At 37.2% G+C, this 131523-nt stretch overlaps 1 protein-coding gene and 1 long non-coding RNA gene across 8 annotated transcripts; one reads left to right on the top strand and one right to left on the bottom strand.

Annotated features, from left to right (window-relative positions):
• Positions 1 to 59778: 59778 nt before the first annotated feature.
• Positions 59779 to 71087, bottom strand: LOC309801312. 2 transcript variants are annotated; one of them, XR_014293563.1, is made up of 5 exons: positions 71003 to 71087; positions 70458 to 70585; positions 70082 to 70165; positions 61094 to 61275; positions 59779 to 60363 (listed from the first exon to the last, which is right to left on the bottom strand). It is a non-coding gene; the product is annotated as an uncharacterized lncRNA (long non-coding RNA). The 2 variants fall into 2 exon arrangements; XR_014293564.1 differs by lacking the exon at positions 71003 to 71087 and having other exon boundaries at positions 59784 to 60363; positions 70458 to 70982.
• On the top strand, positions 70991 to 121717 carry RCOR3 (REST corepressor 3). 6 transcript variants are annotated; one of them, XR_014293562.1, is made up of 12 exons: positions 70991 to 71194; positions 71588 to 71644; positions 80035 to 80112; positions 82708 to 82760; positions 84408 to 84569; positions 85523 to 85647; positions 86411 to 86489; positions 96222 to 96440; positions 101408 to 101485; positions 109652 to 109709; positions 117871 to 118003; positions 118236 to 118329. XR_014293562.1 is itself a non-coding variant. In XM_082616004.1 (12 exons), exons 1-12 carry the CDS (start codon positions 71026 to 71028, stop codon positions 119279 to 119281), a joined length of 1662 nt encoding a protein of 553 aa, XP_082472130.1. In that variant the 5' UTR covers positions 70991 to 71025; the 3' UTR covers positions 119282 to 121717. The 6 variants fall into 6 exon arrangements, 5 of the variants coding, with proteins under 5 accessions (XP_082472130.1, XP_082472129.1, XP_082472132.1 ...); XM_082616004.1 differs by lacking the exon at positions 117871 to 118003 and adding an exon at positions 118937 to 121717 and having other exon boundaries at positions 70991 to 71191; positions 118236 to 118477; XM_082616003.1 differs by lacking the exon at positions 117871 to 118003 and adding an exon at positions 118937 to 121717 and having other exon boundaries at positions 118236 to 118477.
• The last annotated feature ends 9806 nt before the right edge of the window (positions 121718 to 131523 follow it).

The raw sequence follows: 131523 nt of genomic DNA, 5'->3' as shown, positions 1-131523 counted from the left end.
GGTGGCGCAGCGGTTGAGAGTCTGCCTGCCAATGCAGGGAACACGGGTTCGTGCCCTGGTCCAGGAAGATCCCACATACTGCAGAGCGGCTAGGCCCGCGAGCCATGGCCACTGAGCCTGTGTGTCCAGAGCCTCTGCTCTGCAACAGGACAGGCCACAACAGTGAGAGGCCCGTGTACCACAAAAAAAAACCAAAAAGAAGACCCATATATATGCTGTCTACAAGAGACCCACTTCAGGCCTAGAGACACATAAAGACTGAAAGTGAGGGGATGGAAAAAGATATTCCATGCAAATGGAAACCAAAATAAAGCTGGAGTAACAATTCTCATATCAGACAAAATAGACTTTAAAATAAAGACTATTACAAGAGACAAAGAAGGACAATACATAATGATCAAGGGATCGATCCAAGAAGAAGATACAACAATTGTAAATATTTATGCACCCAACATAGGAGCACCTCAATACATAAGGCAAATATTAATAGCCATAAAAGGGGAAATCAACAGTAACACAATAAAAGTAGGGGACTTTAACACCCCACTTTCACCAATGGACAGATCATCCAAAATGAAAATACATAAGGAAACACAAGCTTTAAATGATACATTAAACAAGATGGATGTAATTGATATTTATAGGACATTCCATCCAAAAACAACAGAATACACATTTTTCTCAAGTGCTCATGGAACATTCTCCAGGATAGGTCATATCTTGGATCACAAACCAAGCCTTGGTAAATTTAAGAACATTGAAATTGTATCAAGTATCTTTTCTGACCACAACGCTATGAGACTAGATATCAACTACAGGAAAAGATCTCTAAAAAATACAAACACATGGAGGCTAAACAATACACTATTTAATAACGAAGTGATCACTGAAGAAATCAAAGAGGAAATCAAAAAATACCTAGAAACAAATGACAATGGAGACACGATGACCCAAAACCTATGGGATGCAGCAAAAGCAGTTCTAAGAGGGAAGTTTATAGCAATACAATCCTACCTTAAGAAACAGGAATCATCTCAAATAAACAACCTAAACTTGCACCTAAAGCAATTAGAGAAAGAAGAACAAAAAACCCCAAAGTTAGCAGAAGGAAAGAAATCATAAAGATCAGATCAGAAATAAATGAAAAAGAAATGAAGGAAATGATAGCAAAGATCAATAAAACTAAAAGCTGGTTCTTTGAGAAGATAAACAAAATTGATAAACCATTAGCCAGACTCATCAAGAAAAAAAGGGAGAAGACTGAAATCAGTAGAGTTAGAAATGAAAAAGGGGAAGTAACAATTGACACTGCAGAAATACAAAGGATCATGAGAGATTACTACAAGCAACTCTATGCCAATAAAATGGACAACCTGGAAGAAATGGATAAATTCTTAGAAATGCACAACCTGCCAAGACTGAATCAGGAAGAAATAGAAAATATGAACAGACCAATCACAAGCACTGAAATTGAAACTGTGATTAAAAATCTTCCAAAAAACAAAAGCCCAGGACCAGATGACTTCACAGGCGAATTCTACCAAACATTTAGAGAAGAGCTAACACCCATCCTTCTCAAACTCTTCCAAAATATAGCAGAGGGAGGAACACTCCCAAACTCATTTTACAAGGCCACCATCACCCTGATACCAAAACCAGACAAGGATGTCACAAAGAAAGAAAACTACAGGCCAATATCACTGATGAACATAGATGTAAAAATCCTCAATAAAATACTAGCAAACAGAATCCAACAGCACATTAAAAGGATCATACACCATGATCAAGTGGGGTTTATTCCAGGAATGCAAAGATTCTTCAATATACACAAATCAATCAATGTGATACACCATATTAACAAATTGAAGGAGAAAAACCATATGGTCATCTCAATAGATGCAGAGAAAGCTTTCAACAAAATTCAGCACCCACTTATGATAAAAACCCTCCAGAAAGTAGGCATAGAGAGAACTTTCCTCAACTTAATAAAGACCATATATGACAAACCCACAGCCAACATTGTCCTCAATGGTGAAAAACTGAAACCATTTCCACTAAGATCAGGAACAAGACAAGGCTGCCCACTCTCACCACTCTTATTCAACATAGTTTTGGAAGTTTTAGCCACAGCAATCAGAGAAGAAAAGGAAATAAAAGGAATCCAAATAGGAAAAGAAGTAAAGCTGTCACTGTTTGCAGATGACATGATACTATACATAGAGAATCCTAAAGATGTTACCAGAAAACTACTAGAGCTAATCAATGAATTTGGTAAAGTAGCAGGATATAAAATTAATGCACAGAAATCTCTGGCATTCCTATTCACTAATGATGAAAAATCTGAAAGCAAAATCAAGAAAACTCTCCCATTTACCATTGCAACAAAAAGAATAAAATATCTAGGAATAAACCTACCTAAGGAGACAAAAGACCCGTATGCAGAAAATTATAAGACACTGATGAAAGAAATTAAAGATGATACAAATAGATGGAGAGATATACCATGTTCTTGGATTGGAAGAATCAACAATGTGAAAATGACTATACTACCCAAAGCAATCTACAGATTCAATGCAATCCCTATCAAACTACCACTGGCATTTTTCACAGAACTAGAACAAAAAACTTCACTATTTTTATGGAAACACAAAAGACCCTGAATAGCCAAAGCAATCTTGAGAAAGAAAAACGGAGTTGGAGGAATCAGGCTCCCTGACTTCAGACTATACTACAAAGCTACAGTAATCAAGACAGTATGGTACTGGCACAAAAACAGAAATGTAGATCAATGGAACAGGATAGAAAACCCAGAGGTAAACCCATGCACATATGGTCGCCTTATCTTTGATAAAGGAAGCAGGAATGTACAGGGGAGAAAGGATGGGCTCTTCAATAAGTGGTGCTGGGAAAACTGGACAGGTACATGTAGAAGTGTGAGATTAGAATACTCCCTAACACCATACACAAAAATAAGCTCAAAATGGATTAAAGACCTAAATGTAAGGCCAGAAACTATCAAACTCTTAGAGGAAACCATAGGCAGGACACTCTATGACATAAATCACAGCAAGATCCTTTTTGACCCACCTCCTAGAGAAATGGAAATAAAACCAAAAATAAACAAATGGGACCTAATGAAACCTCAAAGCTTTTGCACAGCAAAGGAAATCATAAACAAGACCAAAAGACAACCCTCAGAATGGGAGAAAGTATTTGCAAATGAAGCAACTGACAAAGGATTAATCTTCAAAATTTACAAGCAGCTCAATAAGCAAAAAACAAGCAACCCAGTCCAAAAATGGTCAGAAGACCTAAATAGACATTTCTCCAAAGAAGATATACAGATTGCCAAGAAACACATGAAAGAATGCTCAATATCATTAATCATTAGAGAAATGCAAATCAAAACTACAATGAGATATCATCTCACACCAGTCAGAATGGCCATCATCAAAAAATCTACAAACAATAAATGCTGGAGAGGGTGTGGGGAAAAGGGAATACTCTTGCACTGCTGGTGGGAATGTGAATTGGTACAGCCACTATGGAGAACAGTATGGAGGTTCCTTAAAAAACTACAAATAGAACTACCATATGACCCAGCAATCCCACTACTGGGCATATACCCTGAGAAAACCATAATTCAAAAAGAGACATGTACCAAAATGTTCATTGCAGCTCTTTTTACAATAGCCAGGAGATGGAAACAACCTAAGTGTCCATCATCAGATGAATGGATAAAGAAGATGTGGCATGTATACACAATGGAATATTACTCAGCCATAAAAAGAAACGAAATTGAGTTATTTGTAGTGAGGTGGATGGACCTAGAGTCTGACATACAGAGTGAAGTACGTCAGAAATAGAAAGACAAATACCGTATGCTAACACATATATATGGATTCTAAGAAAAAAATGTCATGAAGAACCTAGGGGTACGACGGGAATAAAGACACAGACCTACTTGAGAATGGACTTGAGGATATGGGGAGGGGGAAGGGTAAGCTGGGACAAAGTGAGAGAGTGGCACGGACATATATACGCTACCAAGCGTAAAACAGATAGCTAGTGGGAAGCATCCGCATAGCACAGGGAGATCAGCTCGGTGCTTTGTGACCACCTAGAGGGATGGGATAGGGAGGATGGGAGGGAGGGAGACACAAGAGGGAAGAGATATGGGAACATATGTGTATGTATAACTGATTCACTGTGTTATAAAGCAGAAATTAACACACCATTGTAAAGCAATTATACTCCAATAAAGATGTAAAAATAATAATAATAAATAAATAAACTCATAAAACACAGGACAGAGAGCAATGCTCTGATTATCAAAGTAATTGGAAAAGATATGATAGCTGCTCAAATCATCAATTCATTGTTTCATATTTCTAGTTCCTAACAGAGAGAGAAAGTCTAAAATTAGCTTCTCACACATTGTCAGCATTTAAGAAACCATATTAGCATTAGGGCAGGGGGAAGTGGGAAAGGATGTGTGAATTGTTTCCCAGGGAGTATCGACATTTTCCAGAAATGGTTCATGGAAAGACTGTCTTTCTTATCAACCACATTTTTTGAGGATCAGCTCATACTAAGACACTCTGACAGATCCAGCTGATTTAGAGCTAGCTCAATACTGAAGAGCAAAGGAGTAGAAATAATCTCCTATTGGAGTCAGGTCAGCATTGTGGTTGAAAATACAAGTTTTAGAGTCAAACAGAACCAGTTTGAGACCTGACTCTACCTCTTACTGGCTATGTGATCTTGGGCAAGTTCTGTAAGCTCTCTGTGCCTATTTTCTCATCTATAAGTAAGGGTTAATAATGGCAACTTTCTTAAGAGTATAAAGATTAAACAACAACAATAACTTAGCACTTAATATTTGCCACACTGTGTAAAGCACTTTGTATGCTCTTTTAGATCCCCATAAAAGTCTATGAGGCAGGCCTTATTATTATTCCCGTTATACAGGTGAAATAATGCATGTAAAGTACTTACACGATGACTGGCACATAGTGCTTGATAAATAAATGTTAGCTATCATCATTTTCATGTTATTACAGGTGAACTTGATGTCAGAGAGTACAAGTTGGATAGTTAGGGCAAGTGGTCACTTCATGACCTTTTCTATGTCAGAGAAGTGCATAGCAATGATATATCACCCTTGAACACTCTGCCTAATGGCCTAGTAGGAGAGAGATTTTCCTCAATACCTCCTGCAATAACTCTACTTTATATTTATTTAGTATGCAGTAAGGAGCTATTGGAGAGGTTTCCATAGAGCAATGGCATAATCAAAGCATATGCAAGGAAAACTGATCTAGTGAAAGTATATAAAATGAATAAGAAAGAGGAGAGGAGAGGCAGAAACCCAGCTAGGAAACCCTAACATTACTGTACACAAGAGATATGACAGTAGAATAGGATTAAGAGCCCCATGAGAGATTTTAGAAATTTTGCTGTATACAAGGGATAATAGTCCGTACTTTTCTTGTAATGTGTTTGTCTGATTCTGGTATCAGAGTGATGCTGGCCTCATAAAATGAGTTGGGGAATATTCCCTCCTCTGCAATTTTCTGGAAGAATTCTTCCTACTGTCATATATTTTATTATACATGTTATAAACACCACAATACATTCTTATTATTTTTGTCTAAAGACTCAATTATCTTTTAAGAAGATTTAAGTCATTTTAAGTCATATATTTACCTTTGAAGCAACCTTTTACGGTAAACGATTAGATATAAGCTTCCATATGTTGTTAAGTTGGTGTGTGTTCCTTTCATGTGGAAAAAGCATACTGAAACAAACAAAAAAATAGCCTGATAGTGAGAAAAGATCATTGTAACATCTCTTAACCTTTCTTACTTGCAAAAGTCTTAGTGCCTAACTGACAACTCTAACTTTACACACAACTTAAATTCCTAAAGGGAATTGGGGGGGAAATTTCATGTTTGTTGAATCTCAATGTGAGCAGAACTTTCATGCTAAGGGGAGAAAATTGTATTCAATGATGTGTTTGAACTGGCTCACATCAGTTTATGAGAACTGATTGACTGATTCTCAAAAATTTTGCAAGCCAGTTGTTAAACACAGCCATTATTCAACATTAAAGTCAATTAGAATACAATTAAATTATAATTAAATAAATTATATTAAAAATAAAGATAACAAATACTCAAAACTCATCAGTTCCTAATTATTTCATTACTTTACTACTATTCTATTTTGCTACTTTACTATTATCTGCCTCCTTGAAGTTATTCACACCTATTTTATCTGTCCAGAGGAAATGCTACATGGTGGTATGCTACTGCAGGTTGGGACCTTGAAATAGGCCATGGTGGGAATATGTCCACCACAGAAAGAAGCAAACATGGGCTTTCCCCTCTCCCTTAGAGGGCTGGTTGTTACACATTTACCAGTACATGTCTGGTGGTATTGCCTTAAGAATGATAAGAAATTAACAGAGGGCAATAATTCAGTTACCTCTTCAATTACATTGATATTTCTCATTAATTCTTATAGCTATCTTGGATCAAACATTTTGAAACGTGGGAAGAGCATGATAACTGAACCCAAGTACAGAAAGATAGCTTACCCAGGAGAAAAGCTAGATTCTTAGACCCAGAGATTCTTGCATGCCATATAATCCAGTTTTTTACCGAATGCAGGAACCACGAAGCTACACAAGATCTTGCGAAAGAGAAGCAAACAGCTTTGTTTTTAATGGGAACAGAGATCCTAGTCATTTATGTGATGGAGGCAAAACTTACCAATTCAGGACTGTTCCTTCCCTGTGCCTTCCAGCTTCTCCACTTCCCCGCATCCCCAGAAAGATCAAAAGAGTGGATGTGCTTTACCATCAAAGTTCCCAGATCTTTGATGATGCAAAATTGGGAAAATGGGTAAGAAGAGTAAGAACAGATATGTAGGGCACAGGGAGAGAAAGTGAGGTCTAACTGAGACCTGAAGAAAAAAACAAAAGTGGAGTAAAAACCTGACAGAAAATAATGGAGCCACAGTGAACCTCACTGGAGGAAGAAGGGAACTGGGCTGCTGGTAACAATGACCTTCAACAAAGGGATGAACCAACGTCCAGCCAGCCAGTGAGCCCTGGTTCATTCTCCTTAGGTCTCTCCCAAAATTAGTCCATCACCTTCCCTTGCATCAGGAAGAAATGTCAGTTTGCTTCCTAGACCACAGCTCTGCTCTACCCACTCCCATACCCATGCACCCAACTCAGTCCCAGAAGCTGCTTAAATGCCAGCCCTATAGGATTTAGGGCTGATAAGTGCTGAGCCTCCCTCACTGCCAGATGCCAAGTTGGAGAAGATGAGAAGTACAAACGCTGATCAGTGACCCACATTCTTGTGCCACAGTGTGCCACAGTGGCTACCTTATGTCACCTTTGAGAACATTCAAAATAGTAAGTGAATTGATACAAAATAGAAATTTCTCCTGTGAAAATCATTTCATATAGAGCACACATGACAGTGAAAAACTAGTTGAAATAAAACCAAAACAAAGTAAACCTTTGGCTGTTACTCTGAAAATTAATGTGTAAACTGTATGTGATGTAACAATGAAACAACACTGCACATTGGATCCAACAGGAGTGTGGCAGCAACTAGTGGGCCGGGTCATTTCACACACCCTAAGGTGCTGAGGTGACATGTGAGTGGCTCTCATCTGAGCCCAGTGGGCTGAATCTCCTAGAGAAAAATGGTCTCAGGAGTTTACAGTTTATCTCAGGAACTACTTCTACTCCTGCTTTTTGGGGACTAATGATAATTTTCTCCTCCAGGAAGGCAAATTTTCTTGCTATTTCCCAAACTTACTTCTCTAGCTTTTTAATTTGATTAAGGAAAAGAAAAATAAGGAAAGATACGAGTAATTACTAAATGCTATTGAATGATCCTTTCAGCATAGTACAGGAACATGAAGCTCTTTTGTTATTGTCACTATTAAATCTGAATTATCATGTCTAAAATACGTATTAAAACTTGAGTTTACAATTTTATTATAGCTTGCTTTTTAGAGAACCTGCATAATGGAAAAATAAATGTTTTTTTAATTTATGCATGATGTACATTGCTAATTCATGTGATAATATGTGGACTCATGTTCCAGGTATATGGAGAGTAAAATAATATCTGTTTCAAACTCTATCTTAGGGTCTGTCATCCAGCAACATTTCATGCTGGGTTCATTCACACACTACAGAACTATGGAGGTTCAGAGGAAACTTTTCCAAAACAATTGAAATTGAAAAAATTATGTAACAATACAAATGTACACTGACATATAAGCAATTATAATGAAATTTAAAATCAGTAGTATTAACACAACAAAGATTTTTATGGCACAGGTCAAATATTGTAGCTTAAGATAGTCTAGTTGATAGTAACTTGAACAGTCAGGTAAAGTGCTCTTTACAAGGAAATGATAGATTTACAGCATGCCAGAGTGTGAATCAGTTAACATTTCAAATGAGAACATTAACCAGGATTAGGAGTTCTTCAGGAATAATAATGATTTTATTATGAGGAAAATGAAAAGACATTAAAATATTTTACAAGTAAAAATAAGAAAATAAATTGAGACCTGCAGGAATTACCCATTCTAAGGATCAGTTGGGAGGGGGAGCATTACAGGCTGAGGAAATAGAAGGTCAAGAGGTGACCTAAGTTACAGCTTAACTAAGAGCATGAGAGGACACGTGGGTAGAGATGTGTTTAGGGAGGCTGGTGGGGTGCTTGTGTCAGACCTTGTTAGCCCTGTTAGAGGTTTACTCTCTCAAAGAACAACTGAAGGATTTTAAAGAGAGGAGTCATAGGATTAGATTTGCATTTTCCAAAGATCATTTCGGCTGCAATGTAGAAAATATATTGCTAATATGGGCTAGGCCTGGAGGCAGTGAGACCAGTTGGCAGTAATCTGATGGTAATGAAAAATTAAGGAAGTTATGGGAAGTTTACACCTTTGCAGGAAGGGGAGTGGGAGCAGGTAAATCAGGCAGAAAGACAAGTTTCATGTAGGCATTGAAAAGTCACTTGACTACCTGGGAGCTTAGTTTTCTTACCTTAGAGAATGGCATCATACCTGGCCTTGCAGAGTCCTCCCTCCCTTAGCACAATGATACAGAGCCTATTATGTGCAAGGTCCTCAGGATAGACTTCTAGCATTCCAAAAAGAATTTAAATTATTAAAGATATATCCCTTCCATTTTTGTGAAATGCCTCTTTTCTAAGGAAACAAAAACACTTTACTAACATTGTCTTCTCAGACTAAGGGTTCCCAGTGAAGCTGGAATAATCAGTAAGCACAGTTGATTGGCTCAATAACAGGGTTGAGCATTCACTGACGTATTGATAAACTTTTCAGAGAAGGAAGGGGTTCTCTGCTTTGAGGATTTTCTACACCATCAACATTGATAAACCAAATGTGTTCTCCAGGCCACCTCAAAAGATTAAGATTCAAGAGGACCAGTGAACAACTATAATTTAGAGTTTACTTATAAAAGGTATATATGTGTTCTGACCTATTATTAGAATAACCACTAATGATATCACATCTTATATATACACTTTCCCTAGATATTTTTAGTTTGGAATAACTTGATCCCAATTTTCATGCATTAATTTAATCATAATTAACACATCTAAAAGTGTAAGGCAATAGATTGTCTAGTTGTTGTTAAAACTGTGTCTTTGTTAGTTCTACCTTTCTCTAGAAGAGCTATATGTAACACTTCAATCTTTTATGCACTCATAAAGAAGTGGTTCTGTTTTGAGAACATTCAGTGTCTATATATTTTAATTAAGTATCTGTAAAATTCATAAAGAAACAGAAAACAATATAAATCTTTCATACACATGCATGTGCACATTCACACACACACACATATACATATGCCATTCTAGGAAAAGTAATTAACTATGGTGGAATATTTGTAATTCTGCCCCCTTAAACATTAAAGTTTATTTGAAACCTAGCATCCGTATCAGACAGTGAAGTTTAGCTATTGATAAACTCTCTGATGAAAAGAGGTTAACATACCAGAAAGGATACCTTTCAAATTCAAAGTCAACCATAGGACCATGAACCTATGATCAAACAGCTGAAATTCATGGCAATATTGCCCAAGTAGTAAACCTGACTATAGAGAGGTGGGAGATAGGTATTATAGGAAAAGTGCCCAAATGTTAGAATAAGCCAAGAAGAGCCAAGCCACAGTAGAGAGTAAAAGAGGGGGACCCCCCAGAAAAGCAAGTGTACTATTTCTCATTCATACTGCAAATAAGACCTATAACTTAAGTGCTCTCACAACATTGAATGCTAAATGTTTCCTTGCAGGTGAACTGTCCAGGTTTCAGTTCTGTAGCTCTGAACATTTGTTTGTTCAGCAGATACTGAGCATCTCGGTGTGCTATGCCCTGTACCAAGGCCAGAGATAATGAGTTAAAAGGTGCTTAAGGGCTCTTGGCCTGAAATAGGAGCAAGCAAAGGAAAAAGAAACAATTAGGTAGTATGCTTGAGCAGAGTTCCACAGAGTACTAAGGGTTGGAAGATAGTATAGAAGACCAAAAAAAGTAGCTATGTTTAGTGTACACTTACATGCCAGGCACTGTTGTAAATATTTTATGTGCATCAACTCATTAAATCTTCACCACAACCTAAGAAATCCACATTTTATAGAGGAGGAAACAGAGGCTCAGAGAGTTTATGTTATCTGCCCAAGGTCACACTAAGTTTCCCACCAAAAGTTCAGGTTTCTTCCAGAAAAATGTTTGGGTCATTTCCAAGAAAGCAGTGGAGATAATAGTAATAATAACAATATTATTATTATTATTTATAAACTTTTATTCAGTACTCGCTATGTGCTAGGCACTTGTTCTGTTTTATTTATAATAACTCATCAAACCCTCCCAATAACTCTCTTTTTTTTTAAAGTAGACTTTCTCATTTAGAGCAGTTTGAGGGTCACAGGAAAATTATGTAGAAAGTACAGAGAGTTCCCTTATACCCTCCTTTTCCTCCTCCCCCTTCCACCCCACCATAAACACAGTCTTCCCTATTACTAACATCTTGCATTAGTGTAGTACTTTTATTACATTGATGAGCCAATATTGATACATTATTATTAACTAAAGTCCGTAGTTTACATTAGGGTTGACTCTTTGTGTTGTTACAATATGTGGGTTTTAACATATGTGTAATGACATGTATCCATCATTTCAGTATCATACAGAAGAGTTTCACTGCCCTAAAATTCCCCTGCACTCCACCTATTCATCCCTCTCTTCCTAACTCTGACCCTCTGGCAATCACTGCAATTTCTACCTTCTTCATAGTTTGCCTTTTTCAGAATGTCATATGGTCAAAACCATACAATGTGTAGCCTTTTCACAGTGGCTTCTTTCTTTCATCCAACAGTATGTATTTAAGGTTCTTCCATGTCTTTCATGCCTTGATGCTGAATAATATTCCATTGTATGGATGTCCCAGTTTGTTTGTCCATTTACCTACTGAAGGGCATCTTGGTTGCTTCCAAGTTTTGTCTATTATGAATAAAGCGGCTATCAACATTCATGTGCAAGTTTATGTGTAGGTATAAGTTTTCAACTCATTTGAGTAAATGTCATAAAGTATGACTGCTAGATCAGACGGTAAGAGTATGTGTAGCTAGGTAAGACATTGCCAAACTGTCTTCCAAAGTGGCCACACCAATTGGCACTTCCCCAGCAATGATGAGAGTCCCTGTTGCTTTGCCTCCTCCCCAGCGTTTCGTATGGTCAGTGTCCCAGATTTTGGCCATTCTAACAGGTGTGTAGTTGTAGCTCATTGTTGTTTTGATTTGCAATTCCCTAATGACATATGACCTTGAGCATCTTTTTATACACTTATTTGCTATCTGTCCAAATATTTTTCCCACGTATTAACTGAGTTAAGAACCCCATTTTCAGATAGGGAACTGAGGCACAGAGGGGTTCAACAAATTGCCCAAGGTTACAAAGCTGGGGCTGAGCCCAGGCAGGTGGGCTCAAAGTCCACAGTTCTAACTACTAATCAGTGAATCCTTCAGCATACAGGTCTTAGAGCTAAAAAAAACCTGGGTCTCAATTCTAGTTATGCAATTTATGTGATGTCTAACCTTGGGTAAGTTATTTAATGTCTCCAAGCCTCAGTTTCTTCTTATGTAATAAAAGGATAACTGTTCTCAGTGTTGTCGTGAGGATTAAATGAGACAGAGTAGAGAAACTGCTTAACTTGTTCTCAGAACATAGCAGCTGCCAATAACTGCTAACTATTATTAGTCCAATGCCACAGGAGAGAGTGAGAGAGGCCTTCAGTAGCCATAAGAATTAGCACCTTCTTTGAAACTAAAATAGATCAGTCTGGGGCTTTAAATTCTATAGAAACTCAGGCATTTCTTGATGAGGTTTTCATAATCAGTTGTCAGGTGACACCTCAAATCCTTATATATAGTGCACATGAATGAATAAAGGGGATTACAATTCTTAAAAGAACAGAACTTTACTGTATTCATTTTCCTTTTCCTGTTCATCTTACCCTCCTGCTGTCCCTGCAAAAAAGAAAAAGTCACAGTTGTATTATCCTTGCAACTAATGAAGCATGCCTGTAACCAGATGTGCCCTGCTTGCTTCCACTGAAACTGGGATGCCGGTAGAAAAGAAAAACATCCAAGCACCTGCACCTGATGTGTGTAAATGACTCTCAGAGCATGCCGGTCTCCTCTGAAACCACAGGCGTCCTGGGTTGTGAGTGCCCTTAAGACCTTAACCTTCAGAGAGTGGTTCCCAAACCTGGTTGATCACCAGGATCTCTTGAGGAGCTTTTAAAAAGAACAGATTCCTAATTGCTTGGTTTAGACTTAACTGCATCAGAATCTCCTAGGGGTTGGTGAGGAGAGAATGGGATTCTGATATGTGTGCCTTTAAAAGATCTGAGAGCCTCTAATGATCAGGGAACTGCTGACTAACGTCATTTCCATCTGATGTTAGGATCCTCCTTTTATGTGTGGGAGGGCCTGGGGGTAGAGAAGAAAACAGGTGAGTGCTGTGGGAAAATAGAGCATTATGAGATATGAGCCTCTATCAATAAAAATAGACACAAACAGAATGAGCATTTACTGAAACTTTTCTAATAAGAGTGATTTAAAAACTAAGGCTATCAGTTCAAAGATGAAAAAATGTTAAAGAAGGAAACTGATCTTCAGACCTCCCACTTTATTCTGATGCTATAGCCTCTTTAGAATATCTTAAATAACGACTCTGCTACTTTGGATAATTTTTTCCCCACAAGAGTTAACAAAGATAAATAATTTACCTAAATATTTGGGATCAAAATCTAAGTGCTTTCCCTTAGGTTTTCAAGTTTCTAGAACTTTAATAAGTTAATGAGAAAATTGCATTTGGTAAGGCAATAAATTAATTATGTTTGGAAAAAATCAGGTTTCATGGGCTTCCGCTAGTATTAAAACTCTACAAAGAACTTTGCCTTTGATTTTTAAAATTTTGCCTTTTGATTTTCATTTACTCATTCAACAAACTTTTTTGAGTACTAATACTATGGTATTAGTACATAGTACTAATAATATGGTATACCATAGTATTCATTAATATGAAGATGAGATCCCCATATAAGCAAAGGTGGAAGGGTTGGGGAGCAGTTGGTGTGGGAGAGAGAAAAACTAACATTTTAATGAGCACTTAGTGCCAGTCTCATTTACATACTGTATTCTATTTAACACAACAATCTTATGACCTAATTTGATCACTGAGAACAGAAACTAACACACTTCCTAAACCTATGTTAAACATTCCTGGAAATGGACATACCTTCCTATACCATGTTAGTCAGTGCTAAAAATAAGCAAAAACGACCTAACTACTTGCTCCAGGAAAATAAGAGTATGAGCCAACTAAAATAGGTTAATTCTAAGATTAACAACATACTTGTCCCACTGGGCCCACCAATTCAAAGCTATTATGTCATCATTTCTGCCCAATCTCAACTAGTTCTCCACCTTAAAAAATTTGCAGCCTAACTCTAAATCCTATAAATATCCTCCCTGGACCTCTCTCTTCTGAGATATTCCTAAGTCTGTCAAGGTGATGTTCAACCTTACCACAGTAAATCCAATACACTTAGATTTGTTTGATCAATAGTTGTTTGCTTTTTCTGGTGGTCTTTTGGGGAGTCACAGTCAATATCACTGTTCTTTGATGAAGACATTTGCTCAAATTAATGCAGCTATTATGAGCTACATTCTTGAAGAACCAGGTGGTAAACACAGCTGTGACTGACTCTGAAGTTCATATTCTGTCCACAGATGTATACATTTAGCCATAAGTGCTAGATGAGATAAAGGACACACAGATTTTTACTGTAGATTCTCAGATGTTTACAAGCAAGCAACTTCAAAAGAGAAGGCAGCATTAAATATGGCAATCCATAAATGCAAGGGAAGTTCAAGTCCTTAAATCAAGTCAAAATGTACTTACAGCCATCTGCTCTTCACAGTGACACAGCAATAGACGCATAAATAAGTGACTCACAGACCTTAAAAGAATTGCCTGAATGAGTCCCATAAACAGAAGCAAACAAACAAGAACTGAAATCTAACTATTGATTGGTAACAATAATTAAAGCTCAGAATTTTGCACATGATCCTAAGAAAATGACATAAGCCCTCCTCTGTCAGTGTTCCAGGGGCTCATAATCTTAGACTTTTTGAGGCCTAAGTTTTTGAATGGTTATTGGAAATATAAAACATCAAATAAAAATGCAAAAGTATTTAAGTTTCAAATGCATTGAACACACTGTGTTGACTTCAAAATGGAATATGGTGAGCCAACAAGTATGAGCCAACTAAGAAGATTGATTTCTGATTTGAGAAGACTCAAATCAACAGAATCAGAAATGAAAAACAAGAAGTAACAACCGACACTGCAGAAATACAAAGGATCATGAGAGATCACTACAAGCAACTCTATGCCAATAAAATGGACAACCTGGAAGAAATGGATAAATTCTTAGAAAAGCACAACCTGCCAAGACTGAATCAGGAAGAAATAGAAAATATAAAGAGACCAATCACAAGTACTGAAATTGAGACTGTGATTAAAAATCTTCCAAAAAACAAAAGCCCAGGACCACATGGCTTCAGGTGAATTCTATTAAACATTTACAGAAGAGCTAACACATATACTTCTCAAACACTTCCAAAATATAGCAGAGGGAGGAACACTCCCAAACTCATTCTATGAGGCCACCATCACCCTGATACCAAAACCAGACAAGGATGTCACAAAGAAAGAAAACTACAGGCCAATATCACTAATGAACATAGATGCAAAAATCCTCAACAAAATACCAGCAAACAGAATCCAACAGCACCTTAAAAGGATCATACACCATGATCAATTGGTTTGATCCCAGGTATGCAAGGATTCTTCAATATATGCAAATCAATCAATGTGATACACCATATTAACGAATTGAAGGAGAAAAACCATATGATCATCTCAATAGATACAGAAAAAACTTTCGACAAAATTCAGCACCAATTTATGATAAAAACCCTCCAGAAAGTAGGCCTAGAGGGAACTTACCTCAACATAATAAAGGCCATATATGACAAACACACAGCCAACATCGTCCTCAATGGTGAAAAACTGAAACCATTTCCACTAAGATCAGGAACAGGACAAGGCTGCCCACTCTCACCACAATTATTCAGCATAGTTTTGGAAGTTTTAGCCACAGCAGCCAGAGAAGAAAAAGAAATAAAAGGAATCCAAACCAGAGAAGAAGAAGTAAAGCTGTCACTGTTTGCAGATGACATGATACTATATATAGAGAATCCTAAAGACTCTACCAGAAAACTACTAGAGCTAATCAATGAATTTGGTAAAGTAGCAGGATACAAAATTAATGCACAGAAATCTCTTGCATTACTATACACTAATGATGAAAAATCTAAGAGAAAAATTAAGGAAACACTCCCATTTACCATTGCAACAAAAAGAATAAAGTACCTGGGAAAAAACCTACCTAAGGAGACAAAAGACCTGTATGCAGAAAACTATAAGACACTGATGAAACAAATTAAAGATGATACAAACAGATGGAGAGGTATACCATGTTCTTGGATTGGAAGAATCAACAATGTGAAAATGACTATACTACCCAAAGCAATCTACAGATTCAATGCAATCCCTATCAAATTACCACTGGCATTTTTCACAGAACTAGAACAAAAAATTTTACAATTTGTATGGAAACACAAAAGACCCAGAATAGCCAAAGCAATCTTGAGAAAGAAAAAAGGAGTTGGAGGAATCAGGCTCCCTGACTTCAGACTATACTACAAAGCTACAGTAATCAAGACAGTATGGTACTGGCACAAAAACAGATATATAGATCAATGGAACAGGATAGAAAGCTCAGAGATAAACCCATGCACATATGGTTACCTTATTTTTGATAGAGGAGGCAAGAATATACAATGGAGAAAAGACAGCCTCTTCAATAAGTGGTGCTGGGAAAACTGGACAGCTACATGTAAAAGAATGAAATTGGAACACTCCCTAACACCATACACAAAAATAAACGCAAAATGGATTAGAGACCAAATGTAAGTCCAGAAACTATAAAACTCTTACAGGAAAACATAAGCAGAACACTCTTTGACATAAATCACAGCAACATCTTTTTTGACCCACTCCCTACAGTAATGAAAATAAAAAACAAAAATAAACAAATGGGACCTAATTAAACTTAAAAGCTTTTGCTCAGTAAAGGAAACCATGAACAAGATGAAAAGACAACCTTCATAATGAGAGAAAATATTTGCAAACGAAGCAACTGACAAAGGATTAATCTCTAAAATATACAAACAGCCCATGCAGCTCAACATCAAAAAAACAAACAACCCAATCCAAAAATGGGCAGAAGACCTTAATAGATATTTCTCCAAAGAAGATATACAGATTGTCAACAAACACATGAAAGGATGCTCAACATCATTAATCATTAGAGAAATGCAAATCAAAACTGCAATGAGGTATCACCTTACACAGGTCAGCATGGCCATCATCAAAAAGTCTACAAACAATAAAAGCTGGAGAGGGTGTAGAGAAAAGGGAACCCTCTTGTACTGTTGGTGAGAATGTAAATTGATACAGCCACTATGGAGAACAGTACGGAGGTTCCTTAAAAAACTAAAAATAGAACTACCATATGACCCAGCAATCCCACTACTGGGCATATACCCTGAGAAAACCATAATTCAAAAAGTGTCATGTATCACAATGTTCATTGCAGCTCTATTTACAATAGCCAGGGGGTGGAAGCAAGCGAAGTGTCCATTGACAGATGAATGGATAAAGAAGATGTGACACATATATACAATGGAATATTACTCAGCCATAAAAAGAAATGAAATTGAGTTATTTGTCATGAGGTGGATGGACCTAGAGACTGTCATACAGAGTGAAGTAAGTCAGAAAGAGAAAAATAAATACCATATGCTAACACATATATATGGAATCTAAAATAATAAGGTTATGAAGAACCTAGGGGCCAGAGAGGAATAAATACACAGACGTAGAGAATGGACTTGAGGACATGGGGAGTGGGAAGGGTAAGCTGGGACGAAGTGAGAGAGTGGCATGGACTTATATATATTAGCAAATGTAAAATAGATAGCTAGTGGGAAGCAGCCGCATAGCACAGGGAGATCATCTCAGTGCTTTGTGACCACCTAGAGGGGTGGGGTAGGGAGGGTTGGAGGGAGACACAAGAGGGAGGAGCTATGGGGATATATGTATATGTATAGCTGATTCACTTTGTTATAAAGCAGAAACTAACACACAATTGTAAAGAAATTATACTCCAATAAAGATGTTAAAAAAATAATTAATTAAAATAAATAAATAAAAGAAGGTAAAGAAGAGCCCAACATCTTAAAGGCAGAGTCTAATGAAGGAAAACAATTAACCATTTGCCAGAAAATAAAAGATATGTCCTGGATATGCTGGCTAAGGACTCCGAGCTCAGCCATTGGGATTCTAGGATCAGGATGAAAAGCTGGGGTCAAGCCATGTTGGGTACTGACATTCTGCCATTAAGGAGGGACCAAAGGGACACAGGCTGGGGGATGGGATAAGCAATTTCCACATTGGGAAAGTTTCTCTCAACTCCTCGTAGGGAGATGCACCATGGAGTCAGTGTTATTAATATTGAAGAATGCAAACTGTATTTTTGATGAATGAGTTAATAACAATAACAACAACAATAGCTAATACTTTTATGTCACACTTGTTTTGTACCGGGCAGTGTTCTAAGCATTGTACACATACTAATTCGTTTAAGGTTCATTCTGTGAGTGCCTACGAGATAGGCACTATTATACTTATTTTACCTATGAGGAAACTGAGGCACAGAGAGTTTAAGTGATTCGTCCAGATCTTAATCTAGTAAATGGCAGAGCCAGGATGAATCAATCAATCAATTAATTAACAGTGAAGCCACTTGTGATGCTCTGTCTTAGCAGACAGACACACATGCTATTTTCTACTCTAATAATGTAGAAATATGCTCTACACTCAGCTGTCCACTTTAGCCCCTGGTACTGAGTACTCAGTGTTCCTACGGAATGTAGGCATCTCTCCTTGCTCTTCAGTATTTTGTGATTATTTATCTCTTAGAAGGCACACAGTTTCTTACATTTTTATCTCCCATTTCATTAGAATAACCTGAGCAGTCCTACTTAAACTGTGCTCTGAAAATGTCATTAGGTTAGTTGGCTAAAATTGATCTGTTATATTCTATTCACTTTCTGAATTATATTAGCCAACTTGAAGGATTATTTTTATTTTTTATATTTAGTATAAATTTTCTGTCTTGGAACAATCTCAAACTTACAGAAAAGTTGTAAGCAGAATTCAAAGGCCTTTTCTTCCTGAACCATTTGAGAATAAGTTGCCAACCTGATGCCACATCACCCCCCAAATATTTCAGTGTGTATTTCCTACAAACAAGAACAGCCTCCTACAGATCCACAATACAACCATCACAGAAAGTTAACAGACACTACACTCCCATTTAATCTCCAGACCCCAACTGTCCCATTAATGTCCTTTATAGGTATAGTTCACAGTCATGTACTGCATTTAGCTGTCCCTTCTCTAGTCTTCTTCAGCCTAGAACAATGCTTCAGTCTTTCCTTGACTTTCATGGTCTTGACACATTTGAAGATTACAGGGCAGTTATTTTACACAATGTCTCCCAATGTCTGGTGTTTTCTCATGATTAAATTCAGCTGATGCATGCTTGGCAGCAATATTATGAAACAATGCTGTGATCTTCTGATTGCATTCTATCAGGGGTGCAGGATTTTGATTTATTACTTTACTGAGAAAGTCAGCCTTAATCATTTGATTAAGATGATGTCTGCCAACTTCTCCACTGTAAATGTACTCTTCTCTTTCTAATAAATAAATAGTTCCTGTAGAGGCACTTTTATTTTCAAAGATTATCAAAAGTTTTTATTTAATTAAATCCCTTTTTTAAAAATTAAGCAGAAATTTTATTTCTAAGCTCTTCAAAGATTATGACAAACACAAATAAAGTATCCTTTTAGAAGTGTCCCAAATTAAATCAAAGGTACATCATCAAAGTAAAACACTTGTGACATTAAGAATTCATTTAGGTTATAATATTTTCACATTACTTTAAAAATATCATTTGCGGGGCTTCCCTGGTGGTGCAGTGGTTGAGAATCTGCCTGCTAATGCAGGGGACATGGGTTCGAGCCCTGGTCTGGGAAGATCCCACATGCCACGGAGCAACTAGGCCCGTGAGCCACAACTACTGAGCCTGTGCTCTGCAACAAGAGAGGCCACAATAGTAAGAGGACCGCGCACGTGATGAAGAGTGGCCCCACTTGCCACAACTAGAGAAAGCCCTCGCACAGAAACGAAGACCCAACACAGCCAAAAATAAATAAATAAACAAATGTGGGGTTTAAAAAAAAATCGTTTGCAATGTTCTATAGATCACATTTAAACATTGTTTTAAAGACATGAAATTATTTAGTATTTAAAAATATTTTTACTTTATATTGGAGTATAGTTAAAAATGTTGTTTTAGTTTCAGGTGTACAGCAGAGTGATTCAGTTATACACATAAATCTATCTATTCTTTTTCAAATTCTTTTCCCATTAAGGTTATTGCAGAGTATTGAGCAGAGTTCCCTGTGCTGTACAGTAGGTCCTTGTTGGTTATCTATTTTAAATCTAAAATTTTAAGTATAGCAGTGCATACATGTGAATTCCAAACTCCCGATCTGTCCCTCCCACCTACTCTTCCCCCCTGGTAACTGTAAGTTCATTCTCTAAGTCTGTGAGTCTGTTTCTGTTTTGTAAATAAGTTTGTTTGTATCATTCTTTTAGATTCCCCATATAAGCGATATCATATGATATTTGTCTTTGTCTGACTTACTTCACTGAGTATGATAATCTCCAGGTCCATCCATGTTGCTGTAAATGGCATTATTTTGTTCTTTTTAATGGCTGAGTAATATTCCATCGTATATATGTACCACATCTTCTTTAACCATTCATCTGTCGATGGACATTTGCAAATATCCCATTCTTCATCAGACTTTCCATTTAGGAATTTACATTAGCATGGACTCATGACTTCCTCTTATATTCAAGGGGTTACCACCACTTAGATAACAGATGTCATTATCTTTCTGATGCTCAAATTAATCAGTGGGATCTCCTTTGAGCTGGCTTCTGTGTACCTTGGACATGATCCTATCATTCCCAGAACACTTGTACTCTCTGGCTCAATAAGATGTCCCAAAAGTTTTGACAGAGCCCTGAAATCATTCATCTCCAAGAAGCTCTGATTCTTTTGAGTAGAAAAGGATACTTAGAAACCTGGGTGAAAAAGGTGTTCATTGCTATTGGGGAGGGAGGGAGCAGGTGCTACTGCAAGGCGATGGCACACACACACCTTCACACCTATATTTAATTCTATATTTATTTAATTAATTTAATTTATTATTTGTATTGAAATCCATGAGTTCACAAATATACAACCACAGTGTTCTTTTTAGTTTTCTCCCTTTCTATTAAACAATGAAAATTCTGACTCCTATTTTTTCTGGATATCTTTACTTTTTTGATCAATCCCCCTGTTTGTAATCCATCTCCCATTAGCATTGCCACGTCTCCCCTGCCTAACGCCCTCTTTATTCTGCTCAGGCTCTGGAACCTCTTGCCAGGCTGCCCTACGCTGGCACCCTTCTCACCCTGCTTGGCTCCAACACTCCCCTCTGGGATGCCCTTCACGTGAATGTCCTCCTCACCCAGATCAGCTGTAAAACCCACACTGTGCTGCCTCCAAACATAAAGGGCCCCCTCCCACTGGGGCTCTTCACTCCTCACACTGGATGGGAATGGGATCAAGTCCAGCTGGATGCTCTTTGCTGCTGCGTGGGCTTTGGTTCTACCCTCCCACCCCCCGCCCCAGGCCAGGCCCACTTTGCTCTGCATCTCATGACTTTACATCCCAACTCTTCAGAGAGCAGAAGGGAAACAAATTGATATATTTTCTAATGTTATTTAAATACATGGAAGTTGTTCAGAAGAAAAGGAACTCACTGGAGATGTTGGTTTAAAACTGTTTGAAAAAAGATATTCAACAATTCAAAGCAAGATTTGTGGGGGTTTTTTTAATGAAAACAGTTATAACCATGAAGAAAATGTTTATTTCCCATGAAGATCTTATGTCAACCAATAAACAAAAATGTATTCATCATATATGATTTTGTAGAACTTTCCCTAATATTTGCATGGCCCCTGGCAAGAGTACTAATAGAGACTCACATACCAATAGAGAAAGTACTTGAAAGTTATACAACACATGAATAAGCTTTCAACTAAAATATGTTCTATCCTCTTACCTTGACAAATTACCTTTCATAACAACAAAAAAATTTTAATAACTAAAACTATGTTTCCATATGACCAAAAGTCAGCTAAATATCAAAAGCAACTGAAGTTAATTACTACTGGACGTGTCTGGGTGTTGTTCTTTTGATGAGCCAGTGATTACCAATGAAACAGAACAAAGGCATACACAATTCGTTAATTACATTTTTTGTATGAAATTTACATTTCTAGTTTTCATTCTAGCAAAATCACTAATTACATGGTCATAATCAAGATTTTCACATAATTTGCTTTTACTCTAAGTTATCCCAAATTAGATGACCTTTCTTGAACAACAGAAGTTCTTATATAAGTTTTGGATTTTTTGTTTGTTTTTTTTTTTACTAATTTCAATTTAGAGAAACTTTGCTGAGGTAACAGCACCTGAAGTAAAATCTCTAAAGCATTACTTAGATTCAGAAATAAATCATGAACTTTATGTATTTTGTGCCATTTTGTGATGTATTTTATTTCTATATAAATCCCAGTATGCAATGTTACTATTTTTGCTTTAAATAATATTCTTTTTAAAATACAGTAAGCAGTCTAGTGTGTGTACTTGGAATCCCAGAAGGAAAGAGGACAGTGAATGAAGCAGAAAATACATTTGAAGGAATAATGGCTAAAATGTCCACAAATTTTGTGAAAAATGATGTATTTAGACACATATCTATCTAAGAAGCTTAGTGAACCCCAAGCTAGACAAATTCAAAAAACACACACACACGCACATACCCCAAGCTGGAGAAAAAAAGGTACATTACATACAGGGGAACAATGATAAGAAACATCAAATCAGCTAAATTGTCACTAGACACAGTGGAGGCCAGAAGTCAGTGAACAGATCTTAAAGTGCTGAAAAAAAAACCAAGAAAATGCTGTCAGAAGAGAGTTCTAAATGCAGTAAAAATACTTTTCAAAAATAAGAGAGAAAGTCTGGTTTCCCATATTTGTGGGGTGACGTGTTCAAGCAAATCCTTCCACATATCATAATTATGAAATCTGGATGAAATATTTTTAAAAATCTATTATTTAAAGGCTTTCAGAAGAAACCAGATGAGAATTTATGCTTGAAAATCCACAAGTGAAATGAGTAAGAATATGAGTTTCTGGTGTTTGTGTCTTAAAATATTCCCCTAAACTCCATGTTTCCAGAAGCAGAAAACTTAGTCATTCAATGTGACAGAGGACAGAGTTCAAGGATGAAAGAATAGCTAGAAGTTTAGAAACACAATTCTAGAAGTGCAAAAGTGTCAAAATATGAACATAAATCTGCCCATATTACTGCTCAATGACTAACTTATGAGTGCCTGGGAGATACCAATGGGACAATAACTGTTTTAGCTCAGTCAAGTTAACTGCCTATTAAAATAAAAACCCAACAATCCTTAGAAAACTATAAGAGTATCCAGCATGGCTACAATGTATTATCTACAATATTCAGTTTTCAACCAAACATTACTAGCTGTACAAAAAAACAGGAAAGCATGACCCACTCAGGAGGAAAACAAGTCAATAGGCAATGATCCCAAGTGGGCCCAGATGTTATATATAGAAATCAAAGATATCAAAGCAAATTTTGTAAAGACTTAAATTGTGTTCAGAAGACCTTCAAGATGGCGGAGGAGTAAGACGTGGAGATCACCTTCCTCTCCACAAATACATCAAAAATACATCTACACGTGGAACAACTCCTAAAGAACACCTACTGAACGCTGGCAGAAGACCTCAGACTTCCCAAAAGGCAAGAAACTCCCCATGTACCTGGGTAGGGCAAAAGAAAAAAGAAAACACAGAGACAAAAGAATAGGGATGGGATCAGCACCTCAGGGAGGGAGCTGTGAAGGAGGAAAGGTTTCCACACACTAGGAAGCCCCTTCACTGGTGTAGACAGGGGGTAGATGGGGGGGAAGCTTAGGAGCCACAGAGGAGAGTGCAGCAATAGGGGTGCAGAGGGCAAAGCAGAGAGATTCCCACACAGAAGATGGGTGCCGACCAGCACTCACCAGCCCATGAGGCTTCTCTGCTCACCCGCTGGGGCGGGTGCGGGCTGGGAACTGAGGCTCGGGCTTCGGAGGTCGGATCCCAGGGAGAGGACTGGGGTTGGATGCGTGAACAAAGCCTGAAAGGGGCTAGTGCACCACAGCTAGCCAGGACGGAGTCCAGGAAAAAGTCTGGACATGCCTAAGAGGCAAGAGAACATTGTTTTGGGGTGCACAACGACAGGATATTCAGAGCACCACCTAAGGGAGCTCCAGAGACGGGCGCGAGCCACGGCTATCAGTGTGGACACCAGAGATGGGCATGAAACGCTAAGGCTGCTACTGCAGCCAACAAGAAGCCTGTGTGCAAACACAGGTCACTATCCACACCTCCCCTCCCAGGAGCCTGTGCAGCCCACCACTGCCAGGGTCCTGTGATGCAAGGACAACTTCCCCAGGAGAACACACGGTTCGCCTCAGGCTGTTGCAATGTCATGCTGGCCACTGCCGCCACAGGCTCGCCCAGCATCCGTACCCCTCCCTCCCCATAGCCTGAGTGAGCCAGAGCCCCTAATCAGCCACTCCATTAACCCCCTCCTCTCTGGGCGAAGAACAGATGCCAGAGGGCGACCTACACGCAGAGGTGGGGCCAAATCCAAAGCCGAACGCCAGGAGCAGTGGATTAAATCTCCACAGTCAATTTGATGTACACTGCGTCTGTGGAATACCTGAATAGACAACGAATCATCCCAAAATTGAGGAAGTAGACTTTGGGAGCAACTGTAGACTTGGGGTTTGCTGTATGTGACTGACTACTTTCTGAGTTATATGTTTATCTTAGTTTAGTTTGTAGCACTCATTATCATTGGTGGATTTGTTTATTAGTTTGGTTGCTCTCCTCTTTTTTAATTACTTTTTAAATTTTTTTAATAATATATTTTTTTATTTTAATAAGTTTATTTTATTTTATTTTTCTTTCTTTCTTTTGTCCCCTTTCTTCTGAACCATGTGGCTTTGGTGCTCTGGCCGGGTGTCAGGCCTGAGTCTCTGAGATGGGAGAACCGAGTTCAAGAGATTGGTCCACCAGAGACCTCCTGGCCCCACGTAATATCAATTGGCGAGAGCCCTCCCAGAGATCTCCATCTCAACGCTAAGACCCAGCTTCACTCAACGACCAGCAAGCTCCAGTGCTGAACACCCCATGCCAAACAACTAACAAGACATGAACACAACCCCATGCATTAGCAGAGAGGCTGCACAAAATCATAATAAGTTCACAGACACCCCAAAACACACGACCGGATGTGGTCCTGCCACCCAGAAAGACAAGATCCAGCCTCATCCACCAGAACACAGGCACTAGTCCCCTCCACCAGGAAGCCTACACAACCCACTGAACCAACCTCACCCACTGGGGGCGGACACCAAAAACAGCAGGAGCTACGAACGAGCACCCTGTGAAAAGGAGACCCCAAACACAGGAAGTTAAGCAAAAGGAGAAGACAGAGAAATACGCAGCAGATGAAGGAGCAAGGTAATAAGCCACCAGACCAAACAAATGAAGAGTAAATAGGAGAGAGGGGGAAGATGGCAGAAGAGTAAGATGCGGAGATCACCTTCCTCCCCACAGATACATCAGAAATACATCTACACGTGGAACAACTCCTACAGAACACCTACTGAACGCTGGCAGAAGACCTCAGACCTCCCAAAAGGCAAGAAACTCCCCACATACCTGGGTAGGGCAAAAGAAAAAAAAAAAAACAGAGACAAAAGAATAGATACGGGACCTGCACCAGTGGGAGGGAGCTGTGAAGGAGGAAAGGTTTCCACACACTAGAAGCCCCTTTGCGGGCGGAGACTGCGGGTGGCGGAGGGGGGAAGCTTCGGAGCCACGGAGGAGAGCTCAGCAACAGGGTTGCGGAGGGCAAAGCAGAGAGATTCCCGCACAGAGGATCAGTGCCGACTGGCACTCACCAACCCGAGAGGCTTGTCTGCTCACCTGCAGGCACTCACCAACCCGAGAGGCTTGTATGCTCACCTGCCGGGGCGGGCGGGGGCAGGGAGCTGAGGCTCGGGCTTCCGTGGGATCACAGGGAGAGGACTGGTGGCGTGAACACAGCCTGAAGGGGCTAGCGCGCCACAGCTAGCCGGGAGGGAGTCCGGGAAAAAGTCTGGAGCTGCCGAAGAGGCAAGAGACATTTTCTTCCCTCTTTGTTCCTGGTGCGCGAGGAGAGGGGATTAAGAGCGCTGCTTAAAGAAGCTCCAGAGACGGGCATGAGGCGCTAAGAACGCTGCTGCCACCAACAACAACCCTGTGTGCGAGCACAGCTGACTCTCCACACCTCCCTTCCGGGGAGGCTGTGCAGCCCGCCACTGCCAGGGTTCCGGGATCCAAGGACAACTTCCCGGAGAAAGCACGGCACGCCTCAGGCTGTTGCAACGTCACGCTGGCCTCTGCCAGCGCAGGCTCGCCCCACACACCGTGCCCCTCCCTCCGCCCGGCCTGAGTGAGCCAGAGTCCCCGAAGCGGCTGCTCCTTTAACCCTGTCTTGTCTGAGCGAAGAACAGACGCCCTCCGGTGACCTACACGCAGAGGTGGGGTCAAATCCAAAGCTGAGCCCCGGGAGCTGTGCGAACAAAGAAGAGAAAGGAAAATTTCTACCAGCAGCCTCAGGAGCAGCGGATTAAATCTCCACAATCAACTTGATGTACCCTGCATTGGGTGGAATACCTGAATAGACAACGAATCATCCCAAATTGAGGAGGTGAACATGGAGAGCAAGATTTATTATTTTTTCCCCTTTTCCTCTTTTTGTGAGTGTGTATGTATATGCTTCTGTGAGAGATTTTGTCTGTATAGCTTTGCTTTCACCATTTATCCTAGGATTCTGTCTGTCCGTTTTGGGTTTTTTTTTTTTTTTTTGCTTTTCTTTTTACTTAAAAATTTTTTTTCTTAATAATTACTTTTTATTTTTTATTTTAATAACTATTTTATTTTCTCTTACTTTATTTTATTTTATTTTATCCTCTTTCTTTCTTCCTTTCTACTTTTTCTCCATTTTATTCTCAGCCATATGGATGAAAGGCTCTTGGTGCTGCAGCCAGGAGTCAGTGCTGTGCCTCTGAGGTGGGAGAGCCAACTTCAGGACACTAGTCCACAAGAGACCTCCCAGCTCCACGTAATATCAAATGGTGAAAATCTCCCAGAGATCTCCATCTCAACACCAACACCCAGCTTCACTCAATGACCAGCAAGCTACAGTGCTGGATACCCTACACCAAACAACTAGCAAGACAGGAACACAACGCCACCCATTAGCAGAGAGGCTGCCTAAAATCATAATAAGGCCACAGACACCCCAAAACACACAACCAGACGTGGAACAGCCCACCAGAAAGACAAGATCCAGCCTCATCCACCAGAACACAGGCACTAGTCCCCTCCACCAGGAAACCTACACAACCCACTGAACCACCTTTAGCCACTGGGGACAGACACCAAAAATAACAGGAACTACAAACCTGCAGCCTGAAAAAAGAAGACCCCAAACACAGTAAGATAAGCAAAATGAGAAGACAGAAAAACACACAGCAGATGAAGGAGCAAGATAAAAACCCACCAGACCTAACAAATGAAGAGGAAATAGGCAGTCTACCTGAAAAAGAATTCAGAATAATGATAGTAAACATTATCCAAAATCTTGGGAAACGAATAGACAAAATGCAAGAAACATTTAACAAGGACCTAGAAGAACAAACGAGGAAACGAGCAATGATGAACAAGACAATAAATGAAATTAAAAATACTCTAGAAGGGACCAATAGCAGAATAACTGAGGCAGAAGAACGGATAAGTGACCTGGAAAATAAAATAGTGGAAATAACTACTGCAGAGCAGAATAAAGAAAAAAGAATGAAAAGAACTGAGAACAGTCTCAGAGACCTCAGGGACAACATTAAATGCACCAACATTTGAATTATAGAGGTCCCAGAAAAAGAAGAGAAAAAGAAAGGGACTGAGGAAATATTTGAAGAGCTTATAGTTGAAAAATTCCTTAATATGGGAAAGGAAATAGTTAATCAAGTCCAGGAAGCACAGAGAGTCCCATACAGGATAAATCCAAGGAGAAAAACGCCAAGACACATATTAATCAAACTGTCAAAAATTAAATACAAAGAAAACATATTAAAAGCAGCAAGGGAAAAACATCAAATAACACACAAGAGAATCCCCATAAGGTTAACAGCAGATCTTTCAGCAGAAACTCTGCAAGCCAGAAGGGACTGGCAGGACATACTTAAAGTGATGAAGGAGAAAAACCTACAACAAAGATTACTCTACCCAGCAAGGATCTCATTCAGATTTGATGGAGAAATTAAAACGTTTACAGACAAGCAAAAGCTGAGAGAGTTCAGCACCACCAAACCAGCTTTACAACAAATGCTAAAGGAACTTCTCTAGGCAAGAAACACAAGAGAAGGAAAAAACGTACAATAACAAACCCAAAACAATTAAGAAAATGGTAATAGGAACATACATATCAATAATTACCTTAAATATAAATGGATTAAATGCTCCCACCAAAAGACACAGACTGGCTGAATGGATACAAAAACAAGATCCATATATATGCTTTCTACAAGAGACCCACTTCAGACATAGGGACACATACAGACTGAATGAGAGGGGATGGAAAAAGATATTCCATGCAAATGGAAACCAAAAGAAAGCTGGAGGAGCAATTCTCATATCAGACAAAATAGACTTTAAAATAAAGACTATTACAAGAGACAAAGAAGGACACTATATAATGATCAAGGGATCGTTCCTAGAAGAAGATATAACAATAGTAAATATTTATGCACCCAACATAGCAGCACCTTAATACATAAGGCAAATACTAACAGCCATAAAATGGGAAGTCGACAGTTACACATTCATATTAGGGGACTTTAACACCCCATTTTCACCAACGGACAGATCATCCAAAATGAAAATACATAAGGAAACACAAGCTTTAAACGATACATTAAACAAGATGGATGTAATTGATATTTATAGGACATTCCATTCAAAAACAACAGAATACACATTTTTCTCAAGTGCTCATGGAACATTCTCCAGGATAGATCATATCTTGGGTCACAAATCAAGCCTTGGTAAATTTAAGAAAATTGAAATTGTATCAAGTATCTTTTCCGACCACAATGCTATGAGACTAGACATCAATTACAGGAAAAGATCTGTAAAAAATACAAACTCATGGAGGCTAAACAATACACTACTCAATAACGAAGTGATCACTGAAGAAATCAAAGAGGAAATTAAAAATACCTAGAAACAAATGACAATGGAGACACGACGACCCAAAACCTATGGGACGCAGCAAAAGCAGTTCTAAGGAGGAAGTTTATAGCAATACAATCCCACCTTAAGAAACAGGAAACATTTCAAGTAAACAACCTGACCCTGCACCTAAAGCAATTAGAGAAAGAAGAACAAAAAACCCCCAAAGTTAGCAGAAGGAAAGAAATCATAAAGATAAGATCAGAAATAAATGAAAAAGAAATGAAGGAAACGATAGCAAAGATCAACCAAACTAAAAGCTGGTTTTTTGAGAAGATAAACAAAATTGACAAACCATTAGCCAGACTCATCAAGAAAAGAAGGGAGAAGACTCAAATCAATAGAATTAGAAATGAAAAAGGAGAAGTAACAACTGACACTGCAGAAATACAAAAGATCATGAGAGATTACTATAAGCAACTCTATGCCAATAAAATGGACAACCCGGAAGAAATGGGCAAATTCTTAGAAATGCACAACCTGCCAAGACTGACTCAGGAAGAAATAGAAAATATGAATAGACCAATCACAAGCACTGAAATTGAAACTGTGATTAAAAATCTTCCATCAAACAAAAGCCTAGGACCAGATGGCTTCACAGGCGAATTCTATCAAACATTTAGAGAAGAGCTAACACCCATCCTTCTCAAACTCTTCCAAACAATATCAGAGGAAGGAACACTCCCAAACCCATTCTACGAGGCCACCATCACCTTGATACCAAAACCAGGCAAGGATGTCACAAAGAAAGAAAACTACAGGCCAATATCACTGATGAACATAGATGCAAAAATCCTCAACAAAATACTAGCAAACAGAATCCAACAGCACATTAAAAGGATCATACACCATGATCAAGTGGGGTTTATTCCAGGAATGCAAGGATTCTTCAATATACGCAAATCAATAATTGTGATACACCATATTAACAAGTTGAAGGAGAAAAACCATATGATCATCTCAATAGATGCAGAGAAAGCGTTCGACAAAATTCAACACCCATTTATGATAACAACCCTGCAGAAAGTAGGCATAGAGGGAACTTTCCTCAACATAATAAAGGCCATATATGACAAACCCACAGCCAACATCGTCCTCAATGGTGAAAAACTGAAACCATTTCCACTAAGATCATGAAGAAGACAAGGTTGCCCACTCTCACCACTCTTATTCAACATAGTTTTGGAAGTTTTAGCCACACCAATCAGAGAAGAAAAGGAAATAAAAGGAATCCAAATTGGAAAAGAAGAAGTAAAGCTGTCACTGTTTGCAGATGACATGATACTATACATAGAGAATCCTAAAGATGCTACCGAAAAACTACTAGAGCTAATCAATGAATTTGGTAAAGTAGCAGGATACAAAATTAATGCACAGAAATCTCTGGCATTCCTGTACAGTAATGATGAAAAATCTGAAAATGAAATCAAGAAAACACTCCCATTTACCATTGCAACAAAAAGAATAAAATATCTAGGAATAAACCTACCTAAAGAGACAAAAGACCTGTATGCAGAAAATTATAAGATACTGATGAAAGAAATTAAAGATGATACAAAGAGATGGAGAGAGGGCCTCCCTGGTGGCGCAGTGGTTGAGAGTCCGCCTGCCATGCAGTGGATACGGGTTCGTGCCCCGGTCTGGGAGGATCCCATATGCCGCGGAGCGGCTGAGCCCGTGAGCCATGGCCGCTGGGCCTGCGCGTCCGGAGCCTGTGCTCCGCAACGGGAGAGGCCACAACAGTGAGAGGCCCGCATACCGCAAAAAGAAAAAAAAAAAAAAAAAAAGAGATGGAGAGATATACCATGCTCCTGGATTGGAAGAATCAATATTGTGAAAATGACTCTACTACCCAAAGCAATCTACAGATTCAATGCAATCCCTATCAAACTACCACTGGCATTTTTCACAGAACTAGAACAAAAAATTTCACTATTTTTATGGAAACACAAAAGACCCCGAATAGCCAAAGCAATCTTGAGAACGAAAAACGGAGCTGGAGGAATCAGGCTCCCTGACTTCAGACTATACTACAAAGCTACAGTAATCAAGACAGTGTGGTACTGGCACAAAAACAGAAAGATAGATCAATGAAACAGGATCGAAAGCCCAGAGATAAACCCACGCACATATGGTCAACTTATCTTTGATAAAGGAGGCAGGAATGTACAGTGGAGAAAGGATAGCCTCTTCAATAAGTGGTGCTGGGAAAACTGGACAGGGACATGTAGAAGTATGAGATTAGAACACTCCCTAACACCATACACAAAAATAAGCTCAAAATGGATTAAAGACCTAAATGTAAGGCCAGAAACTATCAAACTCTTAGAGGAAAACATAGGCAGAACACTCTATGACATAAATCACAGCAAGATCCTTTTGGACCCACCTCCTAGAGAAATGGAAATAAAAACAAAGATAAACAAATGGGACCTAATGAAACTTCAAAGCTTTTGCACAGCAAAGGAAACCATAAACAAGACCAAAAGACAACCCTCAGAATGGGAGAAAATATTTGCAAATGAAGCAACTGACAAAGGATTAATCTCCAAAATTTATAAGCAGCTCATGCAGCTCAATAGCAAAAAAACAAACAACCCAATCCAAAAATGGGCAGAAGACTTAAATAGGCATTTCTCCAAAGAAGATATACAGACTGCCAACAAAAACATGAAAGAATGCTCAACATCATTAATCATTAGAGAAATGCAAATCAAAACTACAATGAGATATCATCTCACACCAGTCAGAATGGCCATCATCAAGAAATCTAGAAAAAATAAATGCTGGAGAGGGTGTGGAGAAAAGGGAACACTCTTGCACTGCTGGTGGGAATGTGAATTGGTACAGCCACTATGGAGAACAGTATCGAGGTTCCTTAAAAAACTAAAAATAGAACTACCATATGACCCAGCAATCCCACTACTAGGCATATACCCTGAGAAAACCATAATTCAAAAAGAGACATGTACCAAAATGTTCATTGCAGCTCTATTCACAATAGCCCGGAGATGGAAACAACCTAAGTGTCCATTATCGGATGAATGGATAAAGAAGATGTGGCACATATATACAATGGAATATTACTCAGCCATAAAAAGAAATGAAACTGAGCTATTTGTAATGAGGTGGATAGACCTAGAGTCTGTCATACAGAGTGAAGTAAGTCAGAAAGAGAAAGAGAAATACCGTATGCTAACACATATATACGGAATTTAAAAAAAAATGTCATGAAGAACCTAGGGGTAAAACGGGAATAAAGACACAGACCTACTTGAGAATGGACTTGAGGATATGGGGAGGGGGAAGGGTAAGCTGTGACAAAGTGAAAGAGAGGCATGGACATATATACACTACCAAACGTAAGGTAGATAGATAGTGGGAAGCAGCCGCAGAGCACAGCGAGATCAGCTCGGTGCTTTGTGACCGCCTGGAGGGGTGGGATGGGGAGGGTGGGAGGGAGGGAGATGCATGAGGGAAGGGATGTGGGAACAGATGTATATGTATGACTGATTCACTTTGTTATAAAGCAGAAACTAATAAAAAAAAGATTAAAAAAACAAACAAACAAACAAAAAAACAAAAACAACAGAATACACATTTTTCTCAACTGCTCATGGAACATTCTCCAGGATAGATCATATCTTGGGTCACAAATCAAGCCTTGGTAAATTTGAGAAAATTGAAATTGTATCAAGTATCTTTTCCGACCACAACACTATGAGACTACATTTCAATTACAGGAAAAGATCTCTAAGAAATACAAACACATGGAAGCTAAACAATACACTACTTAATAACGAAGTGATCACTGAAGAAATCGAAGAGGAACTTAAAAAATACCTAGAAACAAATGACAATGGAGACACGACAACCCAAAACTTATGGGATGCAGCAAAAGCAGTTCTAAGAGGGAACATTGTAGCTATACAATCCTACCTTAAGAAAAGGAAACATCTCGAATAAACAACCTAAACTTGCACCTTAAGCAATTAGAGAAAGAAGAACAAAAAACCCCCAAAGTTAGCAGAAGGAAAGAAATCATAAAGATAAGATCAGAAAGAAATGAAGGAAATGATAGCAAAGATCAATAAAAGTAAAAGCTGGTTCTTTGAGAAGATAAACAAAATTGAAAAAACCATTAGCCAGACTCATCAAGAAAAAAAGGGAGAAGACTCAAATCAATAGAATTAGAAATGAAAAAGGAGAAGTAACAACTGACACTGCAGAAATACAAAAGATCATGAGAGATAACTACAAGCAACTCTGTGCCAATAAAATGGACAACCTGGAAGAAATGGGCAAATTCTTAGAAATGCACAACCTGCCAAGACTGAATCAGGAAGAAACAGAAAATATGAACAGACCAATCACAAGCACTGAAATTGAAACTGTGATTAAAAACTTTCCAACAAACAAAAGCCCAGGACCAGATGACTTCACAGGCGAATTCTATCAAACATTTACAGAAGAGCTAACACCTATCCTTCTCAAACTCTTCCAAAATATAGCAGAGGGAGGAACACTCCCAAACTCATTCTACAAGGCCACCTTCACCCTAATACCAAAACCAGACAAGGATGTCACAAAGAAAGAAAACTACAGGCCAATAACACTGATGAACATAGATACAAAAATTCTCAACAAAATACTATGAAACAGAATCCAACAGCACATTAAAAGGATCATACACCATGATCAAGTGGGGTTTAATCCAGGAATGCAAGGATTCTTCAATATACGCAAATCAATCAATGTGATACACCATATTAACAAATTGAAGGAGAAAAACCATATGGTCATCTCAATAGATGCAGAGAAAGCTTTTGACAAAGTTCAGCACCATTTATGATAAAAACCCTGCAGAATGTAGGCATAGAGCGAACTTTCCTCAACATAATAAAGGCCATATATGACAAACCCACAGTCAACATTGTCCTCAATGGTGAAAAACTGAAAGAATTTCACTAAGATCATGAAGAAGACAAGGTTGCCCACTCTCACCACTCTTATTCAACATAGTTTTGGAAGTTTTAGCCACAGCAATCAGAGAAGAAAAGGAAATAAAAGGAATCCAAATCGGAAAAGAAGAAGTAAAGCTGTCACTGTTTGCAGATGACATGATACTATACATAGAAAATCCTAAAGATGTTACCAGAAAACTACTAGAGCTAATCAATGAATTTTGTAACGTAGCAGGATACAAAATTAATGCACAGAAACCTCTAGCATTCCTATACACTAATGATGAAAAATCTGAAAGTGAAATTAAGAAAACACTCCCATTTACCATTGCAACAAAAGGAATAAAATATCTAGGAATAAACCTACTAAGGAGACAAAAGACCTGTATGCAGATAATTATAAGACACTGATGAAAGAAATTAAACATGATACAAATAGATGGAGAGATATACCATGTTCTTGGATTGGAAGAATCAACATTGTGAAAATGACTCTACTACCCAAAGCAATCTACAGATTCAATGCAATCCCTATCAAACTACCACTGGCATTTTTCACAGAATTAGAAGAAAAAATTTCACAATTTGTACTGAACCACAAAAGACCCCGAATGGCCAAAGCAATCTTGAGAACGAAAAACTGAACTGGAGGAAATCAGGCTCCCTGACTTCAGACTATACTACAAAGCTACAGTAATCAAGACACTATGGTACTGGCATAAAAACAGAAAGATAGATCAATGGAACAGGATAGAAAGCCCAGAGATAAACCCACGCACATATGGTCAACTTATCTTTGATAAAGGAGGCAGGAATGTACAGTGGAGAAAGGACAGCCTCTTTAATAAGTGGTGCTGGGAAAACTGGACAGGTACATGTAAAAGTATGAGATTAGAACACTCCCTAACACCATACACAAAAATAAGCTCAAAATGGATTAAAGACCTAAACGTAAGGCCAGAAACTATCAAACTCTTAGAGGAAAACATAGGCAGAACACTCTATGACATAAATCAAAGCAAGATCCTTTTTGACCCACCTCCTAGAGAAATGGAAGTAAAACCAAAAATAAACAAATGGGACCTAATGAAACTTAAAAGCTTTTGTACAGCAAAGGAAACCATAAACAAGACGAAAAGACAACCCTCAGAATGAGCGAAAATATTTGTAAATGAAGCAACTGACAAAGGATTAATCTCCAAAATTTACAAGCAGCTCATGCAGCTCAATAACAAAAAAACAAACAACCCTACCCAAAAATGGGCAGAAGAGCTAATTAGACATTTCTCCAAATACACATTGCCAACAAACACATGAAAGAATGCTCAACATTATTACTCATTAGAGAAATGCAAATCAAAACTACAATGAGAAATCATCTCATACCAGTCAGAATGGCCATCATCAAAAAATCTAGAAACAATAAATGCTGGAGAGGCTATGGAGAAAAAGGAACACTCTTACACTATTGGTGGGAATGTGAATTGGTACAGCCACTGCAGAGAACAGTATGGAGGTTCAATAAAAAACTACAAATAGAACTACCATATGACCCAGCAATCCCACTCCTGGGCATATACCCTGAGAAAACCATAATTCAAAAAACTTCATGTACCAAAATGTTCATTGCAGCTCTATTTACAATAGCCAGGAGGTGGAAGCAAGCGAAATGTCCACTGACAGATGAATGGATAAAGAAGATGTGGCACATATATACAATGGAATATTACTCAGCCATAAAAAGAAATGAAATTGAGTTATTTGTAGTGAGGTGGATGGACATAGAGTCTGTCATACAGAGTGAAGTAAGTCAGAAAGAGAAAGACAAATACCATATGCTAACACATACATATGGAATCTAAGAAAAAAAATGTCATGAAAAACCTAGGGGTACGACAGGAATAAAGACACAGACCTATTAGAGAATGGACTTGAGGATATGGGGAGGGGGATGGGTAAGCTGGGACAAAGTGAGAGAGTGGTATGGACATATATACACTACCAAACGTAAAATAGATAGCTAGTAGGAAGCAGCCACATAGCACAGGGAGATCAGCTCGGTGCTTTGTGACCACCTAGAGGGGTGGGATAGAGAGGGTGGGAGGGAGGGACATGCAAGAGGGAAGAGATATGGGAACACATGCATATGTATAACTGATTCACTTTGTTATAAAGCAGAAACTAACACACCATTGTAAAGCAATTATACTCCAATAAAGATGTAAAAAAAAAAAAAAAAAAAAAAGAGTCAATAAGCGGTCTACCTGAAAAAGAATTCAGAGTAATGATAGTAAAGATGATCCAAAATCTTGGAAATAGAATGGAAAAAAATATAAGAAACATTTAACAAGGACCTAGAAGAACTAAAGCACAAACAAACAATGATGAACAACACAATAAATGAAATTAAACATTCTCTAGAAGGAATCAATAGCAGAATAACTGAGGCAGAAGAATGGATATATGACCTGGAAGATGAAATAGTGGAAATAACTACTGCAAAGCAGAATAAAGGAAAAAGAAGGAAAAGAATAGAGGACAGTCTCAGAGACCTCTGGGACAACATTAAACACAACAACATTTGAATTATAGGGGTCCCAGAAGAGGATGAGAAAAAGAAAGGCTCTGAGAAAATATTTGAAGAGATTATAGTTGAATATTTCCATAATATGGGAAAGGAAATAGTCAATCAAGTACACGAAGTGCAGAGTCCCATACAAGATAAATCCAAGGAGAAACATGCCAAGGTACATATTAACCAAACTATCACAAATTAAATACAAAAGAAAAATATTAAAAGCAGCAAGGGAAAAGCAACAAATAACATACAAGGGAATCCCCATAAGGTCAACAGCTGATCTTTCAGCAGAAACTGCGCAAGCCAGAAGGGAGTGGCAGGAAATATTTAAAGTGATGAAAGGGGAAAACCTACAATGAAAATTACTCTACTCAGCAAGGATCTCATTCAGATTCAATGGAGAAATTAAAACCTTTACAGACAAGCAAAAGCTGAGAGAGTTCAGCACCACCAAACCAGCTTTACAACAAATGCTAAAGGAACTTCTCTAGGCAAGAAACACAAGAGAAGGAAAAGACGTACAATAACAAACCCAAAACAATTAAGAAAATGGTAATAGGAACATACATATCAATAATTACCTTAAATGTAAATGGATTAAATGCTCCCACCAAAAGATATAGACTGGCTGTATGGACACAAAAACAAGAGCAGTATATATGCTGTCTACAAGAGACCCACTTCAGACCTAGGGACACATACAGACTGAAAGTGAGGGGATGGAAAAAAATATTCCATGCAAATGGAAATCAAAAGAAAGCTGCAGGGGCCTCCCTGGTGGCGCAAGTGGTTGAGAGTCCGCCTGCCGATGCAGGGGATACGGGTTCGTGCCCCGGTCTGGGAGGATCCCATATGCCGCGGAGCGGCTGGGCCCGTGAGCCATGGCCGCTGGGCCTGCGCATCCGGAGCCTGTGCTCCGCAACGGGGGAGGCCACAACAGTGAGAGGCCCGCATACCGCAAAAAGAAAAAAAAAAAAAAAAAAAAAAAAAAAAAAAAAAGAAAGCTGCAGTAGCAATTCTCAGACAAAATAGACTTTAAAATAAAGACTATTAGAAGAGACAAAGAAGGACACTACATAATGATCAAGAGATCAATCCAAGAAGAAGCTATAACAATTGTAAATATTTATGCACCCAACATAGGAGCACATCAATACATAAGGGAAATGCTAACAGCCATATAAGGGGAAATCAACAGTAACACAATAAAAGTAGGGGACTTTAACACCCCACTTTCACTTATGGACAGACCATCCAAAATACAAATAAAAAAGGAAACACAAGCTTTAAATGACACATTAAACGAGATGGATTTAATTGATATTTATAGGACATTCCATCCAAAAACAACAGAATACACTTTCTTCTCAGAATGCTCATGGAACATTTCCAAGATAGATCATATCTTGGGTCACAAATCAAGCTTTGGTACATTAAAAAAAATTGAAATTGTATCAAGTACCTTTTATGACCACAACACTATAGACTAGATATCAATTACAGGAAAAAACTGTAAAAAGTACAAACACATGGACACTGAACAGTATGCTACTAAATAACCAAGAGATCACTGAGGAAATCAAAAGATACTTAGAAACAAATGACAATGAAAACACAATGACCCAAATCTATGGGAGGCAGCAAAAGCAGTTCTAAGAGGGAAGTTTATAGGTATAAAATCCTACCTCTAGAAACAAGAAAAATCTCAAATAAACAACCTAACCTTACAACTAACGCAATTACAGAAAGAAGAAAGAACAACAACAAAAAATACCCAGGGCTTCTCAGGTGGCACAGTGGTTAAGAATCCACCTGCCAATGCAGGGGAGATGGGTTTGAGCCCTGATCAGGGAAGATCCCACAGGCCACGGAGCAACTAAGTCCATGTGTCACAACTACTGAGCCCATGTTCTACAACTAGTGAAGCCCATGTGCCTACAGCCTGTGCTCTGCAACAAGAGAAGCCACTGCAGTGAGAAGCCATGAACTGCAATGAAGAGTACCCCCAACTCGCCACAACGAGAGAAAGCCTGTGTACAGCAATGAAGACCCAACACAGCCATAAATAAATAAATAAATAAATAAATAAAATAATAAAAAAGAAAACAACAGGCCAAAATCACTGATAAATATAGATGCAAAAAATCCTCAACAAAATACTAGGAAACAGAATCCAACAGCACATTAAAAGGATCATACACCATGATCAAGTGGGGTTTAGCCCACGGATGCAAGGATTCTTCAATATACACAAATCAATCAATGCGATACACCATATTAACAAATTGAAGGAGAAAAACCATATGATCATCTCAATAGATGCAGAAAAAGCTCTTGACAAAATTCAACACCCATTTATGATAAAAACCCTGCAGAAAGTAGGCATAGAGGGAACTCACCTCAACATAATAAAGGTCGTATATGACAAACACACAGCAAGCACTGTTTTCAATGGTGAAAAACTGAAAGCATTTCCTATAAGATCAGGAACAAGACAAGGGTGTCCACTCTCACCACAATTATTCAACATAGTTTTTGAAGTCCTAGCCAAGGAAATCAGAGAAGAAAAAGAAATAAAAGGAATACAAATTGGAAAAGAAGAAGTAAAGCCGTCACGGTATGCAGATGACATGATACTATACATAGAAAATCCTAAAGATGCTACCAGATAACTACTAGAGCTAATCAACGAATTTAGCAGATTTGAAGATACAAAATTAATACACAGAAATCTCTTGCATTCCTATACACTAATAATGAAAGATCAGAAAGAGAAATTAAGGAAACAATCCCATTTACCATTGCAAAAAAATAATAAAATACCTAAGAATAAACCTCCCTAAGGAGACAAAAGACCTGTATGCAGAAAACTATAAGATACTGATGAAAGAAATCAAAGACAACTCAAACAGATGGAGAGATATACCATGTTCCTGGATTGGAAGAATCAATATTTTGAAAATGACTATACTACCCAAAGCAAACTACAGATTCAATGCAATCCCTATCAAATTACCAATGGCATTTTTCAAAGAACTAGAACAGAAAGTTTTACAATTTGTATGGAAACACAAAAGATCCCAAATAATCCAAACAATCTTGACAAAGAAAAACAGAGCTGGAGGAATCAGGCTCCCCAAAGCTACAGTAATCAAGACAGTATGGTACTGGCACAAAAACAGAAACATAGATCAATGGAACAGGATAGAAAGCCCAGAGGTAAACCCATGCACCTATGGTCACCTTATTTTTGATAAAGGAGGCAAGAATATACAGTGGAGAAAAGACAGCCTCTTCAATAAGTGGTGCTGGGAAAACTGGACAGCTACATGTGAAAGAATGAAATTAGAACACTCCTTAACACCTTACACAAAAATAAACTCAAAATGGATTAAAGACCTAAATGTAACCCAGACACTATAAAACTCATAGAGGAAAACATAGGTAGAACACTCTATGACATAAATCACAGCAAGATCCCTTTTAGCCCACCTCTGAGAGGAATGGAAATAAAAACAAAAATAATAAGCAAACAGGACCTAGTGAAACTTCAAAGCTTTTGCACAGCAAAGCAAACCATAAACAAGATGAAAAGACAACCCTCAGAATGGGAGAAAATATTTGCTAATGAAGAAACTGACAAAGGATTTATCTCCAAAATTTACAAGCAGCTCATGCAGCTCAATATCAAGAAAACAAACAATCCTACTCAAAAATGGGCAGAAGACCTAAATAGACATTTCTGCAAAGAAGACATACAGATTGCCAACAGACACATGAAAGGATGCTCAACATCACTAATCATTAAAGAAATGCAAATTGAAACTACAACGAGGTATCACCTCACACAGGTCCGAGTGGCCATCCTCAAAAAGTCTACAAACAATAAATGCTGGAGAGGGTGTGGAGAAAAGGGAACCCTCTTGCACTGTTGGTGGGAATGTAAATTGATACAGCCACTATGGAGAACACTATGGAAGTTCCTTAAAAAACTAAAAATAGAACTACCATATGACCCAGCTATCCCACTACTGGGCATATACCATGAGAAAACCATAATTCAAGAAGAGTCATGTACCACAGTGTTCACTGCAACACTCTTTACAATAGCCAGGACAGGGAAGCAACCTAAGTGTCCATTGACAATGAAGGGATAAAGGAGATGTGGCACATATATACTATGCAATATTTCTCAGCCATAAAAAGAAATGAAGTTATTTGAGTTATTTGTCGTGAGGTGGGTGGACCTAGAGTTTGCCATACAGAGTGAAGTAAGTCAGAAAGAGAAAATCAAATACTGTGGAATTAAAAAAAAGTTCTGAAGAACCTAGGGACAGGACAAGAATAAAGACGCAGACATAGAGAATGGACTTGAGGACATGGGGAGTGGGAAGCGTAAGCTGGGATGCAGTGAGAGTGTGGCATGGACATATATACACTACCAAATGTAAAACAGATAGCTAGTAGGAAGCAGCCGCGTAGCACAGGGAGATCAGCTCGGTGCTTTGTGACCACCTAGAGTGGTGGGATAGGGAAGGTGGGAGGGAGTTGCAAGAGGGAGGAGACACGGAGATATATGTATACATATAGCTGATTCACTTTGTTATACAGCAGAAACTAACACACCATTGTAAAGCAATTATACTGCAATAAAGATGTTTTTAAAAATGTGTTCAAAAATTAAAGGAAAACATGGTCTTGATATGTGAACAGATAGAAAATCTCAACAGACATGTGGAAATTTTTTTTTTTAAGAACAAATAGAAATAAAGAGTAGAATGTTAGAAATGGAAAGTTTACTAGATGGACTCAACATCACATTTGAGATGGCTATAGAAAGAATCAGGGAACTCTAAAAAGATCAAAAGAAATTATCCAATATGAAGAACAAAGAGAAAAAAGAATGAACCATTTCAAAACCCTATGGGACAATGTAATTGGAGTCCCAGAGTAAGAGAAGAGAGAGGATGGGATAGGAAAAATATTTGATGACTAATAGCCTAAAAATTCCCAAATTTGGTGGAACATGTTAACTAGCAGATCCAGTAAGCTCAACAAATCCCAAGCAGGATAAATACAACGAAAACCACAGCTAGTTAGCATATCAGAGTCAAACTGCTGAAAACCAAAAATAAAGAAAAATCTTGAAAACATATGTTTTGTCTGGTTTTCTTATTGTAGGTAGGATAGGAAATTCAAGACCAATTACTTCAGTAATGGTTGGAAGTAGAAGTCCTATATAGCCCTTCTAAGTCTGGCTTTCACAAGACCAGCTGATTAACTTGTACCTATTCTACCTTTATTTCTGTTATGCTCGGGCTACATGTCCCATCACTTACTTTTAAGATTGTCCTGTACATCCCATGACTACTACTCTCTTTAACATATCTGTATTAATCAGCTCAGGCTGTTATAACAAAATACCATAGACTTGGTGACTTAAACAACAGACATTTGTTTCTCAGAGTTCTGGAGGCTGCAAGTCCAAGATCAAGGTGTGGGCAGATTCAATTTCTGGTGAGGACTCTCTTCCTGCTTGTAGATGGCTATCTTCTTGCTCTTATGGGGGAGAGAAAAAGAACTCTAGTGTCTCTCCCTCTTCTTATAAAGATACTAATCCCACCATGCAGGTCCCTCTCGCATGATCTCATGTAAACCCAATTACTTCTCAAAGACACCACCTCCAAATACCATCACATTAAATATTTTGGAGAGACAGACATTCAGTCCCTAACACTATCATTGGTCCCCTTAAAACAATGAAAACAATCTGAATTGCTTCGCTATTTTGGTTGAAGTTTTGGTTAAGTTCTTAGCATTAAAAAAAATAAACTCCTAGGACTTCCTTTAAGGCAAAATAAACTCTGTTTGTTTGAGCAACAAGATGCATTCGAGGACTTGAATTTAGGAAGAGCAATGGGAGGAATGCTGCCATCTGACCCAGGTTTCAAATATTCCAAAATCGTTCTTTGGCTGAATCTTTCTTTTCCTTCTTTTATCTCTTTCTGGGTCACTATCTTGGAAATTGGAATAAGAGTATGGCTTAACATATTGTTAAAATAATCACCTAAAGCATTCTGCTTCCTTTCCCCACCCCCATTTCAAAGCATCAGATGATAAGTTGTATTAACAACTTTTTAACTCATAAACATCATTGACATGGCACTTCCCAACCTGCTCTCCCTTTATCAGAAGGAAAAATCTTTTCTCTCAGTGAGACCAAATATAACACAAAAATATTTATTTAACTGGACTTATCCTTTTATTTCTAAGACTGTTTTAATTGTGGCAGCCTAGCCTGACACTAGGACAAAACTGAAACAATTAAAATCTGAAAACAAATTGCACACATTTACTGAATTGGAGCACTATATTTAACTGCACTTCAAATAAACTTAAAGGATTTTAAAAGCACTTTGCTAGTTCAAATTGGAAGTGAGTGTGTAGCTGTTTTTATAAAATTTCTAAGTAAATTTGGTCTACAAAAAATATTCTCCAAAACAACCTAAAGAGAAGTGATATTCATGTGGTTAAGTTTCTGCCCCTTGAGAAGGGAAGGCAGTGTTTTTAACCTTGAGTATTTTATGGAATATGTCTAGGAGAACTGGAAGTTTTGTTTTGCTTTTGTTTTTATGAAGACATCACCATGTTTAATATAGTGGTGAATGGCAGACGTTAGGGAAGAATAATGGATGGAAAAGTTGAGGGAGAGAAGGGGCCATGTTTGAACTCCTTGGGTCTAGCCACAGTAGAGTGGCATTTCCCCCAGACCAGAGTCAGCACATTTCAATAGAACCAGACCCTAGTCTGAGTTTCATGACTTGTGTTTTCTTTTGTAATTCTAATCACATTTTTATTTGTTCTTCACTCTTTTCTTGGCCCTCTTAATTATTGACACAAGGGACAAATTGGTCAAATTTGTGGCTAAAAATTGGGATCTTTGTATCTGACAGGACTTTGTGTTTATCTTTTATAGCCTGGAGTATAAGACTCCATCCAAAAGTGAGCAAGTGAGATGTTTAAGATGCAATGGGTAGAAATGGAATTTTTCAGCCCTTAAGAAGGGCAAGAGGACAAGAAATATGTATTCTGTACTTTTAGTCTAGGTTTACTTTTCTCAGCATATTTTACCCATGTGAAATATGAGGAGGAAATTACTTTACCTTGGATGGCTGTAAATTTCAAATTCTTTTGGCTGTAATACAAAGAACTTTTGAAAACTGGTCCAGATTGTTAAGTGTCTGTCAGTTTGGTTTTGCTTCTCCACATTGAGACAAACTTGACAAGCTTGTCAGAGGAGCTGCATCTTCCTTGGTTTTCCTCCACTTTCTCTCTCATGGAGTTCCCTTCCTGCATATCCAAGCATTCTCAACATTTCCATCTCCCCTATACCCCCAAATTATGGTCATTAGTTTCTTCCTTGCTTTTTTCATCCACGTGGAAGAGTGCGTGCAGGAAAAACTCTACAAAATTAGCTTTATCCAAGGGTTTCCAAATGTGGGTAATCATAAAAATTATCTGGGAGCTGGGCAAAAATGTTGATTTCTAAGCCCTATGTCACGGACTTGAGTAAGCAATAAGGCTTTGAAATTTATTTAATTTGAAAATCTCCCTGAGGGATTAGAGATCAGTTAGGTTCTGGGGATCCACTGCTTTAGTGTATTTTCTTATAGAGTATAAAGTAATTACTAAATTAAGTTAGGATGATAATATACCAAGTTATAGTTGAGTATCTACATGACTCAACTCAGTGGTTTTGCATGATGACAGAAAATATTTTGCTTAAGTTATTTATAGATTCATAGCTGTGTGTCAAGCTGGGCTGAATCTGGAGGGCTTTCTCTGCTTACGCTGCTCTTCCCTCTCCCCACTATACCCTCATCTGAAAAAAATTACTTTTATCTCCCAATAAAATATCTTTATTGTTATGGTAAGATTATACAAAAGTGTATGGATGGCAAAAATTTAAACAACACATAAGTAAAAAAAACAAAAGTAGGGGACTTCCCTTGTGGTACAGTGGTTAAGAATCCACCTGCCAGTGCAGGGGACATGGGTTCGAGCCCTGGTCTGAGAAGATCCCACATGCTGTGGAACATCTAAGCCTGTGAGCCACAACTACTGAGCCCATGTGCCACAACTACTGAAGCCCACATGCCTAGAGCCCATGCTGTGCAACAAGAGAAGCCACAGCAATGAGAAGCCTGCACACCACAACAAAGAGTAGCCCCTGCTCGCCGCAACTAGAGAAAGCCCGTGCTCAACAACAAAGACCCAACACAGCCATAAATAAATAAATAAATAAATAAATAAATAAATAAATAAATAATTTTAAAAGTAAAAACGATTTCAAAATCTACCATGTTCACAAAACTCCTATTAATTTGAGGTCTAGCCTTTCATAAAACTCTTTATGTACACATAGAAATGCATAACTCTAAATATATATTTATAATTACATTTGTAGATTAGATCAGAATTATTAACTCCCTCTCCTATCCCCAAGTCTAGGCTTAGAGTACACTTCCTCATACCTTGACTTTGTCACTCTCTTTGGCCAATAAATGACAATGTGCCAGTGTCAAGCTGAGGCCCAAAGATGCCTCTCACATCTCCTCTTGGCCTCTTGAGCTTCTGCCATTCCATGAGAAGAGCCTGTCCCAGCCTTCCTGCTGATCCCAGGAAGAGGGTGAGAACCACATTGAGTGATGTCTTCCCTGCCAGCCCAGCTAAGCCACAGATATAGAAGATGAAGAAATGTTTATTCCAATGTCACTTAGAGTTTGCAATTCTTTGTCCATACAACAATAGATAGGCAATGAAAAAAAAATTTTTAATAATAAATTGTATAATATTATCCATGCATACATGGACATCATATTTTTTCAGGTCTTGTTGTTGATTTAGGGTTTTTTTTTTTTTTTTTTCTTGCTTACTATATCTCTCCCACTCTTCTTACTGGACCCTCCTCTCTAGTCCCCATGTAACCAATGTTACCAGTCTACATTATATCTTTCTATACCTTTCTCCATTTTCATATTATTACACACAAATATACAAACTTTATATAAAGGAGAATATCATGGTTTGTTTTACAAAAATGAGATAATATTACAATTATGATATGTCATAAAGGAGAAGTGTAGGAACATTTATGTATATGTGTGTGTGTGTTTGTGTGTGTGTAAAACAAAGGGATGCAAACTTCTTTCAGAGTCAGAAAGTGTTTCCCTGAGGAAGTGATATTTAAGCTGAGCCATAAAGGATGGTGTTATGGGATGGTGTTATGGGCTGAACTGTGTCTCTTCCCCAAAATTCACATGTTGAAGTCCTAACCCTCAGTACCTCAGAATGTAACTGACCGTATTTGGATATAGGGTCTTTATTAAAGAGGTAATTTAGTTAAAATGAGGTCATTGGAGTGGGCCCTAATCCAATATGACTGGTATCCTTATATAAAGAGGAAATTTGGATATAAACACACAGAGTAGAGACCATGTGAAAACATATGAGGAAGACAGCCATCCACGAGCCAAGGAGGGAGGCCTCAGAAGCCAATCCTGTCGGAGACCTTGATCTCAGACTTCTAGCCTTCAGAAATGTAAGAAAATAAATGTCAGTTGTTAAGCCATCCAGTCTCTGTGGCCTTGTTATGGCAGCCCTAGAAAACTAAAACAGATGGATAGGAGTAATTTGTTACAGGGACGTAGGAAAAAGGGTACTTATATACTGTTGTGGAAATGTGAATTATAACATTTCCATTATACTCTTTTTGGAGAGTAATTTGCCCATAGCTATTAAAAATTTGTTTCTATGGACAAATTCTCAAGAGTGGAATTTCTGACACCAGATCATTTTAAAAAATGCTTTCCTTGTGGGTTCCCCAGAGTCCTATTTTTCCTGTGATTACACTATAAAACTACTGCTCTCAAAATATTTCATTTTCAAAAACTCAAGCAGCATACTAAGTATGAAAACCAGTTAGGAAACTCAATATCAACAAAATAAAAGGTATCAAAATTCTGTAACAATGTAGATTGTATTAATTTTCTATTGCTGCCTAACAGATTACCACACACTGAGTGCCTTAAAGTAACATACATTATTATTTGACAGTTTCTGTGGGTCAGGAGTCTAGGAATGGCTTATCTGGGTCCTCTGCAAGGCAGCAATCAAGGTGTTAGCTGGGCTGTGTTCTCATCTGGAAGCTCAACTGGTGGAAAGTCTGCTTTAAAGCTCATTTGAACTGTTGGCAGAATTCAGTGTGTTGTGGCTATAAGAGCCCAGATTCTTACTGGCTGGAGGCTGGAGGCCACCTGTAGCTTCTTGCCAAGTAGGTTTCCCCAACATTGCCATTTACTTCATCAAGCCAGCAAAAAGAGCTTGTAAGTGAATCTGCTAGCAACACGGAGTCTTACATAACCTACCATAGTCACAGGAATGGCATCCCATGACCTTTGTCATATTTTATTGGTTAGAAGCAAGTCATAAATCTTGTCTACACTCAAGGGGAAGGGATTACACAAAGGTGTGAACACCAGGAGACAGAGGTCATGGAGTGACCTTACAGTCTGTCTGCCACACAAATTTAAAACCTTCCTTGTCTGTGAGTTAAGACATACACTCCTTTTTTGTACTCCACTAATCAAACTTATTAGTGTGCCTGAGTTCCCAAAACTAGTCAATAATGTTACCTTTTGTTTCCTGCTTCCTTCCTGGGCTTTCTATGGCTCGATGTTGCTTTCACTTGCTTTGTTACAATTAAATTCAAATCAGCAAACATTTGTTGAATATCTTCTAAGCAGCAGTCTTTCCAGAGGTTGTGGGAGGTCTGAGGACTTCCATCTTTTGAGGTTACTATTATACTAAAAAATTAGGAAGAATTCCTAATAAGGGTTATAGCATTGTAGCATATTTTGAATGGGAATCTTAGAACTGAAAAATATAATATCTGCAATTAAAAAACTCACTGGGTGGACTTAATAGCAGAACAAAGATGAGAATAGAAAGAGTTGGTTAATTTCAAGTTAGATCACTAGAAAATATCCAATCTGAAAACAGAGGGAAAATTATCAAAAAATTAACAGAGCCTTAGGAATCTGAGGGATAAAAGCAAAAAGTCCGACATATAGGCAACTGGAATTTCAAAAAGAGAGAAGAGGGCGAATGGGATAGGAAAAACTGTGAAGAAATGATGACAACAAACTTTGCAAATTTGGTGAAAGACATACATTTACAGATTCAAGAAGCTTAGCAAATCCCAGTCAGGATAAACACAAAGAAAATCATGTCTAGACATATCATAGCCTAACTGCTTGTGGTAGTTTCTGACATGGTTCCCAATGACCCCAACCTCCTTGTATTTATTCCTTTGTGTAATCCCTCCCCATGAGTATGAGCTGAATCTTGTGACTTGCTTTTGATGAATAGAATACAGAAAAGCTATGGGATGCTGCTTCCATGATTAGGTAACAAAAATAACTCTTGGTAGCACTCTCTGTAGTGTCTCTCTGTCTCTGTCTTTCACTCTCTCTCTCTCTCTCGCTTGCTTGCTTTCATGAGACAAGCTGTCATGTTGTGAGGTGCTCTATGGAGAGGACCATGTGGCAAAGAACTGAGGGAAGCCTCTGGACAGTAGTTCATGAGAAACTGAGTCATCTGGCCAACAGCCCATTAAGAACTGAATGTTGGCAACAATCACATGAGTGAACTATGTGCAGGTTCCTCACAGTCAAACCTGAGAAGACTGAAATGTGTGAGAGACTCAGAAAGTTGTGCCCAAATTCTGGATTCCTGACCCATAGAAACTGTGAAATAATAAGTGTGTATTGTTTTAGCTGGTAAGTTTTGAAATAATTTGCTACACAGTAATAGGTAACCAATGCACTGCTGAAACCAAAGATAAAGAGGAAATTCTGAAAACAGCCAGGAAAAAAAAAAACAAAAAAACCCCAATATATTACACATAAGAGGAAAAGTATTCAATGATTTTGGACTTTTCCAGAAAATATGGGGGCCAGAAAACAGTGAGCAATATTTTTCAAGTGCTTAAAGAATGAAACTATCGATTTACCATGCTGTATCTAACAAAAATCTCCTATGAGAGTTAAAGAAAACTAAACAAACTTCCAAGTAAAGTTAAACTAAGAGATTTCACTACCACCAGATGTGCACTAAAGAAGAAATGCTAAAGGGATTTCATCAGACTGAAGAGAAATGACACCAAAGGAAAGCTTAGATATTCAGGAATGAATTAGGACTATCTGGAATGGTAAATACCTGATAAATATATACATCTATTTTTCCTATACTTTATTTTAAATAAACATGATTGTTTAAAGCAAAAATTATAGCATTGTCTTTTGGGGTTTATAACATGTATGGATGTAATACACATGACAACCAGAGCATAAAGGAATGGCAGATAGAGGGTTCAATGGAACTATACAAATGGAAATTTATACATTTTTGTGTGTGTGTGACATGATACATTAAATCCAAACAGACTGTGAAAAGCTAATGCTGTGTATTATAACCTCTGGAGTGAACAGCTAGAAATTAATGCAAAAAATATAGTTAAAAAGCTAGTAGATAAATAAAGGTAGAATTCAAAAAATTACTCAAATAATTCAAAGAGGGTTGAAAGTGAGGAAATAGCAAAACAAACAAACAAAACAGAGGAGACAAATAGAAAATAAATAATAAAACACCATACTTAAACCATATCAATCATTACATTAAATGTTAATGGACTAAACACTTCAAAAATGGGGAAGGGGAGAGGAATTATCAGAGTAGATAAAATATTAAGGCCCAACTCAGAAATGTATTTAAAACCATGCTTGTTAGCTGTTATCCAGTACTTCTAGATGTTTTTAGCAGAAAGGTTTTCAGGCCTACTATTTTTCAGGGACCAGAAAGCTTATTGTCCTCTTCTATAAAAGATTATTAGGAAAAAGAAGTAGAATGACAAACAATACGTACCAACTCACTCCCTAAATTCTATCCATGGTTGGTGATATCCTTAAACAATAGGCGAGGAAGTTACAGAAAAATGACGTCCTAGGCATATGGACAAGTTAGTGACTCTCAAAAAGGAACATGTTGTACAATATGTCCCCTGTGGGCTTTAGACTTTAAATTATCTTTTTTCCTTCTGCTTCCCACTTGACAAATATTTTTTGACCACCTTTCTGCCAGCCACTGTGCTATGAATTTGAAATATGGAAAGGAACAAAACAGACATAGTCCCTGCCCTTAAGAAGCAGCCCAGTTGGATAAATAAACATTCTAAAATTACTCAAATAATTATTTAATAACACATTATGACAAGTGCTAAGTATAAATTACTGTGAAAGTCAGAACTGCAGCTGACTTCAACTGAGTTTCCAAGCCTCATCCATTTGGAGCACTCCATTATCTTCAAGAACCAAAAAAGAAAGCTCAGTGGGTTGTAACAAACCTCATTCACCATGCTGCCATCAGTTTTCTGTGTTGAGCTGAATTTATTATGAGAAATTTCCATGCTTAAGAAATCAGTGATTATATACTACCTTGTTCCTGTCTGATAAGGAAAGCTTTATGTAACTGTATATGTTCCTCACCTGGAATCCAGGAAGTATGGAGCCCCATTGATATGAATATTGGCCATCTTCTATATATCTTTAGTGTGCCATAAACCTATGGTACTTCTTATGGAAGAAAAAAGATGGCACATATGCATGAGTCAGGGTCCAATTCAAAAGAGAGAAACTATACAAATTATTCAACAGAGAGAATTTAACTTAAATAGTTGTTAGTCATTTGTAGGAAACTGAAAAGGCAAACATGGAAGCTAAGTTTTCACAAAGATAATCATTAAGGGAAGCAAGTACTGCTCTTAGGGCTGTCACTTTTAAGGTGAAGAATCACTGCTTGGTGACAATGATCGTAAACAGGAAGGAGGAAGTTTCTTTTTCCTCCAGACTTATAGCTTTCCTCTAGCAACCCCTATTATGAAAGCCTAAGGTGGAGTGGGTCAGCTGGTAAAGCAAAAACTGTAGTTTACAGGGTCCAAGAACACAAAGCAGAGAATAGAATGGTGGGTTTGGAGAAGAAACTAGTTGATAACTGTCACAAAGTGAAAGAGCAGATCAAAACTACAGAATTAAGGTCAGTGGAAATTTAGGAAGCTGAAAGTGGACTGATCAGCTCATTGAAGAGAAAAGTTGAACAGGATGAAATTTGCTGACTTTATCCAGTGAGTGGCCTTTCTTTCCTACTAGTTCTTTACCACTTGGGAACTAAAAGCAGAAGCTGCCAAGAATGAGTTTAAAAATTACCCTTAGGTCTGTCCTTATTCATTCATATTATAGTATTTTTTTCAATTAGGACCATCTAAAATATGCCATAGTGCTTAGCTTCCCCCCAATCTCCCCAACTACATTGTCTGGACTTTATCTTCATACATATCACCCTATTTATCTGGTACTTAGACTTCCAGGAACCTCCACTCTGGAACAGCTAGACAAAAGGCTTAAAGTAAATGCAGAAAGTGCCTGAAGCTAGTTTGAAATAGATGTCATAAAAGTCATGCACTTTATCTCTATCCAGACACAGAATATTTAAATTAATATTACACTTAATACTTACTTATCTGGTTTCCATTGGCAACCATGCAGAAGTGGCTGAACAAAAAAGAAAAGAAAAAAAGTTACATCATTCTGGCAGCTTCAAGAAGTTACCATGGAGAAGAGAGATGCAACAAGAAAGAAAAAAAACATTATCACCACCAAAAAGAGAATGACAGCATGCAGTGTGGAAACAGCCCTACAAACCTCACAGTTTCAAAAGCATCAGTGATGGAGAAAACAGATCAACTATAACTCAAGACAGTGCAACAGCATGGCAGTATTCAAGAAAAAGAGTGGTTAAGTTCTACCTGTCTCAGACCCCTGAGACATGTCATTTTTATCACAGAATAGAAAAGCCATGTGTCTATTCACCATTTGTATGCTCAGTGCCTGAAACAAGACAGGCATTCATTTGAAGAATCGTGGATAACCATATGGATGCCAAATCACAAAAAGAGTTTAAAATTATGATGAATATAGTCTAGTGGCAAATGCAAAGATGTATCAATTGCCTTTTGGAAAGTCACTACTATGATAAGCTACTACCTGAGGGCTAAAGGAAGTAGGACCAGAGAAAGTTATTTCAAGAACAAAAATGCACTACTATAGGCCACTACCCTGATTCTAAATGGGAAAAAGGCAAGGATTTGATTCATCATGATTTACTTAAGAAAGAACTGTATTTCTCCCTCTCAGCTAACGTATTTGGCCCCTTTTGTTTTGTTGCTATTCAAAGACTCTTCTGTTGGGATAGATGTAATAGAAGAGATAGATAGATACATAATGAACAGTTATATGATTATCTCACAACGAGAGAACAACTTTGAAAGCCATCTGCTATTTGGTGTAACAGAAGATACTAAAAATCTAAAAGAGTCTAATAAGTAGTAACTGGAAATGGTATGGCTCTTTTAACATTAAAAGGCTGCATAGGCTTTACACTTCCAGTTTTTAAGTCTAAAGTTAAGCTTTTTAAGAGAAGCTCTTCTCAAAGTAACACTCCCATCAAGAACAACTATAAACATAGATAAAACACAAAAATAAGTCAGTTATTTGAAGACATTGAAGAGCAACCAAGGTAGCCAGGCCCATGAAATCAAGATCATAGAGGAAAGGGAAACAAACTGGAATAAATGACGTCCTCCACCAGTTTTTCCTCTGAAGGCCTCTTCCATTTTATAGCTAGGAGATAAAGGCACAGCAAAGAGCAGTGGCCAAGAGCTTTTAACAATCAAATGGGGATGGAAAGACCAAAGTTGGAATTCAGACAAGTGGAGTAGCTAAGACTTGAACAGCCAGGATTCCATAGAGAATGTAATCATAGAGAAATGAGTATAACATTCTGCAAGGATTTTGCCTCAAGGAATATTCTGAATCCTAAGTCTCTAGATAATGGGGGAAGGAAGAGGAACAGTTGCAGTAAAAAGAAAAATAAAAAACACCTCACAGTTGTTAAGGTGTTTAAAAGGTAAATGGAGATTTGGGCAGTCTCTTGAAGCTCAACATACAAAAAGAGGAGTTCAGAGCCTGAAATAGAGAAGGAATCCTAGACAATATGACAGTTTTCAAGCCAAGATCTCTGAATGACTATTCCCTAGGTTAAAGACTACAACAATAATATATCATTCCTCACAAAGGTTTAAACTCAGACTCCAACTATCTCAAAGCCTAATGAGAATTAATGTAAACTGTGCTAGTTAAATGAGGGCAAAAAGAAAATATAATCCTCTTTGGAGGAAGATAACATCATCCAGTGCCTCTAAATAGTTTCATACACAATGTCTATCATTCAATCAAAAGTGTACTGGGCTGAATGACTGGAAAACAAAACAAAAACAGAAAGTAGAAATAGATACTCAGAAGACCCAAATTTCACAGTTATTAGAAATATAATTTAAAATAACTCAATTAATATGTCCAAGACTATAAAGGGACTGATGCAGAGAATAGATGGAAATATGGAGACTTTCATTAGAGATCTGAGATATATAAAAGTAAATCAAGTAGCAATTTTAGAAATTAAGAATAAAATTTCAGAAATAAATACTCAATATATAGGATTAACAACAAATTAGACACAACTGTAGAGATCACTAATGAACTGAAAAATAGGACAGAAGAAACTATACAGATTAAAAAAGAGATTAAAAGATTGGAAAACAAAGAAAATTATAAAACAGACTCGTAAGACATGATAAAAAAAACCAACATATGTAGTCCCAAAGTGAGAGGAGAAAGAGAAGGAGCAAAAATCATGTTTGAAGAGATACTGTCTGAGAATTTTCCCAAATTGGTGAAAGACAATAAGCCACAGATTTGAAAAGCTCTAAAATCCTCAAGAGAAGCAAATATAAAGAAAATCATAACTAGACACATCATAGTAAAACTGTTAAAAGTTAAAGAAAAAAGAAAAAGTCTTAAAAGCAGCAGAAGAAGAGAGGGAGATGCATAATTTTAAAGGTGTAAAAACAAAACTGATGGCTGACTCTTAAAAGAAAATATGGAAGCCAGAAAATAACGGAATAAAATCTGAAGGAGAATAACAGCTAAGCTAGAAAGTTATATCCAGTTAAAATATCCTTTTAAAAATGAGGGTAAAACAAGGACATTTTCAGACACACAAAAACTTGTGGGAATTTAATGTCAGGTGACCTACACCAGAAGAAATACCAAAAAAAGTTTCCAGGCAAAGGAAAATCATCCCTGGTTGAAGCTCAGTAACACAAGATATAAAAACAGATGAAGGACTTCCCTGGTGGCTCAGTGGTTATGAATCTGCCTGCCAATGCAGGGGTCATGGGTTCGATCCCTGGTCTGGGAAGATCCTACATGCCGTGGAACAACTAAGCCTGTGCACCACAACTACTGAGCCTAAGCACCACAACTACTGAAGCCTATGTGCCACAACTACTGAAACCTGCATACTCTAGAGCCTTTGCTCTGCAAAAAGAGAAGCCACCACAATGAGAAACCTATGCACCTCAACGAAGTGTAGCCTCTGCTCACCACAACTAGAGAAAGCCTGCACACAGCAATGAAGACCCATTGCAGCCAAAAATAAATAAATAAAACTTTAAAAAAGTAAAAAAAAAAAAAAGATGAAAGGGTAGATATATGGTTAAAAGTAAATGACTATTGACTGTTTAAACAATGGTAATATCTTGTTGAGGTTAAAATATATGTAGAGTTAAAATACATAGTATTGATGACAAAAATAGATGTGAAGGAGAAACAGAGTTTACCACACTATTTTTCAAGAAAAAGTGTAAAATGAAAGCATTTTCAGTCATAAAAGGATTATGAAAGTACAGTAGTAATAAGTTCTTTGTGAAAAAACAACTAAAGGATCTTCTTTGTAAAATGAAAATGAGCCCAGAAAGAAATAGTGGAAGCAAATATATTAATAAATATTTTTTATACATGAGAACTTCCCACAATCCCCTCTTTGGCTTTGATTAATTTATTAGAGCAACTCACAGAACTCAGAGAAACATTTCATTTACCAGATTACCAGTTTATTATAAAAGGATATAACTCAGTAACAGCCAGATGAAAGAGATGCATAAAGGCAAAGTATGTGGAAAGGGGCACAGAGCTTCCATGCTCTCTTGGCACACCACTCTCCCCCCATCTCCAAATGTTTACCAGCCCAGAAGTTCATCAACTCTTATTGTTGAAGAGTTTTATAGAGCTTAATCTACAGTTGCCCTTCTCTTCCTCTTCCCAGAGGTCAGTGGGTGGGTTTAAAAGTTCCAACCCTCTAATCATTTGGTGTTTCTGGTGACCAGCCCTATCTCAAGGCTCTCTAGGGACCCCACCCTAAGTCATCTCATTAGCATAAACTCAGGCACACTCAAAAGAGAGAGCTAATGAATGACAAAAGATATTTCTATCACTCAGGAAATTTCAAATGTTTTTATTGGGGACAAAGACCACATATATTTCTTACTATACTACTCTAGTCAATGCAGCTACCTCTTTTCTATCAGATGAGGCTGTTCCTTTAACAGTGAAGACCTTGTCTCAATGTCCTTCATGCCTTTCTCATATACATATCTCATTGCTCCAGTTTCATAACTAGAGCTGAAACTCAGCTAGTATCACCAGTGAAGCTATACTGGTTGCTCATAACTGGAATCTATTTTGATTAGCTTAGCATCTCCTCTGATTGAATGGTGACCATACCTAAATAGCTGTCAATAACTAGAGTCAGACCATAGTCTATCAGTCTATAGTCAGGAAACAGAAACCTCTCTAGGCATTTCAGGCAGGAGGGTATTTAGTGAAAGGAATTAGGTGTTTACAAAACTTTTGAAAGCACCAAAGAGGGCAATAGACAGGGAAAGTCATCAGTTATCTTTGGAAATCAGAAAACTGCAGGAAACTACCACTAATGATCTCAATAGCCTATTGCACCAAAGCAGATGGTGCTCAGTAGAAAGCCCAGAAGTCATTGCAAAATCTCACATTTAATGTCTGCTGAAGACCACATGCCTGCTTGTTGAGGCTGAGCAATAATGATTTCCATTGTCTTCTAAAATCTAGCATGAATAACTCTTATTGGAAGAATCAAAACCATAACTCTGCTGGCAACAGATTCTGGGAAACATAGTTTCCAGATTCTGAAATATAAGGGAACTCTTAGAAGGGCAGGGATGATGCTGAATTAGCATCAGACAATATCTGGCAATGCCAGAAATCCCCTGAGAGATGATTACAATTTTTCTTATTAAAATATAGTTAATTTACAATGTATTGATTTCTGCTGTACAGCAAAGTGATTCATATATATGAATACATATATATGTATTTTATACATGAATATATATATTTAAATATTCTTTTCAATTATGCTTTATCTCAAGGTATTGAGTATAGTTCCCTGTGCTATACAGTAGGACTTTGTTGTTTGATAATTACAAATTTAAAACAAGAAGAGAAGGATTACAGTTGTCAATAACCACAAGATTTTGCTAATTTATGCTGGCAAAAGTCTGGAGAGTAAATGTGAAAATGAATTGTGAAGGTGGTAGAACAAGAGAGGAAGAATATAATCTTAGATGCTCACTGAATTTACTTGTCAACCTAAATAAAGAGGTAAACTGAGGTAAGCTCAAAGAGATGAATTTATTCGGGAATAGCAGAGAAACTGCCATTCAGGACACACAAACTATAGCAAGCTACAGATGAGTCTGCTGAGGGTTTGGGGTAGGCTGTATTTATGGGAAGGGAATGTAAAGAGGGGAAATTTCTGTTGGAGTCTGTTAAAATCAAAACAAAGAGAGACCAGCTTTGAAAATTCAAGCAGACAAAACCAGTCCAGTCATACAAACAAAGCTCACTTCAGCTCCCTTGGCAAGACCAACTCAACCTGGGTCATTTCCCATTCATAACTCTGGAAACCATAAGCAAAAACTTTCCAAAGTTGATATGACATAACCCCTGATTAACTCCCTATCATTTAAGAAAATTCCAATATTTTCAGTTTTCAGTATATCAGGAAATCCGTTTTTCATTCCTTAAGTTTTGTTTTTCTGAAGGCACATGAGTGAGACTTTCCATTTTATATCCTCTGGCTCCATTTTAGATTGAAATTCTTTCTATATCGATATTGGTATTGAAATAGACATGATACAAACAAATGCTGGAGAGGGTGTGGAGAAAAGAGAACCCTCCTACACTCTTGGTGGGAATGTAAATTGGTGTAGCCACTATGGAAAGCAGTATGGAGGTTCCTCAGAAAACTAAATAGAGTTGCCATATGGTCCAGCAATCCCTCTCCCAGGCATATGTCCAGACAAAACTATAATTCAAAAAGATACAAGAACCCCTATGTTCATAGCAGTGCTATTCACAATAGGCAAGACATGGAAGCAACCTAAATGTCCATCAACAGATAAATGGATAAAGAAGATGTGGTACATATATACAGTAGAATACTACTCAGCCATAAAAAAAGAATGAAACAGTGCCATTTGCAGCAACATGGATGGACATATGTAGTAGGGAAGAACCTTTTGTATTTTATTACAAGTTAATCACTAAAGGGATGTTGCCTATAAGCTTAAATTATACATAATGGCCCATCTCTGGGAATCCTGCTTCCCAGGTAATGAACTTTAAGCTAAAATACCTTTGTTTAGCTCACAGGAAATAACCTGACCAGGCCCACCTGTGAATGACTGCAGGGAAGAAGAAATTAACACATCCCCTCCAGAGCCTGATGGGAACCAGGAAGTGTTTGACTTTACTCCCTCCTCTTTTAGTATAAAAGAGCCTGAATTCTAACTCAGGCAAGATGGTTCTTTGGGGCATGAGCCCACCATCTTCTCTATTTGCTGGCTTTCCAAATAAAGTTGCTATTCTTTGCCCCAACAACTTGTCTCTTGATTATTGGCCTGTTGTGCAGTGAGCAGTACAAGCTTAGGCTCGGTAACACCTAGAGATTATCATACTAAGTGAAGTAAGTCAGAAAGAGAAAGACAAATACCATATGATATCACTTATATGTGGAATCTAAAATATGACACAAATGAACTTATCTACAAAACAGACTCACAGACATAGAGAATGGACTTGCGGTTGCCAAGGGGGAGGTGGTTAGGGGAAGGATGGATTGGGAGTTTGGGGTTAGCGATGCAAACTATTATATCAATATATAGAATGGATAAACAACAGGGTCCTACTGTATAGCACAGGGAACTATATTCAATATCTGGTGATAAACCATAATGGAAAAGAACATAAAAAAGAATGTATACATATGTATAACTGAATCACTTTGCTGTACAGCAGAAGTTAACATAGCATTGTAAATCAACTATACATGAATAAAATAAATTTAAAAAAAGAGAAATATACAGGATAGGCTGGTTTATGCTCCACAACAAGAGAAGCTACTGCAGTGGGAAGCCCGTGCACCGCAACAAAGGGTAGCCCCTGCTCACCACAACTGGAGAAAGCCTACTTGCAGCAACAAAGACCCAATGCAGCCAAAAAATAAATAAATAAATAAAATAAAAAATAAATAAAAAATAAAAAAAAACACTTTATAAGAAAAAATGTTTAAAAAAATAAAATAATTTTGAAGCTAACTTTGTTGGTGCTTTCAAAGAAAAGTTACAGAGAAAGGTTTCATGCTTGAGCCTAATGCTACAATGAAGGAAATACAAATGAGCAAAGAATGTTCTACCTCTCTAAAAACTAGAATCCTAAGTCAGGCGTAGGGGAGCCTGAGGCAGGCCTAGGAATTGTGTCCGGCCTGGTATGAGGAAAAGTTTGATCTAAAGGATCAGTGTAGGGCTATATTTCTGCCTGTAATTTAATGGGGTTTCAAAAACCAGTATCAAGAGTTTGTGTGGTTGGAAATGAAAATCTATTAAGAAAAATTAACAGATTTAGGATGATTCCCTCTGGGGCAGAGAAGAGGATGTTTCCTGTCTTTAACCATGGCTCTTAGAATCTTTTGTGCAGCATTTTACAATTTACATGTTGCTTCCATATGCATTATCTTATTTTGATCATGACTAAGCTATTTACCAAACAGGTTAGATAATAAGAAAATAATCAAAATGAGTTTTTCCTTTTCAAATGAGATTTAAACACATTTTAAAATTATTTTCATAAGTATAGACTTTGACTATATTAAGTTTCAAAATTATCATTATGGCATAAAGACTATAACTTTTTATTACATAGCACAGATGGTCCTCCTCAGTTTTAGACATGGTTGAAGTTAAGGGAAAATAAGGCAGAGCTAGCTGACTGGCTGTACCTTTGGGAAGCCTAGTCTGTCCCAGGGAATGTCCACAACTCAATTTCGTTGTAATATCCAGAGCTGGTGTAGCTTTCAGGTCCTTCCCCATACTAAACAAACACTCAACAAGCCTGAAAAGAGTATTTCCCCATTGTAATTAAGAAAATTACTTCCTGTTTTATAAATATTCAAGGATTTTGTGACACAATAGAGGGAAACAGATAAATACATCATTTCAATGAAGTATTATGGTTATTATCAACGGATCTGCACAATCAACTCAGGGGAGTAAAACCCATAGTTTCCCTGGGGTGGAATCAGAGATGATCTTATGAGAGAACTTCATCTTTAAAAAAATCATTGCAATACCAGAGAACATGAATAATAGCAGAATTGGGATACTTGATTCAAATAATAACCAACATACTAGTATTTCTGTTTTGAAGCTTTTTAATTCATAAAATTAAAATGTAATACTAGGTATTTAATGCAGTTTAAATTTTAAAATCATACATTAAGTAAAATGAAAAATAACAAAAATTTAAACATTAAATATAAATCATTACCAGTATCAGTTGTTGGCAGGTAAAATAAAGTGTTACAAACTAATGTACACACTACATGAAATAAAGAAAATGTAATTAATCATGAAAAATATAAGATGAAATATGATATATTTTTTTAAAGAAAGATGTTTCTTTAAGTGTCAATTGGTTTTTATTAGACAATGAACTTATTTTTGTGCACATTTTTCCAGTTGCTGAGAAAGCTCTTTATAATTCTACACTAGTTGGAAGAGGACATATTGGTTATTAGCTAACTCCATATATTTTCTTTTTACTCCATCTCCAAATGATCTCTGTCTCTGTCTCTCTCTTGTTGACTTTGATGACATATTTTTAATAGCTATCTTTGCCATGGGTTGTGATCTTTTTGTTGACAGCAAGCTGTTGTTCTAATTCTTTCCAAAGAGATATTATAGTTCTCTTTTGGCTTCTTTAGTTTCATGGTGGGATTCCATGCAGAGAGTTTCTTGCATTAGTTTCAATACTGGCATTTTCATATTCTATTTGTTCAGAAGTTCCTGGAACACAAGTAAGTATTATTCTTCCAATAGGAGATTTTCCTTTCAATTGTCATTAATTTTTCCTCTTAAGAATTATGGAGACAGTGAAGAATTTTATCTAAACAAGTGAAACAGTTTGATTAGAAATTGTAATCCAGTTTAATATGTAAATGATTCAAATTTCAGACATTTTTAGAATAATGGTTTTATTCCAACAAAAAATACTGATCTTCTGGTACCTTAAAATATCATAGTATATGCAACACTAAAAAATTTTTTAAAAACCAATATTGCATTTACTAGCTTAAAAGTGAAATGTAATCCACATAATACAAGGCAGATGTGCGGTTCAGTCTAGCATTAAAAGAATCACAAATCCAGCAACCTGAAGTAATTAAAATAGAAATTCAAATCTTTACTATACCCTCTGAAGAAAATCCCCAAGGAGAAATACTTACTTAAAACTTCAACAAAATCCCCTTTCTTTATCACAATTGCCTGGAACACATCTGGAAAGTTATTCAAAAGTCTTTCTTCTTTGTTCATTACCAAAGTTCTCAGAACTTTCATTTGAACACATACAGGGTGAATTTTTGTCTTCCCATTATCCTTCACCTTCCAGAATTACCATTTGTTCTTTTACTTGTAACCCTCCCCTCTTTCCCTTTGACCCTTAATTCATAGACAAGAATGATACCTTCAGGCATGAAATACCCCAAATGTCCAGCACCCTCTCCTATAGACTTACCTACAAGTATCTCCTTTTTTAGCTTTCTCTAGTCTCAGAGGATGAGGTGTACTGCCTCTTGGTCAAGACCAATCCAGCCACCTTGTCCTTGTCGCTCCTTCATTCTTCAAAGTCTTGCTCCATCAGTTAATCTCTCTCTGCTCTTGTTTCTTCAGCTCCTTTTTCATTACTGGTTTCTTCCCCTACAATATTTATGAAATGCTTAAGAATGTACTTTTCCAAAACATCCCTTCTTTGTCTCAGATACACAAGATAACTATTTCATGGAGATTCCTGTTTAGAAGATTCTGGGTCTTCCTTGGGTAATGCTGGTCTGTGAACTGTTTGTTATTGATCAGAGATTGAGATAAGGAAGTTTCATCAAAGTGTAAAGCAACTACACCAATAAGCAGGCAGTTTCATTCAGCTTTTTTTTTTTTAAGTAAGACTTTCTCAATGAAATAAACAGTGTGTTCGTTTGTATTCTGGAACCTTACCTCACTATGGTTACGGTCTAGTAATGAACAGTTTGTGGACTGGCACCCATCAGTGGACTACCTTGTTTGTGGACTACACATCGAGTAATACTGATTGGAGTGACAATAATGCAAATCTCACTATATCCCCACACCAACATCCTACCCCAGTCAAGTGAGGCTGGAGAGAGAATTGTCAGAATTAACTCAGTTTGGTGTTCAGATTACACTTCTAAGACATAGATCACGTATGTTTGAATCAACATCCCTCTAGAAAACTGTTTTTCAAACTACAGATCTTGACCCAAACTACTTGCTAAGAATTGTTTCATGGAACTTTTGATTCAGTTATATTTATATATTTTTGATAGGTTATTGTTTAAAAATATTCATTCCCCTTATCTCCGTGAGTATACTTTTCTGTCCTTGACTTAGGGCTTGCCATTGACTTGCTCTAGCCAGTGGAATGTTAGATGTGACATGATCAAAGGTTTGAAGAATATTTGTGCAGCTGGGCTTACTATTTTGCACCTCCGCCATTTCCATAAGAAAAATATGCTCAGGCTAGTCTACGAGTATCAATAATAGGATGAGAGACACATGGGGCAGAACCACCCAAGCTAGACCCCACCAGCCAGGATCAGTTTATATCAGCTAACCACCCAACCCACAGACCCATGAGCAAGCCCTGCCAAGATCAGCCTTGACACCCAGCTGAGTCCAGCATAGATCAGCTGACCCTAACCAACACACAACTGAGTGAAAGAAATGCTTGCTCTTGTATACCCCTAAGATGTTCTGGCTGTTTTATTACAAACAAATAGCTGATTGATACACATTTATATGTCTGTATTGGGTTGACAATATAATGTGTATTGCAGTGGGTAACAAAAGGTTTGAAAGCCACTGGTCTAGAAAAATACCATGTTTCTCCTGCATTCCTTGCTATTTAATGAGCTTAAAGAAAGTTCCTGTCTGGGAATGGCTGCTTGCAGTAATAAAGAATGAAGGTAAACAGAGAGAGAATAGACCTGAGAGATGAGAAATGAGGGGTGTGTGTGTGGGGAGGCAGAAAGAGACAGAGACTTCATAGCAACAAGCCTTTATTTTATATGCTGAGGTCCCTAAAATTTACTGTTTCCTGTTGCTTCTTCGTTGAGAAGCTTTTCTCAAGTTCTAATACAATAGTATTTATTAATAGTATTAAGTCCTGGTTTTCACACTGGCATATATTCATTCTATTTATAATCCATCTCCTTGCAGTATTCTTAGCTTAAATCATATATAAATTTAAATGTTGGAAACAAAGGTAGGATTTTTCTTCACAATTTAATTCATCCTACCCATTATCATTACATCTCAAACTATAAAATGTTGGATGCTTCACAGAGGCTTAAATATCTTATAATTAAAACACTTTAGTTTCAAAATGCAGTTCATGGCTCAGAAGTAAAGAGAAGTAATAATTTCTAATAACTGTCTCAATTAATAACTCCCATTATTATAAAATTTATATTTACCATGTTTTCAGTACTCCATTTAAGAGGGCTGCCCACCAGGTGAGGGTTACAGCAGTAAGACCTGTAGGGTGAGTCACCCACAGTAAGGGCTGAGGGACAGTGGAGGAGGTAAAGGCCTTTTTTTGGGGGGAGGGGGATTTATTTTATTTTTGAATTTTATTTATTTAGTTTTTATACAGCAGGTTATTAGTTATCTATTTTATACATATTAGTGTATATATGTCAATCCCAATCTCCCAGTTCATCACAACCCCGCCCCCAGCCCCCTACCCTGGTAAAGGCCTTTTGAAGACCAGCAAAAACACCCCCATAATTTGGAACTGCCATAACCAGCGAGTGTTAGAGAAGCAGCAGTAATGACAGAGTGAAGCTTACTACCCTAAGAATAGTGAAGTAGGACGACAATCTACCTCCATTCTTCTTCTTCCCTGGACCCACTTCAAAGGGCTGGGGTATGACAGGGGGGAGGGTCCCATACCCACTGCAAACCCCACAAGTTTGGCCTATGTTAAATAGAACCGCATTACTCTGATAACCAAAAGTAATGGAATTAGATCAAGATGTAGCTAAGAAACCCTGTATCCAGAGGGAAAGGGGGACTTTTTAAGTTTTTTTTTTTTTTTTTGCGGTACTCGGGCCTCTCACTGTTGTGGCCTCTCCCGTTGCGGAGCACAGGCTCCGGACGCGCAGGCTCAGCGGCCATGGCTCACGGGCCCAGCTGCTCCGCAGCATGTGGGATCTTCCCGGACCGGGGCACAAACCCGTGTCCCCTGCATTGGCAGGCGGACTCTCAACCACTGCGCTACCAGGGAAGCCCTTAACAGTTACTTTTTAAAAATCCTGTTTATATCTTAATAAATTGAGATTCTTTAGGGAACCTCTTTCTTTGTATTGTTATCTCTAGGAATATTTCTATCCAAATAAGGGACCATTGTATATATTTGGGGTGCCATCTCCTTGGTCAGTTCTGGAGAAGCTTTGATTTTACTTCTAATCCCTATATTTAATAATAATAATAATAATAATAAACATCTGAATATTTACTATGTGCCAATGACCGTGTTTTTGTCAATGTCTAAGTGCCAAATTTATAGGTTATTCTATACATTATATTTAGATTACTATCTCCAATCTCCCAGAATTTATTTTAGGAGCCCCTAATCTCATGAGCAGCATGTTTCTGAAACATTTTCAAGTTACTTTCACAAGTCAATTTAATGTTAGTTTGTACCCGTTTCAGAGGTTGACACATCTAATCTTATCCCTGGATCTTCAGATTACCTCACAATTTGGATTCTATAGTTCCCTATAGACTGATTTTAATGAATTTTTTTTTTTTTTGGCTGCTTTGGGTCTTCATTGCTGTGCGTGGGCTTTCTCTAGTTGTGGCAAGCAGGGGCTACTCTTCACTGCAGTAGCTTCTCTTGTTGCAGAGCATGGGCTGTAGGCGCGTGGGCTTTCATAGTTGTGGCACATGGGCTCAGTAGTTGTGGCTTGCATGCTTAGTTGCTTCGCGGCATGTGGGATCTTCCCAGACCAGGGCTAGAACCCATGTCCCCTGCATTGGCAGGCGGATTCTTAACCACTGCGCCACCAGGGAAGTCCCTAATGAATATTCTTGCAAACACCTTTTTTAAGCAAGAAAAACTGATTTGTGAATTCTCTTTTATGATTTGTGAAACCAAGGGGAAGAAATGAATGAGTTGATATATTCTGTATCAGGGGCAGAATTAAAATATAAACTTTAAACTTTTCACTGTTTGTCTTTTTCATTCTTTTTTAAAAAAAGTTTAGCCAAACAAATCATTATAAAATCATATTTGTATGATTTAGAAGTTTAGCAAAATTGTTTTGATCACCTGCCTACTTTTAAAAGACTGTATACACATTTAAATATAATTCTCCCAGATAAAAGTCTATATTATTTTTAAAGATAGGGAGATTTCATAGTCTCCTTTCACAATTCCAGAACTTAAAAAAAAATTATTCCAGAAAATGCTCTTTATGTCTAACTGCGTAATTCATTCCTTAAACAAACATCTACTATGCATAGGCATTGTACCCAATGCTGAGAATGTAAATTAAGACACTGTTCCTGACCTTAAAGATAAATTTCATTTATCACAGGTAGAAATGCCCACAGCCAAGTGATTTAGTATGTTGGGTAAGAAAGTCAGAATTCAAAAAGTTCTCAAAAGTTTCAGGTAAGCTAAAACAAGCCAGGTGAAATTAAATGGCAATACATTTAAACTCATTTACTGAGGAGGGACGGGGGGGGAAGGAAAATAAAAAATCTACTGGAGTCTAAGTGGGGAGAGACCAGGCAAAACACTAACAAATGTAAAAGCCTGGAGGATGCAGTTGATTCCAGATTTAGTAACCATGTGCAGTTGTTGCCAAGAAAGCTAATTTTAGGATGGATTAATAAAAATATGGTGCAAAGAAAAGGGGTCAAAATATTTCCAATTGATTTTGTACCAATTAGATCTCACACTGTCGCGGGGGGTGTCTTATTCTAAGTATTCAACACAAACTAGAGCATGTTAATAGGACAGTTGAAGAGGTGAAGGGTCTGAAAACAGTATCACTGTCGATTTGTCAGAGAATGATGTTTACCCTAAAAGAGAAGCTGAAGTGGGACATGATGGCTGTTTTCAAATATTTAAAGGACCCATGCGACAGAGCTTGCTAGCTGCCTTTCAGTACTCATTTTTCCCTTCATCCTTAGCCACAGAGCCTTGATTCTTAGCAGAGCACTTTGACATTTCCCAGCTTCCTCTGAGGTTAGTGGGCCCTGTGACTAAGTTCTGAACATTGATATATCAGCATAAATGGTATACGGTACTTCCAGAAAATCTCCTTAAAGAGAAGGGGTGTGCCCTCCTGCATTTCTTCCTCTATCCTGCTATGAGGAGTGTGATCGTGATGACTGCCCTCTAGCAGCCACTTTGGATCATAAGGGCAAAAGTGACACTCCAGGAATGGAGGAGGGGTAGGAGAGAAGGAGCCTGGGTGCCTGACACCTTCATGGCAGTTGTCATTTCAGCCAAGAAGTTTCAACTTCTGGATCCCTTTTACATGAAAAGAAAAAATTTTTCATTTTGCTTAAGACACTATTATTTGGGGTTTCTCTTATATGTAGTTGAACTTTGAGTGCCAAAAAAAAAAGGTATTTTCTAAGACCTAGACATCTTTAAAAAAATGAAATGATCTACTTTGTGATGCAGTCACCTATCTCTATATCTGTTTAAATGGAGGCTGTAAGACTAGCTTCAGAAATGGTAAATATTCCAGGGGGTGAAGAGAAAGGGGGTTACCAGACCTCTGAAGTTTCTTTCATCTCTTAAGGTATGATTTCCCCCCACCCCACCCCACCTGGGGATCAGGGGCCCTAAAAACCAAAACAAAAATACACAGCTCCTTCTTCCTGTTGAAAACATGTGTGGACTGTCCCCACCAGACCTGGTCCAACATAAGTGGCTTAGTGGTACGTAGTCTCCTGGCCATGCTGCCTGACTCTGTCTTGGAGTTAAACTTATTCCAAGACAGGCACTTCTAAAATAAAAATAAAGGAGAACCAAAGAGCAAATCAATAAACTCTTCAGCAAAAGTGGTGTCATAAAGACACTCACTATGAACCTGGAAATGAATAAAACAGGACCTCTGTGGAGGTCCTTCCTGTGTGCCTATTGTAGTTGGCGAATCAAGGTGTAGCCCACAATCATCACCATACTTAAATTTTTTTCCTTTTGTAAAATGAGGATAAAACCCCTATCGTCTTTCCATCTTTCCTCTTCCATTCTACTTCCCAGTTTCTAATAACTGTAACATTACTTTGTTTACTTCGTTACATTGTCTTAATATTGTTTTTTTTAACTATATTTACCTGTGTTTTGTCTATTAAGTGATTCTTTAAACATTTATTTCCTCGGAACAGTAATACATACACATGGCAAAAGAGTCAAACGGTGAACAGAACACACGAGATAAAGTCTCCCTTTCATCTCAGAGTCTGACACCCCATCCTCTAAGCATGTATATAGGCTGCTATATATATTCGTAAGTATTTTCTAGAGGCACTATTATTTTATTTTTTACATTTAGGTCCACAATCTATTTAGAACTTTTGCATAAGTAAAATGTTCACATAAGCATCTGTTTGGGAACCCTATTCAGGTCCATTGGTCTACTTTCTAACATCTGGTAGTATAAATCCCCTAACTTTGTTCTTCCAGATTGTCTTGGCTGTTCTTGATCTTCTGACTTTCCATATACATTTTAGGGTCAGCTTGTCAATTTACACAGACACACACAGACACACACACAAAATCTGCTGGGATTCTAGTAGGGATTAGACTGAACCTATAGATCATTTGGGAGAACTGACATTTTTACAATATTAAGTCTTCTGATCCATGAGCATTGACTATCTGTCCAGCTACTTGGGTCTTCTCTAATTTCTCTCAATAACACAATTTTCAGTACAGAGTTCTTGTACCTCTTTCATTAAAATTTATTCCTAGGTGCAGTGGGTGGGATGGTGCCCCAAAGACATTAGGTCTTAATCCCCAGAAACTGTAAAATGTTTTATTTGGAAAAAGCATCTTTACACATATGATTAAGGATCTTGAGACAGGAGATAATCCTGGACTATCCAGATGGGCTGTAAATGCCAGTAGTGTCTTTAAATAATAAAGAAAAAGGGAAATTCAAGACACACACAGAGGAGAAGGAAATGCGAAGATGGAGGCAGAGGTTGGAGTGATTGTGGCCTCAAGCCAAGGAAGGCCAGCAGACATCAGAAACTGGAAAAGGCAAGGAGCAGATTCTCCCCTAAAGCCTCTGGAGGGAGCGTGGCCCTGCTGACACCTTGATTTCAGACTTTTGGTTTCTAGAACTGTGAGAGGATGGATTCATTTTAAGCTACTGAGTTTGTGGTAATTTGCTACAGCTGCCACAGGAAACGAATACACTAGGTATTCAATATTTTTGGTGCATTTGTATATGGTATCACTTTAAAAAAAATTCATTTTCTAATTGTTTAGTGCTGGTACATAAAATATAACTTATCTTTATATACAGACTGTATCAACTTGCTAAATTCATTATTAATACTAAATGGTTTATAAATTATTATAATTTTATATAGAGACTATCACCCTTTCTCCAAATAACAGGTTTATGTATTTCTTTCTAATCCTTATATATTTTTACCTTGCCTTTTTACAGTCGCTGGGAGATCTAGCACAATAGTGAATTATAAATTCTTACACATTTTGATTTTATAACTATGAAAATGTACTGTTCCAAACTTAAAATATAATGAAAATATTAAAAAATTTTAATACAGTAAAAAAGCAGCCAAACAAAATAATCAACATCCTTCTAGTTAAAAAATCCAAAGGACTTTTCTTAAACCCCTCTCATGACTCTGCATCCTTAGACATTATTAACCCTTTTTAATGCTTGCTTCTTCCTTGTCCAGATTCTTTTCTTCCTCTAACCCCTTACAGACATCCCCCAAATTTTCTTAGAACTTTTCTCTTTCTATACTGTCCTTGTTCACGTTGGGATACCATTTTGAGGCCTATTATTATTCTTCAGAACCCTTTTCTTCAGGGGCAAAACAGAAACTTGCTTCCTTTCCTTTTTTTTAAAAATGCCATACCCCAAGACCCCTTCTTCATCCGAGTAGAATGCAGTCTGGCCTGCTCTGCCTTCTTTGCTGTACTCAAGAAAATCGTGAAATCTTCTCACTTTAAGGGTTTTACTAATAAATAGAAGCCCCCAAACTTTCACAATGTTTTGGTCCTGATCTATATACAAAAATTCCTTTCTGTAGAAAAGTGGCTGGAAGGTGTTGCAAAGTTGGGGTGTCAGAAAGCTGGCTGGCCAAGCAGCCTCAGAGTGACATTTATCTTTGTGAATTCACTCAGTTCTGGGTCTGGCCTTTGTGTTACATGACCAGAGATGCTGAATCATGATCATTAGAACTTGTGTATGAAAACCAAAATACCAACGTGTTAATTCACAATGAAAAATGTAACTGCCAAGGGAAACGACTATTCATTTCATTCGGCGAAGACATTCTCTCCTTGTAGAAAAATTATATGGGAAAGAATAATATTCAGAACTGTATTTGGTAAGAAAAGGAATAAAAGGTTTAGTTTTATGATTCAAATATTTAATGGCATATCAGATTTTGATAGAGACGAAATTACCTCCACTACCAAAACCAGATAGGTTTTGTACCTGCTCAGGAGACCTTCCCCTTTAGACTGAGACGCTGTCAAATACTTATTTCCCAGGCTTTCCTTGGCTCAATTCCTGATTTAGACATTCCTGCTTTAGGGATGTTGTTTCTTTCAGTGAACTATTTTCTGGCCAGAGAGGCTTATTTTTGGTTTGATCTATTCTGCATTGACCTACTACAGAAATCTTCCAGAACAATCTTTATTTTTAAGTGTTTGAAGACCTTACTGTGGGCCCCAAATACCACTCTGCATACATCTGCATACTAGATGTTCACAACAAGTCCTCACTTCTACTTACTGGTGAGCAAAATTTAAAAAAAAAAAAAAAAAAACCCAAAAAATAAAAAAAGAAGAAATCCTAAGTAGCCCCCAATGCCAGGCAGCCTGGCGCAGAGCAGACGTCCTCAAATCTGGTGGACGAAAAATGCAGTTCCTACTCCTGCCTAATGAAATTCAGGAAAGCATTACAGAGCGCATTGCATGCCAGGCTGGAAACCCTGCCAGACTGCAGCTCTGGTCTCACCTCCACTCCGGGCCTCCGCCCTCCTCAGAGTTCTGCTCCAAGGCTCGACCGCAGGTCAGCGCACTGAGAAAGCGCCAACTGGGCAAGGACCCTGTCCTAATTTTATTTCACAACCGACAGCACCCACTCCCCTAATGAAATAGCAAAGACAAAAAAAAAAAAAAAAAAAAAAAAAAAGGTAAGAGAAGGAAAACGGAGGAGAAAGGTTACCAAAAAAACCCAACAAAAACAACCACCTTTTAGCAATATACAGCTGTATTGTTCGGCACTGGAAACTCATCTCGGAAGCCTCTGTCTCTCCAGGGAATCAGGCCCCAGTTCTGAGGATCAGAAACAAAACTGCAGCGTCTGGATTGTTGGGATCGAGCCTACTTCTCCGGCCACCTGGGCCTCGCGACCCGAAGACCGCCCTGTTACTCCGCCCGACTCCACCGCGGGCAAGCCCACGACCCTAGCTGGACCCTGTTGGAGAAGCCCTGAAACTGGTCAGCCGGTCCTCCGCAGCATCTCAAGAGGGCCGCGCTCCCGCCGAGGCCTGCCCTGACATCGCGCCGCGTAACCCCTCAGAAAAAAGGGGGGCCGCTCCCATAACTCAAGCGCCTAGGGTCTCACCCGGGCCTTTCTCAGGCCGGCCGCGTTCCTTCCGCCCAGAGAGGGCAAAGAGTCCGGATGCCTCGCGTGCGCCTCCGCCCGCGCTCCGAGCGCCCCCTAGAAAGGAAGCCCGAGAGGCGGCCGCGCCTCTGCGGCGATTTTATTAGCGCTCGGTTGGGGTTGCCCGGTCCGTCGGCGAGCGGGGCTTCCCCTCCCCTCCCCCTCTTCCCCGGCGCCCCTCCTGCCCTCCCCCGCCCGGCGGCCGGAACCTCCCTGCGGGGCGGAGTGATACCGGCGGCGCCATAGAGCTCGGCGCGGCCGAGAGGGGCGCCCGGGACTGCGCGGGGCGGCCGGCGGGCGGAGGAGGAGGGGAGAGAGGCGGGGCCGGGGCGGGTTGTTGTGAGGCGACTGCGCTACTGCCGGACCGGGGCGGTTATGGCGGCTCCATATTAACACCCTCCTCCTCCTCCGCCGCCACCGCCGTCTCCTCCTCCTTCTCCTTTCCCTCCCGCCCGCGCTCGTAAGCCATCTCCCCCTTCACCCTGACGCCTACCTCTTCTCCTCACCTTTCCCCCTCCCCTCTTCTACCATGCCCGGCATGATGGAGAAAGGGCCCGAGTTACTGGGGAAGAACCGATCGGCCAGCGGCAGCGCCAAGAGCCCGGCGGGCGGCGGTGGCAGCGGCGCCTCGTCCACCAACGGCGGGCTGCACTTCTCGGAGCCCGAGAGCGGCTGCAGCAGCGACGACGAGCACGGTGGTAGCCTCGAACTCCTCCCAGCCAGCCCGCCTGCCCCCCTCCCTCCTCCCCTCCCCCAGCCCCCTCCCCTCGCCGCGCTCCCGCCCTCTCTCCCCTCGGAGCCCGGGCGCTGCGGTAGCCTCGAACTCCCGGTGCAGTGCAGCAGCACCCGCCGCGACCCCCGTCCCTCCGCCCTCGCCCAATCCTCCGCCCTCGCCCCCCCCCCAGCTCCCCGCCCCCATCCGCTGCCATCTCCCGGAGTGCCCGGAGTTAATATCTTCCCATCCACCCGCCGCTTCTTTCCTCCCTTCAGCAATTTTCATATTTTATTAAGTGTCTCTTCCTTTTTCTTTTTTCTTTCTTTTTCTCCCCCCACGCCTTTTTCTTTTTTTCTTTTTTGACCTTGCTTTGCAGATGTTGGGATGAGAGTCGGAGCTGAATACCAAGCTCGGATCCCTGAATTTGATCCAGGTAGATCTGTTTGCTTAAGCAAAATCCTGTCTCCCCTTTTCTGGGATTGGTTTAGGGTGGAAGGGGTAGAGGGCGGGCGGGTGGGGTTGGGGTCCGGGTGTGCGGTTGGGAGGAGATGCGGGGCTGGGATGGGCAGGCATCTTTGGCGGGGAGGCTGTCACGCTTGGCAGGGCTGTGACACAGGGCGTGTGGGCAGATGTGTGCATTGCAAGGTTAACATGGTTCCTTTGGAGGCCACTTGCCCGCTGGTGGCATCACCTTTCTACCGCTTGAGCCCGGGTTGAACGGAGGAAGACGGCCCCTCGGCGGAGTCGGGGGTCGGAGGCCGGGGGTGGAGCGGCTGCGGGGCCGAGAGCTGGAGGAGAGGGTGTGCGGGCTGTGTGTGGAAGAACCATGCAAATGTCAGTTGCCACACCACCGGCCCCCGGGAGCGGAGGCCCGCGCTCTGCCAGGGCGGCGATCCTCGGGCTGCTGTCACCGGCCGAAGCCGAGGGCGAGCCCTGCCCGACCCGCGCACACACGGGATTTTCTTTTTTCTTTCTTTTTGGCTAGGTGGTGTAGCTTTGGTGGCGACAGCTTTGCGGAGTGTAGGAGCCGCGGAGCGAATGGGATTGGGGGAAGAGGGTGGGGAGAAGCCAGAGGCACACCTCGCTCCAGAGCCAGCCCTGGGAAGTCAGACCACAGGACAGTGACTGCAGCTGCCAAGGAGACATTTTCTCCCCTAGCAGCCAGGTTCCAGCGTCCTCTGCCAACCCAGCTTGCGGGCTCCCTGTCTACTTTTCTCCAAACAGGCTCTCTGGCGGTCACGGGATTTCAGCCTGGACGGGGATTGGGCGAGAGTTTCGCATATGGAGGCGCCCTTGTTGGAGCCTCTCGGAGTGGAGCGTGTTTCCTTCTCCCCCCAGCCTACCACAGACCCTCTTCAGTTCAGGCTTTGGGCAGACTTTGAAGGGGCTTCCCCACCCCCCCGCTTCTTGTACTTAGTTTTTGCCCATTGCCCGCGTATAGTAATGTGTCTCTGTCAGACTCTTGAATCCTATATTAGATATTAATAGGGCTTACTTGTATTTCTTGGGGGGGGGGAAATAGCATGTTTATTTGATTATAGGGTCTCGATGGGTATTTTCATTCCTCTCCTGCCCATTACTGCAATGCAAAGTGATATTTACCAAACATTTAAACATTTTTAGGGTTTAGACAGCTTTTCTTGTCCCAAGGGAGAGGGTAAAATAATGTGTGTTAAAAGGATTCTCAGTGCAGGCTATTTTTCAACAGGTAAAAACAATGATACAAGAGTGCTCACTAGATCAGAGTTGCCTTCTAAATGACATGGCTTTGATACATTTTATTCAAAAGTGCCTTCTAAACGACATGGCTTTGATACATTTTATTCAAAAGCTATCTGTGTGTGCTGGAGGGCTTCAAATAATTTGAAACATTGTGAAACTAATTTTCTTTATTAATGTAGCTAGTAGTGAATGGCACTTTCACATTACAGTGCTGCCTCGGGGTTTTAACTTGACATTTGGAAAGTGCTTGCTCTGGCTTAAGACAGACTGAATTAATCACTCATCTCTTATTTTTGTGCCCTGAGCAAGTCACTGGCCCTCCCTAAACCTCAGTTTCTCTAGCTGTAAACTGGAAATAAAAATACTTCGAGGAATTCTTGCCAAGGTTGTGTGAGTGAATAAATGGCAGTTACTCAGTGAAGATTAAATTTCATAATTGTGAAGAATGGTTCTGCATACATTTATTCCTTTCTGATTTGGGGCTTTCATTGGTATCCTGCTTTTTCTGGAATAAACATTTCCAAATTAGAACTCAGCAGCGTAATAAGCATACCTATCTTTTTGCCCCATTGGATAGGTTTATATTTCATAGACAACTATACACAAGTTGATTAAGGATCTTGTATTTAAGACCCAGACTTCATGCTAGGCCAAATTTATGCATGCCATGGCCTGATCACTGTAGCAACTTTTGGAAAAAATTTCAAGCAAACAAATACTAGAACAAATTTCAAAGTTTGAAAAATAATTCATTGAAAGTACAGAATACTTTTTATGTGGTTTCACATGGCCACTATTTGTATTATGCAATTTACGTTATCATATTTTGTCTAAGTAGAATATTTGAGGGAAAAATCACAAATATTACAATTTTTAAAGTTATATACTCAATTTACTCAGACTATAGTTGATACTTTTTATTAGAATAAGGACAAATATGATATTCTTTAATTTCATCTACAGGTATGCCTCAGAGATAATTGCAGGTTTGGTTCTAGACCATTGCAATAAAGCAAATGTCACAATAAAGCAAGTTACACGAATTATAGTTTTCCCAGTGCATATAAAAGTGTTCAATAGCATTAGGTCTAAAAATGCAATGTACATACCTTAATTAAAAAGTACTTTATTGCCAAAAAATTCTAACCATTTACTGCAATAGTAACATCCAAGATTGCAGATCACCATAACAATGTAATAATAATGAAAAAGTTTGAAATATTGCAAGAATTACCAAAATGTGACACAGACATGAAATGAGCAAATGCTATTGGAAAAATGGTGCTGATAGACTTGATCGACATATCTGTGAAGCACAATAAGACGAGGTATGCCTGTATTCATTTTCTCCTTAATCTGCAGAATATTGAACCCAAGGACACAACTAAAACCAGTTATCATTTAAACTTAGGTGGGCTTTTCTATAGTTGTTATAGGCAAATCTTGTCAAGCAAATGTAGGTTATCAATTATTAGACACCTTTTACAAGGAAATTTTGAGCCTGCATGTCATTCAACATAGTACCACTGCTCTATCTTATTCTAAGTGTTGTGGTGGTGTGTGAAGTTTTTACTCCACGTCAATCAATATCATTGGGTGAGAACTTAAACATATTTCTTTGGAAGAGATAAAGAGGAAAAGATGTTTATTAATTAATGATCGAAATTGAGAAATGGTCGGCTCCTCTCCTTTTCTCTTCTTCATACTATATTATCTTTAGTCTCATAAACCACTCAATCTATCTTCATGAAGATTGCCTACCCATAGCCATCCAAGTCATTTGGAAGAAAAATTCCTGAGGTATCAAGATGATGATTATCAAAATGTAGGAAAATTAAAAGAGGATTTTTTTGTGGAGGATATTTTTATTGGAGGAGATGATAGAAATTAAGCACAGAAAGAATGAATTACTAAAATGAGTATTGTAGAAAATACGAGAAGAACTGAGATTTAAATTGGAATTACTGAAGTTAGGAGATTAGGAACAGTTTATGTTAATTGGTGAACCATTGCTAAGAATGCCGTTATAAAAATTTACTAAGCGGATTTTTGATTCTTTTTTAGGTGACTCTTTTCCTTTTGATTCTTTGCTAGGCCTTCCTCAACTTTTATTTAGTGCCTACTGACTATGCTTACATCATGAGGAGCAGTTTTGTGTGGTGATTAAGAGTCTTACCTCTTATCATATGCGTTTTAGCCACTATGGTGCAGTGACCTTGGATGAACTGGGTACCTGATGTGTCCAAGCCTTAGTTTTCTCATTTGTAAAAGGGAGATACCACTAGCTATATGACAAGATTAAGTAAAACTATATGACAAGATTAAGTAAAAAATCATGTATATAAAGCAGTGGCATTCAAAATATTTTGCCTGCATACTTGTAGAAGAAATTTGAAAAAACAGATTCACATATTTTTAAGTTGACGTCTATTATTTGTCACTGAGTTTATTAGTTGAAAAATGTAATCTCCAGTGTACTGAAAATGTTAACACTTTGAAATAAAATTGTTATATACTTATTTTAAATGCATCCAATTAAATGTAAATACGATAGTAATGTGGTAGTATCTATTTTATAAAATATATGAACAGGCTCCTAACATTGTTCCTTTTGTTTTTGAAATCATTTCCATGCATTTTCCTCACAGAATTTTATAATACATTTTTGTGCTTGAAAGTGCTTTATTGATCACCTATACAATTTCTCTACCATCATAGTATGTATTCTTGTGAACATAAGGTTCTAAGTGTTAAATTTCTTCTGGCTTGAGTTATTATAACTAATGTGTAATTAATTAAAACTGTAATAGTCATGGTGCCTTGAGTAAAAGAGAGCTTTGCTGATGTTCGTTTGGCATCATAGAGGTTTTTAAATTTTAGGCAGTGTACTTTTATAAGATTTAGGATGGGTGAGAGACCTGCCTTTTTTTTTTTTTTTTTAAAGTGAGGGAAGGGTGTTTGTGAAGAAGGAGGTCAGAAGTAGAATAAGTGTACAGCTTAGACTGCAGGTGAGTTCTCAGGCAGATTGTCTTGGGAAAGAAAACATAGGGAAGTTTGAAGTTCTGAAAATTGATTCCCAGAAAACATTCATGCTTGTGTACCGCTTGGAATGTCTTTGTTTACCTCAGTTTGAAATTGGTGAATTAAGTATATTTAAAAAAATATTTGGAGTGTCTTACTGATCTCAATATTCAAGTTCTTTTTTTTTTTTTTTTTTTTTTGCGGTACGCGGGCCTCTCACTGTTGTTGCCTCTCCCGTTGCGGAGCACAGGCTCCGGACACGCAGGCTCAGTGGCCGTGGCTCACGGGCCCAGCCGCTCCGTGGCATGTGGGATCTTCCTGGACCGGGGCACGAACCCGTGTCCCCTGCATCAGCAGGCAGACTCTCAACCACTGCGCCACCAGGGAAGCCCTAAGTTCTTTATATAGAATATTTGTTCCATGATTTCCATCAAAATCCTTATTTGGAATGTCTTAAAGGAAATCTTAAAAGAAATAGAAGATTTATATTTTTGTACTTACTTTGAAACTTGCTATTGTATAGAAATCCCAATCAAAATTATACTTTTGTTGTTGGTTTTCCCCAAATTGGTCTCATAAATGTATTTAACCAACTGCAGTTAAGGAGATCTAAAAGTTTTCAGAAGGCTTGAACTTTTGTTTCATTTAATACTTGAAAAAACTGATTGCTCAATAATTTTATTTTCATAGCTGTTGAGCTACTATAGTCTTTTAAAATTGTGGTTGCTTGCTAAGTTTTGGTTTGTTTATTTTTGATCCATTCAGAAGATAGGCTACTTCTAAGGCCTTGGTTATTTTGTTGCTGAGTCAAATTGGATTCTCGGTATTATTTCTGAATATCAGACAGTTTTGAGGTATAATCTTAAACATTGTTATAGATAAAAGCAGAATAAAAATTGTGTTTTTATGTCCTTTAAATATTTTGGTTTACTTCAACTTTTATGATGGAAAGGGTAGAGCTCTACTGAATGCAAATCATCCTGAGGTAAATTGTTTTTAATAATGCAAGTTACTTTCTCCTTTTATAGGAGAGGAATCAGGTCTGAGTTGTCAGTAAAACAAAAAAGTCATTTCAGCTATTCAGTTTCATTTTCAAAGGGTTGGTAAGAGAGGTCATCAGCCGTTTGAATTAGAGCCCCATGAGATTTTATACATTTATATTTTTATTTGATTGATAGGTAAGAAGAAGCCTTTCCAGAGTACAGAAAGAAGGGAACTTAAAGAACTGTCTTGAGTAAGCATATAGTAGTAATCATAAGTTTTAGGTAGTGCTTACCACATGCCAGGTACTTTACATATATGAATTCACTTATTTTTGAACAACTCTGTGAAGAAGGTGCTCTCATTATCCCTATTTTTAAAGATGGGTTAAACTGACGCACAGACAGATTAAGTAAATTTGCTCAAGGTGACAAAGCTAGGAAGTGGCAGAGCTGGGATGCAAACCTGGAGTCTGGCTCTATAAGTGGTTACACTCTTAACCATTATACTAAGATATCTCTCATTTCCTATAAACATCAGTCATCTTTTGGTCCTAGTGGGACACATATATGATTGAAAATGGTGGAGTCCGATTCAAGAGTAGTCAGGGAAAGAACATTGTGAAATGCCTAATTAGGCATTCTCTATACTCCAGACATATACACCCATATTAGAAGAGCTGTTTGTCCCCACAGTTTGGATGCCAGTTTCTGTCAGAAGATCGGGTCCTTAATTACAGTGCTAAGAATTTTTGAGGAAACTTAACTGTTGTTCTTCGTGGGCAAGAATACAAAAAAAAATAAAAGTTTATATCTGTTTAAGAAGAGATATTTAATGAAAATATTTTAATTCAGATTTTCTGTAATACAAGAATCAGGTGCAAGGAAGTATGTCTAAATATTAAGCATGTATGCTATCAAGACTTGAGATTTAATGGAAGCCTTTTCTTTGTTGCATTCCATGTTCTTTTAAGTAGTATTTAAATTATCTTATTGTCACAGTCCATAGTGAAAAAGAATCAGTCCCATATTAAAGGATTGAAGTTTAGGATACTCCCTAGAAATAGCAATAGATTTTATTAATTAAATAAAGGCTTCTGATCAACTTAGATGTCTGTTTTATTTCCACTGAGTGGTTTAGCTATTTTGCTTTTGTGTTTTTATTTTATGTAGTTAAAAATTAAATATATATCTTAATATTTTTTAAAGAAGTTTTTTAAAGACAGCTTAAAATTTATTTTTATTGAATATAAATTTTAGATAATGTACTTCTAACGCGTTTTCTTAAATTCTCAGCTCCTATTTTTATCCTCTTATTAAAGATAGTTATGACAAAATACAATATGTTTTGCTTTTAGGTTATTTTGTAATTACGCTTTTTCTAATACTTTTATAGTATTCTCGCAATTCTTTTTTCTCCATACCTAATTTTTCCTTATAGTAAAACATACATAACTTAACAATTTTAGCTTCATATTGCACTGTGTGTCATTCTCTAACTAAAATTTGTTTATTGAATATACAGTAGTGATGTGTTATGATTCTCCAAAAATAAAGAATGGCTGAATGACATTAAATTATTGCTTGATAGATAAAGTCTGTAGTTGGGAGTATAATAGTAGTTAATTTTACCCCTGGAAATGAATATTCTTTATTCTGAATATCTTATACTGGTGGCTATCAACAGCTCATAGTTTTTGTTTTTGTTCTTGTTTTTTTTTTGTGGTACGAGGGCCTCTCACTGTTGTGGCCCCTCCCACCACGGAGCACAGGCTCCGGACGCGCAGGCCCCGCGGCCATGACTCACGGGCCCAGCCGCTCCGCGGCATGTGGGACCCTCCCGAACCAGGGCACGAACCCGCGTCCCCTGCACCGGCAGCCGGACTCTCAACCACTGCGCCACCAGGGAAGCCCACCTCATAGTTTTAATTAACCTGAATGAACCTAAGAATTAGGAAGAAGCCAGAAAAGGACCATCGAGTATTTAAAGACAGAACCTACTGGCATGGACTTGGCTCTGGGATAGCTGTGTCAGGCCTTTCGTTCATTCTGTCTATTCTTTTTTTATATATATATTAATTAATTAATTAATTTATTTATTTATTTTTGGCTGTGTTGGGTCTTTGTTTCTGTGCGAGGGCTTTCTCTAGTTGCGGCAAGCGGGGGCCACTCTTCATCGCGGTGCGGTGCGCTGGCCTCTCACTATCGCGGCCTCTCTTGTTGCGGAGCACAGGCTCCAGACGTGCAGGCTCAGTTGTTGTGGCTCACGGGCCCAGTTGCTCTGCGGCATGTGGGATCTTCCCAGACCAGGGCTCGAACCTGTGTCCCCTGCATTGGCAGGCAGATTCTCAACCACTGCGCCACCAGGGAAGCCCCGGGAAGCCCCCTCTGTCTATTCTTAATTTACATGCAATTTGAATAGAGCTTGATTTTTCTGATTTTTTAGATTATAACAGATTAGAAATAAATTAGAAACAGCAATAGTATGCTTCTAGATTAGAGGTAGACTCGGATTACATTAAGGAGAAATAGCATTATTTACTTTTCCATGGTTTGACTTTGTTTTCCTCTTACACAGAATACAAACTTTTATAAATATAAAAAGTAATAAATGAAATTAACTCTAAAAAGGAATAACTGGCAGACTCCTAGCAAGGAGAACAAGATTAAATAAAAACCATAAAAAGCAGATACAGGTATTTAAAAATTATAATAATCTTGGCCCATTTAGATATGGGCAAAACAATTAACTCATCACCTGAGGTATTCACTCTAGTTTTAAAGCCAGAGTTTGTAATGACTCCTAAGTAATGTATAGAAGATTAAATCAGATTTACTACCCGTTAAGAAGTAGGGATATAAAATGTACTTAATAAAGTCTTTCTTTTTAATTTAAAGAGGGTAAGCTTCAGTGTTTGAAATTTCGTTGGTATCTATAAATGGTATATTTACTATATTTAGTGTATATCTGTTTTCCTGTACTTTGTTTCTTTGTCCTCTTTTGCAGGTACTGTACTAAAATAGAAATAAAACTTACTTTGTTTATACTTATTTTGAATGTAAAGTTCATCATATTCAAAATAATTAATTTTTTCCCCAGGTGCTACAAAGTACACCGATAAAGACAATGGAGGAATGCTTGTATGGTCTCCATATCACAGTATCCCAGATGCCAAATGTAAGTTTTCTGAAATTGAATGTTTATGTCAATAGGGAATCTATCAACCAATTCAAAATGCAACTTATATTTGTTTTTGGGTCTCTTAGATTCTCATAAGAAATCAGTTTGTCTTTGTTTTGTTTTGTTTTTTTGATGGAGCTTGTTATGTTAGAATGTTTTTCCTTTTGAAAGATAGTGGGTTGATCATTCCAATTTGTGTCAGGCCCAGGAAGACTGAAAAAACCTAGGATCTGATGGCATTGCTGCTTAAATCCTCAAGCAGGGGAGGGAGTTACTATGTAGACATCTGCACAGGCTATTCCTCAGTATATGAAGCTGTAAAGAAATGCCTTCAAACTTCCAAGAGCCCACTATCATTACCATTTTAAAGAGGAAAGGGGAAAGAACTGACTTCAGCAGCCATCAATCAGGTCATCTTTGTGCTCTCCATTTCTGGACGGAGACCTTCTGGATCATTGACCATGCACTTCTTGAATCATGGTGTGGCTTTAGACTTCAATGTGATGTAGCGGACCTGATCCTTTGCGGCACATCAGATATAGGAAACGTGCAGGTAACAAAACTAAGATCCCCACCCCTCCATTCAGTTATCATTTGATTTATTAAAACAAACAAACAAAAACCACTGAAGAGCTATTCTAGTGGCTGTAAAATAAGCTTGTCTTTTAAAAATATTTACTAAATCTTAAAGATGTCCCATGATGGTTTATTTAGTTTCATGAAAATTAATGATGTCCTATATATCATGTGCATAGTAAGTCTAGTCATACTTATTGATGCAGTAAGAGAACTAAAAATTGAAAACGGGGTGTTACTTTGCATACCTGATAATTCTTCCTATTTAAGAGCTTCAGAATACCAGCAAAAAGTCTAGCTGGTAACATAGGAATTATATGCCCTTGAGGTATTCTTAACAGAAAACACAAAATTGTACATTTTGTGTACTGAGAAACCTGAAAGAGACGATCAGGTTTTTTGGTTCAATCTTCATTATAGGCAGAGGTTTTCAGTCACAAACTGAGCATTAGGGTGTCATTGGCGTTTGCTGTTTTAGCACTGTTTTATACAATGGTGCATTTCTTAGCAAAATGGAAAACAAAATTCAGAAAGCCAACATGTGCTGGTAGTGGTGTGTCCATGTGGAATATCCAACTGAAGGTACAGGGCAGTGACTTTCATCCCTGGCTGTGCGGGAACTTTAAAACAAATTCTGTTGATGTCTGGCCTCTACCTCAAACTGATTAAATCAGAAATCTTTGGGGTGGAGCCAGGACTTACTTTTTTAAAGCTCCCCTACTGATTCTAATGCATAGCCATGGTTGAGAACCACAGGGTGATTGGTATTGTTCAGCCTATTTATAGGACTGTAAGACATTTTTGTTAATCAGCATGTGTTTAGACCTGTCATGTGTTTAAGTACTATGGGTTCTAAATAGAATATAATATTTGGATTTTCTTCATCAAAAGCTTCCAGTCTTAGGGAGATATAATAACATCCGTAAAAATAGTTAATCTTAACAGCATTATTGTTATAATAGCATATTTATATATTAAACTGTACTATTAATAACAGCAAACTCTTAGAAAGTACTTAAAATGGGCCAGATGCTGTTTCAAACACTTTACATATATTAACTCATTTAATCCTAGGAGGAATAGTACTAAATATAGTACTATTTTTATCACTATCTATAGTGAGGAAACTAAGGTACAAAAAGGTCAAGTTAATTGCCTAAAGTCCAAAAACAAGTGACAGGGCTGGGAACCAAGTCCAGGTAGACCAGCTGTTCTAGGATCAGAATTCTCAACCACTTCTTCTCAAAAATGTGCTTAAAGAACTTATATATATATATAATATATAGGATCAAGAAGGACTTCATGTAAAACCGAGTCCTGCTGAATGTGAAGTGGCAGATTTCTTAGCAATGAAGCCTTGAAATAGCCAGTATATGTATCATCATAGAAACTGTGCTTATTTAAACAACTCTACTGGCTTGATTACAATAATTGAGGATGAAGAAAAATGGAATATTCAAACATCTTTTATATAGCTAGCAGGAAGAGCTGAAGAAAATTTTAGGGATACTGAAGTATATATAAATTGTTATTATGTATAGCTGGCAAAACTATAGATAAACCATCCTTTATACAGTAATCAGAAACGGGAAGGTAAAAGCTTTGGGAAAACTCTAAACATGAGATGGGGTCTTAAATAATTGTCTCTTCAAATAAAGACTGCAATAGAAGTTACCTAATATTTTATACTGTAATTAGGCTTTATTGGCTAACCACAGATTGGTCTTTATTTTAATAAAAAAATAATTATAGTAATGTCAGTGAATTTAATAAGTAGATGCTGTATGGTCACAGAGATAACTCATACTAAGTAAAATTTTAAACAAAGTGAACTTCTGATCCTGGTCATAGAAGTGAAAGTCTTTTTTATAGTAATTCATGGAAAATGACTTTGGCTATTTTTTTACCCCTAGAGTGTAATTGTTTTTAAATTTTGCTTTGTTAAAAAAAAAAAAGTCAACCTGGGCAAATGAAGTAAATGAGAATAATTAATTATATAACATTGTTTCATTACAGTGGATGAATATATTGCAATTGCAAAGGAGAAACATGGCTACAATGTGGAACAGGTATGTAGAGAAGCATTTTAATATTAAGGTTTGCCTCAGTATTTTTCAAATCCAAAGAACATCTCATGATAGTTTCTGTCTTAAGAAAGTGCATAAGTTCAACCAACTTTATAGATACTACAAAAGTCCTAGCAAAGTCTGACCTTTCATCATCAAGGATTTTGCTTTTATAAACATTATTTATCTCAAGGGCTTGAACATTTTTCTCTCGATACCTCTGTTTCTTATCTGTTTTGAGTTCTTAAAGTATCTGAAAGCCTTCAGAATTACTCTAGCAGATGCTCAAGAAAAAGGGAAAATTTTTTTAAGTAGAGGTAATTCTCTTTGACTTTTTAACCTAAAAGTCCTAAAAGTTAAACTTTTTATTTAAAGAAATACTTAAGATTTTTAGATTTTGAAGGAAATCATTCACAAAGGGCTTTAAGAAAAACTAGAAAACTTTAAAAGGAGATATATATGGCATATGGTTCATTATCCCTAGTAATAAGGGAATGGAGAACATGGAAAAATAAAAGTGAATAGAAATTCTTAAATTTCATTTCGACTAAGTAAAAAATCAACCTTTATCAGAATTAATATAAAGTAAGTGAATTTTCTGTAACCTGGATTATTAAGAGCTAACTTTATAGTTAGTAACATGATTAAATAATAGAGTCATTTCAGTGAAACTGAGATGTTTATCTAAATGTAGTTAACTGTTCTGTGGATTTTGAAGACCTTGATTATGTATTTTGTTTTTAAGCCTCAGCTTGCTTTTTAATATTTGTTTGAGAAGGTTAATCCTTCAAAATGTGACTATACATATTTTCATTTTCATGTTCATTTTCAAGGAGTATTACCAAAGTACAGAAATTAAAAACTCACTATTTAGAAAGTTGCTGTATCTCTTCTTAAAAAATAAATCTTTATCCCCTAAATGATACTCTGTACCTTATAGTAAAGATAAAGACCTACCTACCGCTTACTTACAATAGAAGGGAAAGTTGTTGAATTGTTAGAAATTATCCATTTCAGACTTTCCTATGATTTGGTAATAAAGTCATTGAAGTTATTAATATGCCTCATAATAATTCTTTGTGTATGTTATGATAATAAAGAACATTAAAAAATATATGTGGTAAAATATTGTTAAAGTTGCAGTTGAGGTACTCTTACTTCTTAGAAGTATTTAGCCCATGATACACTTCTAACTGGTTAAAACATAAATATTTCTCTACTGAGTCTTGACTGAGCACTTCTAGTTTTGTGTTATAATTGATAGTTTCATTTAAGTATTGACTTACAGGTTATTTTTCCTTTTAGCATATTTTTCTCTACACATTGACAAATGAATAAATGTGAGTGAAAGTCTTGATATGAGCCTACAAACCTGCTTTAGTAATTATAGCCACTCTCCTCAGCTCACTTTTTCTAGATTCTGCAGCAAATATGGTATGTAAGAACATTTACTGTTCTGAGGCCCTGATTAAAAGAAATAAATAAATGAGGTCTGCTACCTGGGCACCCCTGATTAAAAGCCCCAAACTGTGAGTGTATCTTCAGTTGAAGTCATAGGCTTAAGATTTTAACCTAATTTGTGTTTAACTCTCTTAAGTGTGATGGAACATAAGTCCATTAAAACCAAAGGGGAATGATTTCTCTTCAAAGGCACTTGGCATGTTGTTCTGGCATAAACATAACATTGAGAAGTCCCTGGCTGATCTCCCTAATTTCACTCCCTTTCCGGATGAGTGGACAGTGGAAGATAAAGTCCTATTTGAACAAGCCTTTAGTTTTCATGGGAAGAGCTTTCACAGGATTCAGCAAATGGTATGGTAATTTTGCTCTTACTGTGATTCATACCTGAGTGATAACCTTATTCTATTGTTAAACACTTCCTAATTATTAAATACAAAAAAGTTTTCCAATCTAATTTTAATTTTTAAAAATATTTTGAAATAAGTATATTTTACATTGTCTTATTTTCTACTATTCTAATGCATGATCATTATGTGCCATTTCATTGTAATAAATTAACATTTATTATGACTTAAGTATATGTTTAATAGAGTTATTAAATACGTTTGTCATTTCAGGAAAAAAATCACAATTTCATTTTTATTTTTAAATGTTTCATTTTTCTAACATTAGGATTTTATTTTCAAATTTATATTCCTTTGGATATGAAAACCAATTTTTAGAAATTCTGTATTATTTCAACATTGTTCAGGTGCTGTTGCTTTTTTTTTGTTTAAAGAAAAGCTATTTCTAGTTGTTAAATTTCTAGTATTGTGTCAAAATAATATAAATCTGAGAAGTTGCTACATTAAACTCTTTTAACTTGAATGAGTGGAAATTAAATAATGTTTGCAAATATATCTAAGTGTCTTCCATAATCAAAGAGAACATTTTTAATTGGAAGTGTGTGTCCTTGTTTGCCAGTATGAGAAAGCAGTGCATGATCATTAGTCATTTTAATACCCAAGACGTTATTTTGTAGCTTAAGTCTATTTGCATCATCTATCATTTTAATTTTATCTCTCCTTTCCCTGCTCAGAATAAATAAGAATATTTATTTAGAAATGTGAGTGACATAGATATGGTGGGGTGCTATGACTATAGCTGCATTTTTTAGCTCTATAATTCATAAAGGTACCTGGGAAAATATTTTTTGTCTATGCTTTTGTTTGCTAAGTATCAAAGAATAATAGAAATATTATTCATTCTGTTAATCAGAGTTTATGAATAAACTTGCTTGATATTAACATGATTTTTTTTTCAAGCTTCCAGATAAGACAATTGCTAGCCTTGTGAAATATTACTATTCCTGGAAAAAAACTCGATCTAGGACAAGCTTGATGGATCGCCAGGCTCGTAAACTAGCCAATAGACATAATCAGGGTGACAGGTGGGTTGAATGCCTTTATGTAGTTACAGGTATTGCTTGTATTTCCTAAGGCAGAACAATTATCACAATACAGTATAAATGCTTCTTATCCTTACATTCATGTTTGTACTCTGACGAGAAGAACTGAGTGATCAGAAATCTTAATAGTAAGAACTCTCTTCAACTCTTGAACTGTTAATCATAGCCAGCAAACCTTGCAACTGAGTTATATGTGAGTAGTATTTAACTAATCACAAATGCTTCCTTTCAGTACTGATGTATTCAATACATATATTTAGAATATGTTAAGAAATATATTCTCTGGAACATGGTCTTTCCACAGTTATCTGAGTAACTGAGGTCCACATTATTGTAGCTGTATCTTTCTGGTAGTATAAAAGTTCATTTTTTCATTTCTCCCCTTGGAACACATTTATTAATTTGATATAATAACTTATTATTTCAGTTCTCCAGTTGGAAAATAAGTATTATATCAAATTAATAAATGTGTTCTTTTTCCCAAATGATATTTCTTTCTAAATATCTTTCCTATTGGGTCTCTGTTTTTTAGCTAGAAATGTTTTCTTAAATGATTCTATATACCTAAAAGGGTAAATGTTTCTAAACACTACAGAAATCTAAACTATAAAAGCTCGTCTTCCCAAGAACAACTCTTGGGGAATATTTAGTAAAATTATTAGCCAGGTATATTGCAGTTTGATGAGAGCACTGGAATAGAATAAAAGGAAGTGAAGTAAGTTTATTAATCTTTGGTTTTTTTCAGTGATGATGATGTGGAAGAAACACACCCAGTGGATGGAAACGATAGTGATTATGATCCCAAAAAAGAAGCCAAGAAAGAGGTAATGATAATCATTAGGGTGCTTATAATTGTTCTACAAATCCACTCCAAAAAACGAATAGTACTTCATATTAAGAAAAACATTTTTACATAATGGGTTAAAAGGTAGTAAATTTCAAAGTTAATTGGAGGTTTTTGGAAAAACGGTAACATCTAGAACTCCAATTAGCCAGTGACTTAAGTAATTTTGGGGTTATCTCATCCACTCCGAAGTATAAAAGCCCTGCCACGATGCCTATTCTTTTTTTTTTTTTAATAAATTTATTTATTTATTTATTTATGGCTGCATTGGGTCTTTGTTGCTGCGCACAGGCTTTCTCTAGTTGCGGCGAGCAGGGGCTCCTCTTCGTTGTGGTGTGCGGGCTTCTCATCGCAGTGGTTTCTCCTGTTGCAGAGCATGGGCTCTAGGCTCATGGGCTTCAGTAGTTGTGGCTCGAGGGCTGTAGAGCACAGGCTCAGTAGATGTGGTGCACGGGCTTAGTTGCTCCATGGTGTGTGGGATCTTCCCGGACCAGGGCTTGAACCCATGTCCCCTGCATTGGCAGACGGATTCTTAACCACTGTGCCACCAGGGAAGTCCCCATGCCTATTCTTTTTTTTTTTTTTTCTTTTTTTTTTTTTTTTTTTTTTTTTTTTTTTTCTTTTTGCGGTATGCGGGCCTCTCACTGCTGTGGCCTCTCCCGTTGCGGAGCACAGGCTCCGGATGCGCAGGCCCAGCGGCCATGGCTCACGGGCCCAGCCGCTCCGCGGCACATGGGATCCTCCCAGACCGGGGCACGAACCCGTATCCCCTGCATCGGCAGGCGGACTCTCAACCACTGCGCCACCAGGGAGGCCCCTATTCTTTTTTTTTATTATTATTATTTTTTATTTCTGGCTGCCCCAAGTAGCTTGTGGTATCTCACTTCCCGGACAAGGGATTGAACCCAGGCCACAGCAGTGAAAACCCGAAATCCTAACCACCAAGCCACCTGGGAACTCTCCACGATGCCTATTCTTTAATCCATAGAAAAGAAGTAGAACCACCCTCAGATAATACAATATTAGGTTTAGAATATTCTTGGAAAACATTTAGTTTATTCCATGTTATAACAAATTATTAATTAGTACCAGGTATACTGACAGCAGTGAAAATTGAAAGCTGCATCAAAGGAAGAGATGGAAGAATCCCCAACTAGAAGAGCACCCATATTCCTCAATTTAATGATAATAATGATGACTTAAAATCATTAAGGAGAAAAGTTTTGAATTGATATGCATGCTCATTTATTAAGGCAAGGAATTACATAATTGTAAAAAAATAGACCAAATGTTGATGGGTAAAGGCTTGTGATGTATTGGCAGCTGTGGAATAGTGAAAATAACATTGAAAATTGGAGAATGTGACTTCATCCAATATGACTCCCATTCCTCCTCTTAAAGAACTCAATGCCATGGCCCATTCCGGCCCTTGTCATCATTCATCAATGAAATTTAATAAATCCTACTAGTAACTTGATATCTTACTGATTTTCTTACTACTGCTAAATGTTCTCAAATTCCTTGATTCCTTCATTTCTTTTCCAAGTCTCCTTGTTTCCCTAAACCATAGACCAAATGACCAATTACTTAAGTGGCTCCCTTCCCAGTATCTTTGACTCCCCATTTCTCTCACCCTTCTGCTATTCCTTCTCTAACCCTATAAACCCACAATGCTGGATCAGTTGCTATTCTTGGTCTGGTGTAGCAGGAGAAAATTGCATGACCATGTATATTGTTGCTACTTACAAAAAGTATTTTCCAATTTCAGTGTAGCCCTTAGCACCTCTCAGTTTTTAACCTGTAATTTTCAGTTTTTTCCATTGGTAAAATTAAAAGGTTTGTATTGACAATCAAAGAGGTAATATGTATAAAAGCACTTATTACAGTACCCTGTACATAATAAATCTTGAATAAAATTTATTATGTAAGCAACTGTTTGAACATTCATCCTTTTCTACACATCACCTACCACCTCTCCACTCCCCTAAAAAAACTTAGCAGATAACTTCACTTTCTACTTCATGGAGAAAATATCAAGCAGGAACACCCTTAAATTCCAGCCCTTCCCCTAACCTCTGTGCTACCATACTACCCTTTTTATCTGAGTATATTTACACTTAGAATGTTACATTAAAATTATTGTATTTTGCCCACTAAGCTGTGAACTCTTTGAAGTCAGGGCCTCAGTAACACTGGAACATCTAGTATCCCCTAGCACTTTACATAGTACTCATTGTCCACTTCCTTGCTGGTACTTGATAGGATGAGATTTTTTTTTTTTTTTTTTTTTTTTTTGCGGTACGGGGGCCTCTCACTGTTGTGGCCTCTCCTGTTGCGGAGCACAGGCTCTGGATGCGCAGGCTCAGCGGCCGTGGCTCACGGGCCCAGCCACTCCGCGGCATGTGGGAGCCTCCCGGACCGGGACACAAACCCATGTCCCCTGCATCGGCAGGCGGACTCCCAACCACTGCGCCACAGGGAAGCCCAGGATCAGATTTTTTAAATGTCACAAATCCAGTAATATGAAATTACTGAATGAACAGTCTGAGCTGAATGCCTCTCTCTCAAGATAGGTCCCTCCCCTTGTTCTGTATAATTTCACTGCTTGTTTGACCTATCTTATCCCTTCATATTGCCTCTAGGACCTTCTGTTTGCCATACTTTCAACCTTTTCATTGCAGCCCAGAAGTAAGCTCCAGTCTTTCGTTTAAAAGCATGACTATCTCTCAACCAGTCTAGAAAGAATTATCCTCCTTAGCATTACTTCACTCGAGTTTGCTTCAGTCAGACTTCTGTCCCTTTACTTCACTGAAACTGCTGATAGGTCAGCAGTGACCTCCTAACTGCCACATCCAAGGACTGGTTTCTCAGTGTACTCTCCTTGTGCTTCCTGTATTGTTTCAAGTTATTGACCCCTCCCTTCTTCTGAATATCTCTTTTTGAGTTTTCTAACACCATTCTCTGATTCCTGTCTACCTTTTTAACCATTGTGTCTCAGTTTTAGTGACTTTTTTTTCTCAATTACTCTGTTCATTATGTCATTACCGTTTTTAATTCTCTCTCTCAAGTAACTAAATTTTGTTCTTTTCTCTTTGGTCTTCTAGGTGACTGCCTTATTTTTAGGTTTTCATCTCTTCTCTGAATTACTGACATTTTCTATCTTATCTTAATTTACCTTATCTCCATGCCTCCAGACTGCACCACACCTTCCAAGTCCATTCTTCACCCTGCTGCCAAAGCAATCTTTTTAAAACCAAATTTACTGTTTGCAACCCTTCCATGGCTTTGTCCATAGGATAAAACAGTCTTTCTAGTTAGGCATTCCCTGCCCCACCCCACTTATTTCATATTACTAAGAGAGTTTCAGGTAGGTGTTTTAGTTCCCCCAGCCTTTGTTCTTTGTTGGCCAATTTTTTTTCTAGAATTCCCTTTCTTCTCAAATCTGCCAGGCAAATTCCTCATAACTCTGCAACATATAGCTCGTCTATGAACTCTCCTGTGCCTTATGTTGAATTGACCACCGCCTTAGTTTTCTTTAAATCCATTGCAGTACTCAGTGAGCTAAGTGGTACTTGTTTACATCTGGTTTCCCCTCACCTGCCTACCTATCCCTGGGTGGTAAGCTCTTAAAGAGCAAGAATTGTGTCTTAACTACAGGGCCTGGTAGATAGTAGGCTTTCAGTCAAATTTATTTTAACAGATGAGAATATATGTTATGAATTCTTAATTACTGTGCAAATATGAGAGATAAGGGATTTGGGTTTAGTTATGAAGGAAATGTATGTATGTGGAATACTGTTTTTTCCAACTATGCGAGATGGTACTTACACATTTGGTCTTTTGTTTGCCTGTGATCTCATCCTGTTAGCAAATATAGTGAGGGGAGTAAAAGTTAAAAAGTGTTAAAAACATACTGCAAGGTTGTGGTCCAAGGCTGGCACTGTTTGTCAGCAGCTTCATTCATTTCTCTGTTCTTTCACAGATGATAGGGCCACCACTCAGGGAATGATACTACATCATTACCTTTAACACACATATTTATAGCTGCTTCTGCATGTTGTTGACACATTATATGGAAAGGTTTTTAACTTTTAAAAATTATGAACTATACATACCATAGACTGTGTACAATTTAAAGAATAATAATAAAACAAACACCAGTGTGTCCATGACTGAGCTCAAGAAACAGAAGTCCTTTGTGTATGTTTTCTTTATTGCACCCCTCCCTTCTTTCCAGTGGGAACCTCTATCCTGAAATTTATCAATTATTCACTCCCTTTTTTATAGTTTTATCACAAAGTTATGTATCTCTGAGCAACTCACATTTAGTTTTGTACATTTCAGACTTGATTTAAATGGTATCATATTGTATGTGTTCAGCTACCTGCATTTTTTTGTTGCTGTCCAACATGTTTTTGCAGTTCATTTTCATTGCTGTATTACAGTGTTCTGTTGTATGCATATGCTACAACTTAACCACTCTCTAATTAATGGACATCATTTCTAGCTTTTTATTATTATGAACAATACTGATAAGAACATATCCTGGATACATATATATAAGAGTTCCTTTGGGACAGCGGTTCTCAGCTAGGTTTAGTATTACTCACAGAAAGGGCATTTAAAAATTATGGACGTGTTTTTGGTTGATGGGCACCACTGGCATATAACGGGAAAGGGATGCCAGCTCTCCTGAAATGCACAGCACAGATTGTTCCACCAAAATGCCAGCAGTGACTTAGTGAGTAATAATACCCTAGGATTGTTTGGAGTGGAGTTACTCTATTTTAGGGTATAACCATGTTTAACTTTCCTAGGTAATGGCAAATCATTTTCTACATTTGATGCACTTCTGTTGGGCTATGAGAGTACTCATTATCCACTTCCTTGCCAATACTTTATGTGGTAAGACTTTCAAGATGTTAGAAATCTGATAACCTGAAATGGTATCTCATTGTGTTCTCAATTCATTCATGAGATTACTAATGAGGCTGATTATTTTTCCATCTGTTTGTTGTCTATTATTGTGTCTTTTTTTAATGCTTATTTGTGTTTGTTTTTTATCTATTGGTTTGTTTTTGTCCTTAAAGACAATGTATAAAATTTTTAAGTTTTAAAGTTTTGTTTTTTACACTTAAGTCCTTGATCTTTCAGTAATTAGGTTTTGTTTATGTTGTGAGATAGAGACCCATTTTTATTTATTTGTTTTCTAATATGGAAGTGAGTTCATTTCTTTCAACTGGTCTGCCATGTCAGCTTCATCATAGATGAGGTTTCTATATATGTATGGCTCTCTAGTCTGCTTCTCTTGTCAGTTATATATCCCTTGTCAGTCACACAATGTCTTAATTACTATAACTTTATAATAAGTCTTGATAGCTGCTAGAATGAGTCCCATTACTTGGTAGTGCTTCTAAAAGTGAAAGTCCTTGGCTATTTTTGGACTTTTGCTCTCAAACTTCAAAGTAGGAAAGTGCTACTTGATGTTCCGTTGAATCTACATATAAACTGGAGAGAAATGAAATCTTTAATTGTTTATAGATTAGTTTGCATTTCCTATATAGAGGTTTATATTATCTGAAAATAATAGCAGTTTTATTTCTTTTCAGTCCTTACAATACCTTTTATTTCTTCCCTTACTGAACTGGTTAGAATCACCAGTATAATGTTGAATGAAGTTATGATAGCAAATATTTTTATCTTATTCCTGACTTTAGAGGGAATGATTTTTGTGTTTCAACATCAAGTAGGATGTTATTAAAGGTTTTTGACTTGTTCACATGACTGGTAATTGATATACTAGCTGTTAGCTAGCATTCCTCTCTAGCCTGGTGGTCCCTTAGTAATTTGGTTTCTGACCATGGCTGGTTTCCTCCAAAGTAATCATCCCCAAATCTACTGCATTCTGTTGGTTATAAGTGAATTACTAAAGTTGGTCCAGAATCAAGGAGAATGGGAGAGAGTCCCACTTCTCAATGGTTGGAATGTTGAGGAATTTGAGGATATGTTTTAAAACCTCCAAGTCTAGAATGTCGAATTTTCATAAATGTTTTTCCATGTGTGCTTGAGAGTAATACATACTCTAATTATTGGTTACAGGTTTTTTATGTGTCTTAATTGAAGCTTGTCAGTTATATGCTTGAAATCAATATTCTGTTACTGCTTGCCTACTTGCTAGGGTTGTTTCAGTTGGTGTTTACGTGCTTATCTGATGGATTATTGAGAAATAATACTTTTTATATTTTGAAGCTATTGTTATTAGGTGTATAGAAATTGTTTTATCTTGTTGAATTGAACCTTTTATCAATATGTAATGATCCTTTCATCTCTTTTGATGTCTTCTACTTTTCAAGATTATTTTGTCTGATATAACTCTATCACCTTTCTTTTGTTAAGTGTTTGCCTGGTATATCTTTATTGCTTAATTTCAACATTTCTATGTCCTCACATTTTAAGTATGTGTCTTACAGGAGCATATAGGTTGGATTTTATATTTTATCTAGAGAGTTTAGCTCCTATATACCAGTCATGATCATTGATATTTGTATTTTTGTTCTTTCTTATTTTTACCTTCTATTTGACTTGCTTTTTCTGGTTTTCTTTCCCCTCCTTTATGGCCTTCTTTTTGGATTAAGAATCCATCTCTTGTTTGATTTTGTTTTTTTTTTAACTGTCTACTAGTTTGGAATGTTTCTATATTTCTATTCTTACTGTGTATTCTGGAAATTTTATCCTGCATATTTAACTTAAAGCCTAATATTGGTGTTTTTAATGGGATTCTGATTAATATAAGACCCTTAGGCTGCTTTGACTTCAACCACTATCCTCTTGGTTTATATGCTATTTTTGCCAAGTTTTAGTTACATCTTATTTTTTAAAGTATCTCATATTAAACACATAGTCGGGGTTAGTTTAGATTTACCCACATGCTTAAAATTAATTTTGCTTATCATTCTTTCTTGAATCTTAGAACTTTCTTTGAAAATAATTTTTCTTTTTTCTTAAGTGTATCTTTTACAGGTTAATTTAATGAGAGTCTATTGATTATAAACACAGTCAGTTTTGGAATGTCCAAAATGTCCTTCCTTTTTCTTGAACACTTAGTTTTGCTGGGGTTAGACTTCTAGGTTGACGGATATTATTTGAAGATATTATTCTACTGCTTTCTGATTTCTGTCATTGCTTTAGAGAAGTCTGCTGTCAGGCTAGTTACCATTCCTTTGGAGGTAATTTAGCTTTTCTCTTTGTCTGCTTTTATGATCTCTTCTTTGTCTTTAGTGTTCTGTAGTTTCATTTTAATGTATCTGGTTATGGATTTCTTTTTTGAAACTTGCTTCAGATTCATTTGTACTTTCTGAATCCTGTCTTAAGTTCTGTAAAATTTTCATTTGTTGTCTCTTTGAATATAGATTCTCCCTCATTCTCTCTATTCTTTCTTTTGGGAATTCTTTTTAGAAATGTAATGGACTTTTCACATGTCTCTTAACCACTCATATTTTCCATCCTTTTGTCTTTCCATACTTCTGTACTATGTTTCGGGCATTTTTCTCATATGTGCATTTGAAGTCACTAATTTTCTTTTGAGCTCTGTCTGATCGGCTAAGTAACCCATCCATTGAGTTTCTAATCTTATTTATAATAGTTTTTATTTCTAGATGTTCTATTTGGTTGGTCAGTTTTGATAGACTCATTTCTTATAAGAATATTCCATATTTTCAGTTCTTTTATTTCTTTATACACATATAACACATTTTTGTATTATCTTTACCTAGTAATTGTAATATTTGTCATCTTTGCGGATATAATTCTATTGTTTGCTTTCTGCTGTGTTTCACTCATGAGGCTTGTTTGGCAGTTTGTGGTTGTGAGCTCATTTTCTTTGGAACATATTTGTTGAAAGTTTTTGAGACCTGGTTTTACAGTGCATTCTTCTGAGGATAGTTTGCCTTTACTTCTGCTAACTGTCTGAAGGCCCTACCAACCTGAGACACTTCAAAGTAAATTTTCGATTTGGGGTTTTTCAGGCCAGACAGTTCCTGTAAATTTAGTCCCCAAAGCTGCCTGAATATAGGCCTGTGGTTAGGGGTTCTTAGGGAAGACTTTTTGGTTTCTTTCCTTTCCTTTCGGCCAAAGATGAAGTAGGCATGACTTTCTTTAATCATCTTCTCCCTCTGCAGGGCAGGGGCACTTTTCCTACTTTGCACAATGATAGAGTCCCCTTCCAGAGTTCTGGCTTTAACTCCTGTGCCCTGCACCTGTTGTCCATTGAAGCCTAGGCAAATGTCAGCTCCTGCCTCCTTGCTTATCCCTCTGTTTTCCTGCTTTCTCATCATTTCTGGTCTCTGAGGGATTTCCTCACCTCTCTGCCAGCTCAGAAATGAATTTAAAAGATTTTAAAAATATATTTGATCTAGAGACTTCCCTGGTGACACAGTGGTTAAATATCCACCTGCCAATGCAGGGGACATGGGTTCGAGCCCTGGTCCAGGAAGATCCCACATGCCACGGAGCAACTAAGCCCATACGCCACAATGGCTGAGCCTGTGCTCTAGAGCCCATGAGCCATAAGTACTGAGCCCGTGCACCACAACTACTGAAGCCCTCGTGCCTAGAGCCCGTGTTCCATAACAAGAGAAGCCACCACAATGAGAAGCCCATGCACTGCAACAAAGAGTAGCCCCCGTTCACCGCAACTAGAGAAAGCCCTCACACAATGATAACCCAATGCAGCCAAAAATAAATAAATTTATTTTTTAAAAAAATACTTGATCTAGCAATTTTAGAAGTGCTATACTGGGAGGCGTTTCCCTGAACATCAAATCTGTCATGTGTTGCTTTGAGTTGAATTTTAAGTAACAAAGTGGATTATACTTCACTATACAACTATTTTGTGACTTTTCTTGGAGTTTCTTTTTCTAAAGAATTGGATTATTAAGTCTATTCAGTGAAATAGCCTTCAGCCTAATGGACATAAGTTTCTAATGGATTCCTGTCTTAGAAGCACAGAATAACATTGTATTTTTACATCACACTTTAAGAATATTGCAAGTAATAATGAAATCCTCCTAAGAGTTCATGGTGATCATTGTTAGAACTTTTCTAACCTCTTCCAAAATGCAAATTTGAACTTTATTTTATTCACAGATAAATAGACTTGGAGTTTAGAAATGTTGTTAGGATTAAAATAATCCTGTGCCCTTTTTAATTTTTAGAAGGCATAGTTCTCTTTCAACAACTCTAAAGTGAGAATGAAATGTTATCTCTTTTTTACCAGTTGTCTAATTTGCCACTTGTCATGATTCCTAATTTGCCCCTTTTATTACTTTCTTTAAAACTTTGCACTTAATAAGTTATAGCTTCCCCCTCCCCTTTATTGCTGAGGGAAAGTATATCCCATCTTGAAATCTTGAAGCAAACAGAAATAGTTTAGAGTCCACCTTATTTCTTTTCATTTGTTCATAGTCCTCTGGGCATAGAAACCAAACATTTTATTGAGTGGATTAGTCAAAGATACGTTATGTTATATGCTTATTTCCTCCTAATTGATAAGTTGTTGTGTGTGTGTGAATTTGGACTCGTATGTAATATAATTGATTAGAAGTATTTTGTAGGTGTACTTAGTGTAACAGATACTTCTACTAGTAATAGACTGTTTTCAGTTTATACATTTGTAAAAACCAAATGACCTATTATTCTGTCTTTATTCTTCCAGGGTAATACTGACCAACCTGTCCAAACTAGCAAGATTGGACTTGGGAGGAGAGAATATCAAAGTTTACAACACCGCCATCATTCTCAGCGTTCTAAGTGCCGTCCACCTAAGGGCATGTATTTAACCCAGGAAGATGTGGTAGCTGTTTCCTGTAGCCCCAATGCAGCCAACACCATCCTGAGGCAACTGGACATGGAGTTGATCTCTTTAAAACGTCAGGTATTTTATAAAAATCATATTTTTGATGATTCTATTTTGCTTATATACTTTTATCTCAGTAAACAAGTTTTTTTTGCAGATTTTCTCAGCCACCCATTTACATAAGTTTTGTTTTTTTATTTACCTTGTTTCCAAGTTATAAGATGCCTGTGTCTTTCTAGATTTGAATCCCAGCATTGCTACCTGTTAGCTTTGTGATGTTGGGAAATAATAAAGTCTCTATAAGCTTCCATTTTTTATTTATAAAATTGGGCATAATAATCATACTTCTCTCACAGGTTGTTGGGAATTATTTGAGATAATACATGTAGATTGTTCAGCAGTGTTTGGCACATTTTGAATGCTCAGTGAATAATGGCTGCCCTCTTCATTATTATCATTATCACAAGTAGTAGTAGCAGCAGTATTATTTAAAAGTATCATTATCATAATCAGGTAGTGGTTAAGTTAGGTTTTAGAGTCAGTGATCCTAAGTTCTAACCCTAGCTACACTGTCTACTTCCTGCGCAACCATAGAGGAGCTTGTTTAACTTCTCTCAACTTCAGTTTTCCCATCTCAAAATGAGGATAATAATATTTTTGCTTGGGAGGAATCAAACAAGATAGTATATGGTAAGTGCTTAAAACATTACTGCCTTGCACATAATATGTACACAATTAATGGTTGTTATTAGGTCTCCGGTCTTTCTCAGTCATGTTTTCCTTTATTTATTTATTTGTTTGTTTCTCTTGTTGTTTTAGGTACTCTTCTAAGTCTGTACTTTCTTGCTCTAAATTAACCAGCCTTACACTATTTGCCAGTGACTTCTGAGTCTACTTCTCAAGCTGTGGCTTTTCTCCCAAGCTCTATAGCTACATCTCCAGCTATGAGCTAGACATCTCATCAGATTTCTTTCTGTGTTCCTTGTCTGTTGAAACATCTGAATCATCTTTGACTCATCCCTTGCCTTTATCACTCCCCCAACACACACAAACATAAGTGGTAAGTTATGTGAGTTTCATCTCTGAAATTTCCTTTAAATCAATCCCCTTTTTTTTTTTTTTTTTTTTGTGATATGCGGGCCTCTCACTGTTGTTGCCTCTCCCGTTGCGGAGCACAGGCTCCGGACACGAAGGCTCAGCGGCCATGGCTCACGGGCCCAGCCGCTCCGCGGCATGTGGGATCTTCCCGGACCGGGGCAGGACCAGGGCATGAACCTGCGTCCCCTGCATTGGCAGGCGGACTCTCAACCACTGAGCCACCAGGGAAGCCCAATCCCCTTATTTTTAATCTCATCCCTACTACCCTAGTTCAGGCCCTTATCACCTCTTATCTGACAATCCCTGTCTTGTTGATTCTCCTTGCTGTCCATCTCTCTTCAGCTCTATGTTACACATTGTTATCAGTGTTATCCTTTTAAAATTCTGGTATAATCCAGATGACTCATCTTAAAGCTCTTCATTAATTTCTACTTGCCTTTAGCAGGTTACAGCAGAGCTAGACAGGAATTTATAGGAAGGTCATGTTAAGAAATTGAAAATTCATCATGAGTTAGGAAACCACTGAAGGATTTAAAAGAGGTATAACATGGTCATATTTACGTTTTTTCAGCTTTATCTCTTTGTATTTTTTTTTCAGTAGTTGCTCTAGGGATTATAATATGCATTCTTAGCTTAGTGTCATCCTTGCTTAGATATTACAATGTGCATCCTTAGAGTTAATATTATACCACTTCACATATAATGTAAGAACCTTGCAACAGGGTAGTATGGACCAAGATAATTTTCCTCTATACCAAACATTCAGATTTCTCTATCCCTTGACCCTGGTTACGCACCCACACTGCTTTTATATTTCTCTTTTCTTCTCCAGCAAACTTCCTGAATAAATATCTATCACATTAGCTTACTCTGCTTTCTTACCACTTATTCTCAGAGGCTTCCCAATCTAATTTCTGCCCTACATCCCATCCCAATTCTGCCACTGAAAAAGCTATCCTAAGATTGTTTATGAACAAGTTGCCAGGTCTAATGCCCTCTTCTTGGTTCTTATCTCTTCTGACAACCACTTCTTCCTTCTTAGAATTCCTTTGTTTTGACCTATATGACCCTGGACTCTCAAGTATATATATAGTATATATTTGATTGAATGCTTTGCCTTTAGTCGAACCATACTTGTGTGCAAGACTTCCATCTTCGAACCCACAGCACTCCTTCTCTTTAGAGAACTTCTGAAACACTTTGCCTGTGATATTTTTAAAGTGCGCAGAATTTTTTTAAGTAACGAAGGAATAAAATGTACTCAGTCACCTGTAATCATACTTAATCCTCAACACTACTACTTCACTACTACCTCACTTAAGACTATTTTTTATTGGTTTTTTAAATTAATTTATTTTTTTAATTTATTATTTTTGGCTGTGTTGGGTCTTCGTTGCTGCATGCAGACTTTCTCTAGTTGTGGCGAGCAGGGACTACTCTTCGTTGCGGTGCTTGGGCTTCTCACTGCAGTGGCTTCTCTTGTTATGGAGCACGGGCCCTAGAGCATGCGGGCTTCAGTAGATGCGGTGTGTGGGCTCAGTAGTTGTGGCTCGTGGGCTCTAGAGCACAGGCTCAGTAGTTGTGGCACACGGGCTTAGTTGCACCGCAGCATGTGGGATCTTCCCGGACCAGGGCTCGAACCCGTGTCCCCTGCATTGGCAGGCGGATTCTCAACCACTGTGCCACCAGGGAAGTCCTATTGATTTTTACAAAGGAACTTTTTTAAGGCTGAAGTTCCTTTCTTGGATATTCGTTTGATGTGTAACATAGTAAAGATTTGCACTCTTGGATTTGCAAATTCTACCACTTTTATATCCCAGACACATCTCATAAGCAGTGTCCAGACTGAATTCTTCCGTGCCCACTAGGTATCTGTTCCTCTTTTTGCATTCCCTGTTTGGACGAATAGCACCACATACACTCAGTTACTCAAACCAGTGACCAAAGAGTTATCCTTGATTCCTCCCCCTCCCTAATTCTCCACAATCAGTTGTTTACAAAGACGTCTTAATTTTGTTTCCAGGTTATTCCTTAACCCATCTCTGTGCACCACAGCCACCGCCACCCCTTCATTTCTACTGTTTAAATCGAAGTCCTCAGCGTTTCTCATTCGGATGTTACATTAACTTCTATCTTCTTCACCCCATTCTATTCTCCAGATTACTACTGGAATTATCGTTATAAAAGTGAAATATGGTTATGTTGCTCCCTTGCTTAAGGTTTCCTTCAATCTTTAGGCAAGATTCAAATTCTTTGGTCTGGCCCCAGCCTAACTGCTTGCCGATGCTTTAGGGCTGTCATGTCTTTCTAATGCTATTCTGCCTGGAAGACATTCCTTCCCCACAATCTTGTCTACCTGCTTCATTGTTATTAATCCATTAAAACTCAATTTAGGTGTCATCTCCTCTGGAAAACTTTCCCTAATCTTCCCCATGATCCACACCTGCTAACACATGCAAACACACTTACTCTCTTCTTTCTCTCTCCAAGACTACGTTAGGTGTTTTAGCACTTATCATACTTTTATATTTATTTGTCTCCCCACTAATCTATGAAATCCCTAAAAACTGAGACTTCACATTTTATCTCTTTATATCTATCTAACATGGCTGATCAATTAACTGCATTTGAACCAACATAGATTTATACATTTTAGCTTTGTTTTTAAGATCTCAGGTGAAAAAAAATTTTGCACATCACTTTATAAATATCAGATTGTCCATACTGGAAAAACAAAAATAGAAAAAAAATAAACAAATGAACAAACAAAAAATCCTAACCCTTAATATTCTAGGTAGAGATTAACAAAATTGCTGGTGGAGTAGTAGTTTAAAACTTGGCATGGTTCAAAATCAGGTTCTACCTCCTATTTCTTTAGCCTTGGGAGTTTCTTAATTTCTCTGTACCTTACCTTCCTCATCATTAAATTGTTACAATAGAAATAGAGTCAGTTCTGCTATAATGCTTGTTTTGAAAACATGAATTTTTTTCCAATACAGTTGATATACTAGGGAACAGTTTGAACGTAATGTGACTTTTGCATTTGCTTACATGTGATTTTTGTTAGGGAAAAACTACATCTTGCTGAGTACATGCCCACACACTTCAGATGTATACCACCTACCTCAATTCACTGTGTGTTATGTGCCATCCACATCCACATCTGGTGTTAAAACTTTTTATCTGTTTTCAAACAACCCTTCTTCTACCACTTCCCAATGACTCACAAATTGCAGTTATTTTGACACCCACTTACGTAAGCAACCTTTTAAGGTAAAGTATCATCTTTATTGTAACACTTGTGAATTTCTTTACTATTTAGAATGTATAAAAACTATGCTATCATTTTTATTAGGTGTCTGTCTTACGTGTCACTGATGAAGTTTTTGAGTGTTGTGTCCCAAGCTCCTTTTCCCCGTAAGCCCTGTGGTTTTTATTGTGCGGTTTTGCCTAGTACAGTGGCTTTTGAGAATGCATATGTCAGGTTATAACAGAACTGATTGTACTTACTTCACAGAGTAGTTATGAGAATTAAGTGATTTATTACATATGATGCACCGACAATGATGCTTAACATAATAAACAGCTCATATTATCCACTGTCATCATTATTATTCTTATTAGAATAATTGTTATTTGATCAAAGCATTATGGTAATGAGAAATATTGGTGGAATTTAATCCCTATATATACCAGTTGTCTTGGATTATAAGAGACATTGTTACAGATATTCAAACACTATCATTTATGAGTCTGTTAGATATGTATATAGTTGATGTGTATATTACTTGAATGAGTGTTGTATCACACCCTAAGTGTGATAAGTGTCCTATCCTCACGAACTTCAATTTAAGAGGGTGTTGATATATATCCTTTTCACTTATTGAATTCTCAAAAATTCACCTAAGTAGATGATCTGATTCATATTTTGGGTTATTTTGTTGAAGGTTCAGAATGCTAAGCAAGTAAACAGTGCACTTAAACAGAAAATGGAAGGTGGAATTGAAGAATTCAAACCTCCTGAGGTATGTTATTGAAGAGTACATGTGCTAAGTACAGTGAAACCTTGTTCTTTGAGTTATCCAGTGTTCAACTACTATTTTGGTTACGTGTTAATACTTGAAGGGTTTATAATATGGATAATTTATTATGTCTCTATTTTACCATTTAGATAGTTAACTCTCTTGAGACTTGACTAATGATTTACATTAAATCATTTCGTTCCTGTCCTTAGCAAAGTATCAAGCAAAGTAATTAGGGAAAATAGCGATACTAGTAGGCCCAGTGCATGTGAAACTAGAAGGTCATTAATGAACAAGCCAGGGCATTTTTAGGTCTAGAGCAGTGTTTGTTCAAAGCTCTTACCTACCTGTGTAAATTGGTAACAGGAAGAAAAGATCACAAGAAAAGGAGCTCATTTTAACAGTTTTAACAAAATTTTACTTTAATTTTGTGTATTTGGATTTTGGCTCATGTTTCCAATTAGGATTTTAGTAGGTGGACTTACATTCTTGTACTCATATCCTGGAAAATATGAAATCCAAAAACAAGATGTAGATTGGCCATTTTCTCAAGTCTTGTACTTCAGCTAAAATTTAATATGTTTTTTATATTTGTGATGACTAAGGATGTACTTAAATGCTCATAAAATCCAATCAAATATTTTTACAGAAGCTTCTATTATAAAGTCTTTTCTCTTTTCTCTCTCTTTTTTAAGACTCCTGTGTTATGCTTCATATCCTGGACTTGCTTTTCTATGTATGTAATAATCAAATAATCCTACTTGGTCTTAAGGGATGTTTTTTTCCCCCAAATCACAGGTTGACTGAAATACCTACAAAGGAAATATGTATGAGGGGATGGGGGGAGGCAGAAGAGTAGTACTTCATATGTCATCTTACTCATTAGAATCTTTCAGAAAGGAAGAATCATTATGAAGGAAGTTGTTTTTGTTTGTTTTGAATAGTCTCTTTCAAGAAGGTCAGGCAATGGAAAAGAATGAGATATACGTAGACTAATATCTCATTCCAAACCCCCAGGTAAACTGACAAATATTCTAGTGATATTTAAATAAAGATAGTGTAATACAAAGAATACTGCTTTATTTTATGTTATATTATTGCAACAAAAAATTAAATTTTGTATTGGAATTAATTTATTATTTAATTATGCATTATAAAATGCATAAAAGCAAAAAACTTAAAATGCCTATGAGTTTATAATTTAAAAATTAAATTTAAAAATATAGCAGATATTGAAAACATTATGGGAATATCTTGAAGAACTTTATGCCAATAAGTTTGAAAATTTAAACAAAACTTAGAAATTCCTAGGAAAATATGTGTGTCTTAAAAAGAAGTGTCTTAAAAAGAAAGAAAAGTGAATAATTTATAACCATTAAATAATTGAAGGAACAATTAACATTTTTTCTCATAAGGAAACAGCAGGCCAAGACAACTTTACAGAAAAAGTCTACCAAATTTTCAAGGAAATAAAATTCTAATCTCAAATTTTCCAGAAAATTGCAGAATAGTCTCATTCATTAACATTATATAAAGTAAGATGTGAAAGTACAATAGCATTTATAACTTTCCTATATGCTGCTTCTTTTGATAATCACATAAGTCCAAAGAAGTAGATGAAGTAAATGCTGTTATTTTACATGAGGAAGTTGGGCCTCAGAGAGATTAACTGACTTGATCAAGATCACACATCTAGTAAATAGTGAAACTCTGGCTATATTTCAGATGCTTAGAGTCCAGTTTAATGCCATGCTGTCCTAGATTAATGCCATGCTGCCTCTTACTTTTGGAAGTTTTCATATAATAGTAAAAGTGTATATTAGATTCTCACATTTAAATGCAGTTATTGGGGGACTTCCCTGGCGGTCCAGTGGTTAAGACTTCACCTTCCAGTGCAGGGGGTGCAGGTTCGATCCCTGGTCGGGGCACTAAAATCCCACATGCCTCGTGGCCAAAAAACATAAAACAGAAGCAATATTGTAACAAATTCAATAAAGACTTTACAAATGGTCCACATAAAAAAAAATCTTAAAAAAAATTTAAAAAATAAATAAATGCAGTTACTGGTTTAGAAGTTATCATTTATTACATCTCTTGGTTTATTGTAAAAATAATGATCAAAATGAAACAATCAAAATCTTAACACACTACAATCCATACACTGAAGTTTGTATATTACTTTAAGGTTGATTTTGAACTCACACGACTTGAAAAATGTATATATGTTTTATCATCTAGAAAATGCCCAGGATATATTTATATTTATCATATTGTTCCTATTGCTTTACAGGGGGGAGCAACCTGAATAGATATATTTCAAAACACTAGATTAACAGTCATAGTAAAGAGCTTGAAAAATCATGTAATCTATCTCCTTACCTTTAGGTTAGCTGGTACCTAACCTAAAAAATTTCTCCCTAATACCTAATAAAGGAATTTTATTAACCTTTTAAACAATAGGCTACTAAATTATGTAACTCAACTGGAAGTAAACAGTTACTAAGATGCTTTACTTATTCATTTGGTTGTATTTGTTATTTTCACTCATTTAGGGAAAATATTGGTGAAGAAAGTCCATTCCCTTCCCTAAGTATTTATGATCACCTGTTTCATGTAAGGCACTACATTAGGCAGTGTGTGTTGGGGGAAGAAGCGAGACCTAAAAAGGAGGAAGGATAGATTTTTTCCATCTACTTCTTAAAAGAAGAATTTATAGGCTAGATATTATAAGACAAACTGATTAAAGTTATAGATTTATAAATAAAGATCTTACGAAAACAAGTGGCTATTATTCATTCCAGCTAGGGTAATCAAGGAGGACTTCCTAGAGGGGGAAGTTTCAGCTGAAGTTTGAAGGATGAGTAGGAGTTTTGCACATACAAAAAGGGCAGGTGGAGGGAATAACGTGAACAATGGTTTAGTGTTGAGCAGTACATTCAAAATATAAATACAGTGGGGAAAAATAAAAGCACTGGATATTCCCTGAGCACTTCTTATGTGCTCATTATTGTGCTAATTACTATTGAGAATTCAGTGGAAGTATAAAACAATGTTTTCTCAAGAAGCATATTGTCTACTTGGGGAGGCAAACTTGGTTGCAGAGGATGAATGCACAGGGTGTATGAGAGATGTTAATAAGGTTGAGTTTAACAGGAACTTACTTGTTTGTGATAGAGGTCAATGGGCAAGACCACTGTGAAAACAAAGTCTTTGTGAAAGCTAGGAAGAGAAGTTTGCCTTTTAAATTAAGTCAAATGGAAAGGCCCCATAGCTTCTTCAATTTAGGAAGGATGTAATGCAAAATTTTTATTTTGGGAAAGGTATCCTGGCAGTGTTTTACAAGATACATTAGAAACTTTAGAGCTGCTAAAATACCAAGTATGTGAGTGATAAAGTAAGTGGTAAACAGGTACTGGGTAGTGTCAGGTATTAGTTGTAGGAATGGACAGCAAGTGATAAATCTAGAGAACATTGCAAAGTAGAGGTTACTGTATCTCCTGGAAAGTATGTGAGAGTATTGTGGGGAGCGGTGGTATGTTTGGTCATGCTTTGATTTGTTGTGGGAGGAGGTAAGTCGGGGGCAAGGAGATTAATGAATCTAGGAAGGAAGAAACTGAAAAAGGAGTGCTTTTTGAAGCCAGAAATTTCCCAGTCTGTGGGTATTTTCATGCATAGGTGTGTGACATCCTTTCATTATGGATGTTGGATGGAATTTTCAACATTGAGTAGCAGTGACCTTTTCTAACTCTTCCAAGTCAGAGGTAGTATGAATCTACTACTGACAAAAATGGGAAAGATGTGGGCCTCCCTGGTGGCGCAGTGGTTGAGAGTCCGCCTGCCGATGCAGGGGATACGGGTTCGTGCCCCGGTCTGGGAGGATCCCATATGCCGCGGAGCGGCTGGGCCCGTGAGCCATGGCCGCTGGGCCTGCGCGTCCGGAGCCTGTGCTCCGCAACGGGAGAGGCCACAACAGTGAGAGGCCCGCATATCGCAAAAAGAAAAAAAAAAAAAAAATGGGAAAGATGTGAAGACAGTTTAGCAGGGGAAGGATGTAGTAAAGATGCTGAATTCACTAAGGATGTCATAGATTGTTCTAGAAGGCTCTTTGGGGCCTTCTACATTATTATCATTACTATTATATACTGGATTGTTTTATATTAATATTTTATTATTTTTAAAACAACAGTGTTTCGGACTGGGGTTTGCTGCAAAAGAATATTCTCAGTGGTACCTCATAGCTCACCATAACTACCACACAGTTTTAGATTCCTAGATATAGTCTAGTTCTCCTTTCCTTAAGTTAAACAAATCTCTACCAAAGTTTCTTGGGTCTAAAATATAAAAATCAGTTACTTAAAGGAATCCTAAGTATTTTTAAATGTTGATTCTCTTTCTACTATAGTGTTCCCTTTCTTCCAGTTTACATTTTGTAACACATAGACTTTTAAATTCCATACAGTTTCAACTCCCCCTCTGCATTTTTCCACTGAAGTATCTTCTTAAAGATTAATATTGGTGCTAATGACCAAATTCCACAGCTCTAACTCATTTCCCTTGCCTTTTTCTGAGCCCTTCACAGAGTGGTGACCTCCTTCTTCCTCTAACTTTTGAGAGGTTATGTTCTCTTTTATAACTATTATTTTCCCTTCTCAGCCATAATTTTTCTTTCTCTACATAAATAAAGACATTCTCCAAATTTTTATCCTCAGAATGTATTTCTCTTCTGTTTGGAAATATACAGTCTCATCACTTTGCTATATTAAAGTCATATCATATCATACATTTAAATGACATAAATTCAACCATAGCTATCAGCCAAATAAAAAAGAGAGAGTATGTTTAGTAATAGCAAATGCAGTAGTACTGGCAATTCTGCCTAAACTCCATTTATTGAGTGTATACCCCAGAGTGAGCAGTTATGAGCTGGAAACTGTAAATCCACCATTCCTTTAGTCAGTTTTAGCTTCCATATGCCTCCTGAGCATTTCCTTGAACTGAACAATATTCTAGTATTTAAATAAGTATTTATATTTTTCATTCAGTACTATCCTAAATTCGAGCCACAGGCTTCATCTGGGATTTAACTGAGAAACTAGTGGCCCATTCCAATGCTGGAGGAATAATTGGCTATGTGGACTTTTTGAGAGACTGTCCCTATCTCCGTGGCTACCTTTGTAAGAACATTTCAAGAGTAATTTTGGGAGGAAAAAAAAAAAGTTAAAAAAATTCACAGGCTGGTTTTAGTAAGATGACTCCATTGTTTTCCCTCATAAACATTTTCCAGACACTTAAAAACAAGTGTTTGAATAGATGAATCTGTTTTAGCCTCCTGTCTAATACCTTCTTTCAGTGTATCCCAAGTTAAATTCCTCATCTTAGCCTTGCCTTCCCACATCTCCCAAATCCTAAATCCTTAACAGCATCACCCTTCTCCCAGCTTTCTAGGCTTAAAGTCTTATTCTGCTCATAATCCTACCCTTCTCCCCTTGCTCCTTACCCCCCACCCCCACCCCCCGCCCAGCACAATTGCTTATTAAACCTAGTATGAACTCATCAACCTTGGTTTTTATGGCACTTCCAAAAGTGGTCCTTACCGTATTTTGGTTTAATTAAGTATCACCAACCTTCCAGGCTTATTTATCACTTCTTCCTGGCAAAAATCCTCTTGTTCCCTGTCATGGTATGCCTTCTCCTCATTTTTGCCTTTCAGAAACTTCTCCTATTCTTAAACCCATCTCAGACTCCAGTCCCTTCAACTTTCCTTTTTCCCTATTCTAATCATTTTGACTTTTCCCTCTCATCTTTGAATCCCCAGTATACTCTGTACTTTTTAATTTTAATAATAGTTATTCGTCTTCATCCCATCTCCTGATATGCTTGTAAACTGAAAATAAGTCTTCGTTGTGCTTGTTATTTCTCTTTCACCTTTTGTTCCCTTTTCACTAATGACACCTTTTCCTCCAGTTTATGCCTTTCAGGTTTAACAAACATCGATTGATCAATTTCTGCTGCTAAGGCACTGTGCTAGATGTCCTACATATATCCTAACTTTAATCCTAAGAACAACTTGCAATGTAGTATTACAAGAGATCCTCAGTATCCAAATGTTCATTAATCTAAGGGATACATGGAGAAGCAAAAGTTGCCAAATAAGAAAATATTCACTAATGAATTGAGCACCTATAAAATTAGGCTCTACTCACCAATTCTCCCTAATTAGCTCTAGCTGTTATCCTTCCCATCCATCACAGCAACATCCTTCTCTGTTACTCTCTTGCTAATACAATGCAAATACAAAATGAAATTGTAAGCCTTGCAAAAGATGTGAAACTTCATGAAGTCTATGAAAGTACATGAGAATGAGTTTAATCGCTTGCAAAATTGTTGACAAACAGGTACCTAGCAGAATTAACAGTGGAAAAAAAGAGGATGGTGACTGAGACAAGCACTTTAAAAAAGAATAATTTGAGTAACAAAGAATTAAGAGGGGTTACGAAGAATTAAGAGAAATTTGCTGAAGTCTTCAAAACAAAAATGGCCTATATGCTATGCTCATGTTGTAAACTGCAAAGCTAGAGAATGTTATACCATTGTATAGTCAGAAGAGGTATGCCAAAAAATAAAATTAAAGCATGTAAGTGGAATCAGTGACTATTTTTTAATGAACTAATTTGCCTAAGTTTTAGTTTCATATTTCAGATCGAGTTACAATCAACCCTTTATTTTTTAACCATTTACTCTGAAATATTTGGACCTGTTTTCAATAGGTTCCAGTACCAATTATCCTTGGGTACCAAGGGCCTCTTCTGTCTACCTGTCACAGCCACGGTAGCATCAGATTGCCTGGGTATTAACTCAAATATTAGCTCCTACTTCATTCTTGTTACTCCTCTTGGGGGATTAATTGCTAGTTTTTCCTCTGTCATCTCCTTTTTCTTTTCACTTTTTTAGCCTTGGTTCACCCTTATTACTGCTTCTGTATGTCCTATTTCCCCTCTTTCTCTTTGCCTGTTTACTGTTATTCCTTTACCTTATCACCAGTATCCTAATCTGGAGGCTTATCCAGGCTTTGCCTGGCCTGCCTTGCTATCCCTTTATAATCTCATCATCTGGAATTCAGTGCTTTGTGTTTTAGGTTTTTTCCTCCTTTACTATAGGTGTGTTTTTTTTACTTTTTTCTTTCTTCTCTCCTAATTTTTTTTTGAATTTTTGTTTCATTCTTTCTTCCAAATGCTTGCTTATACCTCTTCACTCATGGTGAGAAAGTTGGTGTTACCCAGAACTGCTGTGTACTGTGGAAACTCTTATTGCTAAGACTACAAGTGAGATAAGACCTAAACACCCCTTCTCAGAGGAAGCCTTTGTTACTGTTTTGCCCAGCATGTGCATGTATTACATTGGCCACTTTATCTGGGCAGTTTCTACTGCAAACCTCTGTAGGCTGGTATACTTATTTCTGTCCCTCCATCTACTGCTGAAGGTTCTTGATTACTCAGCAGTGGGTATACACTAGTGAAATTTGGTTAGGTGTTTAATTGATATTGTAATGCTGCCATAGTAAAAATCTTAAACATAGAAATTTGTTAAACAAAAATACTGGAAAGAATGTAGGAGGTCTTGGGGGGAAAATTTATTCTTATAGTGGGTCACTCTGCTTTAGAAATTTAAAGAAGTATTTTAGGGCATAGGCCTGATCTACAGTTTTATGGTAATTTATGCAACACTGTTTTTGATGGAGTAAGGATAGGTTTAATCTAAATATGAAGAGAAGAAATTTTAGAGAGAGTCACAGATCCTTCTCTGAAGAAAACAAAGTCTCTTAAATGTTTAAAACTAGGCTAAAATTAACATCTGCAACGTATGATAGGAACATTGTAGTTGGAAAATGGGCGATTAATAGATTTTCTCAGTTTTGATATCTCTGCCTAGAGTATAAGTGCAAATGTTGTTCATTCTCCCAAAATGGTACATTTCCCTTTCATTATCTTTTTGTGTTGGTAAAAGGTAATTCAGAATATATTTTTTAATTCTTATAAAAATGAAATCCTCATAAATCAGAGTTTTAGTAATCTCTTGTCTGTGATTTGGTGAAAAGTTTAAAAAAATAAGCACTTTGGAAAAATGTCTGTCTTCATATCCTCATTAGGAAACTTCTCTTTAATTTTGTAGTCAAATCAGAAAATTAATGCCCGTTGGACCACAGAGGAGCAGCTTCTAGCAGTGCAAGGTATATTAAAGATAAGCAGTTACTGTTGCTAATAATTATTTAACTTGTCATGAAAGGTGACTACCATAGTTCTTCCCTTCCTTTAGAAATGGATCAAGAAAAGGGTCTGTGTTCACCACAAAGTCCTGGTGACCATGAATTCTGTTTTGTACTTGTGGATGTGACATACTGAACCTGTGTGCATTTTGGGTCCTGAACAGCATGTAATGCATTCTCAGCACTAAATAAATGATGGTGATGACAAGCTTGAACAAGTCATGGTCTCTCCATGCCTCTGCTTCAGTATTCCTGCAGTTGGGTTCATTCTTACTGTATCAGTCAATAACTCATTATTTAAAGCATAAACTAATTTATGTTTCTGGTTTCCCTGATTACTCTGTATTTGATAAATGTCAGGTACTAAAACTATTAATGATATGCTTTACTTTCAGTGTACCATAACTTACTTAAGAGATATGCCACTGAATGCTTCAAAACCTGACTTTAAATATATCTATTTATACAAAAGAGAGACTTAAGATATATGTATATACACATACAATTTTAAATGCACTATTTATAAGAATGCTTTGTTGAATTGTATGGCAGAAAACTTTTTGTAATATGAATACCCATGGGCAAATTGGAAGCACTATAAACTTGGATTTTCTTGTATTTGAATTACTTAAAGAAGGGCATATTGTATGTTTTAATTCAGTGTTGTAGATTTTTTTCCCTTTCAAGATGAACTATCTGCAGGACTGATTGTGTGATTTAAGTTTGGTTTACAATTTGTTTCTTCCTGGCTGAGCCCTCTGTATTGAGTACTGATAGCTTAAGAGAGTTGGGCCCCAGTGAAACATATATCTTTAAAAATAGTTCCAAGTATTCAAACATAGAGAAAATATTTAACTCAAAAATGTTGTGCAAGTATCATTCGGCTATGAGAATAATGTAGTTAAAAATTGATTAATAGATGACTCTGCAGTTTGAATTAGAGTAAGAATTACTCACCCAGTGTGATTTGAAAATGTCACAGGAGGGTGCCAACAGGATAATGTCAGCCTTCCCTTTGGTATGCAGTCATTTCATAAATAGAAATACTTGATTCGATGGAGGCAGGGTGCTGGATGTGCATTGAGCACATCTGTAATTGTAGAATTAAGTTTCTGAGTGAGTCAGAACAAAGTTTAATTAGTTTATAATGTTCAATAATAGCTGGTTTAAAACTAAAAACTGACAATTTAAATTTTTGATTAAAAATTAGTATTTTCAATGGCTGTCTCATATTTATTTAGAATTATGTCTTATGGCTCTAACATAGTTATTTGAGTAGGCATTGGTTTCACTGATGTAAAGCCGGTTTCCCTTCATCAGAGTAGCCTATAGAATTTAACCCCGTCTTCCAGTATTTCATTGCTTAAAGGTTAGTATACTAATCCTGTACTCTTCATAAAAGAAATTATCCCAGTGAAATGGTTTTTTTAAGAGAATCGGCTAGGAAGTCTGGGTTAATCTTTCTCTATATGTACAGAATCAGGATTTGATATTGTTCTACAGTACTCCTTTAAGTGGTAGGATCCCTTGAATCTTATGGCTGGGTTGGATATTATGAAAAGCTGCATTCAAGAGAAGGACAACGGAAAGATTTACATATGGAGTTGAGCTATATATGTGGACATTATTTCAGCTTATAAATATTACAAGAATGGAGTATTTATAGAAATAATCAAACATTTCCTTTCTCCTGAGGGACATTCAGTGTCATATTTTTATGAACGTTTTAAAAGTAATCCTTAAATAAATTATACTAATGGAGCAATTTGTATGGAAAGATTCATGTTCTTAGGATTTTGAAAGCACTCTCTTAGTATGTTAATGTCTTTGTTTTTATTTAAATATTTATTTTGACTCTGTGGGGGAAATTTTTATTTTCACTTTGAGCTTTTAGGTTTTTTTGGTTTCGTTTTGGGGTTTTTTTTGTTTGTTTTTGTTTTTGTTATATAAAATAAAACAAAGCTAAGCTATTTGTGTCCAAAATAGTTATTTTAGGGAGAATTAAAAAGTACCATCTTTGCTTCATGTGCCCATGTATTTATATAATACTCAAAAGTGTGTCTTATAAACAGTATAATCGTATAGTAATGTCACCTGTACCTGAGTCTCAGTGTGGTTAAGGTACATAATTGCACTTTTTATTTTAACATGTGTAATCCAGAAGTACTTATCTTAGCAGGTAATTGTTTTTGGTTTTTTCTTCTTCTTTTTAATCTTTATTTATGATAAGCCTTTATATGATATTATTCTTCTGGCCACTTCAGTTTCAAATCATTTATGTTTTGATATTAACATGTTTTAATTTATATAGAACTTTCTATTCAAGACATTTTACATATAGATTCTGATTTGACATTCATTTGTTAAATGCTTTATTTTATCTTGCTCGTAGTTGACCATTACAGTGACCTAGAGAGAGAAATGTTGACTCTAGTGTCACTAGTGAGATTTATAACTCTACTATTAAATAAACTTTTTGTTGTAATTCTGAAAACCAAATAAGTATATTAAGATCATTTCCTAGGGCTTAAATATATATTTCCCACTTCCGTCTGCTCATATTGTTGTTAACTAAGTACTAGCCATTTAAATTGTAAATAAATATTATTTTAACAACAAATATTTAATTAAATAAATAAATAAGCCATTTCCACTTCTTTCTCCCTTATTTGGAAGGGGGGGAAAATCATGCTCAGACCAGATAGGAATGTCTGCTTTTACTTGTGTAATCTATCACTTTATTATGTTGATTTTAGTTCTAACTATGTTATAACTTCAGTAGCATTCTTCGAGAGTCCCCAAGTGGGATATTATAAATGCTGCTTTAATTTAATCCTCTTAAAATACTTACCAAGAATGGTATTTATACAATTTCTGTAATCTGTTTCAGCTTTGAGTATCTAAATTTTCTATTATAACAAATTAGTTAACAGTAAGACCAGTTATAGTCTTCACATATTTGTGTTAATGGTGAAATACCCCTGTTTGTAGCTTATGTCATATATATAAATATTTTTTTCTAATCTATGGTGCTTTTAGAAATTATCCTAAAATCAGTCTTGATATTCATATGATAAACATTCCCTATTAAGCAAGAATAAAGAAAAGAATTAGATTCTAGGTGTATTTTTTTCATATTAAATGGAACAATTATTATCTGTTTTCAAAAAGTAACAATACATTTAAATGATAGTGCAAAACATCTGCTCTTTAAAGTGTATAGGAGCAGAAGCATGGTATACAATGTTTGACATTTTAATTTTATGTCTCCTCTTAAATGTATTCATTTCATAGTCATTAGTGGTAAAAAACTACAAAACAAAAACAAACAAAAAATATACTTCCCAACTACAATATTTGTGCTATATTAGGATAAACAACAAAAAAAATTTCTAATTTTATCAAGGCATCAGCTTTAATTTTGTTTTTTTTTATATTACTTGCCTTCTCATATAAAACAGGAAATGACAGAACTGTGTTCAAGTGAGTTATGCTTACAGTTAAATTTTATCTTCTCTCCCTATAGTTTATACATTCATTCCTTTTTAGGAGCAATGAAGTTGCAAGTCTAGAAACTGTCTTCTTTCTAATTTTATCTCCTACTTTAAAAAAAGCTAGAATGGTCCCTAAAGTAGGGGGGGGGGAAGAGATTTGGCTATTGATTAAGGCATAAGGATTGTAACGATCCTTACATGATCCTCAGTACATGAATGATCAAAAGGAGGTGGAGATAGATTCATACTTTTCCATCTAAAAGTTATCTGTTTGCATTAGAAAGTTTCTTCTGTTATAACTGATATCACCAGAATGGAGGCCCAAAAGTATAACTGTCAACCCTCTGATGCACTTGCTTCAGATAATTAATGATTCAAAATTCCCAGCATTTTTAGGATGGAATTTAACTTGTAGCAAGAAGACGGGAAGCTTCAGAAGAGAAAGGCTAGACACTGGAAAGAGAATATATGACTTTGACTTTTAGCCACTGCCCAGATGCACCAATCACTGTCCTACTGCTGTTGATATCTTTTTTACCTTCTTTACTAGGAATTCTTGACAAGATTTACAGGAGGTGAAAAGAAATGCATGTTCCTGAATGGTTTGAGTTTAAAATTAACCTCTTACTGATAGGAAAGAACCATATCCTTGGAGTTTCTAGATGTCACTGTGTTCTTACTTCAAAAATAGATTTTTGAAAAATTAATATTTCCCAATTATACTAAGTACCTGCTCACCTTAAGACATTTGTGCAAGAAGCAGGAAAAAAGTATCCCCCAAATTTTCATTACCTATATCTAGAAGTAGCTTGTCACGGTAATGTTGGCTTTGGTTTTTTTTTGGAGTCCAAAATAAGATTTTAAAAATAGCTTTTTAAATGTACCAAAAGCAGATTTATGATATCCTTTCTGTCAAAGTAAAAAAACGTCTAAATACCATGTCCAGAGTTGGGAAACACCATATTACAAATGCTCCTGAACTTACTATTTTACTACCCGAAGCTCTAAAAATACGAATTGTTTTTTGGTTGGGTAATATAGAACACTGGTTGGAAAATAAAATAATGATAACACAATATCCTAATGAGTTATATTTTTATCTTAATTCCCAAACAAAACTTTAAAAGTATATATTATAAAGATTATACGGTTTCATCTGCCAGTGTAGAAGCCATGTTGTTTCACTGTAACTTTGAAATGAAATTTAGAAATTTTACTGAAAACAATTTTTTCCTCTCCCTGGGAAATATTTAATTTCCCTCTTCCGGGGTTCTCTCAAGTTTTTTCCCACTCACCTTTGAAAACTGACCTCTTGCCCTAAAGGTCACAAATTTAATTTAAAACAGTGGTTCAGATAGGACCTAAGCCTTTTATATCTTTAGGAGGAGTGAGAGAGATTTAATTTTTTTTTTGTTTTGTTTTGTTTTAGAGAGATTTAAAAAGTATTCTACATTTATTTGTTATTTCATAATGAGATAATGAGTGATTAGATGATTTAACTTGTTTACTTTTTGATACCTTTAGTGAATTGTCAATCATAAGTGATAGAGATAGTATTTCACATAAGGAAATAGAGTTACTAATTAGGAATAGTTGTGCTATCTTATTGTCTTACAGTATTACTTTATTGATTCAGCCTATGATATGGGATATAATTCAGACCATAAAAATCTGTTTATTGAAGAAATCCATGAGAAGTTGATCCTTCATTAGAATACAAATTTGGGTTTTCAAGGTCATTAATATTAGCATTCCCATTTTATGTGTTTTTTGTGCCTAGAATTTTTATCAAGGTGAACATTTTTTAAAGCATAGCAAAATTCTCATACCTGCAGTATTTAATGATGAAAATGAAGGAGAAATTTCAAGTTTTGTAGTAAGAACTTCCTAAGTCATACTAGCACCAATTCTTATGAGGGATATAATATGAGATATGATGGACCTCATTTTTTATAAACTGTGGAAAAAGAATGGACCACCCTTTCCCCAGGTACAAGTTGTAACAAAGTAGCTCTGATATCATAGGTTGTTAAAGATGGTTGCTCAGCATCGCTGCCTTGCTAGGCTGACCTCCAGAAGCCTAGCTGGGGATTCATCGGAAGAAGTCAGTCCCATTAAGTCTTCAGTTGGTGTTTCACTAGAGTTTGACTAGTTATCAGCCATAGTACAGAGCTTAAGAATTCCACCTTCTAGCCAAAATGTGCAACGTCACTGGGAATGTGAAAGTGATAAAGAAGTCAGCCATATGTGACTCCTGTAGCTTGGGAAGAATAATAGAATGAAGCCCTATGGAGAAGAAAAATCAGTCGTATTTCCTGAGCACTTCCTCTGTACTCTGCGTTGTAGTAATGCTGGTGGTACTTTGTATTCCATAGGGTAGTACTTTCCAACCTTTTTCACATCATGGCACACAGAGAAAATTATGAAAATTTTCATAACACACTGAGGCAGATACATGAGGCTGTTGTTTGTCCAGAGGAGACTGCCAAGGAGCTCTAGCTCTTCCACACCCGGCCCAGCTATCCTGCAGGTTAAAGACATTAATATCTGGACCCACTTATTCTTAGGACATGGTTGAGATCCTTAGCCAGACTACAGAAGTCTACAGTGTGGTCTGAGCCTTAAGACTTTGCAAAGTAGTTGATACGAGACTAGCATACACAAGTTAATGATAAACTTACCTAGGTGACTCAGAACCTAGGTGACCTGAAGAAAATCCAAAGTGTCTGGGTAAACTAAAGTTCCTATAGGAAGTAGTTTTGGTTTGGGGGCATGCAATTCTGGAAATGCAACAATATTAGTGACAAGGCGAAGTCTATTGAGCAAGAGAAAATAAAGTGGAAGACCAAAAAAAAAAAAAAAAAAAAAGAGTCAGAAGAAGAGGGGACATTTATATAGTGGAGTTAGACTTGGGGACAGCGTAGTGGTAGGTTTTAGAGTATATTTTGCTAAACAAATGGGTGTTCGGAGGGTTGTAATATTGTCAGACTTGGAGTCAAGAGTTACTCTTAATGTGACTTCTTGCTAAGAATATAGCAGATCTAATCCTAGATTTATTTAAGGTTTTCATTTCTAAACTCATGTATTCAGTAGCATTGGACATTTCTAGAATGTAAATTAAATATCCCTTATGAAAATTAGTACACTGGTAGAATACTGTGTGTGGTTTCCAATTAGTATTTGTCTTTCAGTGCAGTCATCTCAGGTTGAGTTGCTGTTTTCCAAAGTACAAGTAGTAGAGAAGTACTTGAGTATGCAGCAGTAATTCTTCATATGAAATGACCTTGGGTTCTTATTGCCAGATAAACCCTTGGTGGAACCTAGTCACCATTAGAATTTATACTCAGTTATGAAGTTCAAACTGGAAATCAGCTCATGGATTTAAGAGAATATAAATTCATTTATATTGTAAATGAATATAAAATAAAATACTATAAGCAATGTTTAAGTATCATTATTACTTTGTTGTCATGCATATGTCTTTCCCTTTGAGAATAGAGCAAATGAGCATAGTTTATAAACCCAAAACTCTGTATTAACAATGGGATATGGTTATAGCTTAATAACGTCAGGTCTCCTACCCAAAATGCTCTAAGAGAAAGGAACTCCCCATAGAGTCAAGCCTAGCAAGTTGAATGTAGCAAGAGATACTTACTCCCAAGTTTTCAAAAAAAAATAAGCACGGAATTTAAGAGCAGGAGTTATATCATGCTGGTGCTTTAGGTAATAGGTGTATCACCCAAATAGCTATCAGTAAGAATATGTCTAGCATTTCTGCTGGGGTATTAATATGTCCTTATATTATTCTCTTATGTGTGATTGTATACATGTTAAATTTATCTAAATTCCTGTATTTCTGGCTGCTTAGGTTAAACTACAGACTTTAATACCATAGACATCAATATTTTTTTTCTCCTTTCTCATCTCTAATTAATGAGTTACTGTTTTCTGGTATTTTAAAAAGCAGTTATCAAATTGTAAAATAAAAATTTTGACAGCTTTTATATTTTGAGCTAAGTGCATCTCTTTCTAGAATGAGTCAGTGAATATCTTTTAGAATTCCCTTAAGAGCAAATTATTGTCCATCTGAGTATATAAACTCACTTTAAACGCTGTAGCATAATTGACTATCTCAAGTTCATAAATCAAATATTATCCTTCATTTAATAAAATTTCCATAATTTTATGGAAGTTAGGTTTTTTAATAACTGAATGTACAATCCTTCTTAAATTTAAGGTAGTGATGATAAGCACAAGTATCTACAAGTAGTCACTATTATACCCTAATTCTTTAGGCTACAGAGCATATCTAGGAATCCTTCATATACAGTCCTTAGAACTGTTAGATGAGTTAAAATCCAACAAACTCTGAAAAATAGTTTCCCCTTTTTTTGGTCCATCAGATTGTGATGATTCTCCTGCTTTTTGTATTTAAATTCTTATCTCATTTCTCTTCATTGGTACCTGGTAAGGTAGGCAAGTGATTATGTTGAAGTTAGTGTTAAGACCAAAATTACAATGCTTTTCTTAATGGGGGAACCCTAAGACTACTCACTCAGTCCATTGAGGGGATAAAAGAGATGGTTCGTTCCCATCCAGTTTTGTTTACAAACGGTGTTGCTCAAATTTAGGTGACTGGCTACTAGGGAAATAAATGAATGTGGAATTGAGGATGGAACAAAGAATTCAATGCTTTACAATAAATGGACTGTATTTGAGAGTTCAAGAGAGGATTGGAGAAAATAACTGAGTATGTAAAAAATGGTAAGTTTCTGATTGTTCAGTTGAAGGCAAGTGGCTGGCTCGATGAAATGACATAATTGATAGTTTTCATCTGTGACCCTGATATCTTAGCCTCTATCTCAGAATTGAGAAATGCACAGAGTTTATCAGAAAGGATTTTCATTGCTGGTATCTTGTGTGTGTGCATGATGTATAGTACACACAGCTCTCCTTATTGATCCTTCACAGGTGTATTATTTACTTTGCCTTCCAGGTGTCCGCAAATATGGTAAAGATTTTCAAGCTATTGCAGATGTAATTGGCAACAAGACTGTTGGCCAAGTGAAGAACTTCTTTGTAAACTACAGGCGTCGGTTTAACTTAGAGGAGGTATTGCAGGAGTGGGAAGCAGAACAAGGAACCCAGGCTTCTAATGGTGATGCTTCTACTTTAGGGGAGGAGACAAAAAGTGCTTCTAATGTGCCATCAGGGAAGAGCACTGATGAAGAAGAGGAGGTGTGTTTGTGTATGGAATTTGAGCTAATATGAGTTGAGGAATCACCATTTTGTGTGGTGTTCTATAAGGTTAATTTGTCAGAGGACTAGCTAAATGAGCATGAAAGGTTGACAATACACTTACTCAGTGGTGCATCTCTCGTGACTCTTAAGTCATATTGACATGCTAAGTTCTGATCCTAGAAGAATGGAGAGTGTATTGTTCTTTCATAGTCTTATTTTTATTTCCAGTGTTAAGCTGTTTACTAATAAAGATGCCTGTTTGGTAGCTTCGTTGCTTTTTCGGTTTTTGGTTTTTTGTTTTGTTTTGTTTAAAATAAAAGAAGCTTGTGCTTCCAAAAAACACTGGTGTTATGTTTTTGTTTTGTTTTGTTTTTCCTGTGACAGCCCAAACTATATTGTATTAAATTCATTAGGAACTGTCATCTCATACGTGTATTTTTGTTTCTTCACCTCTAGGCACAGACCCCACAGGCTCCTCGGACTCTGGGTCCATCACCTCCTGCCCCATCATCCACTCCAACACCAACAGCCCCCATTGCCACTCTGAACCAGCCTCCACCACTTCTTCGTCCAACACTGCCTGCTGCCCCTGCTCTTCACCGGCAGCCTCCTCCACTCCAGCAGCAGGCTCGGTTCATCCAGCCCCGGCCAACTTTAAATCAGCCTCCACCACCTCTCATTCGCCCTGCTAATTCTATGCCACCCCGTCTAAACCCAAGACCAGTGTTGTCCACAGTTGGTGGTCAGCAGCCACCATCACTTATCGGAATTCAGACAGATTCACAGTCCTCACTGCACTAAGATTAAAGTGGACAGAGCTGCAGTAACTTTTCACCCCATCATTATACCAGTGCTCACCTGACTGATGCAAAAGAAGAAAGAATAATCCTTCCTAGACACTGAGGCTGCGAACTAGTTCTGTGGCAGTGGGCTAGCATAAGTAGATGCCTAAGAAATTTTTTAGTTCACGCAACTGAAATGTTATACAACAGAAAGCCTATAGTTAGCCTCCTTTCTAGAGTATACATTCAGTGACATAATCTCATTAAAGGAAAAGAGATTAAGTATTCTGTATACCGAGGGTTTTTGTTTTGTTTTTACTGTATTTATTTTATTGAGAATCTTTATATTCCTGCCTCTTCATAGTCAAGGCTCTTAGTACAGGAATATTGACTTAGGAATTGTGAAAACTCCTTAAGTTTCATAAGTTAAGGATGTTCAACTTCTTCTCTTTTTTCTTTAATTTAATTTTTAACATTTTCCTATGTTAGGAGTGCAAGAATAGATAGCCTGCATTTCAGATTTTGACATATGTTCATTTAATGCATATTTAAGAAATTATAGCTGCATATCCCTTTTTTCAAAAACTCTTGCTTTTTTTTCTAAAGGAATTTAAATATATTCCTTTAAAAGAAAGCAATTTAATCAATTGCAAAGCAATTATATGAACCCACAAAGAATGTACTGAACCTGCTAACTCTTTAACACACAGTTTAGGGTCCTATTGCAAAGTCCTTGCTTAAAGGTCATTGACTCGCCATCTTGCAGTAGTAAGAGGATCGGAATAATCATTTTACATATAAATGAGGATTTAATCTGTTAAAGTACAGTGTCTTTAAGTTCCTTGAAAATGGAGTTAATTTTGATTTTTTTTTTAATCTTTCTAAATGCTATCTGCTTTTAACTAGTAGTTGCCTACATTGGGGACTTTAGAAGAGAATTATATTTTGTCAGTTATGTGGAGATAGTGGTTATGGAAGCATTTATTTACAGTACCCTTTTTGTGTTTAGGTTCTGAACTTTAAATTGCCGTCAGACTTATTAATATGGTCTGTATTTAATATAAAGTATGTTTTCTTGATAAACTCTATTGTACTATTTGGGTGCATTTGTGTATTCCTTGCAGCTGACCTGTACTTCTGGGTTTGGTTTAGGGTTAAATCATCAACATTATTTCATAAAATAAATTTAAGAATTTGTTCTGTGTTATCCAAAGATGTATCAGTATATTGTCACAATTGTGCTGTTAATTTAAAATGCTGAGACCCCTTTTATAAAGAAACAAAAAATTTCAAGTCTTCTTAGTTCAACACATAATCATTAAGCACCTACAAAGAATATTTTACAAGTGATAGTATTTCAACAATGTATTACTAATATTTTTGATACAATGATTTCATATTGGAATCATGACCTGTGCAAAGGGACAGATCTCTTAGATTGCTATACTAGTGGAACTTAAGCTAAATGTTTGCACATTCACATTCTCACATTTAGAACTGTTTCACGAAATGGTCAACATCAAAGGCCCTAGTTTATATTTCGAGATGTCATATATTCCCCAAATATTGGGTAGTCCCTACCTTTGGCTCTAAAATGTTAACGAGCTATTGACTTAAATCCATTGATTAGTTTTAATTTTGAAGTTTAGACCACTTCTTTCCATAAGGACCTTAAGTTCTGGCATAATCTAAAACTTTTTCCAGGATGTGTTCTTTCTCTCTCATTGGATCACCTTATGATTTAAAATTCCTAATATTCAAGAATTTATACTTATTTTTACTTTAATAGCCATGGGGACAGTTATATATCTTAAAGGAAAATATCTAAAGCATTTAAAAAAGTATTTAGATTGTCTTGCATATGTGCATACTATACAGCTTCTATTGTCTTGTCTCTTGTCAGTAGACCTTCAGTATACAGTGTGTGGGATATGTGAGTCAAGTTGGTCAGCACCAGCATCTGTCCAGCTGTTAAGTATATTGTGATTCATTTAAAATCCATTCTATCCCAACCATGGGCAAAGGTGCTGTATCTGAGGGATGTGCTGTAATTTGATTTACGTACACTAGAGCACACAGTAGAAAAATCTTAGCTTCATTAGTAATATGACACATGTATATAGTGAGATGTCTTTATTGTGTGCTTTGCATATTTTGTAAATATTTTGCACGTCATTATTTTTCTTTTTTGTTTAAGCAGTGTTTGGCCTGGAAGAGTGATATGCTTGCTGCTTAATCAAAGGATTAAAGAGTTAAAGATGTGTATGTCTTCTATTTTTATATAATTTCATGTTGTATGAGAAATTTAAGACCTCTTCACTGTGAAATTCTAAATACTGATTTTTATATAAAAAAAAGCAAAAACCTGAAAATCTTTTAATGACCATTTCATTAATTTCAAGTTTATCAGTTAAAAAAAAATCTACACCCAAGTATTTTTTTTCATTACGTAACTAAAAATAAATCACGCTGTTGATACATCTGGTGATATTAATAAAAATTATTTTTCTATATGATTTAATTCCAGTGTAATACGATGGAGGTAAAAGTAGGTTATGATCAAACTTTTTCTTAATAATCTTATAATAAAGTGAGTAAAATATAATGTAAAATAAAGGTGAAAGAACGTCAAATTCTGTCTTAATATAGGCCTGCATTCTTTTTAGGAATAGATGTAGAGAACAAGCCAAAAAAACCTGGCAGTCATGATTTTCAACTATACTAAGAATGTTGCAAATACTTTGGTTAAAGTACCAAGTTTAGTTATTAAATATGTTGTATTCTTTTAATGTTTCTTCCTGCTATCAAAAGAATATTATCCATGGATATTAATAACTGCTGATCACTTAACACTGGGGTGTCAGGGTCTCCTCAAAAATAATAATCTGGGGCTTCCCAGGTGACGCAGTGGTTGAGAGTCCGCCTGCCGATGCAGGGGACATGGGTTCATGCCCCTGTCCGGGAAGATCCCACATGCCGCAGAGCGGCTGGGCCCGTGAGCCATGGCCGCTGAGCCTGTGCGTCCGGAGCCTGTGCTCCGCAACGGGAGAGGCCACAACAGTGAGAGGCCCGCATACCGCAAAAAAAAAAAAATAATGATAATAATAATAATAATAATCTGACTTAGAACTCAAAGGAGGATCTCTCTTTTTGTGCTTTCCTGAAATAAATGATGAATACATTCTGATAATAGGAAACAAGAAAATGTGTATTAGTTTTTTAATTTGGACAGTCATTATAGATAAATCATTCATGAGATTACAGAGTAAATGAATACAGAAAGAATCCAAGAACCAAGTTTGAGAAACCATGCTATATTATAAAATGTCTACAAGAAAGTACCTCATTTTTTGATGCATTTGTGGGGGTACCTTAACTGCCCACTCTTAGGGAAAAAAATAGGTCACATGTAACTCCTCCCAACTTAAATCTTGACTAACTGCCTTAGTGAAGGAATGTTCTGCAACAATAAATTTTGGTAACAATGGAGTTTGGTAGTAAAACATTAAGAGGAATGTTCCTAAATGTGTGACTGTGTCTAAGAGGCCATGTGGCATTATCTTCCCTTCTTCTGTTATCAGAAGAACACACTTAGGGGAGAAACAATGAAGACCAGAAATTAGTGTTGGATTGAGATGTTTGCAAATTGTCTTTACCAGATTTAAAGTAGGCTGTTGATAAGGAACGGATCTTTCTTTGCATTGTGGTGACTTAAACTTTACAATCTTAAAGCTGGAATTGGGTGAGCAGTCTCAGAAAAAGATGCTGGGAAAGTGAAGTGGAGAGATCTAGGAGCAGTCTTCACACTGTAAATGGCATGAAGGTTAACTTCCAGAATGCTTTATAGAATTATCTTTTTTTCTGGATTATTTTAAGAAAGGTTTAATTTTTATTCTATTTAATTTTATTTAAATATATATAATGTACAATTACCAATAACTAAGAAGATCCTGAATAATACCACAACACAAGGTATCTATCTCTTGAGGTATCTATCTAGCTTACTGCCCAGAGCAGCTTTCATAATTGGCAGGATTTGGCTTCAAAAGGCCTTTATTCCCAAGACCATTTTTTTTTTTTTTTTTTTTTTTCGGTACGCAGGCCTCTCACTGCTGTGGCCTCTCCCACTGCGGAGCACAGGTTCCGGACACGCAGGCCCAGCTGCCATGGCTCATGGGCCCAGCCGCTCCGCGGCATTTGGGATCTTCCCAGATGGGGGCACGAACCCGTGTCCCCTGCATCAGCAGGCGGACTCTTAACCACTGCGCCACCAGGGAAGCCCCCAAGACCATTTTTGTTCACATGCTGTGCCCTTTCCAAAAGAGAATTTGAAAACAATCAGAATTGTTGAGGGGCTTGTCACTTATATATAAAAAGTTCTCCCTGTACCATGGTGACTCTCCCAACTCCACTGAAGTTACTTCACCTCCCTGTGCCTCAGTTTATTTATTTTTCTTCCCACCCCAAAGTTTGGTGAAATGACAAGAAATACAAAAATGGAAATAATGCTTAACAGTGCTGGAGAGCCAGAGAAGGTGCCACCAGCAGATAGAGACAGATTTATGACAAAAACCTCATAGAACTGAAGAAGCTCCAACTCTGCAAAGGCAAAAGAGCAGGAAAACACTGACATTCTCAAAAGGATCCCATAATAACCTCAAATTCAAGGCAGATACAGAGCAGCCTCCAAGGATTCCTGCTTCCCGGTATTCATGCCATTGTGTGCGGGCTGGACTTAGGGACTTGCTTCTGACCAATAGAATACAGCAAAGGTGATGGAATGTCACTTCTGTGGTTAGGCTCAAAGACTGGGACTTCTGTCTTGTTAGTAGATTTCTCTGCTTGCATGCTTTGTTGAAGCAAGCTGCCATGTTGGAGAGGCCCATGTGGCAAGGATCTGAGGCAAGCACCCTGCCAACAGCCAGCAGAAAAGTTAGGCCCTCAGAATAACAACCTTCCAGGACCTGAACCCTGCCAACAACCACGTATGCTTGGAAGTGGATCCTTCCCCAGTTGGGCCTTGAGGTGACTAGAGCTCAGCCAACACCTTGACTGCAGACTATGAGAGACCTTGAGACAGAGAACTCAGCTAAGCTGTGCCCAGATTTCTTAACACCACAGAAACTGTGAATTAAAGAGTGTTGTTTTGAGCTGCTAAATTTTGGAGTAATTTGTTATGCAGCAATAGAAACAAATACAATGAACAAATATATACCATCTTCACAATTAAAAGAAAGTTGGAGTGACTGTATTAATGTCAGACAAAGATTTCAAAGCAAGGAATATTGTCAAAGATAGAGATGTTCACTGCATAATGATAAAGGTGCGAATTCATCAAGAGGATCCCTGATAGAACTGCAAGAAGAAATAGGCAAATCTGCCATTAAAGTCAGTGACTTAAATACCCATCTCTTAATAGTTGATAGAACATGAAAACCCAAAATGAGTAAGAATATAGAAGATCTGAACAACACAATCAACCACTTTTACCTAATTGAAATTTATAGATCATTCCACCCAACAACAGCAGAGTAAACATTCATTTCATGTGCACATGAAATATTTCCAAGAATAGACCATATTCTGTGCCATAAGCAAGTTTTAATAAATGGAAAAGTGTTCAAGTTACCCAGAATATGTTCTCTAAGTACAATGGAACTAGAAATCAGCAACAGAAATATGGAAAATTCTCAAATATTAGGAAATTAAACAACTCATTTCTAAATAAGTTATGGGTCAGAAAATAAGTTACAAGAGAACTTAGAAAATATCTTGAACTGAATATAAGTAAAAACAGTATATAAAAATGTTGTGCCTAGAAGGAAGTTGATAGCTTTAAACGTTTATATTATATAGGAAGATAAAATCAATCATCTAAGCTTTCTTCTTTAAAAACTAGAAAGAGGGGCTTCCCTGGTGGCGCAGTGGTTGAGAATCTGCCTGCCAATGCAGGGGACACGGGTTCGAGCCCTGGTCTGGGAAGATCCCACATGCCGCGGAGCAGCTGGGCCTGTGAGCCACAACTACTAGCCTGCACGTCTGGAGCCTGTGCTCCGCAACAAGAGAGGCTGCGACAGTGAGAGGCCCGCGCACCGCGATGAAGAGTGGCCCCCGCTCGCCGCAACTAGAGAAAGCCCTCGCACAGAAACGAAGACCCAACACAGCCAAAAATAAATAAATAAATAAATAAATTAAAAAAAAAAAAACTAGAAAGAAAAGAGCAAATATAACTTAAAGTAAACACAAGAGCGGAAATAAAATCATAATTAAAATAAATGAAATAGATACCAGGAAAACAATAGAGAAAAATCCCTGAAACCAGTAGCTGCTTCTTGAAAAGATCAACAAAATAGAAAATTCATTAGTTAGAAAATTTGTTACATCAAGAAAAAAATTGTGCAAATTATTAAAATCTAGACTGGAAGATGGATCATCACTACATAACCTACAGAAATTAAAAGTATTTGTAAAGGAACCTTATGAACACTTTACGTCAACAAATTTGTAAATGTTTTTAAAATGGACAAATTCTTAACCACAACTGTCTCAAAAAGAATAGAAAATCTGAATCAAGTAAAGAAATTGAATTTGTGATTAAAAGTCTTCACACATAGGGGCTTGCCTGGTGGTGCAGTGGTTAAGAATGCACCTGCCAATGCAGGGTACGTGGGTTCGAGCCCTCGTCCAGGAAGATCCCACGTGCTGCGGAGCAACCAAGCCCATGCGCCACAACTACTGAAGCCCGCTTGCCTAGAGCCCATGCTCCGCAACCAGAGAAGCAACTGCAATGAGAAGCCTGCACACCGCAACAAAGAGTAGCCCCTGCTCGCCACAACTAGAAAAAGCCTGCAATGAAGACCCAACACAGCCAAAAATAAATTAATTAATTAATTTTAAAAAAAGTATTCACACATAAAAAAGTCTTGGCCCACATAGCTTTATTAGTGAATTCTATCAAACCCTTTAAGAAATAACACCAAGGCTACATGAACTCAGAAAATACAGGAGGAAGGAACACTTCCCTATTCATTCTATAAGAGCATTATTACTCTGATTTGAAGCCAGATAAAGACAAAAAAAAAAAAAAACTTCAGACTAATGAACAGAGATGCAAAAATCCTTAACAGATATTAGCAAATAAAATTCAGCAGTAAAAGGATTGAAGAACATAACCCAGTGGTGTTTATCACAGGAACGCAAGTTTGGTTTAACAAAAGAAATCAATTAATGTAATATACCAGAGTTTCACAACCTCAGCACTATTGACATTTTCGGCTAAATAATTCTTTGTTGTGCACTGTAAGATGTATAGCAGAATCCTCAGCCTTTATCCACTAGATGCCAGTAGCATCCTCTCTGTCACCTCCAGTTTATCAAAAATATCTCCAGCCATTACCAAATGTCCCTCAGGGAGCAAACCCCTCAGTTGAGAATCATTGCAATACATCATATTAATAAAATAAAGGGAAAAGGAAGATGATCATAAAAATAGACACAGAAAAGACATTTGACAAAATCCAACATCTATTCCTGATAAAAACTCTCAAAAAACTAGAAATATAAGGGAACTTTCTCAACCTGATAAAAAACATCTACAAAAGCCTATAAGTAATATTACACTTAACTGAGTGCTTTCCCCTAGGATTGGAACCAAGCTAAGGATACCTGTTCTCATCACTTCTAGTCAACATTTTACTGGTGGTTCTAGCCAATTCAATACGGCAAGAAAAATAAAGGCTTACAGATGTGAAAGGCAGAACAAAAATTGTCTTTATTTGTAGATGACATGATCTTGCATGTAAAAAATACTAATAAACCTCGAAACACTTATAGAATAATGAGTTCAAGAAGGTCACAGGATACAAGATCAATATAAAATCAGTTGTATTTTTATATACTAGCAATGAATAGTCTGAAAATAGAATCAAGAGAACAATTTTACTCACAGTAGTATCAAAAAGAATAAAATATTTAACAATATATTTTAACAAAAATGTGAAAGAGCTGTTCACTGAAATATGTAAAATACTGCTGAGACAAATTAAAGAAGACCTAAATAAATGGGGGGACATACCACATTCATGAATTGGAAAACAATATTGTTAAGATGGTAATTCCCCTCAAATTGCTTTATATATTAAACCCAATCCCTATCAAAATCTTAGCCTTGTTTTGTACAAATTGACAAGCTAATTCCAAAATTTTTATGGTATTGCAAGGACCTAGGCCAGGAGCCAGGAAATTTTTTCTCTAAATGGCCAAGACAGTAAGTATTTTAGGCTCTTCAGTCTCCACAGTCCCTGTTGCAACTATTCATCTCTACCAATGTAGTTCAAAAACAGTCATAGAAAATACATAATGAACAGGCATGGCTATATGTCAATAAAACTTTATTTACAAAAACAAGTGCCAACCCGGAACTTAGATTAACCAAAACAATTTTGAAAAAGAAGAACAAAATTGAGTGACTTACACTAAGTGATTTCCATACTTGTTATAAAGTTGCAGTAATGAAGACAGTGTGATATCGGTGTAAGGATGGACACATAGATCAATGGAACAGAATAGAGTCCAGAAATACGCTCACAAATATATGGTCAACTGATTTTCCATGACAGTTCCAGGGTAATTCAATGGCAGAAAGGATAGAATATCTGTATGGGAAAAAAAAAAAAAAGGATGATCTTTAATTCACACCCCCCACATGGACATATATACACTACCAAATGTAAAATAGATAGCTAGTGGGAAGCAGCCGCAGAGCACAGGGAGATCAGCTCAGTGCTTTGTGACCACCTAGAGGGGTGGGATAGGGAGGATGGGAGGGAGACGCAAGAGGGAGGAGATGTGGGGATATATGTATATGTATAGCTGGTTCACTTTGCTTTAAAGCAGAAACTAATGCACCATTGTAAAGCAATTATACTCCAATAAAGATGTCAAAAAAAAAATTCACACTGCCCACAAAAATTAACTTGTAACGGATTATAGGCCAAGATGTAGGATCTAAAACTATAAAGTTTTAGAAGAAAATATAGGAGAAACAATGTAACCAATAGCATGATCTACAATAGAAAAAAATTAATAAATTGGATTTCATCAAGATTTTAAAAGATCTTTTCAAAGCCAGAATGTATATGAACTCTTAGAACTAAATAATAATAACTCTTACAAGTCAATAAAAAGAGAAAAACAACAAAAAATAAGCAGAAGATTTGAAGACATTTGTCAAAGAAGATATGCAAATGGCAAATGAGCACATGGAAAGATGTCACATCATTAATCATAAGGGAAATGAAAAGAAAAGCCCCAACAAGGTGTGTATAACACCCACTAGAATGGTTAATATTAAAACGACTGACGATATCAACCGTTGTCAAGGATGTGAAGAAACTGGAACCCTCTCATACAGCTGGTAGAAATGTAATATGCTACAGTGATAAGCCACTTTGCAAAGCTGTTTGGCTATCTCCAACAGATTAAATGTACATGTACAACACAACCCAGTAATTTATTCCTAGGTCTACCTAAAGAGAAAGAAAATGTATGTCCACACAAAAACTTGTATTCAAATATTCACAGCAGCATTCTTTTTTTTCTTTTATTCATAGCAGCATTATTTATAATAGCCCAAAGCTGGAAATAATCCAAATATCTATCAGCTGGTGAATGGATAAACAAAATGTAGTGTATCTATACAACAGCATACTATGCAGCAATTAAAAGGAAGAAACTACTGATATATGCAACAAAATGGTTGAACCTCAGAAACATTATGCCAAATGACACAAAGTGGTACATGTTTATTTACATAAATTTTCCAGAAAATGCAAAACTATAGAAACAGGAAGCAGATCCGCTCTTGCCTGAGTCCAGGGCTGGGAGTGGGGATTGACCGCAAAAGGACAAGGAGTGATGGATTTGTTCTAAAATTTCATTCTGGCTATGGTTGAAAAACTGTATACATTTACTAAAATTCATTGATTGGATGAATGGTATTGAAAGTATAACAGTAAAGTTGTTTAAAAAAGGGAAAAGTATGACAAAAGTATGTGCAATAGGGACTCCAGTGTTTCCGTAATGAGAGGCCCCTATTGTGCCCACAGAAGATCACATGGGATTTCTCAGGACAGAGGGGCAAGGTCATGGAATACTGAGGTGTGGTTGGAATCAAAGACATTTGAACTTTATTTGTCAATTTTTCCCAGGTTAACCCCTTCCTGAGCTTCTGCCTTTCCTTCTTAATTCTTCTGTCTTGTTTTCTGTGAAACAAAAGATGTGGTTAACCAAGGTATAAGAGCATTGTTTAAAATCTCTTCATATAGAGTAGCCACCACTCTCAAAAAGAAGAAATACCAAAAGAAAATAAAGAAAGGTCTTCCTTGTTATCAACTTATTACAAAGTCTAACAAAGCCAAATCATGCCAATCAAATCCTTGATCTTACTTCATGGTTCCTAAGGTTAAATATCAACCTTAAAATCTATAGTTTAATGTCTTACAGTGAATTAATGTTAGGCAGAATTAATGTTAAAATGTCTTTCCAAGCACTGATGGGAATTTGCATGTGTGAATCTTATTAAAGGAACTGTCAAAATGGACAGAATCCACATTTAGCCAAGCATACAATGAAGAGAGCAGGCCTAATTTTAAAATAATAAAAATCTCATTTCTCCTACAAAAATAGTGACTATCAGATAATCAGACCATGAACAGAGAACGGGACGGGTGAGTTGTGTGTATTGAGTGGGGGACCCCCTGAAATAAATACAGAAAATACAGGTACAGCATAAGTCTGTTCTCTTCAAATAAGCACTGAGCCTAGATGAGAATAGAGTGAATCAAGTAGAACAAAAGAAACATGGGTCTTTTTTGAGCTACTAAGCTAAAAGTGCAGCTGCCGGATGCATGTACATATGAGATGTGTGTTCATGCCAAAACCTGCACACAAATGTTTATAGTAGTTTTATTCATAATTGCCAAAACCTGGAAAAAACTAAGATGTCCTTCTGTAAGTGGATGAATAAGCAAACTGTGATACATCCAGACAATGGATGTACCTTTTGAAAAAGTCTTTGGAAAAGGAGGGTTTTTAAAAAAATAAATCTATTTATTTACTTTTGGCTGCATTGGGTCTTCTTTGCTGTGCACGGGCTTTCTCTAGTTGCGGCTAGCAGGGGCTACTCTTTGTTGCGGTGTGCGGGCTTCTCATTGCGGTGGCCTCTCTTGTTGTGGAGCACAGGCTCACACAGGCTTCAGTAGTTGTGGCTCGCGGGCTCTAGAGCTCAGGCTCAGTAGTTTTGGCTCACGGGGCATGTGATGCATGCTCCGGGGCATGTGGGATCTTCCCGGACTAGGGACCAGGGCTCGAACCCGTGTCCCCTGCGTTGGCAGGTGGATTCTTAACCACTGCGCCACCAGGGAAGCCCGGAAAAGGAGTTTTTTAAAAAAAATTACATCAGTCCTGGGAGAAGCCCCCTTTCCCCCAGCACTCCCTGCCTCTCTTCCTGTGGTGGTCAGCACACTGACAAGCAGAGCTGGATAAAGGTTATTTGATGAAAGCAAAGGAGCCTCGTATCACTAGATTAAGAAGTTAAGTACAGAAAATCCACAGGCATTCATTCATTTATTGTCTCAAGGCAGGACCTACTTAATGAGCAAGTGCGCATTCTATGTGATCAGGAGCCTGAGGTTTCGCTTTTTGCCTGGGAGGGCTATGCTGCTGTTATCACACTTTCCATGTGTTGTTCCATTACAGGCAAGGACTTTCCATTTTAACTGGCAGCTGAAGTTAGAGGTGCGATGTAAGGCCCAAGGAGAGGATTTTTCCTCCTTATATGATCTCACTGATCTCTCCGTGATAGAAGATATGACCTTTTATCCTGCTCAAACTAACCCACGATATTGATCAGTCTTTGCACCAAAGGGCAGCCCAACGAAGATAATGCATCCATCTATTATTCCAGTAGGTGGCGTCCTCCCCACTCCATCAACACCATCATTCCATTGACAGCCAAGGCTGCCATCTTTTATTCTTATCAATTTATCCAGCAAATTAAACAGGTGAAAGCCATGTCTGAAGTCTGGGGGTAATCTTAGGGTGTTTAGAAGAAACAGTTTAGCCCTTTTCTTCTGTGCAAAAATTTAGTGTATAGTCCAACCTGCCCTTATTTTTCTAGAGGAATTTAGCTTGAAAACTGGATTGTTTATAACATTGCAAGTATTTCGAGAACACTAAAAATGCTAAAATTCATCTCCTTCT

Source organism: Mesoplodon mirus (genome assembly GCF_964341445.2).
Source record: "Mesoplodon mirus genome assembly, chromosome: 3".
In the NCBI taxonomy this organism is placed as follows: Eukaryota; Metazoa; Chordata; class Mammalia; order Artiodactyla; family Ziphiidae; genus Mesoplodon; species Mesoplodon mirus.
The sequence above is the reverse complement of the archived record's forward strand: the minus strand, read 5'-3'. Positions and strand labels throughout refer to the sequence as shown.

What these genes read in the sequence shown, in the direction of transcription:
- RCOR3 (XM_082616003.1), top strand. Translation starts at nt 71,026, where the DNA reads ATGCCCGGCATGATGGAGAAAGGGCCCGAGTTACTGGGGAAGAACCGA. An exon ending in GATCCCTGAATTTGATCCAG is followed by an intron (nt 71,645 to 80,034) that starts GTAGATCTGTTT and finishes TTTTTTCCCCAG; the next exon opens with GTGCTACAAAGTACACCGAT. An exon ending in TGATCTCTTTAAAACGTCAG is followed by an intron (nt 96,441 to 101,407) that starts GTATTTTATAAA and finishes ATTTTGTTGAAG; the next exon opens with GTTCAGAATGCTAAGCAAGT.